Raw genomic sequence first — 144179 nt, forward strand, 5'->3', positions numbered from 1 at the left:
CAAAAAAAAAAAAAATTTGCACAAAATTGTCTTTAGAAATAAAATTTTGAAAAATTTGTCTATAGAAATAAAATTTTGACAAGATCTTACATTTTGGGCAAATACAAATTAGATATTATCTCACGGTAGCGCTCGACATCACGGTTGCCGGAGTTGGTAGAATTCTATCAAACTTGGTAGATTTTTTACTATTTTGTAGATTGATAGAATTCTTCACCCTCCACCGAAATATTGGAAATAGAAATAGTATTTCTGTAGAAATTTTGTATAGAGAAATTTTATTTCTATAGGAAATTATGTCAAAATTTTATTGATTATAGAAAATGTTGTCCAAATTTTATTTCTATTCTGATTATTAATTTTGTTCGGCTTGAGGTCATAGAAACAATCGATTATTGATTTGTTTTAATATTTATTTCCAATATTTCGGTTAGTGCCACTAACCATCTTCTGGGATTTTGTATCTACATAAAATACAAAAATTAAATTACTTTTAATGTTCACAAATCACAATATTATTTTAGATATAATATATTGAAAATAACTAACGTGAGTTCGTGTGATGCTGTTCGTTCTGTAAGTCACCGTACACTAAGCTTCGTTTGTGTCGATGCTTGTTTATGATGTGTCGATACATTCTCGCGCATTCTTCCGTGTCTTTTTTGAAATTCATTCTCTTGTCCGGAGAGAGATCTATTATATTAAGCATCTCAAGAGTGTATCTACGCCTATGATTATTCTCTTGAGCAAGTATCTCGACGTCTGTGAAGTTGGGCTTGTGTCCTGTTGTTGCACAGTGAGCAACAAGTGCTGTTTTTTGCTCTACTGATTTGTCTACAGCTTTAGGGTCTGATTTATGCGACGAAAGTCTTGTCTTAAGTTTGGTCATTGTAGTGCCAACATATGCCATTGGGCATATGTTGGACTTGTCTTCATTACATTTAATTTTGTACACTATATTACTCCTGTCCTCATTCTTTATTTTTGACTTTGTGTTGCTGAATAATTCCTTTACTGTTCTCGATGTGCGTGAAGCAATTTGAATCTTGTCCTTGTTATATACGTCCGATTTGAAAAAACGCTCTGAGAATCCTTCAACGTAAGTCATGGGTTTGTATGACTTATCCTTTTTATGTTCCGGCTCTTCAATAATCTTAGTTTTAATGTTTTCGTCAAGTGTTTTATTTTTAACGCGAGTTATTAGTCTGCTTATTATTCTATTTGGAAAATCGTTTGTGGTCAATATTTGTCTTATCTTTATTTCATTCTCCTTGTGGAATTCTGCATCACTTATCCTTAAGATTCGATCTATAAAATTGATTGCTGTCATATGTATTATACTTTTATTGTGTTTTGAATTATAATTTATTAGTCGTCCAGTTGCTGTTGGTTTTTGATACCAATTCAGCCTCAAACAATTATCATCTCTCAGTATGTTACAGTCTAAATATGGTAGCTTGTTATCCTTCTCTAACTCCATTGTAAATTGTATTTGACTGTGGAATGAGTTTAATGCGTCAAGAGTACTTTCCACGTCGGTTTTCTTTACTATCGCAAATATGTCGTCCACATATTTTGTTATAATTCGAGGTTTCGGTATCTTTTATTTCTATAACACATTTTGTCAAAATTTTCTTTCTGTAGAAAATTTTGTCAAAATTTTGTCAAAATTTTATTTCCAAAGAAAATTTTGTCAAAATTTTATTTCTATATTAAATTTTGCCTAAATTTTATTTCTGAGGAAAATTTTGTAGAAATTTGATTTCTGTGGAAAATTTTGTAGAAATTTTATTTCTATAGAAAATTTTGTAGAAATTTAATTTCTATACAAAATTTTGTCAAAATTTTAATTCTATAGAAAATGTTGTCAAAATTTTATTTCTAAAGACAATTTTTTTAAAATTTTATTTCTAAAGACAAATTTTGCACAATTGTATTTTTATACCCTCCACCATAGGATGGGGGTATATTAACTTTGTCATTCCGTTTGTAACACATCGAAATATTGCTCTAAGACCCTGGGTCGTGGTGAAATTCTGAGTCGATCTAAGCATGTCCGTCCGTCTGTCCGGCTGTCCGTCCGTCTGTGGAAATCACGCTAACTTCCGAACGAAACTAGCTATCGACTTGAAACTTGGCACAAGTAGTTTTTATTGATGTAGGTCGGATGGTGTTGAAAATGGGCCATATCGGCCCACGTTTACGTATAGCCCCCATATAAACCGATCCCCAAATTTGGCTTGCGGAGCCTTCCGGAGCAGCAAAATTCATCCGATCCGGTTGAAATTTGGTACCTGATGTTAGTATACGGTCTCTACCAACCATGCAAAAATTGGTCCATATCGGTCCATAAATATATATAGCTCCCATATAAACCGATCCCCAGATTTGACCTCCGGAGCCTCTTGGAGGAGCAAACTTCATCCTACCCGATTGAAATTTGGTACGTGGTGTTAGTATATGGTCTCTAACAACCATGCAAAAACTGGTCCATATCGGTCCATAATTATATATAGCTCCCATATAAACCGATCCCCAGATTTGACCTCCGGAGCCTCTTGGAGGGGCAAAATTCATCCGATCCGTTTGAAATTGGGTACCTGATGTTAGTATACGGTCTCTAACAAGCATGCAAAAATTGGTCCATATCGGTCCATAATTATATATAGCTCCCATATAAACCGATCCCCAGATTTGAACTCTGGAGCCTCTTGGATGAGCAAAATTCATCCGATTCAATTGAAATTTAGTACGCGGTGTTAGTATATGGTCTCTAACAACCATGCAAAAATTGGTCCATATCTGTCCATAATTATATATAGCTCCCATATAAACCGATCCCCAGATTTGACCTCCGGAGCCTCTTGGAGGAGCAAAAGTCATCCGATGCGGTTGAAATTTGGTATATTTCATTAGTATATGGCCTCTAACAGCCATGTAAAAATTGTCAAATTTTATTACTATAGAAAGTTTTGTCAAAATTTCATTTCTATAGAAAGTTTTGTAAAAAGTTTATTTCTATAGCAATGTTTGTCAACATTTTATTACCATAGAAAATTTTGTCAAAATTTTATTTCTATAGAAAATTTTGTAAAAAATTTATTTCTGTAGAAAATTTTGTCAACATTTTATTTCTATAGACAATTTTGTCAACATTTTATTTCTATAGAACATTTTGTCAACATTTTATTTCTATAGAAAATTTTGTCAAAATTTTATTTCTATAGAAAATTTTGTAAAAAATTTATTTCTGTAGAAAATTTTGTCAACATTTTATTTCTATAGACAATTTTGTCAACATTTTATTTCTATAGAACATTTTGTCAACATTTTACTTCCATAGAAAATTTTGTCAACATTTTATTTCTATAGAAAATTTTGTCAAGTTTTTATTTCTATAAAAAATTTTGTCAAAATTTTATTTCTATAGAAAATTTTGTCAAACTGAATTATATACGTACTTAATCGGCCTTTTTTTTGTTTAATATATACCCCTTATGGACTAACTTACAATTTAGAAGACAGTGTTAAAAAGTTTTACGATACCTTGCCATCGGCAAGTGTTATCGCAACCCAAGTAATTCGATTGTGGATGACAGCCTTTAGTAGAAGTTCCTACGCAATCCATGGTGGAGGGTACATAAGATTCGGCCTGGCCGAACTTACGGCCGTATATACTTGTTATACCCTTACCACTACTGTGGTACAGGGTATAATAAGTTTGTGCATTTGTATGTAACGCCAAGAAATAATTGTCATAGACCCATCTTTTAATATACCGATCGGCTTAGAATTAAATTCTGAGTCGATTTAGCGATGTCCGTCCGTCTGTCTGTATATGTAATTTTGTGCACAAAGTACAGGTCGCAGTTTAAGTCCGATCGTCCTCAAATTTGGCATAACGTCTTTCTTAGGGTAGAAGACAATCGCTATTGATTTTGGAAAAAATCGGTTCAGATTTAGATATAGCTGCCATATATAGTTATCACCGATTTGATCATAATTCACGTATTTATGAACCGACGTTATTCAAATTTTGTACTCTGAATGTTTTGTCAGTCCCGTAAAAACTGCCAAATATCAGCTAAATCGGTTCAGATTTCTATATAGCTCCCATTTGGTATCGTTCGATTTGGTATCGTTAATTGTGCCAAATTTAGTTGAAATCGGTTCAGATTTAGATATAGCCCCCCTATATATCTTTCGTCCGATTTTGACTTATATGGCTTCAAAAGCCAGAGTTTTGCTCTGATTTGATTAAAATTTTGTACAAGGAGTACGTTTAATAGTATCGTTAATTGTGCCAAATTTAGTTGAAATCGGTTCATATTTAGATATAGCTCTTATATATATATCTTTCGTCCGATTTGGACTTATATGGCCCCAAAAGCGAGAGTTTTGCCCTGATTTGCGTCAAATTTTGCACAACAAGTACGTTTAATAGTATCGTTAAGTGTGCTTAATTTGGTTAAAATCGGTTCCGATTTAGATATAGCTCCCATATATATCTTTCGTCCGATTTGGATTTATATGGCCTCAAAAGCCAGAGTTTTGCCATGAGTTGATTGAAATTTTGCACAAGGAGTACGTTTTATAGTATCGTTAATTGTGCAAAATTTAGTTGAAGTCGGTTCAGATTTAGATATAGCTCCCATATATATCATTCGCCCGATTTGGACTAATATGCCCACAGAGGCAAAAGTGCTACTCTGATTTACGTGAAATTTTGCAGAGGGAGTTGAATTGAACTTGAAACTTTGCACAGGCAGTAGAATTAAGGTTCTGCATATGCGTGTTTATTTTGGTTGAAATCGGTTCAGATTTTGATATAGCTCCCATATATATCTTTCGCCCCATTTTCGGTCATATGACCACAGAGGTCAAAGTTGTTATCCGATTTATGTGAAATTTTTCACAGGGAGTAGATTCAACAAGTAACTATGCATGTGAAATTTGATTGCATTCGGTTCAGATTTCGATATAGATTCCATATATATGTTTTTCCTATTTAGGCAAAACTGGCCGAAATACCTACATTTTCCTTATCAAATCGCCACTGCTAAGTCGAAAACTTATCAAAATGACTCAAATTTTCCTATTACTCTATTAAACATCAATCGACCGATAAATCATAAATACACTTTTGCGAAGTTGCCTCAAAATTGGTTCATATTTAAATGTTTCCCATAATTTTTACTAACATTGTGTTCCACCTGAGCGCATTAGCCGACTTACGGCCATTTTCTTGTAGCTCCGTTAGGCTTTAACTGCCAGTTAACAGAAAGTAAATTGCAAATATCTTCTCTCCGGTTAACTTTAACTGAAAAATTTTCAGCAGTTAAATTTCTAACTGGCATGTGGAATATATAGGCAAGATGACAGATATGTCCATGGTACGGTTTAAAAGTTCGTTAGCTAACGGAGCACTAACGGAGCTTCATGAAAATGGGTGTTAAATGTAAAATCTATAAGTATTGCAGAACTCTGTACAGATCTGCTCAGATATACATAATATATGTGTATGGATTCATATAGCATCCAGCACATTGGACGAATTTGATATGGTATCGAAAATGTGGACTTACAAAGTGGTGAAGGGTATAATATAGTTGGCCCTGCCCGTCTTTAGACTTTCCATACTTGTTTTATATTAAATTTTATTTCTATATTAAATTTTGTCAAAATTTTATTTCTATATTAAATTTTTGCAAAATTTTGTTTCTATAGAAAATGTTGTCTAAATTTTATTTCTATAGAACATTTTGTAAATTTTTTTTTTTGTAATACAATTTGGTCAACATTTTATTTCTATAGAAAATTTTGTCAACGTTTTATTTCTATAGGAAATTTTGGCAATATTTTATTTCTAAAGACAAATTTTTCAAAATTTTATTGTGTATAGAAATAAAGTTTTGACTAAGTTGTCTATAAAAATGAAATTTCGACAAAATTTTTATAGAAATACAATTTGACAAAGTTGTCTATAAAAATAAAATTTCGACAAAATTTTTATAGAAATAAAATTTTGACAAAATTTTCTATAGAAATAAAATTTCGTTATTGTTGTTTTTGATCTCAGCTTAACAACATTTTCTACAGAAATAAAATTTTGACAAAATTTTCTATAGAAATAAAATTTTGACAACATTTTCTATATATAAATAAAATTTTGAGAAAATTACATTATAGAAATAAAATTTGACAAAGTTGTGTATAGAAATAAAATTTCGACAAAGTTGTCTATAAAAATGAAATTTCGACAAAATTTTTATAGAAATAAAATTTGACAAAGATATCTATAAAAAAAATTTCGAAAAAATTTTTATAGAAATAAAATTTCGACAAAATTTTCTATAGAAATAAAATTTCGTTATTGTTGTTTTTGATCTCAGCTTAAAGCCATGCATTGACTAAACTACAAGTGTAGCTTAACCAACAGAGGAAAAGTATGCTTGTCAAATTTATTTGGGCAAAGCCCTATAGACTGCAAGATGGTTGGATGTACAGCTGTTTCGGAATTACCACATTCCTCATCAGCATCCTCTACTTGCTGCAAAACTATCAACCAATTATCAGAATAAATTCGGGTAATTCACTCAACCCAAAGTGAACTGCACCTGAACCTTCCGAAAAAAGGTTTGATAGTCGGCCACTGCCTAAACAAATTTGCAAGCATATCTCTTTTCCTTTGCCAAACTCAAATCATCGATTTGAATGTAGTTGGCTGGGTTTGTTTTTGAGCGTGCTTCCTCTATCTTCATTCGTTTTGTTTGTTATTGTTGGCTTCTCTTCAATCGTTATTGTTGTTTTTGATCTCAGCTTAAAGCCATGCATTGACTAAACTACTACTTTGCTATTTTTCAAAAATAATTCTATAAAATTTTCTATACAAATTAAACTTCTTCAAAATTTTCTATAGAAATTAATTGCTGACAAAATTTTCTATAAAAATAAAATTTTGACAAAATTGTTTATAGAAATTAAATGTTACGGATTTAATGGCCTTCCAGCTAACTCAAACAGAAATTCATATTTTCTCAACATCGACGATATGTAAGCCATCGTTAATACAATCAAGACTAATTCATTACTTCACACATTGTATTTCGCATATGATTAACAAATCTTTCCACGGGCTTTCAATCGATATAAAGAGTATATTTTTATTGTAACTCACTGCGTCTCATTGGTCGTCATCTTAAAAACGTGATATAGAATAGATTTAATGATAAAACCCTTGAACTATTACCGTTCAATGTGTCCCTGGTATTGATAATCAATAATCAATATTCACTATCTTCATTAGAACAAAGAAAACAATCAAGTTGTTTTGAAATTATGACAAATGATTATAGTTTTACTAGATCATAAATTTAATTCTTTCAAAAGGTTGGTGAATGATGATGGATATTTAATTAAATTTCAAAATAGAACATGTTCTATCACAAAAAAGTACAAAAAACGAGTTAAGGGAATTCTCTATTACGAAGCCACCTACACGCTCACAAAAAATCGCTTCTGCAATATATACTCCCAAACATATTTTGCTTCAAGCATATATATTTTTGGGTATTGCCCAAACATTTATATGTTTGATCTCTTTCAATATATAATATGTTTGAAAGCATATTGGTCTAAACAATATATGTTTGGGTAGTCTAAGTTCCAAACATTTTGTATTTTTGCATCCAAATTCAATAATGTTGTCTTCCAAAAAACAATATGTTATTATGTGAACATATAATATGTTTGGAAGCATTTTGCACCCAAAAATATTATATGCTTAAAAAAATTCTCCCAAACAATATTGTGCTCAAAATTTTATTTATTTATTTATATATTTACAATCATAATGAATTATGAAAATAAACAGGTAACATAGGTTTTCGACCTGAATGCTCAAAATTTTGTTTCTGCCCAATTGTATATTCCCCCACATCTTTCTCACTTCCACGAGAATTTTTAGTTCTTAGCACCTTTTTCTGTAATACAAACATTGTAGAAGAAATTATTCAATTGTATGATTTTTTTTATTTTAATTTTACCTTTTGCCGGACGGGGATTCGAACAGCGGACCACACAGTTTGTAAGGATCAAAGAAGTAGCTGATCAATTGCCCAAGGGAAAATAAAATGTTAATTTTGTAATAACAAGCAACAACCACCAACTTAATTCAATATCGCTCCCTGTTAAATAGCGCTCCAAGCTACTAAACACATATATGTTTATAGGCTATTTCTAAATTAATATATGTTTGCATCCAAGCATATTATATTTACAAACATTTTATGTCCCAAACATAATATGTTCTAACATATTAACATATATGTCCCAAACATGTTATGCTAGTTTATGAACATTATATGCTTGCACTCAAAAATATTGTGTTTAAAAATTTGTGTTCCAAACATATAATGTTTATAGCCAAACATATGAAAAACAGTCTTTTTCATCCGTGTAGGATTGGTGTCATGATAACAAAGTGATCACCATTGGGTGCTGAGATATTAAGATGTTTAAGAAATGATCTACGATTAATTATTTTAACTTGCAAAACATATAAAAACAGGTATTTAAATGTGTGTCAAAGAATTGTTAATGATATATGTGTACAATTATTTATATCTATAACATTGGTGAGCTCTATAAATAGATATTGTATTGTTTCATAAATAACAATTAAAAGATTTTTATTACGCAACAAATATTTGAAATAAGGCAATAAAAAATAAAAAATAAAACAATATTAATACTTGCAATTACTCGCCTTTGGCATTAAAGAATATCACACTAAAAAAAACAAAAAGACGTTTATTATAAGAGGGATGGTTAAAAATATGTTAGATTATATACCCAATCAAAAAAGTTATTTTATGGAAAAAGTTCAATATGGAGTCTCGATTTTATTTCAATAGAAAATTTTGTCAACATTTTATTTCTATAGAAAATTTTGTCAACATTTTATTTCTATAGAAAATTTTGTCAAAATTTTACTTCTATAGAAAATTTTGTCAAAATTTTATTTCTATTGAAAATTTTATCAAAGTTTTATTTCTATAGAAAATTTTGTCAAAATTTTATTTCTATAGAAAATTTTGTCAAAATTTTATTTCTATCGAAAATTTTGTCAAAATTTTAATTCTATAGAAAATTTTGTCAAAATTTTATTTCCATAGAAACTTTTGTCAAAATTTTATTTCTATAGAAAATTTTGTCAAAATTTTATTTCAACAGAAAAAAATTACTTCAACAGAAAATTTTATAAACATTTTATTTCTATAGAAAATTTCGTCAAAATTTTATTTATATAGAAAATGTTGTCAAAATTTTATTGGGTATTTTTAAGTCTTGTTGGCTAATTTTTTGATTATTCTGATTATAAATTTTATTCGGCTTGAGGTCTTAGAAACAATCGATTATTGATTTGTTTTTAAAATTTATTTCCAATATTTTGGTTAGTGCCACTAACCATCTTCTGGGATTTGTATGTGAGTTCCTGAGCTGCTGTTCGTTCTGCAAGTCAGCGTACACGATTGCTTCTAAGCTGAAAAAATAAATAATGAGAATAAAATTTTATTTCTGTAGAAAATTTTGTCAAATTTTATTTCTATAGAAGATTTTGTCAAAATTTTTGTTTATATGTAGGTTAGGTTAGGTTAGGTGGCAGCCCGATATTTCAGGCTCACTTAGACTATTCAGTCCATTGTGATACCACATTGGTGAACTTCTCTCTTATCACTGAGTGCTGCCCGATTCAATGTTAAGCTCAATGACAAGGGACCTCCTTTTTATAACCGAGTCCGAACCGTGGAACGCGGTGGGACCACTTAGAGAAGCTTTGAAACCCTCAGAAATGTCACCAGCATTACTGAGGTGGGATAATCCACCGCTGAAAAACTTTTTGGTGTTCGGTCGAAGCAGGAATCGAACCCACGACATTGTGTATGCAAGGCGGGCATGCTAACCATTGCACCATGGTGTTTATATGTAAACATTTTTTGAAAAATTTTATTTCAATAGCTACTTTTCTCAACATTTTATTTGTATATTTTTTTTTCAAAATTTGATTTGTATAGCAAATGTTGTCAAAATTTTATTTCTATACACACAAAACATTTTTTTTTCTGATTCAATCACGAAATTAATTGATCCAATTAACTTTTAATTGAAATGTCTTCAATCACAGAAATTATAGTATCAATTAAAAAATTAGTTGAAGGTCAATTAAAAAGTTAATTGATCCAATTAAAAAATTAATTGATACTATTATTTTTGTGATTGATTTTTGTTTCAATTAAAAAATTTGTTGAATCAATTAAATTTTTAATTGAATATTTTTTAAAACTCAATTAAAATTTTAATTGGAAAAATGTTCGTGAAATTTTTTTGTGTGTAGAAACTTTTGTCAAACTTTTATTTCTATAGGAAATTTTATCATAATTTTATTTCAGGAGAAAATTTTCACAAAATTTTATTTTTATGGAAAATTGTCTCATAATTTTATTTTAATAAAAAATTTTGTCAAAATGTTAATTCTATAGAAAATTTAGTCAAAATTTTATTTCAACAGAAAAAAATATTTGTATAAAAAATGTTGCTTCTATAGTAAATTTAGGCAAAATTTTATTTCTACAGAAAAAAATTAAAAAAATATTTCTATAGAAAAGTTTGCTTTATAGAAAATTTTGTCAAAAGTTTACTTCTATAAGAAATTTTGTCAAAATTTTTATACCCTGCGCCACACTGTGGAACAGGGTATTATGAGTTAGTGCATATGTTTGCAACACCCAGAAGGAGACGAGATAGTCAGATGATGTCTTTGGCAATAATGCTCAGGGTGGGTCCCTGAGTCGATCTAGCCATGTCCGTCTGTCTGTGAACACATTTTTGTGATCAAAGTCTAGGTCGCAGTTTAAGTCCAATCGACTTCAAATTTGGCACATGTTCCTGTTTTGGGTCAAAATTGATTTTGGAAGAAATCGGTTCAGATTTAGATATAGCTCCCATATATGTCTTTCGCCCGATATGCACTTATATGGATCCAGAAGCCAGAGTTTTACCCTAATTTGCTTAAAATGTTGCACAAGAAGAAAAATTAGTACTATAGTCAAGTGTGCCAAATTTTATTGAAATCGGTTCAGATTTAGATGTAGCTCCCATATATATCTTTCGCCCGATATGGACTAATAAGGTCCCAGAGTTTTACCCCAATTTGGTTGAAATTTTGCACTAGGAGTACAATTATTGGTGTAGTCAAGTGTGCCAAATTTTATTGAAATCGGTTCAGATTTAGATATATTTAGCTCCCATATATATCGTTCGCCCGATTTACACTCATATGACCACTGTGGCCAATCTTTTACTACGATTTAATTGAAATTTTGCACAGGGAGTAGAATTAGCATTGTAGCTATGCGTGCCAAATTTGGTTGAAATCGGTTCAGATTTAGACATAGCTCCCATATATAGCTTTCGCCCGATTTACACTCATATGACCACAGAGGCCAATTTTTTGCTCCGATTTAATTGAAATTTTGCACAGGGAGTAGAATTAGCATTGTAGCTATGCGTGCCAATTTGGGTTGAAATCGGTTCAGATTTCTATATAGCTTCCATATATATGCTTTTCCGATTTGGGCAAACATGACCAAATTACTCACATTTTCGTTATAAAATCGCCACTGCTAAGTCGAAAACTTGTAAAAGTGACTCAAATTTTCCTTTATGTTATTTCTAATACACATCTATCGACCGATAAATCATCAATACACTTTTGCGAAGTTACCTCAAAATTGGTTTAGATTAAAATGTTTCCCATAGTTTACCATAGTTTACCAGGGCATTAGCCGACTTAAATTTTAAGTTTAGATTTAAATGCATGTATTTGGGACAAAAACCTTTATATATAGCATCCAACACATTTGACGGATTTGATATGGTATCGAAAATGTGGATTTACAAAGTGATGCAGGGTATAATATAGTCGGCCCCGCCCGACTTTAGACTTTCCTTACTTGTATTGCTATAGAAAATTTTGTCAAAATTTTATTTCAACAAAAAACAAAGTAGAAAATTCTATCAAAATATTATTTTTATAAAATTTTTGACAATTTTTTTGTATCTTTAGAAAATTGTGTCAAAATTTTATTTCTATAGAAAATTTTATTTCTATAGAAAAATTTTCTTAAAATTAGAAAATATTCTTAAAATTTTATTTCTTTGTAAATTTTCTCAAAATAGTTTTTTTTTATATAGAAAGTTTCATTCATGCTTAATAATGAAAAATAAACATAATTAATGTGCGACTTATATGATTTTAAAATTATGTTGTTTTTGACAAATCGAAATTGAGATTTTTTTCTCAAAAATTGATCGTATTTACGTTTCGTTAATCCAGGCAATGGGTTTCATTTTAGTTATTCGCTGCAATGTTGATATTCTGAACGGTATTGATAACAGGGTGTCTTCTTTTAATTTAATTTTAAGACACCCTGTTAATGTACTGTATAGAAGCTATAAATGCCAAAACCATTATAAAATTTACCGGAAAAATGTTAATCGAAAAGTAGATGGCGAATGTGTAGCTTGAAATGTACTTTTATTTCGAGATGTTCTCAAATGTTGTATCCTTATCCAAATTTCGACCACTTTTTTTCCACGACTTTGAATAAATTTATATATACGTATTATTTAATGAAAACTTATTTATATTTAAATCGATTATATTTCTGGGCATGATTTTCTTTAATTTATAAATTTTATTGTCGCCGTCACGGTGAAAGTGATCGTAATACGAATTGCATACATTATAATTATACGATCATCATGTAGGCGCTTACAATTACAATTACTATATGGATTTTACTTTCATTTCTAAAATTAGCACAAATGTTCACGAATGCCAATAAGCAATTTGCAGCTGTTAAAACAATAAACATATGTATAGTTTTTACTACACTTCTAATTGACATTGTGAAATATATTGCACATATGGTTTGTTTATGACTAAAAACTGCTGGTAACATATGTGTTAGTTAAATTTTTACAAAATTTTATTTCATTCGACTCTCTCCAAGTAAAACTATCGGTTACGAATGGAGCTAATGCTGTTCTTTTTAACGCTATTAACAACAGGGTGTATTTACTGACAGTGACTGTTAATGTACTGTACTCAAACTGAAAGTGGCAATCATTTTGTATATATTAACAGAGAACTCTTATTGAAAAATAGATGGCGACTGTGCAGCTCATATTATACTGTTAATTCGTCATAGAATTATTGGAGAAACAGACTGTTCTTTCTACGTGTTTCATTAGGTATTCTTCCACATAGGAAAAATATTCAATTACCAAACTACTTGATCCAATTAATTTTTAATTGAAATTTCTTCAATCACAGAAATAATAGTATCAATCACCAACGTCAATTAAAGAATTAATCAATTAATTATTTTAATAAATGTTTGATCAATTACAAACTTAATTGATACTACTAATTTCTACGATTGATTTTTGTTTCAAATAAAAAATTTGTTGAACCAATTAAATTATAAATTGAAGTTTTTTGTCCCAAAAATGACGATATTAGCTCCGTTCAAAAATGTTTACTGGAAGCAGTTCGTTTATACGTTTAAAGCCAGCAAAAAAGAGTTTTTTACTGGAAATTTTATACATGTAGGAGCTATACCTCATTTGACATCTACAGTATTTGTGTCACGGTTGCCACACGTGCCAAAAATTATCCAGCAAAAATTTTAAGAAAAATTTACCAAAAATCTACCTAATTAAAACAATTTATTTTGAAGTTGTTTATTTGAAGTTGTTTTGTGGTAAAAAAAATATTGTGTTATTGGAAAGAAAAGTTTTATATTGAATTTATATAAAGTTTTGTTAACATTTTATTTCTACAAAAAAAAGTTGATTTCTATAGAAAATTTTGTCAAAATTTTATTTCTACAGAAAATTTTGTCAAGATTTTATTTCTATAGAAAATTTTGTCAAAATTTTATTTTTATAGAAAATTTTGTCAAAATTTTATTTCTATAGAAAATTTTGTCAAAATTTTATTTCTATAGAAAATTTTGTCAAAATTTTATTTCTATAGAAAATTTTGTCAAAATTTTATTTCTATAGAAAATTTTGTCAAAATTTTATTTCTGTAGAAAATTTTGTCAAAAATTTATTTCTATAGAAAATTTTGTCAAAATTTTATTTTTATAGATTTTTTTTAATTTTATTTCTATAGAAAATTTTGTCAAAATTTTATTTTCAAAGAAAATTTTGTCACAAATGTTATTTCTATAGAAAATTTTGTCGATATTGTATTTCTATAAAAAATTTTGTCAAAATTTTATTTTTATAGAAAATTTTGTCAAAATTTTATTTTTATATATTTAATATATATTTAAATTTTTGTCAAAATTTTATTTCTATAGAAAATTTTGTCACAATGTTACTTTTTTAAGAAAATTTTGTCAAAATTTTATTTCTATAGAAAATTTTGTCAAAATTTTATTTCAAATTTTGGAAAATCGTAAAAATGGTTTTATGACCATTTTTAAAATAGAAGTGACGATTTCTTCGGAAAAAATTGAGGATTTTTCTTGAAATTTTATTGGCAGCCCTGACCAGTGGTGCCAACTGTTTCGGGACGAAAATCGTCAATTTTTAAAATATTTTTCGTCAAAATCGTCAATTCGTCCCAAAAAATGCGTCTAAAAATCGTCACCCATAAAACAGCTGAAAAAAAGATTTAGCAATAAATTAAAAATTTTATTCGAACAAAAACAAGAAAAGGCTTTAATTCATTTTAGTTCCATAAAAAATGCCGTTTAAAACTCCAACTAAGTCATCTAGTTTCCAGTTTTTTTAAACGAAGATTAATTAAATTAAACTTTTAATTAATTTAAAGTAATATTTCTGATTGTGACTTCATGTACTACATTAACAACATTTTCTTGACAGACAATTTTCCTATTCTTCAAGCGAATTTAAATCCTTGTTACTCGCTCGTGTAAAAATTTTTATTATTATTTCTATTATCGGTAATGAATAAAGGGAATTTAACTAAACTGGCTTCATAGCAATCATAATTATTTAGTTTTATATAGTTTTTTAGACAAAAGAATACCATGCAATGTTTAAGTTTCAAAGGAATTCCGCATTTTAGGTTTATGTATATTGATTGCTTTGAAATTTCTGTCTATGTTGGAGACGGTTGGGAGCAAGCTACATATAAATTGTCATATTCTGAGATTAAAAAAGCTTGTTTACATTACAACTGATGAAAATCATCAGTTTATAACTAATCACTTTGAAAAATCGTCAAATCGCCATAAAAAACGTTAAAAAGAAACACTTGTGGCGAGCATTTTAAAAAATCGTCAACTCATAACTACGTTGTTTAAAATCGTCGTCAAATCGTCAGAGGCCAAATTTACCATCAAAAATCGTCAGAGTTGGCACCGCTGGCCCTGACTATGAGCCGATCACAAATTTCTAAACATAAAAGTACTATCTTGATGAAAAGTCTCATAATAAAGATTTTTGGTATTTTAAAGTGACTGTAGTATTGTACTGATAAGACCGAGAGCATGGTCTTCCAGGTCTGCTTATCTTCAAATGATAAAACCTATTTAAATATGCAAAAAAAAAAAACATTACTTGCCTTGTATTCAATGCTCCAATTTTATTTACATAAGAGATCCGTTCTCTTCCTCTGTAGGAGAGTTGTAATTTGTATTGCTTCTGAAAAAGAGTAATTAACATATTGAGTGTTAAATTATGTACTTGACATTATTACTTGCAGAGAACATAAATGTGCACAAACAAATAAAAAAATAAATAATAACATACGTTTTAGAAAAATATTTGAAATATTTTGTCCATGAACGTATAGCCAGCCTAAAGTCGCCTCAACCCACCCACATTTACAGGAATGTATTTTAATTTCGCATTAAAACTGGTTTAGAGAAAATGAAATAGCGACAACTATGGTGAGAGCTAACATAATGCTCTATATGAAATACCCTTCTACAGTGCCTACTCCAGGCCAAATCATAGACACCCTAAAATACTCTCGCACTGTTAATTTTGTTGATCGCATATATTTACCAGAGATGGCAAATTAAATAATGAGGGTACACTAAACCTAAATACATATCATAACGAAAATAGTACGTTAAGTAAATTTGATAAATGCATCAGAAATAGAGATGTCATTTGAGATTGAGTCGACTGTGAGAAAAACATATCTCACAGTCGACACGGGACGATTATAAATAACTGTAGGCAAGCTATAAATAATTGTAAGCAAATTGTAATTGAGACCTCTTACTGCTCTAGACATAAATAGTTCGATTTCTCTAAGAGTATTTGAATTTTACGTTGCCGTTTTCAAAACTTTTAGATTTACTTGGGCTATTACATTTTCCTATTGCATCATTAATGATGTTTTCCTTTCTGGAAAAAAGTAATTTGCCTTCATTTTGTCTGTACCGAATGCGCATTTTTAAAATGTTACCATCAACCTAAAAAATGGTATAATTTCAGCGGACAGAAAAGAAGTCAAAGGAGCAAACAGGGCAATTGCAGCATTCTCGTCGGCAGTGCTGGAAATGCCCGCAATTTGCTTCATTGCGTGGCACTATTATCACAAAAGAATTCGAAGCCTTTTCTCGTCGGCAGTGCTGGAAATGCCCGCAATTTGCTTCATTGCGTGGCACTATTATCACAACAGAATTCGAAGCCTTTTCGAACTTTTGCCTGTTTTTTTTTTTCAGAAAAGAACCTAAAAAGCAAATTTTCCGGGCAAAATGCAAAAACAGTGCGCATTTTTTACAATAAATGAAAACACCATAGGTTTCTGCGCTATTTGAATATTTTTTCAGATTCACCCATTTCAAATGTTATGTTTCCATCGAGATCAGAAAGCCATATGTTGGGATCAGAAAATGAAGCCGCCGAGTCGTGACGCCGCCCATTTTTTGCCAGTCGACGCCGGCAAAATGCAAAAACAGTGAGCATTTTTTACAATAAATGAAAACACCCTACGTTTCTGGGCTATTTGAAAGTTTTCAGATTCACCCATTTCAAATGTTATGTTTCCATCGAGATGAGAAAGCCATATGTTGGGATCAGAAAATGAAGCCGCCGAGTCGTGACGCCGCCCATTTTTTTGCCAGTCGACGCCGCCGCCGAATATGTCGGCTCATCTCGACTCAGATTTAGCTGTCAATAAATCAAAAATATTGACTTACATCAGAAAAATGTATTAATAATTGTTGTATTTTTTGCCAAAATTATGAACCTTCCACCCACAATCAATCAGTATAATATCTAATTTGTAATAATTTAACTAAGAAAATTTGAATGAAATGTCAATTTTATTTTAAGATTTGTTGTAAAACTAATCTCATTACCATTCAGATAACTTCAAATTGATTTTATAATGGATAATTGTCCGCCGCCGAATAGACAAATTTATATCGGCATCGCCGGAAGCAAACTATTTGTGTCAGCCGCCGCCATCAAAAATGGGTCGGCTTCATTCTTTGGTTGGTATTGCCCATTGACTGAATGGAAAATCAGTTGGCATTTAGTAATTTTCAAATCTAAATCTTACAGTTTGGGTTCTTCAAAAAGGATAGGATTATTTCGGGAAAATGAAAACTCCAATTTATTAATAAAAAAAATCCTAACAAGTATATACGGCCGTAAGTTCGGCCAGGCCGAATCTTATGTACCCTCCACCATGGATTGCGTAGAAACTTCTACGAAAGACTGTCATCCACAAATATCAGCCCACTCGGATGAAATTTGCTCCTCCAAGAGGCTCCAAAACCAAATCTCGGGATCAGTTTGTATGGGGCTATATATGATTATGGACTGATATGGATTTGATTTTGGCATGGTTGTTAAATATCACATACTACCACCACATACCAAATTTCAACGAGATCAGATGAATTTTGCTTCTCCAAAAGGCACCGGAGGTCAAATCTGGCGATCGGTTTATATGGGAGCTATATATAATTATGGACTGATAGGAACCAATTCCTGCATGGTTGTTGGATACCATATACTAACATCACGTACCAAATTTCAACCGAATGGGAAGAATTTTGCTCTTCCAAGGTGCTCCGGAGGTCAAATTTGAGGATCGGTTTATATGGGGCCTATATATAATTATGGACCGATATCGACCAATTTTTGCATGGGTGTTTGAGGCCATATATTAACATCACGTACCCAATTTCAACTGAATCAGATGGATTTTGGTCTTCCAAGAGGCTCCGGAGGTCAAATCTGGTGATCGGTTTATATGGGGGCTATATATAATTATGGAACGATATGGACTAATTTTTGCATGGTCATTAGAGACTATATACTAACATCATGTACCAAATTTCAGCCGGATCGGATGAAATTTGTTTCTCTTAGAGGCTCTGCAAGCCAAATCGGGGGATCGGTTTATATGGGGGCTATATATAATTATGGACCTATGTGCACCAATTTTTGCATGGCTGTTAGAGACCATATACTAACATCATGTACCAAATTTCAGCCGGATCGGATGACATTTGCTTCTCTTAGAGGCTCCGCAAGCCAAATCGGGGGATCGGTTTATATGGGGGCTATATATGATTATTGACCTATGTGGACCAATTTTTGCATGGTTTTTATAGACCATATACTAACACCATGTACCAAATTTCAGCCGGATCGGATGAAATTTGCTTCTCTTAGAAGCCTCGCAAGCCAAATCTGAGGGTCCGTTTATATGGGGGCTATACGTAAAAGTGGACCGATATGGTCCATTTGCAATACCATCCGACCTACATCAATAACAACTACTTGTGCCAAGTTTCAAGTCGATAGCTTGTTTCGTTCGGAAGTTAGCGTGATTTCAACAGACGGACGGACGGACGGACGGACATGATAAGATCGACTCAGAATTTCACCACGAACCAGAATATATATACTTTATGGGGTCTTAGAGCAATGTTTCGATGTGTTACAAACGGAATGAGAAAGTTAATATACCCCCATCCTATGGTGGAGGGTATAAAAAGACACAAATTTAACTAATTGGGATTATTTTTTGGTTCCCGAAAAATGCTGGGATTCTAAATAAAACATCCGAGATTACAGGATTCCGGATATCCCGAATGACATACCTACCAGAAAATAAAACGAAAAATTACTTTAGAATCAAAGGAACAAATTGTAACAAATACCTATCGTATTTGTTACAATTTGTTTTATAAATTATTCCAAATATGTCTCAAAATTTTCCAAGTATTTTTTCATATATACTCCGATCATATAATATCACATAAAAAATGTACCTCAATTCAAACTTTTCCATCTCTGATATCTACACACACACTCACTCCCCTACGCACCAAACAGAAGAGAGCTAATAGCGATTGTTTGAGTAAAGTAAGTGGAAATAGATTTTGCTTAAAATCATTAAAGAAAATAGTATGAACACAACAGGCGAATTTGTGAGATCGTAGAAGAAAAATCGGGCGTGTACTATGAGTGCAGAAATTTATTTTCACCGATTTCCCCAGTAAATGTAATAAATTTTAAAATGAGCCAAAAAGAAGAGTCTTTGTATATAGAATATAAAACAATAACAAAATGAAAATTGTAGAAAAATAAAAAAATATCAAAACAAGAGTGGTGCGATGGGTGACAATGTGTGTGAATGGATAGATTAAAAAGAAAAAAAAGTTTACAATGAATAATAACAACACCAACAAAAACGTGACAAATAAAATTGAGTGAGGAGCGATTAAAATTATCAGAATTCAAAGCCCTCAAACAAAATCGAAAAATAAAAAAAGCTATTTATTACCTGATATATAATAATACACAAAGAAAATAATCCATTCTAATTAAAGTGCGAAAATAGAACCTTTCATAACTGGTTGTTCAAAAAATATTTGTCGACGATAAAAGCGGGAGCAGAAGGAGTTTCATCTATAAACGGTTAGTCTCGATGACTTTCAACAAAAAATTTACGTTTCTTTAATATTCATAGTAGTTGATTATAATCCAAAAAAGTAAAATTTATATCTACCTTATTAGTTATAAATATTAATTTTTATTTATGATTAAGGGTTTGAGTTTTCAATGTATGCGAACAGTTCGGTTACTACATTTAACAATTTTTGAATTTGCAAATTTTAAGAGAATTTTTGTTTGTTATTCTATTTTTATTTATCCAAAAAAACATATATTTGCATACGTAAATAAATAACTCTATACATAAATATATTTAAATAGCAAAAATTCACATATAAATGTGGACACATGTTTCTGTTTATGCGTTTATCTGAATAACAAAACTATGATCAGTGTTGCCATATTTATTAGATTAGCAGCCGGCACAATTAATTGGGTTGGTAAACTAACTTTGCTTTTTTTTTTATTTTGTGGTGAATCCTTCTAACTTTTGCTCGATATGGCCAACTTAAGCTCCTTCGGAGCATAGACAAATTAGAAGAGTTACAGCCTATTTCTGCTATCCGAATTCTAGTCTTCGTTCGCATACAAAACGAAAAGCAGCTGATTTTGGTTTCTCTAAGGGGTATCTAAACGAAAATCGAAACGAAAGTCAATGCGAACAAAATCATTTTTAAAATGTATGGGCCTTTTTCAGGAAATTGAAATAATTGAGATCAGGTAATGCTAGCATTTGACAGTAACGTAAGCCATGCGAACGAACGAAAGGAAGTTAGAGAAACCCAAATCTAGACGAAAGTGAGTGACTGCCGTTCGTTCGCAATTGCTTTTCTTCGGATATCAGAATTAGGCTGTTATTCTCAATTATCTTTTCGGAGTCAGAGGAAAAATGAGTGGCAACCCCCAGAAAAAAGACAACGACATTTTTATACCAACTACCATAGAATGGTGACGGGGGTATAATAAGTTTCCGACTTCCGACTAGGTTAGGTTAGGTTAGGTTAGGTAAGGTGGCAGCCCGATGTATCAGGCTAACTTAGACTATTCAATCCATTGTGATACCACATTGGTGAACTTCTCTCTTATCACTGAGTGCTGCCCGATTCCATGTTAAGCTCAATGACAAGGGACCTCCTTTTTATAGCCGAGTCCGAACGGCGTTCCACATTGCAGTTAAACCACTTAGAGAAGCTTTGAAACCTCAGAAATGTCGCCAGCATTACTGAGGTGGGATAATCCACCGCTGAAAAATTTTTTGGTGTTCGGTCGAAGCAGGAAACGAACCCACGACCTTGTGTATGCAAGGCGGGCATGCTAACCATTGCACTACGGTGGCTCCCAACTTCCGACTATATAAAGTATATATATTCTTGATCAGGGAGAAATTTTAAGACGATATAAGCATGCCCGTCATGCTCGTCTGTCTGTCTGTTGTAACCACGCTACAGCCTTCAATAATGGGGCTATCGTCCTGAAGATTCGTCTTTTGTTTGCAGGCAGGTCTACTTCGAAGATGGGCTATATCGGTCCAAGTTTTGATATAGTCCCCATATAAACCGACCTATCGACTATCCGATTTACCTGAAATTGGAAATATAGAGGTGTTTTGGGATCATAAACATGTGTGTCAAAACTGGTGAGTACCGGTCCATGTTTTGATATAGCCCCCATATAGACCGATCTCTCGATTTTACTTCTTGGGCTTCTAGAATCCGTAGTTTCTACCCAATTTGCCTGAAATTAGAATTGTAGAGGTATTCTAGGAAAATAAAGAGATGTGCCGAAAATGGTGATTATCGGTCCATGTTTTGATATAGCCCCCATATAGACCGATTTTACTTCTTGGGCTTCTAGAATCCGTAGTTTCTACCCAATTTGTCCATAATTATATATATCCCCCATATAAACCGATCCCCCGATTTGGCTTGCGGAGCCTCTAAGAGAACAAATTTCATCCGATCCGGCTGAAATTTGGTACATGGTGTAAGTATATGGTATTTTACAACTATGCCAAAATTGGTCCACATCGGTTAATAATTATATATAGACCCTATAAACCGATCCCCCGATTTGGCTTGCGGAGCCTCTAAGAGAAGCAAATTTCATCCGATCCGGCTGAAATTTGATACATGGTGTTAGTATATGGTCTCTAATGACCATGCAAAAAATGGTCCACATCAGTCCATAATTATATATAGCCCCCATATAAACCGATCACCAGATTTGACCTCCGGATCCTCTTGGAAGATCAAAATACATCTGATTCAGTTGAAATTTGGAACGTTATGTTAGTATATAGTATCCAACAACCATGCAGGACTTGGTTCATATCAGTCCATAATTATATATAGCCCCCATATAAACCGATCCCCAGATTTGATCTCCCGTGCCTTTTGGAGAAGCAAAATTCATCCGATCTGGTTGAAATTTGGTACGTGATGGTTAGGTTAGGCTCACTTACACTATTCAGTCCATTGTGATACCACATTGGTGAACTTCTCTCTTATCACTGAGTGCTGCCCGATTCCATGTTAAGCTCAATGACAAGGGACCTCCTTTTTATAGCCGAGTCCGAACGGCGTTCCACATTGCAGTGAAACCACTTAGAGAAGCTTTGAAACACTCAGAAATATCACCAGCATGGAATAATCCACCGCTGAAAAACTTTTTGGTGTTCGGTCGAAGCAGGAATCGAACCCACGACCTTGTGTATGCAAGGCGGGCATGCTAACCATTGCACTACGGTGGCACGGTGGTACGTGATGGTAACATATTTAACAGCCATGCCAAAAGTGGTCCATATCAGTCCATTATCATATATAGCCCCCATATAAACCGATCCTGAGATTTGGTTTTGGAACTTCTTGGAGGAGCAAATTTCATCCGAGTCAGTTGAAATTTGGTACATTGTGCTAGTATGTGGCCGTTAACAACCATGCCTAACTAGGTCCATATCGGTCTATAGTTATATATATAGCCCTCAGATAAATCGATCCCCAATCACCCGAAAATTGTTACATATCAAGTTCATAATTGTATATAGCCCCCATATAAGCCACCCCCATATTTCAATTCTGGCTCTCTACCACGTATGGACTAACTCACAATTTAGAAAACGATGTTAAGAAGTTTTAAGATACCACAACCCAAGTAATTCGATTGTGGATGACAGTCTTTAGTACAAGTTTCGATGCAATCCATGGTGGAGGGTACATAAGATTCGGCCTGGGCGAACTTACGGCCGTATATACTTGTTTTTTTTTTTTTCTTTACTTAATGACGTGAACTAAAAATGAGAAATGAAATGCACAATTTTACTACACAGAAAAAAATATCACCAACATATTCCCAATTAAAAAGTTGACTGAAGTTGAAAACTTTTTTAATTAAAAAATTAATTGATACTATTAACCTTTTACTCAAACTAGCGACATTAAGTCAATTAAGTCAATGATTGAAATTTTTTAAATTTTCAATTAAAAAATTTATTGATACAATAAATAAAAAAATGTATTGATACAATAGATAAAATCCAGGGAAGCTGAGGAAGCAAACGTGGATAACACCAAGCCTTTTGGAACTATCCGTTCCGAGTTAAAAACGTGGGCAAAGCGAGCATATGAAGTTCTGGAGAACAGTGAAATAGTCGGAAGAACCACGAAAATCATATGAAGAGATCCCGATGACGGTAAAATAAGAGAACAACTGAAGGAGAGTAGGAGTACGATCAGTAGGGCTATTGGAATTATAACGGGACACTTGGACCTCAGGGCACACTTGCGCCGTATAGCTGTAATAAATGATAATTTATGCAGGGCATGTGGAGAGGACGAAGAGACACTTGAACATTATTTGTGTCACTGGCCAGCATTTACAAAATATAGGTCCCAACATATAGGAGTCGAAAACATTTCAAATTTAAACCGATTGCGAAGGGAGTAAAATGGAATCAATTAGGGATTCCAAAAATTTTTATTTTGATTTGAAATGTATGAAAAAAGTTATGACATTTTCTTTTCTTGTAAAATATGTGCACTTTTTTCACATTTTGCCCGGAATATGACCTTTTTGGGTTCATTTGTACAAAAAAGGCAGCACTTTGAAAAAAATCTGAAATCTTGTATTTTTTTTAAATTCAATTAAATTTTTAATTGAAAACTAATAACGCAAAGTCTGGCATCACTGATCCGTTCTCTTCATGCATTTGTACTACCGATATCAAGCTAATTGACATTTCTTCATAGAACAAAATATATACATATTCGTGCACATATATTTGTAAGAATGTATGGTCATTCATATACATAAATGGTTTTACTAAATTACGTATTTATTATTGTTTGTTGTTGTTGTTTTTTTTGCCTCATGACCACTTTAGAATATAATTTTCATTCTCAGTTAACAACATCAAATCCAATGTTAATATAACCGCGCTATTCTCCATCTCAACACTCCTTCATTATGAAAACGTTGAGTCTATGCAGCTCATTATCAAATGAGATAACATTTTATAGTTTACACAAGTTGCAAGTTTGGTTGACGCAATTGAAATAATACAAACAACAAAAACCTTTATTATTTTTTTGTTATTTCTTGGTGGATTGACAAATTCTTTTGATCGGTTTTATTTTTTGTCCCAAATATGTTAACATTAGTTTGACAATTTTATTTTTATAAGAGAAGAGGACTGTTTTACTTATAGTGAAAAGAGTCAATATCAAAATAATATACAAAAAAAAAACTTTGGATTTTTAAAATTAATTATCTCAAATAGGAATATCTACTGTCTTGTTTTTTGGGTTTCTGGAAATTTCTACAAGTTAAAAATGTTCCATTTTCAACATCAACCAAGGTATAAATTTTCCGTGGCAGTTTGTCGACCGACTGTCTTCTACACTGAAAAAAGCAGTGAATCCACCAAGAAGAAACATTTTGGTAAATTTTAGAAAATTTAGCTTATTTTTAGAAAATTTTAACTAAACAGTATTAAAAGTGCAAATGTCTCGCCGACTTCACAAAAATAAGTAAATATTTTTCGACAAATTCAAGAAAATTTATTTCATTTGTTAAAAACAATTTTGTAGTTTGAAAGAAAAATTGCAAGAATGTCTTTAGTGCCATACGAAGTTCAAGATGGGTGTTTTTTAAGTAAAATTTACAAATTTAAAGAAATAATGAACTATTTTTTGAGAAGTACGAATTTAGTAAATCGTTATGCCTCATTTGTGAATAATTTGTACCCGTTTTATAGTTCATTTAACTAACGTACACTCAGAGAAGTGTGAACCCATTAGCGAGTTATTTTTAACTAACCAGTGTTAATATTGAACTTCGTATGTCGCTAAAGATGCATGTACCCATAGTAAGTTCAACATTTTCCTATACGTTAGTAGTTTGTTTTAACTTTTGTCAAGTTCAAATTTAACTGTTCAGAAGTAAAAAATTAACTAAATAATACATTTTTTAAAAACGAAAAAATAATGTTCCGGATTTCCTAGACAACCTGGTGACTTGGAGCAAGGATACATCAAGGGGGAGGGATCCCCATTTCTACATGTCATATTATATTTAGTACACAAACCACTTACTCTTCTGTAGTACAAATCCTTTAGAATCATTTATTAGATTTTATTTTTTATCATTTTATAAAATTTTACCTTTTGTCCGGACGGAGGATCGAACCGCGTACCATCAGTTTTCTAACTAAACACACTATCCACTGGGCCACTTAGCTCTTATACTCATCAACAACCAAATGTGACTTTGTTTATTCTTTTCTTGCTTGGTTGCATCTATTCATTAACACACACAGCCAAGGGTGTCTATTTTTAGAAACACCACAAGAGCACATGTTTCGGAGACGAACTATTGTCTAGAAATAGATTCACTCAACGGTAGTTAGAATTGACATTCATCGTTAGTTTATTTATACTAAAAACGGAAATTTCGTGTCCAAATAGACTTCGTAATATTGCACAGTAAAAGTTCAGTAACGCTGAGAAACTTCTTCGTACGTTCGAGAAAATACGTATTCCCTATTATTATATTTGTTTCAGTCCATTTACGAACTCATTGGGAGTTCTTAACCATTTTGCTGGTAATGGCCGTAAGTTCAATTTACTTCCACTGAGTTAATTTAGTTCATCAATAGTTAAATTTAACTAACTGTGAGTAAAATTTTGAACTACTCAATCGTGTCTGTTCTGGTACACACATGTACAATTTTCGTGTGGTGTCACACTTAAAAGGTGTTCTGGCCAACACTATACACCGTCATAGACCTGAAAAATGTACACGAACATTTCTTTTGTGTAGGCTTAGTGTACAGCCATCGTATGCAAAGTTAGAAGTTTTTATAACTAATAAATAACAGAATCTGAATCTTTAATATGTTTTTTTATAAATATTTGCAAATTTTATTGAGAAAGTCACTTATATATGGCAGAAACCACGATTTTAAAAATCCATCTAAAATTTGAACCGAAATTTCCTCTGATTGGTGTATAAATTTTGGGGTTGTTTTAATCAGCTGATTTTCAGTGTGTTCGAAAGTATAATGTTGCCACAATTTTTAAAAGTTAAAAAAAAAGTTTTAAGCAAAATTATCTTTGATTTTTGTGAATACTAGCCGCTTTCCTAAACAAATCAAAGGTCTTTTTGAAAATATAAGGTAATTAAATTATAACTTTTACAAAATCAATGGGCTAAGAAAAGTGAATTTTACCAAATTTATTGCATGAAAAATATGGCATCTTCAATTCTGCCAAATGTTCTTGGTGCACAAATCACTGAACAATTAAAAAAAACTAACGCCGCCAATATCTTTCTGCACATGGAGGCCGCCACGATAGAAAATTTGTTTGAAATATTATTGTAAATATTTAAGCTATACAAATGAGAAAAAACCTTAACAGAATAGTTAATTATGCTCACTATAATTAAATTTCCTTTAATGTATGGATGTTAAAAACTGTTTAACCAAAACCAAAATAAAAACTTCTCCGCCGTCAAAAACAAAAAAGAGAACGACCCGGCGATCGTTTGTTCATGAGTAACATTGAGGAGGGATAGAAAAAAACAAATCAAAACAGATTTGAAGCATCACGCAATTGTCGCCTTCTTATTTGTTCTTGATAAATTGCTCTTGTCCTTACATTATTCACTGCTAACAAAAATCCGGCAGGCATTTTATGGCTTTGAATTACGCACTTACTTTTAATTTTTTATGTTTATACCGGCAAAATATGTTTTGTTTATAATTTCTGTCTGCAAATAATATGGCTTGCAGAAAAAATCAGCTGTCACATTTTTCGATTAAAAGTCCGAAAAAAGTGTTCACACGTGTGACTCAGAACAACTAACTTTGTGTGTGGTGTGTAGAAAGTGTATAGTGTGGTGCACAATGCGGTGTGAGCCAGAACAGGCATGAATGTTATGGAATTTACTTGTAGTTACGACGTTAAATTTTCTGAGTGTACGCAAAAAAATATTAGAGTAAAGGAAACTTTCTTCAAAAATAATAAATCCATGAACTTGTAACTTATTAATTATTTTCTAGAAATAGATCCATTATTTCATTTATATAGTTATGATTAAATTTATATTTATTAAATTGTTAGAATTAATCATTCAGTTTGTTATGTTTTTATGTGCACCTAGATAATTGATCATTAGTGTCGTCTTATTGGATCATCACTAACAGTCTCTCTCGCTCTCTTTTATATAATAACTCAATTTTTCGAAATACTCAATTTGATCTCATTTATTTTGTAACAACAACATCACTCTTATTTGTATCACTACCGTTAGGCTAAGCTCTAAACTCTTTTAAATAGGAAAACACTTGAGAAATATTGTCATTCTGTTCTTGGCGTTTGGACAATAAAGATCATTCAAGAAAAATACTTTTTTGTCATGACTGGGGGATGCCGGCGGTAATATGTTAATTTATAAAATATAGAGATATAAACTATTATTACTCGGAAAGTAGAGCAGATTGGACGAATACGTCTGTCTTGCCCTCTTTTCCTGAATTTGACGTTTACATCTGTTCTGCTGGGGCTATAAAAGTTAAAAATCATTACAACAAGATCTGAACAAGAATCTCATGCACTTCCTCTACAAACTAAAATAAAGTTACGTTGCTTTTAGTGAAATATAGAGTTCATTTTTTTGCGTGTATGAAACCTAATCTATTTGCAATGAAAATGTCACAAACTCATTTTTCATTGAGTGCATTATTAAAGATATATCTTTGTCTCTTTATTAGTATATTCAAAGTTAGTCTACGACCAATTTTTCAATTTCTTTAATTTAAACGCTAACAAATTTGGTCCACTTTACGCATATTGAAGAAGAAGTGTTCTTCAAAGATTGTGGAGAAAAAATGTTAATAGGTCCAATCATACACATGGGTCAATTGTGCAATGGATGTGATGGTACATTCGTAGCAATCACAATAATTTCTAAAAGAAGTTGATTAAAGATTGAATAACAAAGATTAATTTAAATTAGATAAACCAAGCAGGCAGAAAAAGTCAACAGAAGGCCTGCTTTCTTTTAGTAGTAGTTCTTTTAGTACTGGATACAAAATGTGTATGAGCTATCCAGAACATCGTTACACTGGTGTTCTATTCACAACATCTCATCAGTGTACACAGAGAGAATGAAGACACAAGAGAACGAAACTGTAAAGCGAAACTGCGTCAGCAGGTGACAGTCATGAGGAAAATTTCTCTAATATCATGCAGTCTTTGACGGTGCTTCTCTCAAATATCATACAATTTGCGTCGGCGTCACCCAGTTCAGTTCTCTGCCGGCTTTACGAAGCGTAAGGAAAATAGGATTTAGAACCTTCTTTGTAGTAACAAATGTTCTTTTCTATAAATGTTTTCATTCCATTAATTTTTTTGGCAGACAATTTGAAATTATAACTGCCTATGCCTTTATAAAGAATTTATCAAAACAGCGCTTCGACCGCAACGTCTGCTATACCAAAGCTGCAGGTATTGTGCGACATCTATATGGTTAGGTTAGGTTAGGTTAAAGTGACAGCCCGATTAAGATTCAGGCTCACTTAGACTATTCAGTCTATTGTGATACCACATTAACTAAAAGTCCCTATTACATATGGGCACTTCTAGTTTTAACCGCTGAACCTTCTCGATTATTTCTTCTGTTGAACCAACCAGATTGTTCCAAAAACATTAGCAGACTGCTTAAGTTAACGTTTTCCAGATCCGCCAGTAATCTGAAGCTATATGCCCCTAAAATTTGCTTACGCCTTACACAAAATGCAGGACACTCACACAAGAGGTGTTTTATTGATTCCTTTTCCTCCGCATCATGACAGCTCATACAATAGTCATTATACTTCGCACCAATAGTTTTTGCAAAATCGCCTATCAGGCAGCGACCCGTTATAGCAGATATCAGGAGTGATATCTGGCGTCTCGAGAACACTAGCATATCTAGTGTGCGGTTTAAGTTTATATGGGGCCATATTTGCTTGGTATCGTTACAACCCTTACAATTCTCCCATCGAACATTTGCCATCATGGCAGCCTTCTCACGCAGTAAGAGCTTGCAGGTAGCCAGAGGCATACCAACAGATTCTAGTTTCCCTGGAATATGTAAGGTAGTTCCTAGCCTTGCTAGCTCATCTGCTTCGCAGTTCCCCGGTATGTTCCTATGGCCAGGCCATAGGCAGCACAATTAGGTGAATATTGTGCTGCTCAGCCATCTCATTGAGAGATTTGCGGCAGTCGATGGCCGTTTTCGAGTTGAGGAACACAGAGTCCAAGGATTTTATTGCAGGTTGACTGTCTGAGTATATATTAATGCCAATATTGCTTGGAGCATTACTTCTCAGCCAATTCACCACTTCTCTTATTGCTAATATTTCAGCCTGAAAAACACTACAGTGATCAGGTAATCTTTTCGCTATTCGAAGTTCCAGATTTTTAGAATATACTCCGAAACCCACTTGTCCATCCAATTTGGAGCCATCAGTGTAGAAATCTATATATCTTTTATTCCCAGGTGTCCGTGTACACCACGCCTCACTGTTGGGAATTAGAGTCTCAAACTTTTTGTCGAAAAGTGGTCTCGCCAAAGTGTAATCCACTACGTTAGGCACATCTGGCATTATTTTGAGGACCGAACTGTGACCGTAACTTTTTTCCGACCACAGCGATAGCTCGCGTAACCGCACAGCCGTTGTTGCAGCTGACTGTTTGGCCAAAATGTCTAAAGGCAATAGATGCAGTATGACATTAAGGGAATTTGTTTCAGTCTTGCTGAATGCACCTGAGATACACAAGCTCGCCATACGCTGAACATTGTCTAAATTTGTCGGCTGGTGAAGTGCCGGCCACCAGACTACAACACCATATATCATTATAGGTCTAACCACTGCCGTGTATAGCCAATGCACAATCTTTGGTTTGAGTCCCCACTTTTTACCTATTGCCTTTTTGCACGAGTATAAAGCTACCGTTGCTTTCCTCGCCCTTTCTTCAATATTAAGCTTAAAGTTCAGCTTCCTGTCCAAAATAACGCCAAGGTATTTTGCACACTCACTAAAGGGAATTTCAATACCCCCTAAGGAAATGAGCCTAACCGTGGGAGTTTTGCGATCCTTGCAGTACATGACTAGTTCTGTCTTTGCAGGATTTACCCCAAGACTATTATCTTTCGCCCATTTCTCAGTCATCCGGAGGGCTCTCTATATAATAGCTCTAACTGTTGATGGGAATTTTCCCCTGACTGGCAGCACCACATCATCTGCGTATGCCACCACTTGTATCTTTCTTTTTCTAGGTAAACCAGAAGGTCGTTTATAGCAACATTCCAAAGAAGAGGTGATAGAACTCCTCCTTGAGGAGTGCCTCTGTTCACATACCTTTGTATGTTTGCTTGTCCTAGTGTGGCTGAAATGCGTCGCTTCCTTAGAAGTTCGTCTAACAGCCTAAGTACATATACCTGGATCAACATTCAGAGTTGTCAGTCCATTTAATATCGAGCTCGGATGGACGTTATTGAACGCCCCTTCGATGTCTAGAAACGCCACGATTGTGTATTCTTTGACAGATAGTGAACTTTCAATAAAGCTGACGAGTTCATGTAATGCGGTCTCAGTAGACCTGCCCTGTCGGAAATCCTTCGCATTCGAGTGAGAGGCTTTTCCCGCTTTAGGTATGAAAACGACTTTTGATTCCCTCCACTTTCCTGGAATATATGCTAAGTTGATACATCCTATATAAATCGCCGACAACCAGGGGATAATTCTGTCAGCCACCGCTTATAACTCTATATGGTTAACATTGTTTGTTTTTGTAGAAGAGAAATGTTCGTCCTCTTGTGTTTTTATTCTCTCTGGAAATATTGCCAGACTGCTTTTTGATAATGTGACGTTTCTTCCATTCACCATTATTGTGATTGTTTTCTCTAATAACATGGAATTGAAAGTAGTAAAGTGTCACAAATATTCACCTTAGCAAATATTTGCTGTATGATTCCAGTTATTTTCTATTGTGGTATTTAAACAGTTGATGCCAGTGTTGTCCAATTTTGTACATGCTCTGGATAAACAAATATTGTATTTTCTTTTAGTCTCTCCAAGCCGTAGGTTATCCAGTTTTGACCTTGTTTGAAAGTATTTTTTTTTGTAGTATATTAAAATCTCATTTCATTTGTTAACCCTAAATTCCATGTCATAATCCGGTAATTATGTAAATTGATGTAGATTATTATTAATTGCTTACTTTGTATTGTAAGCGTAATACAAAGTACCCCTATTGAATAATCGGAAGAAATTCCATAATGCATATATTGTCTTACATAGAACAAAATTGTACATGAAAATAAACCACATCTAGATATAATCTTTGGTTGATGCAGGCAGGCATAACGAAATATATCTATCGTCTATCGATTTCTATATTGATGATTGAGGGATGATTATCACTGTTTTACAGCTAGATTTGTTTTTTATGCAACAATGTGTTTTATATCACTCTCAGTGATAAGCGACAAGCATATCATATTCCTTGGCATAAAATAAATAAATAAACAAATAAAAAAATCTAAATAGATTCATCTAATGACGATCCTACTATGCTATCTTGTGGTTTTCGATTCATTTTCTTGCTTTCATCATTCAACACGCAATATAATACAAATTGTTCTCGCACAGTCTATAGTCAATAAATTAAAACCATTTCGATAACAGTGTGGATCTTATAAAACCGAATACAATGCCCGATACTATACTGACACTGAAAAAAATATTGTCATAGAAATTAATAGCATCAATCAATATTTAAATTGGATTAATTGATTTTTTAATTGACATTGGTGATTGATACTATCATTTCTGTGATTAAAAGACATTTCAATTAAAAATTAATTGGATCAATTAATTTCGTGATTGCAGACAAAAAATATTATTTTGTGTGTTCGAAATTTAATTTCGTGATTGAATAAAAAAAAGAATGTTGTGTGTAGCCATATTAACTGGAAAAAAGTGATTGAAATGTCTTCAATCAAAGAAATGCTAGTATCCATTAGGTTAGGTTAAAGTGGCAGCCGGATTAAGATTCAGGCTCACTTAGACTATTCAGTCCATTGTGACACCACATTAACTAAAAGTACCTATTACATATGGGCACTTCTAGTTTTATCCGCTGAACCTTCTTGATTATTTTTCTTTGTTGAACAAACCAGATTGTTCCAGAAACATTAGCAGACTGCTTAAGTTAACGTTTTCCAGATCCGCCAGTAATCTGAAGCTTTATGCTCCTAAAAGTTACTTGCGCTTTACAGACTATCAGTTATTCCGATCGATACGACTTGTCGGCGATGACTACATAATCGGTAAATGTGTTATCGATCCCATAAACATGCACCAGTATCGATTATGCCTTCGGACTTAACTTATAATGTGCACAATATATGGGATATGTTCGACACGAGCACTGTCGTCCGGAATAACTGATAGTCTGTAAAGCGCATTACACAAAATGCAGGACACTCACACAAGAGGTGTTTAATGATTCCTTTTCCTCCGCATCATGACAGCTCATACAATAGTCATTATACTTCGCGCCTATAGTTTTTGCAAAATCGCCTATCAGGCAGCGACCCGTTATAGCAGATATCAGGAGTGATATCTGACGTCTCGAGATCACTAGCATATCTAGTGTGCGGTTTAAGTTTAAATGGGGCCATATTTGCTTGGTGTCGTTACAGCCCTTGCAATTCTCCCATCGAACATTTGCCATCATAACAGCCTTCTCACGCAGCATGAGCTTGCAGGTAGCTAGGGGCATACCAACAGATTCTAGTTCCCCTGGAATATGTAAGGTAGTCCCTAGCCTTTCCAACTCATCCGCTTCGTAGTTCCCCGGTATGTTCCTATGGCTAGGCACCCATATTAGGTGAATATTGTACTGCTCAGCCATCTCATTGAGAGAGGCTGTGGATGGCCGTTTTCGAGTTGAGGAACACAGAGTCCAAGGATTTTATTGCAGGTTGACTGTCTGAGTATATATTAATGCCCACATTTTTTGGAACATTACTTCTCAGCCAATTGCATTAACAAATTAATTGAAAGTAAATTAAAAAATTAATTGATCCAATTATAAACTTAATTGCTACTATTAATTTTTGTGATTGATTTTTGTTTCAAGTACATGTTTTTTAATCAATTAAATTTTTAATTTATTATTTTTTAAAAGTCAACTAAAATTTTAATTGGAAAAATTTTCGTGAATTTTTTCTTTATACAAAGTTTTAAATCGAAGTTCATATGTCAAGATTATTTGGACAACTTTTTGGTATTTTATATGACATGCAGGATCAGAGAATGAAGCCGACCCATTTTTGTCGGCGGCGGCGGACACTAAATTTTTGCCTCCGGCGGCGGCGGCTTGACGGCTGAGCCGATATAAATTTGTTCACTCGGCGGCGGACAATTATCCATTATAAAATCAATTTGAAGTTAATCGAATGGTAATGAGATTAGTTGTACAACCTATCTTACAAACAAATTTACTTTTCGTTCAAATTTTCTGAGCCAAATTTTTGCTAAATTATTATAGTAGCTTAAATATGATTGGTTGTGTTCAAAATTTTGGAAAAAATACGACAATTATATATAAATTTTTCTGATTTAAATCCACATTTTTGATTAATTGGCGGCTAAATTTGAGTCGAGATGAGTCGACATATTCGACGGCGGCGTCGACTGGCAAAAAATGGTCGGCGACGACTGAAATCGGCGGCGCGACTCGGCGGCAGAGAATGAAGCCGACCCATTTTTGTCGGCGGCGGCTAACACTACATTTTTGCCTCCGGCGGCGGCGGCTTGACGGCTAAGCCGAAAAAAAATTGTCTCTTCGGCGGCGCAAAATTATCTTTTAAAAAATCAATTTGAAGTTTTCCGAATTGTAATGAGATTAGTTGTACAACCAATCTTACAATCAAATTTACATTTCATTCAAATTTTTTGAGCTAAAATTTTGTAAAACTATTATAGCAACTTGATACTAATTGATTGAAAGTGGAAAGTTCAAAATTTAGGCAAAAACTATAACAAATATTATTAAATTTTTCTGATATAAATCAATATTTTAGATTAATTGGCGGCTAAATTTGAGTCGAGATGAGTCGACATATTCGGCGGCGGCGTCGACTGCTAAAAACAGGTCGGCGACGGCTAAAATCGGCGGCGCGACTCGGCGGCTTCATTCTCTGCTCGGCGGCTTCATTCTCTGTGCATGACATGCAAGATCAGAGAATAGGTTATGAGATTAGTTGTACAATCAATCTTACAATCAAATTTACATATCATTCAAACAGAGAATGAAGCCGCCGAGTCGCGCCGCCGATTTTAGCCGTTGCCAACCAGTTTTTAGCAATTGATGCCGCCGCCGAATATGCCGACTCAAATTTAGCCGTAAATTAATCTAAAATATTGATTTATATCAGAAAAATTTAATAGTATTTGTCACAGTTTTTGCCAAAATTTTGAACTTTCCACCTTCAATCTATTAGTATCAAGTTGCTATAATAGTTCAAATATTTTCAAAATTTTGGCAGAAAATACAACAATTATTAATACTATTTTTAATAAATATTTTTGATTGGTGGCTGAATTTGAGTCGACATATTCGGCGGCGACGTCGACTTCCGTCGGCGGCTTCATTCTCTGTGCAGGATGACCGATATGTAATGCCACAAAGGCAAGCGCTATATATGTATGGTTTTTTTATATCATTGTTAAAAAGCAAAAAATTTCGGAAATAACATCAAATGTTAAAATCAGTTTTGCTTTGTTCGAATTGGCACGAATTATAACCAAAAATGCCATCACACGCTGCACGAAAGTGGCTCTGCGTTATTTTCACTTTCATTCCTAGTGAAGCGCCATCTAGAGATGATCGACACTTTGATAGTTGTTAGTACCAACCATACTCTCCAAAATGCCCCAGGCTCTAAAGTTCAATGTTCTCCGTCAAAAAATAACATTATGGTCTTGAAACAAGTTCGAGGTAATTAGATCCCATCTCTGCGTGTATAAGCATTTCAAGTGCTATTGCTATGACGTTATAATTCATTGATCCCATACTATACACATCATTTTCATTCATAAACTTGTACAAAAATATGAATCTAAAACAATTTGCTTCCACTGAATTGCAATGCTAATGAATTAATTTCTATTGGAAAGAGTTGTTTGTTTGGGGGGAAATTTAATTGTAGTGGATCTATCTCCATCATTAAGACAACAAAGGAGTGAAGAGAACTATTAAGGCTCGTTAAGTGTATCGAAGAAGTGAAGTGTAGAGAACACTTGATGTATACATAGATAAAAATAGATAACAGATGGTGACTATTTCTTGTCATTTACATAGCAAAATATTAAGAATTTAGGGTGACTTGATTTTTCATATTATTTACATATAAATATATGCATTATTATGATTATAAATATTCAATGCCATAAACCGGTTTTACTTGACTATGAGTGACCACTTTTACCTCGTATGACAATTTTCTTTGTAGAAACATAAGAGAGGCAGAGAGGGAGAGCGAAAAATATAAGAGAAGAGCTTAAACTTATTCAAGTAAAGCTTGTACGTACAATTGAGATTTTTGCTTTATGACCAGACTTGACCCCAGATGAGCCATAAGAAAAAAAATTCAACAATAAACTTTTGTATTAATAATTGTGACTATTTAAATCGAGGTGTTGTCCACAGAATGTGTATGCCCATACAGAGAAGAAGCAAAAAACATATCACAACAATTTGTATACAACAATAAAAATAACAATAAACAAAGATTTAGGATTGCATGCAGTTTGTGCAAGCCAAATTCGTTTGCCAACTCTGATTAAAAATTCGGTAAAATGATTTTTTAAGTTTTCAGTAGAAAAATCTTTAATAACAGTTTTTATAATATTTCCCAGAAACTGCATCCAATGAAAGAAACCCGATTTTGATATTTATTTAAAGTTTTGGTGTTGAGCCAAAGACACATTAGTAACCTCTTTAAAAATATTTGATTGATGATGAACGTCCATGGAATGCCCAACATACACTTGACCTCAATTATTTTCTCAGGAAATCTTATCAATTCACTATAAATTCTTGTGATACTCTTAAAGATTATAAGTTGCTTTAATTTTAAAATACCTCAATATAAGTTAATTTCCTAGAATATAATAAAATCATTCTTTATATATCCTTAAATAAGGTAGTCACATGCATTTTATTGAATTAAATGAAAAAAATATTATTAAATACTAATTATTTATTACATACATATCTTTGAAATATCAAAACACACTTTAATTTCAAAAAATATATAAAATTTAATACAAGACCGAATTAAAAAAAAAAAAAATTAACTAAAATTGAACGAAACTAATATTTTTCTCACCAACTTCATATACACAGAAAAACGATAAGCAGTTTTATGGAAAAAAAAACAACTCATGCGAAAATAAACAAATTCAATTCCATTTTTTGAGACTTTCATAATTTGCTGTTAACGAAAATTAATTGACATTGTTTAAGTACGAAATTCTTCCCTCAAAAAATGAACTAAATGTAAAGAAAACAAGTATATACGGCCGTAAGTTCGGCCAGGCCGAAGCTTATGTACCCTCCACCATGGATTGCGTAGAAACACTGCCATCCACAATCGAATTACTTCAGTTGCGGTAACGCTTGCCGATGGCAAGGTATCTTAACCCAGATATGCCGACGGGCCGTTATTTTCTGTAGCACACCAACAAGTAGATTAGAAAATGTAAACGCAGAAAACTGAACATAACAGGTGTACTACATGTAGTACGGTCGGCATATTTGGGTTAAAACCTCCTAACACCGTCTTCTAAATTGTATGTAAGTCCATACGTGGTATATACTAAATCAAAAAAGATCGAATACGTATATAATTCAGTTTGACAAAATTTTCTATAGACATAAAATTTTGAAAAAAAAAATTTCTATAGAAATAAAATTTTAATAAAATTTTCTATAGAAATAAAATTTTCTACAGATATAAAATTTTCTATAGAAATAAAATTTTCAAAAAAAAATTTATAGAAATAAAATTTTGACAAAATTTTCTTTAGAAATAAAAATTTGACAAAATTTTCTACAGAGATAAAATTTTAACAAAATTCTCTATAGAAATAAAATTTTAACAAAAATTTCTATAGAAATAACATTTTGACAATTTTTTTTTGGAAATAAAATTTAGACAAAATTTTCTATACAAATGGTAGATTTTTGGTAGATTATTTTTGGATCGGATGAATTTTTCTCCTCCAAGAGACTCCGGAGGTCAAATCTGGAGAACGGTTTATATGGGGGCTATATATAATTATGGACCGATGTAGACCAATTTTTGCATGGTTATTAGAGACCATATGCCAACATCATGTACCAAATTTCAGCCGGATCGGATGAATTTTTCTCCTCCAAGAGACTCCGGAGGTCAAATCTGGAGAACGGTTCATATGGGGGCTATATATAATTATGGACCGATGTGAACCAATTTTTGCATGCTTATTAGAGACCATATACCAACACCATGTACCAAATTTCAGCCGGATCGGATGAAATTTGCTTCTCTTTAAGGCTTTGAAAGCCAAATCTGGGGATCGGTTTATATGGGGGCTATATATAATTATGGACCGATGTGGACCAATTTTTTGCATGGTTGTTAGAGACTATATACCAACACCATGTACCAAATTTCAGCTAGATCGAATGAAATTTACTTGTCTTTTAGGCTTCGCAAGCCAAAGCTGGGGATCGGTTTATATGGGGGCTATATATAATTATGGACCGATGTGGGCCAATTTTTGCATGGTTGTTAGAGACCATATACCAACACCATGTACCAAATTTCAGCCGGATCGGATGAAATATGCTTCTGTTAGAGGCTCCACAAGCCAAATCTGAGGTATATAAAGGGTGATATGGTCAAAATTTGGTCAATATAAACTTGACGTATTTCTTTCAATTTTGCATTTAAAAAACCTGAACACCCCTCATTTTGAAGGTGTGTGTGTAGAATGTTGCTCCAATTTTGATTTTGGAATTCACTCTTCAGTTGTCAAAATGCCGTCCAAGCAAGAAGAGCAGCCTATCAAAATTTTGCTCGCCGAGCTACTCGCACGCAAAGCTGGCCAAATCGCTAAAAGTTGCCAAATCAACAGTTACAAATGTAATTAAAGTGATTGGGGAACGTTTGTCGACAGCCAGGAAGTCTGGATCGAGGGAAAATCGAAAACCGGAAGCCGCTGAGACGACAAAGAGAGTTGCCGGTAGTTTCAAGCGAAACCCTAACCTCTCTCTCCGAGATGCTGCAAATCGAGCCAAAAAACGAGCCGGACTATCGACTTACAAGAAGGTAGTGACTCCAAATCGCGATGATAAACAAAATACGACGGCCAAAGCGCGATCCCGGAGGCTGTACACGACGATGCTGACGAAGTTTGACTGCGTGGTAATGGACGACGAAACCTACGTCAAAGCCGACTACAAGCTTCCGGGACAGGAGTTTTATACGGCAAAAGGAAGGGGAAAGGTAGCAGATATTTTCAAGCACATAAAACTGTCAAAGTTCGCAAAGAAATATCTAGTTTGGCAAGCCATCTGTACCTGTGGCTTGAAAAGCAGCATTTTCATAGCTTCCGGGACTGTCAACCAAGAAATTTACGTGAAAGAGTGTTTGAATAAACGTCTGCTGCCTTTCCTGAAGAAACACGGTTGTTCCGTACTGTTTTGGCCGGATTTGGCATCTTGCCATTACGGTACAAAGGCCATGGAGTGGTACGACGCCAACAACGTGCAGGTGGTTCCCAAGGACAAGAACCCTACCAACACGCCAGAGCTCCGCCCAATTGAGAAATACTGGGCTATTGTCAAGCGGAACCTAAAGAAGACCAAAAAAACTGCTAAGGACGAGCAGCAGTTCAAGGCAAACTGGCTTTCTGCGGCGAAGAAGGTGGACAAGGTGGCTGTACAAAATCTGATGGCAGGTGTCAAGCGTGAGGCCCGGCAATTCGGATTTGGAAAAGCGAAAGCCTAACTGAATATTTTTCCTGAATTTTATACTAATTGAACTTGAAAAAGAAATTTAATTTGATTTTTTAAATCGATTTACACGAGTTTTCCCTTGACCAAATTTTGACCGTATCACCCTTAACTTTATGGGGTCTTAGAGCAATATTTCGATGTGTTACAAACGGAATGACAAAGTTAATATACCCCCCCCCCCCCATCCTATGGTGGAGGGTATAAAAATCGTTGGCCCCAAATCAATTAAAACATTATTTCAGTTTTTCGATCAAAATCAATTCAATTTTGAATTGAACTAATTAAAAAATTAATTGAAAGTGTCAAATAAAACAAAACATTTTTTAATCAAGTATATTTTTTTATTTCTAAATAATTCTATGATTGATACTGCCACTTTCTTTATTGAAGAAGTTTCAATAAAAAAAAAACAAACAAATTATTGGATCAATTTATTTTTAATTGAAATGTCTTCAATCACAGAAATGATAGTATCATTTAAAAAAACAGAAAAATAATTAAAAAATTAAAGGATACTATTAATTTTTGTGATCGATTTTTGTTTCAATAAAAAAAATTTTTTGAATCAATTAAATTTTTATTTGAATATGTTTTAAAACACAATTAAGACTTTAATTGAAAAAATTTCTGTGAACTTTTTTTTTAATTTTTGTGATCGATTTTTGTTTCAATTAAAATTTGTTTTGAATCAATTAAATTTTTATTTGAATATTTTTTAAAACACAATTGAGACTTTAATTGGAAAAATTTCAGTGAACTTTTTTTCTGTGTATCTAAAGAATTTTTTTTCATGTTCAGTTCATAAAACTTTTGTACCATACTTGGGATAAACAAAAATTGGCTTGAGGAAATTTTTTCAAAATTTTTAAAAATAAATTAATCCAAAATAAATTTCTTCTAATAAGCACAAGTAAATTTTAGTATCGTTTTAATAACGTATTTTTTTTTTGTGCACAAATTATAAATTAAACTATAATCTCCTATTAGCTTGAACAATTAAGTTTATCATTTAAGCAATAGGAATATTCCATTGGCCCTCACAGAGACTGACATAATAAAATGGTATTCGGTTGTTTCGTCAGCCCCTTTAATTGAGGAGATTTATGATTATTGTAAATTACAAACTTTTAAGTGTTGGAATCGAAAACAAGTATAACAAAGCCTATAACAAACAAAAAAAAGCCTCATTGTAAATGGTATTGTCAAAGCTGTAGTTACTTATAAACATTGGGGTGGGTTGTATGTTATTATGGATCATCTCTGTTGACTTCATGTAAAGAGAAGAAAAACTCTCATAAAAAGGTCATATCTCGTTGTCAATGTCACGTCACTTGATTTATTAGCATTATTACTGGAATAAAATGTAAAAAATTACCATTAAAAAATTGCTTCCATAAATTTTAGGTCCAACGCCTATAAAATTTGGGCCTTAAGTTAAAGTTAAAAATTTGAAGTAAGCCCTTTTGTCTTTAATATAACAAAACCCTGCAAGTTTTATTTTAAAAAGTTTTAAAAATAATTTATAAGTTACTTTACAAAATCAACTTTATTTCTTAGTACCCACCCTAGGGATCATTCATTTACACATTCTTATATCATTTACTATGCATATCATTCAAAGTATTTTCGTATGCATTTCTATTGACTTGTACACGAGAACACCAACAAAAACTTAAAGTAAAAGTTTAAATCGAGGAAATTGAAATATAATTGTAGAAATTTCTTAAGTAGGCTTTATTTAAGCGCAATATATATATCTCAGCGGATAGATTTACTACTTGTGTAATTGCTACTCTGGTCAACCCTATTGGAATTGGAAGCATTTCTTCGATACGATATTTAATACACAAATTATTAGATTTTATTGTGGTGAGTTACATGACAATGACAATATTTGGATCCATCTCAATGTTTTTTCCCCCTGCACACCTTTACTTATCTCATTATACCGTAGGCCAGCTGTTAGTGCATCGTAAAACCCTTATCGGAATATGAAAATTCTTATGCTATTGAGTAACCAACCAAGTACAAATGAAGCAAACGGGTGACTAATCATCGCTCACTAGAATTTAACATAACTGTAAAACTAGAGTACTCCCATTGATTATGAGTTAATAACACTAATCTACAACAAATTTCAAAGAGTACATAATGAGTTGGCAAAAATGGTTCTCTTAGTGTCTCTCAGTAAGGTTTGCTCTTTATTTGATTAAAATGTAAAATAAAGGGTTTTCAGAAAATCTTAAAAAGGAGCAAGGAGAAAATGTTCACGTGTCATTGAGTATTAAAGTCGCCAAATTGCAAATGCTTATAGGCATTACACTCAGAGGATCAAAGATTTATTACCCGACATTGATAAAAAAAGGTTTCAAATTTTTAAGTCAAAGTTGACATTTAAAGGGTGATACGGTCAAAAATTGGTCAAGGGAAAACGCGTGTAAATCGGTGAAATCGTTTATTTAAAAAAATCAAATTAAATTTATTTTTCAAGTTCAATTAGTATAAAATTCAGGAAAAATATTCAGTTCGGCTTTCGCTTTTCCAAATCCGAATTGCCGGGCCTCACGCTTGACACCTGCCATCAGATATTGTACAGCCACCTTGTCCACCTTCTTCCCCGCAGAAAGCCTTGAACTGCTGCTCGTCCTTAGCAGTTTTTTTGGTCATCTTTAGGTTCCGCTTGGCAATAGCCCAGTATTTCTCAATTGGGCGGAGCTCTGGCGTGTTGGGAGGGTTCTTGTCCTTGGGAACCACCTGCACGTTGTTGGCGGCGTACCACTCCATGGCCTTTTTACCGTAATGGCAAGATGCCAAATCCGGCCAAAACAGTACGGAACAACCGTGTTTCTTCAGGAAAGGCAGCAGACGTTTATTCAAACACTCTTTCACGTAAATTTCCTGGTTGACAGTTCCGGAAGCTATGAAAATGCTGCTTTTCAAGCCACAGGTAGAGATGGCTTGCCAAACCAGATATTTCATTGCGAACTTTGACAGTTTTATGTGCTTGAAAATATCTGCTACCTTTCCCCTTCCTTTTGCCGTATAAAACTCATGTCCCGGAAGCTGCTTGTAGTCGGCTTTGACGTAGGATTCGTCGTCCATTACCACGCAGTCAAACTTCGTCAGCATCGTCGTGTACAGCCTCCGGGATCGCGCTTTGGCCGTCGTATTTTGTTTATCATCGCGATTTGGAGTCACTACCTTCTTGTAAGTCGATAGTCCGGTTCGTTTTTTGGCTCGATGCACGGTTGTAGACGATACACCCAGCTTATTCGCGGCATCTCGGAGAGAGAGGTTAGGGTTTCGCTTGAAACTACCGGCAACTCTCTTTGTCGTCTCAGCGGCTTCGGGTTTTCGATTTCCCCCCGATCCAGACTTCCTGGCTGTCGACAAACGTTCCCCAAACACTTTTATTACATTTGTAACGGTTGATTTGGCAACTTTTAGCGATTTTGCCAGCTTTGCGTGCGAGTAGCTCGGATTTTCGCGATGCGCGAGCAAAATTTTGATACGCTGCTCTTCTTGCTTGGACGGCATTTTGACAACTGAAGAGTGAATTCCAAAATCAAAATAGGAGCAACATTCTACACACACACACCTTCAAAATGAGAGGTGTTCAGGTTTTTTAAATGTAAAATTGAAAGAAATACGTCAAGTTTATATTGAACAAATTTTGACCGTATCACCCTTTATCACTGAGTGCTGCCCGATTCCATGTTAAGCACGATGACAAGGGGCCAACTTTTTATAGCCGAGTCCGGACGGCGTTTCACGTTGCTGTGAAACCTCTTAGAGAAGCTTTGAAACACTCACAAATGTCACCAGCATTACTGAGGTGGGATAATCCATTGCTGAAAAACTTTTTGGTGTTCGGTCGAAGCAGGAATCGACCTTGCGTATGCAAGGCGGGCATGCTAACCATTGCACCACGGTGGCTCCCTTCTTCGGCGGTTGGTTTTCTGATTTCTTGGAAGGCAATTGGCAACAAACAACTCAGAAATGTTCTGCGTTATTCTAGTGGTACGATTGCGACATGTCCAGTTTTTCCGAAAAAATAGTCGATCATTTACTTGGAAGTTTTTCGTGCCCTAGCAACTTTCGTTGGATTTGGCTCATACAGTCAACTGCTGTTTACTTTCGGGCTCATACGCATAAATCCACGATTAATCCCCTGTCACGATGTCATAAACGTGTTTCGATGGACCACGATCGTTTTGACGAATCGACATGAGCCTTTTTTGAGTGATTGACAAATTGTGTGGGATTCAATGGTAACAAAATTAAGATTGTCTCAATCACACGATAGGCCATATGACGATCTTGCAATATCAGTTGGCGCACAGCATCAATGGTTTCCAAAATAAAAACTGATTTTGGACGACTTTCACGAAATTCGTCTTGGAGTGAACTACAACCTGGGTTGAATTCACCACACAATCAACAAACACTGGTCTTTGAGGGAGCTTCATCGCCAAAAATGCATCGATGGACGATTACGATAGATACATCGATGGACAATTACGATAGAGCAGTCAGATAAATTACAACACCAATTGCCCAATCCCGAAAATAATTACATTTCGCTCTTGTAATCAGCTTGAAATGTAAGATAAAACGGCAAAACGAAGTTATCATATTCCTTCTCAGCGTGTAATTAGCTTGAGATATAGGACAAAACGACATTTTGAAAATTCATTTTGTAAATTCTTGAAAAAGGCAACTTTTTAATTTTGATTGTAATCTTTAAGTCTGCTCTCATAGAAAAGTTTGCAAAATAGCTATATGTCCGAAACAAAACTCTTTGTTTAGACTTTAACACTTAGATAGAGCTCTTCATATTCAAGCTATTCAATATTCTTAAAAGCTTAAAATACCATCAGTAGCTGTAGTAAAGCTTTAAAGCTGCTTTAATTTGAGTTAAAAAAACTGATTATTTACGTTTGTTTTCTCTTAAAATAGATCTTTGTAACAAAAGGGAATTTCTTCGCTTAAGATTTAATTCAGAAGCAAAGTTTTTTCTTTTCAATTAATCCCAACAACAAAATCTTGCTATGACAGCACAAAAACCAACAAATATTTTTACATCAGAGATTTTCGCTTCGAATTCATCTAAAACTTTGGCATAAATACCATATATGACACCCTATACATTTCACCACATATGATCCATATAACAACAGATCATATTATATGAGGGGCTATACAAATTTGTATTCCAGTGTAATGGGAAATATATATAATTTGCCGCACTATAATATGAATATAAGAACAAAAAACAAAAGGCCTCCATAACCAACTGTTCTTATCTGCTACTACTGTACCTGTCTGTCTGAGAATATAACAACAGAGAATATGGACAGTGTTCATATCAAGAATGTAATCAAGTTAACAGAAAGTTAATCATAAACTCTCTCTCTAACACTCTCTTTGCTTATTTCTCACTATCATTCCAAAAAAATACAAAGTAATAATTCTTAACAGTTCTCTCTCTCTCTTACTCTTTTACAGTTCATTCTCTTACTTTTTGCCATCTACTGTAATAGTGTGTGAGTAAAGTGTCTCAGTTGCTAAAAAATAACAAAACAAAACAGATCGTCCATACGGGGATTTCAGCAAACCATTTTCAAGGTTGAACAAGCGCTATCGTATATCGTTGCCGACGCTCGTTGCCCGATGTAAACATTATCGTAAAAGGCTGTCGTGCAATATTTTTAGTCAGTTTCCGGTTCCTGAAGCGTTATGACTTCACGGCAATGTATATGTGTGAAACGTTTTCTAATAATCGGCTTCGGCCTACTATCGATCCTGGCAGGAGTCTATCTCTACCTTAATTGGATACAAATGTTTACGGAAATGCGAGGAAAGGTAAGTTTGAACGGTTTTGTTGTATGTTGGCTGTGGACTTTTCTTCCATCAAAACCCAAAGCATTTGTGCGAATCATTCTATTGTGTATGGGATTTTTTTTTTTTAATTTTAATTTTTATCTAATCTTGTGAAATGCGAAATCTTTGCGTTTTATGTGCGATAACTATGGTAATTGTGTGTGCGTTAGTGAGTTGTACTAAAGAAAGACTATGTTGACTTATTGTCGTCCCATTGCTCCCTGGGATTGCAAACAGCAAAATAAATAAAAGAAAATTTAAATTCAAATGGCTTTGGCCATCATAATATAGTGCAAAATTAAAATTAATTTTATACAAATACTAGGCCACTTACCTTTCCATAGTGTACGCCCGTTTGCCTTCAAGGTACATTGAACCTATAAATATGGTGTGATGATGTGTGGCACCAGCATCTCAAATATTTTCCTGTTATCTGCTTGAAGTTTATAAGAAGTCATTCCATTTCAACTCGTGCGAATGTTCCATTTGTTGAGTAAATATTGATGTTCCAAATCGATATGTTATGCCTTTCTTTCGGGAACATGCTACTATCGTCAAATATGCCAAAAAGTTTAAAGGTTAAATTTAATTGAGATTGATTTTACAAGAAAATGTCGTATTTGACATGACAGAAAATTTGAAGTCTGGAATAAGAAGATCAAGTAATTGTATAGAAAATAGCCCCAATCCTGAAAATCGAAATGACAGAGAGAAGTAAGCATTTCTCTCTGAGGTCAACCATCAATTCCCATCAATCATCTAATGCCATATTTAACATACCAAACCCAACAAAAGGGATGAGTTATCAAGGCTAGATAGTCGGTTAAATTTCCATGGGAACAAGTATCCCTATAACAACTTGTAAAAGTCCATTAGAATAGCAATTGACTGATGGAGGTCTCGAAAAAGTATCGGGTACTCCAAGCGGTGGTAGCGTTGTATAATTTTAATGGCAAATGTGTCACTTTTTCCAAGCATTTAAACTGTTGTCTCACTCTTTTTATGCCACTAAATACAAGAGTTCCCTTTTATATTTCGGGATCGGGGAACCCTAATGTTGAAATATGCCAACACACAGATCTACCCCAAAAGCTTGACATTTTTGAGGTTATACCTAACAGAACATTTAGACAAAATAGTGCTATTTGTGTTGTTTTGCAGCAACAGCAAAAGTTTCATCTCACCCAAAAAATGGAATAAAATCGTGAAAATTTTCGTGCTAATATTTTTTAAAACTTTCCACGTGGATTAACTCAATAACAGTGCATCGACGAACTTCATTCAATTTTTTGTCATGAAGCTCCATCAAGAACCAATGTTTATGGAATTTATGTAGAACTCAATCGAAATCGTAGTTCACTCCAAGACGAATTTCGTGAAGGTCGCCCAAAATCGGATGTTATTCCGGAATCCATTGATGCTGAGCACCAACTGATATTGCAAGATCGTCAATAGACCACATGGCCTATCGTGAGATTGAGACAAGCTTAGACATTAGTGAGGCCAGTATACATTCAATATTGCATGAACATTTGACCCGAAAATTTGTTTCCAAGGATCCTACACAATTTGTCAATCACTCAAAAAAGGCTCGTGTCGATTGGTCGAATGAAATACGATAGCGGTGCTTCGAAAACGTGCATGTATGGTAGGTGCCCGAAAGTAAACAGCAGTCGACTATATGGGTGTTTCAAGATGACCCAATCCAACAAAAGTTGCTCGTTGCATGAAGCACCTCCAAACAAATTATCGCCTGTTTTTTGAAAACACTGTACATGTGGCAATCGTGCCACTCGAAACCGCAGAAGAGTCTATTCTGAGTGGTATACAACCATTTGTTTGCCAATTGTCTTCCAACCACCGAAGACGGATCTTTCTTCACCACGACAATGCGAGCTTCTCATACATCGGCTCAAACAACTGAAATTTTGAGCACTCAAAGCATAGCTTTTATGGGTCATCCGCCCTATAGTCCTGCCTTGGCATCGAATGACTTCTTTTTATTTCAATTTAAAAAAATCAATTAAAACATTAACAAATACATTTAGTTTTTGTGATTAATTATAGTTTTAATTAAAAAAAATTATGCACTGAAAAAACAGTGAACCCACCAGGAAGAAAAATTTCTCTTAATTTTAGAAAATTTTGAATATATTTAGAAAAATTTAACTAAACAGTATAACAAACGCTGGCTTCACGACGATGTCATACAAATAAGTAAATATTTTTCGACAAATACAAAAAAAATTATGACATAATTAAGTTTTTTCACTTGTTAAAGAAAATTTTGTAGTTAGAAGGAAAAAATTTGAGTCCAAAATTGCAAGAATGTCTTTAGTGACATACGAAGTTCATGATGGACGCACTTGTAGTAAAATTTTCAAATTTAAAGAAATATTGAACTATTTTGTGGAATACACGAATTTAGTTAATCTTTATCCTTCATTTGTGTATATTTTTTTTCTCGGTTTTAGTTAATTTAACTAACGTATAAATTATTAAAGTACACTGAACAAAATATTGTCGTGAAGTCAAAGATTTCATGTCTTTAAAATACGAATGCAAATTTTGCTTAGCATAGAAGACGCATTTCTCTAGTATAAAGATTTTTTCCTTGACCAAAGGTCGATAAACTTTTCAATGAAGTCGTATTGTCCTTAAAATTAAGTGATTTGATTTAAAAATGGATATCATAACACGAAAGAAAAAATGTTTGGGCTAACATCAACTTGACTTTAATAATTTAGAAAAAATCTTTAAATTTAATGAAATTGTCTTTAAATTTGTTGTTTTTTTGCATCTTGACTATAAAGCAAAAAATCGTTCAAATATAGGACATGTTTTTCAACACTTTATTTTAAAGACGTTTTTACTTGAAACACAGCATAATTTCTACTAGAAGTCGAGTCTTAATTTGGAAAATAAAGTCGTCGTTAACTTGTTTTTAAAGGACTTTGATAGCATATGAAGAAAAAAAAAGCTGAAAAAGCGAAAAATTAAAATTTGCTTCCTAGAAGCAAGTACACAAAACCCGATTTTAAAAGAGAATTGTGTCTTAAAAGTATCCTTACTTGTATTCTCCGCTTCTTTGGCTCGGAATCAATACCAAATTTTTTGAAGTAAAGACAAAATCTTTGGAACCGGGTATCCTTTTTTTTCAGTGTAGAGGAAACTTTCTCCAAACATAATAATTCCATGAACTAAAATAAAGTTAAATTGGCTTTAGTGAAATAGAGAGTTCACTTTTTTTGAACCTCAATAAAAGTTTTAATTGTCTCTGTCTCTGATATTTTTCTCTGCTTATAAACACAGTAAGGACAAATAAATGAACATTTGCAAAAAAAATATTTTAACAGTGTAACGATTTATTTCTCGAAAGGCATGTAATTTGCTATAAAATAGTTGTAGTATTATTAAAAAAGTTTTTATGGAGACATAAAAATCGAAAAAGTTAAGAAAAATTTGATGTTTTAAAGCTTGCTTCCTTATTTTTTTATTAATCCAAAATACTGAAATAGCTTCACATGGGAAGAACTAATGCAAAAGGAATGCAATGGATGATTTTTGCCCCATGAAAAATGCATTACAACTGAGCCAATTTTGCACCACTTCCGGACACGGTTACCACAGTTAGTAGAATTTTACCAAAAATGGTAGATTTTTTACTGTTTGGTAGATTGGTAGATTTCTTAATGTTCTGTTCTTTCGATTTTGCAAAATATGCCTCTCCATTTAAGAGGAACATCAATTTTCTTTAGAAATTAAATTTTGACAAAATGTTGACAAAACCTTTTATAGAAATAAAATGTCGAAAAATTTTTCCATAGAAATAAAATTTTTACAAAAATTTCCATAGAAATAAAATGTTAACAAAATTTTTCATAGAAATAAAATTTTAACAAAATTTCCTATAGAAATAAAATTTTGACACAAATTTCTATAGGAATAAAATTTTGACAAAATTTTCTATAGAAATAAAATGTTGACTAAATTTTTTATATAAATAAAATATTGACAAAATTTTCTACCGAAATAAAATTTTGACAAAATTTACTACAAAATTTCCTATAGAAATAATATTTTGACAAATTTTCTAAAAAAATAAAATTTTGACAACATTTCCTATAGAAATAAAATTTTGAAAAATTTTCTATAGAAATAAAATTTAGACAAAATTTTCTATAGAAATAAAATTTTGACAAAATTTTCTATAGAAATAAAATTTTGACAAAATTTTCTTTAGATATAAAATTTTGACAAAATTTCCTACAGAAATAAAATTTTGACAAAATTTCATATAGAAATAAAATTTTCTATAGAAATAAACTTTTGACAAAATTTTCTATAGAAAAAAAAATATGCCAAAATTTTCCATACAAAACCGTTTTGACAAAATTTGCTATAGAAATAAAATTTTGACAAATTTTGCTATAGAAATAAAATTTTGACAACATTTTCTATAGAAATAAAATTTTGACAAAATTTTCTATAGAAATAATTTAGAAATCTATAGAAATAAAATTTTAACAAAATTTCCTAAAGAAATAAAATTTTGACAAAACTTCCTATAGAAATAAAATTTTGACAAATTTTCTATAGAAATAAAATTTGCACAAAAATTTTCTATAGAAATAAAATTAAAAAAATTTTTTCTATAGAAATAAAATTTTGACAAATTTTTCTAACAAAATTGTTCATAGAAATAAAATTTTGACATAATCTTCTATGTAAATAAAATTTTGACAAAACTTACTATAGAAATAAAATTTTGACAAATTTTTCTAACAAAATTTTTTATAGAAATAAAATTTTGACATAATCTTCTATGTAAATCAAATTTTGACAAAATTTACTATAGAAATAAAATTTTGACAAAATTTTCTATAGAAATAAAATTTTGACAAAATTTTCTATAGAAATAAAATTTTGACAAAATTACCTAAAGAAATAAAATTTTGAAAAAATTGTCTATAGAAGTAAAATTTTGACAAAATTTCCTAAAGAAATAAAATTTTGACAAAATTTTCTATAGAAATAAAATTTTGACAAAATTTTCTATAGAAATAAAATTTTGACAAAATTTTCGATAGAAATAAAATTTTGAAACAATTTTCTATAGAAATAAAATTTTGACAAAATTTTCTATAGAAATAAAATTTTGACAAAATTTTCCATAGAAATAAAATTTTAACAAATTTTTTCATAGAAATAAAATTTTGACATAATCTTCTATAGAAATAAAATTTTGACAAAATTTTCTATAGAAATAAAATTTTGACAAAATTTTCTATAGAAATAAAATTTTGACAAAATTTCCTAAAGAAATATAATTTTGACAAAACTTCCTATAGAAATAAAATTTTGACAAATTTTCTATAGAAATAAAATTTTGACAAAATTTTCTATAGAAATAAAATTTTTACAAAATTTTCTATAGAAATAAAATTTTTACAAAATTTTCTATAGAAATAAAATTTTGACAAAATGTTCTATACAACTAAAAATTCTCGACACTGACCCTAAGGCAATAGAAATGGCCCCAATGATATCAGCTTAGATTAATAACCCCAAAAAGTATATAATAAATAAGCTTAGATAAATAACCAGTATATACGGCCGTAAGTTCGGCCAGGCCGAATCTTATATTCTTTCCACCATGGTTTGCGTATAAACTCCTACGAAAGACTGTCATCCACAATGTAATTACTTGGATTGTGGTAATACTTACCGATGGCAAGGTATCTTAAAACTTCTTAACATCGTTTTCTGAGTTAGTTCATACGTGGTATATATTATACAAAAAAGGTATATATAGCGAAGTCTGCACTGAAAAGCAGTGAAACCACCACGAAGAAAGCTTTCGGTTAATTTTAGAAAATTTTGAATATTTGTAGAAAATTTTAACTAAACAGTATTACAAACGTTGGCATCACGCCGATATCATAAAAATAAGTAAATATTTTTCGACAAATTCAAGAAAATTTATTAGACATAACTAAGTTTTTTCACTTGTTAAAGAAAATTTTGTAGTTTGAAGGAAAAACTTGGAGTTCAAAATTGTAAGAATGTCTTTAGTGACATACGAAGTTCATGATGGACGCATTTTTGGTAAAATTTACAAATTTAAAGAAATTCTGAACTATTTTGTGGAAGACACGAATTTAGTTCATCTTTATGCTTCATTGGAGTATATTTTTTTCTTCGGGTTTAGTGAATTTAACTAACGTAAACAAAAAATTATTAGAGTAAAGAAAACTTTCTCTAAAAATAATAATTCCATGAACTAAAATAAAGTTAAATTGGCTTTAGTGAAATAGAGAGTTCATTTTTTTTTGAGTGTACACATAATTACGAATCGATATGGACTTTTGCACGGTACTTAGAGAGCCAGAATTGAAATATGGGGGTCGCTTATATTGGTCCTATATACAATTATGAACTTGATATGGACCATTTTTTGTGTGATTGGTATCGATTTATCTGAGGGCTATATATAACTATAGACCGATATGGACCTAGTTAGGCATGGTTGTTAACGGCCATATACTAGCACAATGTACCAAATTTCAACTGACTCGGATGAAATTTGTTCCTCCAAAACCAAATCTCGGGGTCGGTTTATATGGAGGCTATATATAATTATGCACTGATATGAATACCTGCATGGTTGTTAGAGACCATTTACTCACTCCACGTACTAAATTTCAATCAGATTGGATGAATTTTGCTTCTCCAAAAGGCACCGGAGGTCAAATCTGGGGATTGGTTTATATGGGGGCTATATATAACTATGGACCGATGTGGATCAATTTTTGCATAGTTATTAGAGACCATATACTTACACCATATACCAAATTTCAGCCGGATCGGATGAAATATGCTTCTGTTAGAGGCTCCACAAGCCAAATCTGAGGGTCCCTTTATATGGGGGCTATACGTAAAAGTGGACCGATATGGCCCGTTTCCAATACCATTCGAAATACATCAATAACAACTACTTGTGCCAAGTTTCAAGTCGATAGCTTGTTTCGTTCGGAAGTTAGCGTTATATCAACAGACGGACGAACATGCTTAGATCGACTCAGAATTTCACCACGACCCAGAATATATATACTTTATGGGGTCTTAGAGCAATATTTAGATGTGTTACAAACGGAATGACAAAGTTAATATACCCCCATCCTATGTGGAGGGTATAAAAAATACATTTTCCGGCTAACTAGTAAGGGTTACTTGCCAAAGCTTTAACTTGGCAAACAAAATGACTTTATCTTTTATTAGCTACCATGTAAGCGAAATAGACAAAAAAAATAATGACTTCATTTAGCGATAAGAAATTCACAAAACAATTTTTGGCATATTATGAATAAACGCATATGAAGAATTAATTTTCCATAGACACCTGTTCAATTAAATAAAAAAATGAGATACTTGAAACAAAATGTCATTGTCTTTTCATTTCGGTAAATAAGACAACTATCAAATCCATCAATCACTTATAAATGGATAGATAGAAGTTCAAATACGTTTTGAAAAACAAAAAAACGATAAAATGAATAAAATAGAATTTTTAGAACATATGACCAACTTTTAAACTAATCTACACATAACAAAATAATGCAGTTATTAAGTAAAGAAATTAGTGAGAGGGGATAAACCAACACTGAAAAATTTTTTGGTGTTCAGTCAAAACTGGGATTGAATTCACCATCACCATGATTATATGCTAACACCTGTCTCAATGTGGCTCTCAATATACATAAATAAAGTTTGTAGGTTAGCATATATAATTGGTAATACTGCTTGTCAACTACCTTGTAGAACATTTAAAATTTCAATTTATTAACAATGTCTTTTTTCGCATACCAATAATGCAATAGATAATTGAGTTGACTTTCGAATATTGTTGATTTGCACATGAGTCATGAAGATTATAAAAAAAATTATTAAAGTTTTTGGCATTATCAATGTCTAATCAAACCTCTAATCAATTCCAGAATTTTTCAATCTTAACTAATTCATTATTATTATGTTTTTGGTTTTTTCTTTACAGGAAATGGCCTTGAGTGCCACTTCACCAGCTTTCCAAGGCTGGAAGGCATCCCCAATTCCATTAGATTTCGATGTATATCTATTTAATTGGACAAATCCTGAAGATTATTATGTGGGCTCACCGCGTAAACCACGTTTTGAACAATTGGGTCCGTATAGATTTCGTGAAACGCCCGATAAAGTGGATATAGTTTGGCATACAAGCAATCATTCAGTTTCATTTCGAAAGAAGGCTATATTTCATTTTGATGCCCGTGGCAGCAATGGAACATTGAATGATATTATAACCACAGTGGATACTGTGGCACATGTAAGTACTCTATTCAATTCATTGGCATACAGTATTTGTGGAAAATTTGGGAAAATTTTGTAACGACGGGTTTTTCCCACTACTGGCTGGGGTAAGACTCTCGATCCGGGATACGTCACAGAAAATACTTATATATCCGACAGAAGTAAAAAGAACACTAGGTTTTCTGTTTTCAGTGGAGTATACTTTATTGTGCAGTTCAAAAAAATTTGGCTTAATACCGTTTTTGGTATGGTAGAAGTACTAAGGATATGTAGGTGGCGTGCGCCGAGACCCGTCGGTCCTCGGGGTTGGGTAGGCGGCTCACTGAATGCTGGCTGAGAGGGTTTGGCTGGGAAAATGGCTGTTGGTTGGAGGAACGCGTGACTGTCGGCGTTGCGGATTGTGAGTAGATGATGTACAACGGGCTATAGTGATCACGCACACCTGTAGTCGTGGCCTGGGCAGGAATGTGGGTAGTTAGGGGCACACGGACTGGATTGGTTACACACCTTTTACTGTGGAAAAGGATGAAGGGAAAGGGAGAACATGTGGCTATAGTGGTCGCACACCTCTAGCTATGGGAGGAAAAGGATAGAGGAAATATAGGAGCGCGTGGCTAGATTGGTGCACACCTCTAGCTATAGGATAGGGAAGGAGAAGTAGGAACACGTGGCTAGAGTAGTCGCAGACCTCTAGCTGTGGGATAGAGAAGGAGGAGGGAGAAGTAGAAACACGTGACTAGAGTGGTCGAACACCTCTAGCTGTGGGATTGGAAAGGGGAGGGAGAAGTAGGAACACGTGACTAGAGTGGTCGGACACCTCTAGTTGTGGGATAGGAAAGGTAGGAGCACGTGGCTAAGAGGAAAGGAGGGGAGGTTGGAGCCCTTGGCTAAGAGGAAAGGTTAAAGCACGCGGCTAGAGTAGTCGCACACCTCTAGCTATGGGGTAGGAAAAGGAGGAAAGGTAGGAGCACGTGGCTAGAGTGGTTGCACACCTCTAGCTATGGGATAGAGTAGGGAGAAGTAGGAACACGTGACTAGAGTGGTCGCACACCTCTAGTTGTGGGATAGGAAAGGTAGGAGCACGTGGCTAAGAGGAAAGGAGGATAGGTTGGAGCCCTTGGCTAGGAGGAAAGGTTAGAGCACGCGGCTGGAGTAGTCGCACACCTCTAGCTATGGGGTAGGAAAGGTAGGAGCACGTGGCTAGAGTGGTCGCACACCTCTAGCTATGGGATAGGGAAAGAGTAGGGAGAAGTAGGAACACGTGACTAGAGTGGTCGCACACCTCTGGCTGAATTATTACTACCTTCACTCTACGAATTAGGCTACAAATTCCAAATATCTACTGCAGTGCTCATTTACCTCGTTGATGTTACCTCCTTCGCTGCTGTTGATTGACTGTCCAGTTCTCACACACTGCCTGCCTTTTATACTTTTCCCCAGCATGCATAATAGGTGATGGCCACATGTTATGTTGTTGGTTTATAACGGTTATTTACTCTAATTACTTAGGGAATTTGCTTATTAAATAATATCTAAAATTCACTTTTATAAGTAGAAATAAAATTCCTTATTATTATATTACCATTGTTCATATTTATTATATGTTGTGGCTTGAAACGAGGTTTTCCGACTTCCAACGTCACAATTTTTGGAAATTTTCTCACAGAAATTTAATTAGAATGGTAATTTTTTTCCAAAAAAAAAAAAAAAAAAAAACTTTAAATTTACCATTAAAGTTTGCTGAAATATGTATAATTTTAAGTCGAAAGAGAATTAGTACACAAAAACACTCCGTTGTTAAACTCAGTTGCTAAAATTTATGGGAAAAATTTTAATTTTAAAAATTTTTTAAGAAATGCTCCCCAGCTCAAAGAAATTTTCTTTATTTCCAGTAGGTTAGGAAAATGGTAGCTGAATTTGTTTCAGACTCACTGAGACTATTCAGTCCATTGTGATACACATTAGCTGATTCCTATATTATTTTTTTTATCGTTGAACTCACTCGATTATTTTCTTTTGGATATCCAACTTGAAAATTAGCATTTTCCAAATGCTAATCGCCTTTACTCAAAATGCAGAACACTCACACGTGGAGGTGTTTAATTGATTCCTCTTCCTCCGCATCATGACAACTCATGCAGTAGTCATTATACTCCACGTGTTTTCGCCTATAAGACAGCGATCCATTATAGCAGATATCGGGAGTGATATCTGGCACAAGCAAATCTAGTATGCGGTTTAAGTTTAAATTGAACCGTATTTGCTTGATGTCATTACACATGCCTTAACAGTCTCCTCACGCAGTATGAGCTTTCAGGTGGTCAGAGACTTACCACCAGAATCTAGTTTCGAAAGAAGGATAATTTCTGATCACATCTAAAGGCCGGTACTATGTTCATTCGTGTGAAAAATTTTTATAGAAACCATTATTTCGCACATAGAAAGCGATGTTTATTTAGGTAACTTGGAGCGCTATTTTACAGGGAGCTGCTTATTATTACAAAATTAACATTTTACTTTCCTTGGGCAATTGATCTGCTACTCATTTGATCCTTTGTATAGTTTCGGAACACAAATATAATCCGTGTTTGTGTTATAAACCCACACAAATAGTTTTAATAAATAAATTATTTCTTAATTCACATTGCAAATGGCGTCATGCTATAAACGTAATTTTTTTCAACTCGAAAAAACAAAGTACCACAAATGGAAAAATTTCGCTAGTTTTTCGCATTTTTTTAATTTTGTATGGAGTTTCAACGCGAAAACCGAACAGAGTACCGGCCTTAAAAAAATAAAATTTCCATTCAAATATTAAAATTTGAAATTTTTTTTATGAAAAACTTCGTTTTTCTTCTCTGGGTCACCCCATAGTATTTTCGTTGCCCTTCCGACCGTTGCAATATATCTCCAGTGCACATACATCCAACTCAACCCCCGTTGCCTCAATTAGCTTTGCGTTCTCTATCTAAGTTCAATTCCTTATGTGTCCTTTATTTTATCGCCAGTTCATTTGCCTTAACGTTTCCTCTTATTCCAGCATGCCCCGGTACCCTTATATTATGCGGATCTTGTCGTATTCGTTGATCATGCTTTTGCATTCCACAGTACGTTTCGCGATCGAACCATAATGCCTGGTATTTCCTTCATTGCCCTCTGGCAATCTTTGAAAATTTTCACGTTTTGTGACCTCGAGATATTTCCGAGCGATTTAATACATTTTGTTATGGAACGCTTCTGCTTTCAGGATTGTGCTGTGGGCCGTTGATCAGAATAGGATATCGATGTCTGGGTTCTCCACATATGCTCCCAGTCCGTTCTCTCAGCCATTCTCCATTTTTCGGTGTAGCAGTTTTTCCCGTCTGGTTGCTGTGTTGGGGTTTCATTCCAGGACCATCTTACTGACATTAGAACGTCAAACTCAGTAGCTACTGCGACCTCAGATGTCAGATCATGCATGATGGTTCTTCCACCCATTTTCCATCCAACAGTGTAGCAGATGTTTTCCTGTGGTATCGGTAGCTACGACCACATCAGGTATAAGACCAGGACCATCCGGTAATCCTAATAGAATCTGGGTGTCTGGGTCTTCTACCCTTTGATCCATCATTGTAGCAGACATTTCCCTCTGGTATCTGTTCTGGGGTCCCATTCTCCCAAGACCATCTGGCGTCAAAAATTCACACCGGGTAGCTATGGCCACCTCAGTTATAAGAGCATGCTGGATTGTAGTCCGGTAATCGGAATAAGATCTCAGTGTTTGGATCCTCCACATATACCCCCAATTCCATCTTCCAACCATCGGTGAAGCCGTTGTTTCCCTCCGGTATCAGTTCTGGGGTCCCATTCTTTCAGTTCCATCTTTATGGCGTCAAAATGTCACACTTGGTAGCTATAGCCACCTCAAGTATACGATCATGCAGTATTGTGATGTGGTCCGGTAATGGGAATACGATCTCGGTGTCTGGGTCCTCCACTTATGCTCCCAGTCTGTCCTCGCGCCCATCCATCGGTGTAGCAGTTGTTTACCTCTGGTTTCAGTTCTGGAACTTCTGAACGGAAACCAGTACCATCACATTTTACTGGCGGCAGAATGTAACACTCGGCAGCTACGGCCAGGTAGAGATCATGCAGTATTGTTCTGCGGTCCGGTAATCGTAAGAGGATCTCGGTGTTTGGGTTTTTCACCCATCTTCGATCCATCCGTGTAGCAGTTGTTTCCCTCTGGTATCAGTTCTGGAGTCCAATTCTCCTTGGACCATCCCACTTGCGTCAGAATGTCACATTCAGCAGCTACGGCCACCTCAGGTATAATACCATTCTGTATTGTGCCCCGGTAATCGGATCTCGGTGTCTGGGCCCTCCACATATACCTCCAGTCCCTTCCTCACAACCATACTCGATCCATTGGTGTAAAAGTTGCTTCCCTTTGGTATCTGTTCAGGGATCCTATTCTCCAAGGGGACAATCTTACTGACGTCAGAATGGGGCTATAGTTTTGATCTGAACCTTAAGTCCAGTGTCGTCTCCAAGGTTCACGTGGTCTTCATTGCTCCAGCTGCTAAGACAACATGTCCGTTGGACCCGGACTAATTTGTTAGGCAATTTGACAGTTGCAGTAGACATCCGTCCACTGGGCCCTAAAGTAGAATGCTGGTATATAATGCTTGGTTCATACTACACTTTTATTTGGAAAAAAAATCATAAACGTCGTGCACATTTCAAAACGATCCGTTCATGAAAGTGAATCAACACACATGTGGTGTCAAACGGGAAAAAGACGTTGTCAATTTGACAACGATAATGGTACGTGACTCGAACCTGGATTGTATGCATCATACGCTTTGACAGTCGTCTTAACACATTGCGCCACCGACGGAGTTGCCATAAGAACGTCTAACGAATATTTTAGGACCTTTCATGGCCAAAGAAAAACTAAAGCCGTTCAAGAAATCGTGAATGCCCATGGACGAAACCGTAAACATTCGGTTTTGAATTTTCGTAACCGTTTCCGTTTCATTTTGTCACCGTACGTTCACGATTTTGGAATGTAATTTTTTCTAGTAGTGTAATATTATGAAATAGCAGCAACTCTAGGACATCCTTTTTAAATGTTAACATTATCCCCAATGTATGTTTTTTTTCTTGTTTTGTTTTTACAGTCCGCAGCCTTAAGGGCCAAAGATGCCAGTCCATTTCAAAAGACAATGCTATCCATAGCTTTAAATAGTCGTGGAGTGACCATAACAAAGACAGCAAGAGAATGGTTATTTGATGGTTACAAAGATTCTTTGGTAACAATTGGAGGTTTTGTAGCGAAATTCGTTAAAGAAGTTGAAGTACCATACGATCGAGTGGGTTGGTTATACACAGTAAGTTTCTTTGTACGGAATAATCTGTAAACGTTTTTGAAATTGAAATAATTTCAATTTTGGTCTTTCTAGCGCAATGGCAGTTCGACTTATGATGGTCACTTCAATATGTATACTGGTACTGATGATATTTCAAAAATGGGTCAAATATACGAATGGAATTATAAAACCCATAATGGTGCCTTTGAGGGTGAATGTGGCCGTGTTAAAGGTTCTATGGGTGAATTTTTCCCACCTAATTTAACGCCAGAGGATTCAGTGTGGCTCTATGTTCCGAATATATGTCGTGCTGTACCCTTAGATTATACAGAGATGGTTAAAATACATGATGTGACCGCATTTAAATTTAGTGGTACTGAGAGATCTGTGGATAATGGTAAGATTATGGAAAATTTTTCTATATATTAAAGCAATAGTGATAAATATCACAGTATAAAATATCACAGTAACTTTATCTTTCATACACTCATTCGATTTGGTTGAAATTTGAAATCCAGAGTTATTTTAGTTCCTTAAAAGGGCAGTGCTAAATTTGGTACATATCGGACAAAAATTTTGAAAAAAATTTCTATGGAAATAAAATTTTGACAAAATTTTCTATAGAAATAAAATTTTGGCAAAACTTTCTATAGAAATAAAATGTTGACAAAATTTTTTATAGAAATAAAAGTTTGTGAAAATGTTCTATTTAAATAAAATATTGACAAAAAGTCTAATTTTGACAAAATTTTCTACAGATATGAAACTTTGGCAACATTTTCTATAAAAAAAAAATTTGACAAAAATTTCTATAGAAATAAAATTTTGTCCAAATTGTCTTTAGAAATAAATTTTTGACAAAATTTTCTATAGAATAAACTTTTGACAAAATTTTCTATAGAAATAAAATTTTGACAAAACTTTCTATAGAAATAAAATTGTGACAAAACTTTCTATAGAAATAAAATTGTGACAAAATTTTCTATAGAAATAAAATTTTATGAAAATATTCTATTTAAATAAAATATTAACAAAATTTTCTATAAAAATAAAATTTTGTGAAAATATTCTATTTAAATAAAATATTGACAAGTTGTCAATATTTTTGAAATTGAATAATTTTGACAAACTTTTCTAAAGAAATAAAACTTTGATAAAATTTTCTATAAAAATAAAATTTTGACAAAATTTGCTACCCCCAGTCCCTTCCTCACAACCAAACTGTTCTATAGAAATAAAATTTTGACAAAACTTTCCATAAAAATAACATTTTGGAAAAATTATCTATAGAAATAAAATGTTGACAAAATTTTTTATAGAAATAAAAATTTGTGAAAATATTCTATTTAAATAAAATATTGACACAATAGTCTAAAATTTTGACAAAATTTTCTATAGAAATAAAACTTTGGAAAAATTTTCTATCGAAATAAAATGTTGACAAAATTTTCTATAGAAATAAAATTTTGACAAAATTTTCTATAGAAATAAAATTTTGACAAAATTTTCTATAGAAATAAAATTTTGACAAAATTTTCTATAGAAATCAAATTTTGACAAAATTTTCTATAGAAATAAAGTTTTGACAAAATTTTCTATAGAAATAAAGTTTTGACAAAATTTTCTATAGAAATAAAATTTTGAAAAAAAATTTGTATAGAAATAAAATTTTTACAAAAATTTCTATAGAAATAAAATTTTTACAAAATTTCTATACAAATAAAATTTTGACAAAATTTTCTATATAAATAAAATACTGACAAAATTTTTTATAGAAATAAAATTTTGACAATATTTTCTATAGAAATAAAGGGTGATTTGTTAAGAGCTTGATAACTTTTTTTTTTAAAAAACGCATAAAATTTGCAAAATCTCATCGGTTCTTTATTTGAAACGTTAGATTGGTCCATGACATTTACTTTTTGAAGATAATTTCATTTAAATGTTGACCGCGGCTGCGTCTTAGGTGGTCCATTCGGAAAGTCCAATTTTGGGCAACTTTTTCGAGCATTTCGGCCGGAATAGCCCGAATTTCTTCGGAAATGTTGTCTTCCAAAGCTGGAATAGTTGCTGGCTTATTTCTGTAGACTTTAGACTTGACGTAGCCCCACAAAAAATAGTCTAAAGGCGTCAAATCGCATGATCTTGGTGGCCAACTTACCGGTCCATTTCTTGAGATGAATTGTTCTCCGAAGTTTTCCCTCAAAATGGCCATAGAATCGCGAGCTGTGTGGCATGTAGCGCCATCTTGTTGAAACCACATGTCAACCAAGTTCAGTTCTTCCATTTTTGGCAACAAAAAGTTTGTTAGCATCGAACGATAGCGATCGCCATTCACCGTAACGTTGCGTCCAACAGCATCTTTGAAAAAATACGGTCCAATGATTCCACAAGCGTACAAACCACACCAAACAGTGAATTTTTGGGGATGCATGGGCAGTTCTTGAACGGCTTCTGGTTGCTCTTCACTCCAAATGCGGCAATTTTGCTTATTTACGTAGCCATTCAACCAGAAATGAGCCTCATCGCTGAACAAAATTTGTCGATAAAAAAGCGGATTTTCTGGCAACTTTTCTAGGGCCCATTCACTGAAAATTCGACGTTGTGGCTCGTTAGTAAGTCTATTCATGATGAAATGTCAAAGCATACTGAGCATCTTTCTCTTTGACACCATGTCTGAAATCCCACGTGATCTGTCAAATACTAATGCATGAAAATCCTAACCTCAAAAGAATCACCCTTTAAAAATTTATAAAAATATTCTATAGACATAAAATATTGACAAAATTTTCAATAGAAATAACATTTTGGCAAAATGTTCTATAGAAATAAAATTTTGACAAAATTTTTGATAGAAATAAAACTTTGCCAAAATTTTCTATAGAAATACAATTTTGACAAAATTTTTTAAAGAAATGAAATTTTGACAAAATTTTTTATAGAAATAAAATTTTGACAAAATTTTCTATAGAAATCAAATTTTGACAAAATTTTCTATAGAAATAAAGTTTTGACAAAATTTTCTATAGAAATAAAGTTTTGACAAAATTTTCTATAGAAATAAAATTTTGAAAAAAAATTTGTATAGAAATAAAATTTTTACAAAAATTTCTATAGAAATAAAATTTTTACAAAATTTCTATACAAATAAAATTTTGACAAAATTTTCTATATAAATAAAATACTGACAAAATTTTTTATAGAAATAAAATTTTGACAATATTTTCTATAGAAATAAAGGGTGATTTGTTAAGAGCTTGATAACTTTTTTTTTAAAAAAACGCATAAAATTTGCAAAATCTCATCGGTTCTTTATTTGAAACGTTAGATTGGTCCATGACATTTACTTTTTGAAGATAATTTCATTTAAATGTTGACCGCGGCTGCGTCTTAGGTGGTCCATTCGGAAAGTCCAATTTTGGGCAACTTTTTCGAGCATTTCGGCCGGAATAGCCCGAATTTCTTCGGAAATGTTGTCTTCCAAAGCTGGAATAGTTGCTGGCTTATTTCTGTAGACTTTAGACTTGACGTAGCCCCACAAAAAATAGTCTAAAGGCGTCAAATCGCATGATCTTGGTGGCCAACTTACCGGTCCATTTCTTGAGATGAATTGTTCTCCGAAGTTTTCCCTCAAAATGGCCATAGAATCGCGAGCTGTGTGGCATGTAGCGCCATCTTGTTGAAACCACATGTCAACCAAGTTCAGTTCTTCCATTTTTGGCAACAAAAAGTTTGTTAGCATCGAACGATAGCGATCGCCATTCACCGTAACGTTGCGTCCAACAGCATCTTTGAAAAAATACGGTCCAATGATTCCACAAGCGTACAAACCACACCAAACAGTGAATTTTTGGGGATGCATGGGCAGTTCTTGAACGGCTTCTGGTTGCTCTTCACTCCAAATGCGGCAATTTTGCTTATTTACGTAGCCATTCAACCAGAAATGAGCCTCATCGCTGAACAAAATTTGTCGATAAAAAAGCGGATTTTCTGGCAACTTTTCTAGGGCCCATTCACTGAAAATTCGACGTTGTGGCTCGTTAGTAAGTCTATTCATGATGAAATGTCAAAGCATACTGAGCATCTTTCTCTTTGACACCATGTCTGAAATCCCACGTGATCTGTCAAATACTAATGCATGAAAATCCTAACCTCAAAAGAATCACCCTTTAAAAATTTATAAAAATATTCTATAGACATAAAATATTGACAAAATTTTCAATAGAAATAACATTTTGGCAAAATGTTCTATAGAAATAAAATTTTGACAAAATTTTTTATAGAAATAAAACTTTGCCAAAATTTTCTATAGAAATAAAATTTTGACAAAATTTTTTAAAGAAATGAAATTTTGACAAAATTTTTTATAGAAATAAAATTTTGACACAATTTTCTTTAGAAATAAAATTTTGAGAAAATTTTCTACCCCCAATCCCTTCCTCACAACCAAATGTTCTATAGATATAAAATTTTGACAACATTTTTTATAGAAATAAAATTTTATAAAAATAGTCTATAGAAATCAAATATTGGTAAAATTTTCTATAAAATTAAAATTTTGTGAAAAAATTGACAAAATAGTTTAAAATTTTGACAAAATTTTCTATAGAAATAAAATGTAGACAAAATTTTCTATGGAAATAAAATTTTGACAAAATTTTCGATAGAAATAAAATTTTGACAAAATTTCAATAGAAATAATTTTTTTTTTATATCAATAAAATTTTGTGAAAATATTCTATTTAAATAAAATATTTATTGAAAAAATTTTCTATAGAAATAAAAATTTTTAGTTTTGCTGCAAGTAGAGGATGCTGATGAGGAATGTGGTAATTCCGAAACGTGCGTCCATCCAACCATCTTGCAGTCTATAGGGCTTTGCCCAAATAAATTTGACAAAACATTCTTTTCCTCTGTTGGTTAAGCTACACTTGTAGTTTAATCAATGCATGGTTTTAAGCTGAAATCAAAAAACAACAACAATGCTTAAAGAACAAAACAAACAATAACAAAACAAAACGAATAAATAATATTTTGACAAAATTTTCTATAGAAATAAAATTTTGACAAAATTTTCTATAGAAATAAAATTTTAACAAAATTTTGTAGACATAAAATTTTGACAAAGTTTTCTATAGGAAAAAAATGTTTGACAAAATTTTCCATAGAAATAAAATTTTGACAAAATTTTCTTTAGCATCTAAAACTTTGAAAAAATTTTCTATAGAAATTAAATTTTAACAACATTTTTTTAAATAAAAATTTGACAACATTTTCTATGGAAATAAAATTTTGACAACATTTTCTATGGAAATAAAATTTTGACAAAATTTTCTATGGAAATAAAATTTTGACAAAATTTTCTATAGAAATAAAATTTTTACAAAATTTTCTATAGAAATAAAATTTTTACAAAATTTTCTGTAGAAATAAAATTTTGACAAAATTTTCTATAGAAATTACACTTTAACAAAATTTTTTAGAAATAAAATTTTGACAAAGTTTTCTATAGAAATAAAATTTTGACAAAATTTTCTATAGAATCTAAAACTTTGAAAAAATTTTCTATAGAAATTAAATTTTAACAAAATTTTTTAGAAATAAAAATTTGACAAAATTTTCTATAGAAATAAAATTTTAACAACATTTCTTAGAAATAAAAATTTGACAACATTTTCTATGGAAATAAAATTTTGACAACATTTTCTATGGAAATAAAATTTTGACAAAATTTTCTATGGAAATAAAATTTTGACAAAATTTTCTATAGAAATAAAATTTTGAAAAAATTTTCTATAGAAATTAAATTTTAGCAAAATTTTTTAGAAATAAAAATTTGACACCATTTTCTATAGAAATAAAATTTTAACAAAATTTTTTAGAAATAAAAATTTGACAACATGTTTTATGGAAATAAAATTTTGACATTTTCTATGGAAATAAAATGTTGACAAAATTTTCTATGGAAATAAAATGTTGACAAAATTTTCTATGGAAATAAAATTTTGACAAAATTTTCTATAGAAATAAAATTTTGAAAAAATTTTCTATAGAAATAAAATTTTGACAAAATTTTCTATAGAAATAAAATTTTGGAAAAATTTCTATAGAAATAAAATTTTACCAAATTTTTTAGAAAAAAAAATTCGACAACATTTTCTATAGTAATATAGCATTAAGAGCCTATGTATTTGTTGAGCTGAATGAGACCGTTGCAAATTGATACCAAATTTATTTAAATGCCCTTTGTTCATACACCATAGTCTATTCTGTTTATAAATGTAATAATCATTAAATGCCTACGTACGATTATAAATTTTCTGTTCATTTTAATGTCTCACCTAATCTGCTCTATAAAGACAAAACACTATTGTTTCTTTGTTCATAAAATTCCATTGCTTCTTTAGAAATCCCTTAACAAAGGCCTTTAATGTTTACAACTTTATAATTTCTTTTACAGCCAATTTAGCGAATTGACAACAATAAATTTTGAATTTATGAATCCAAGTTAATCAATTTGCTTTCGTTTATTTGCAGGTACCATTTATCCAGAAAATAAATGTTTATGTGTAAATGGCAAATGTGAAGCCTCGGGCCTCTTCAGTATATCACCATGCAAATATAATTCTTCAATATATATGTCATACCCACATTTCTACAGGGCAGATCCAATTTATCTAGAAGCTGTGGAGGGCTTAAATCCAGAAAAAGACAAACATGAATTCTTCATGACCTTAGAGCCAATGTCGGGTGTACCCATGGATGTGGGTGGAGGTTTTCAAGCAAATTATTTAATGGAACCAGTAGCAGGCATAAAGTAAGTGATAATGCCAATCACTTTTATATGAACAATTCTAATCTCTTTTATTTTCCCCCTATTTTATAGGCCTTATCAAGGAATACCACGAACTTTTATACCCATCATGTGGGCTGAAGAACGTGTACGGGTACCTCCAGAGATAGCAGCTAATATCGCATTGGTCCCTTTGATTATATTAATTGGACAAATAGTCACGGGTATTCTATTTGCCTTGGGTTCCATAATGATTTGTTGGTATCCCACCAAATTCATAACACATTTGTGCCATGATCCTAAGGGCAAACATGCTCTGTTAAGATCATTATCAACACCAAAGAATACAGTATCGATTAGCATAGCAAAGCCTCATTATAACACCCGAGAGAATTTATCCTTGTTGGATAGGAAACATGGTGTTAATTTAATACGTGCCAATAATAAATCTTCACTAACCGAAGGTTTACTAAGTAACAGTAACACAACGTCCCAGAATACCTCCAGTGATGTGATAGCCAATAATGACACATAGTTTTTTTTTTTTGGTTTGGTTTATATTTTTATATTCTTGTAATTCTACTTGTATTATTATTAAGAAGAGAAAACAGCCTTTTTTGTTAAAGCATTTTCCAATTGTTTTTATGCCTATGTAAATATTGTATAAATATGTATTAAAATTCTAAGATAAAGTCCAAAGAAAGAAATTAAGAATTATTTTTTTTTTGTGGGGTCTATACGAAAGCGAATTTCATGTAATATAACTTCATGGAATATGTAATATAACTTATGGCCCCTAAAATAAACCCCAATAAACAGAATTAAAGCCCAATATTTATATGAAGCAAATACTCAAATTTGTAATTAAATTATGAAATTTAGAAATATATAAAAAAAGAACTAAATAGGTCCTAAAATGTGTGCCTTTTAATTAATATTGTGAAAAAATAGTTCCAAAATTCTTGTTTACATAGTTTTTGCATAACTAGGGTTTATAATAAAAAAACAAAAACGAAAGAAATAAAAGGTTTTTGGGTAGAGTTATACAAACAATATCCATGTAAACGTGACCAGGTTTTTGGCTTTGGGGGCCAATGAAATAAGTCGCCCAAAGAGAATTACCCTTATTACTGAAGTCGCCCTCGCCGTCGCTTTTCGTTTGTCGCCACTAATTGGTATTCCGTTCGTCGCTATATCCTGCTATCGATTAAAATCGGTATTCCTGGTGTCGATTTTTGTCGCCAATATCGTCGCTTTTTGTCGCCGTTAAATTTACCAGCGACGAGTTTAGTGATTAAATTTTGAAGAAGTTTTTTTAGACTTTATTAATCGAATTGAAAAATAAATTTGAAAAAATAGAAATTGGTAAGAAGTAAAGTGACTAATCTTCAAAAATTACCAAAAAATTAAAAAAAAAAGGAACTAGAGATCAGCCATTATTTATTATTTATTTTGATTTTCCAAGCCAAAATTGGATTACTATATATAATTATAACCCTGCCAGCATTTCAAAGTTCCATTTCATCTTCATCGCTACCACAGACTCGTAAATGTCACCACAACCATCGCGAACTGTGATGAGGGAAGCATATCAAAAAGTACAAAATGTACATGAAAGTATTTTGCCATCACTACTGTTAGAAGAGCCATTTTATTTTTTGTGAAACGCTAAGCGCAACCAGCTAGTTATATTTTATTTAAATAAAAACGAAAATAAAGTTCTGAAAACATAGATATTACGCTTAAAATTGTGAAAGGTATATGGTGAACAATTTTCCACTTTCCAAATAGAATAAAGTGATAATTTTTTCAAATATTTTTCCAGGCACACTGTCTCCATCGAAAATAAACAAACTGGCTGATAGACGCTGCACTATGTAACTTGCTACTTAAAACTCAACATCATTGTTTTATTAATGCAAAAAATTATGTTAAATGTAATGAGATAAACCGAAAAATGTAATATTTATAAGAAATTATAAATGTTTAATCAAATCAATAGACATCTACACAATCGTGTTTTACTTGACCACAATGATTCTTCTACAATTACCTTAAAATGCACTTTTTCTGATAGTTTGCAGGGGTTCTTATTGGCGTCCTTCGAAATTGATCTAAATAGGCACCTAATAATTGCACTGATGAGAAACTTTTTCGTAGTAACTTGGCGTGGTACAACTTCTCAATAGTGACGGCGCTTTTCCGACGAGATTTTGATGTCGTATATGATTGTTTTCGACGTAGTGGGGATTCTCAGAAGCGCCCCCAAATTCAAAAAATGTTGGCAGGGAATTAAAGGTGGGTATTACGTTCGAGTTTAGCCGCTAAATTCGTCATTTTTTCACTAAAGTGAAAACTAAATCAGTAAAAAAAAGGCCATAAAATTATACATATTTGTTGCAGATTTCATTATAACTTGATGGGGAATAGCCCAAAGCAAATTTTCACAAAGTTAGTATTCCTTAAAATGGATTATTAAAGAAAAGTAATCGTGAAAAAATAACGATTTTAGTGGCTAAACTCGAATTTAATACCCACCTTAAGGGTGAATATGAAACATGGGTCCAAGTGTAGTGTACAACAAACAATATTTCTTGGGATATTATATGATTTTTATTTAACGATCTCTATTTTATTTAACAAAATTCCAAAACGAACTAATGAAATAAGAACCCAAAATATTGAGAATTACCATAAAACAGAAATTGAGAAATATTAAAAATTTTATTTTATTTTGTTCTTGTTAGCCCACTTTGGATACTTTCCCTACAACCCAGCCAACATTTTTTGAATTTGGGGGGCGCTTCTGAGAATCCCCACTACGTCGAAAACAGTCGTATACCATATCCAAAACTCCTCGGAAAAGCGCCTTCTCGTACCACGCCAAGTTACTACAAAAAAAGTATCGCATGAGTGCAATTATTAGGTGCCCTTCTGGATACATTTAGAAGGACGCCAATAAGGGTCCCTTCAAACAATCAGAGAAAGTGCATTTTAAGATAGTTGCAAGTTACATGTCGTAGCGTCTATAAGCCAGTGCTTTTATTCCCAATGGAGGCAGCGTATCTGGAGAAATATTTGAAAACTACCACTTTATTCCATTTGGAAAGTCAAAAATTGTTCACCAATATAACTTTTACAATTTTAAGCGAAATAACTATGTTTTCAGCACTTCATTATCGTTTTTATTTAAATAAATTATAAGAAGCTAGTTGTGCTTGGTGTTTCACAAAATATAAAATGGCTCTTGTAACAATAGTGATGGCAAAATACTTTCATGCGAATAGTGATGGCGAAATACTATCACAGTTGGCGATTGTTGCAGTGTCACTTACGAGTCTGTGGTAGCGATGAGGATGAAACGGAACTTTGAAATGCTGGCAGGGAAGAAAGTCTTAAATATAAAACAATGATCAAGTAATATCTGGCATTTATGGTATTTATTACTTACAGAGTCCAATTTCACTCCAATGATTTTTCTTAATAATCAATCAAATATGTCATTTTATAATATATTGGGTCTTTCTTTTTATTTACCCATTTAAAGTTTTATTATGAACACCCATATTCTCGGCTATTGTTTAATTTCCTCTTTAGCACATTATTCATTTGGTAATTTATTTCTTTTGATAATACAGTTTTGGGGATACCTTACAAAATTTTTTTTTTATATTTCGTGCGAAAAATAACACTCGTATCTCAAGGGGAGGTTACCAGTTTCATTATTTTATGTCTCCGCCTAAAAGTATGCAAATATTACAATTGTCAAATACGGAAGTAGTTTAACTGGTTTGGCGTTCTAATTAATCAATTATGCTCATATACAAAATTATTTATTGTCAGTTTATTCAAGAAATTTATATGGGAAAAATAGGTTTACAGTTCAATTTTAACTTTTTTGTACACAGAAAAAAAAAATCCATAGATAAATTAAACCTAATTTTAACTTATTTTTATTGCCAAAAAAAATATTTGTATATAGTAAAATTTAATTACTTTTTGCGACGATTTCTACAGCCCAACGAAATTTTCTTCTTCTTAAATATGTCTTAAAAATTTTATGAACTAAACGTGAGTATAAAGTTCAATGACCTTACACAAAAATTCAATATGAACTAAAGCAGAAGAAAATTTTCCAAAATAGTAACAATGAACTACTATGTGGTTAAAACGGTTATGTTTAGTCGCCAATTTTTTTTTTACATTTTTAGTTAATTTTTTCTTCTATGAATTGCGGTTAAAAAGTATATCAGGACATTAATTTTTGTCTGGTTTTAACAACGATTTGAGAAAATCTAAAAATGTGGAGTAAATTTTATTTCACGATTTTCGCACATTTTTCATATGAAACAGTTTACTTTTTTTCTGTGTATATGGGGGCTAATCCTTAGGGGTTTTTATTGTTTCTTAAAAATTTTGTGGTTTGTATTCTATCTATATTTGCAAGTTTAATATAAGAAAACATTTTTGGAATAATTTTTATTTTGTGTTTATTTCATTTTTCATTGTATTATTATTTAGTAATTCCCACGAGAGAAGGTATTTATCTATTCGTTTTCGTTTTTTTTCGATTAGAATTTAATCAAGAAAAATATATAATTGTAGGAAAATGTTTTTTGTGTCACAAACCCAATTCAAATTAATTGTGTTTTCTTTTCTTGTAAAAAGTGCGCATTTTTTTTAATCTTGCTCGGAATATGATCTTTTTAGGTTCTTTTACGAAAAACAAAAACAGGCAAAAGCGCGAAAAGACTTCGAATTCTGTTGTGAAAATAGTGCCACGCATAATGAATAAATTTATATTAACTTGGTTTCATAATTCTAATTCTAATGTGAATAAATTTATAAACGATATTAAAATTTATTATAATTTTCTTAGTTTTTTTCCTTTATTGTGAATTGAAAACATCCCAGTGATATCATAACATAGATAGTAAAAAGCTTTCAATTACAGTACATTTATTAATAGGTATTTTATAGATTTATATTTATATCGTAATAAAACCAATACCTACCTATACACATAAAAATATATGCCATCTTTACGAGTTCTTAATAATTATTTTTTATTTATTAATATTAAATGAAATAAAAAAAGACCATAAAATATTAAGAAATATAAAATTCTCTATAATGCATTTTTATTGGATAGGCATATATGCATTACCGGCAAAAAAAAATTAATTTAGTTTCTCGGAAACACATGGTCCACACAGACGACGGGTTGTGACATTGTTGTTGTAACAGTTTATTGTGATTTCATCCATTTTTATGTTATACGCTCTGGTATTTCAGCTTGTGGCCAGATCGAGGAACTCTGCGACTAAGGTGGGGTTCATCCAGAGTGATCTGGTGGAAAGTCGGGTTGGTTTAGCAGGGCAAGAGAAAATATGACGCGTGTCGTGTGGCCCCTGCACACAAAAAAAAATTTTCTGATTCAATCACGAAATTAATTGATTCAATTAATTTTTTAATTGAAATGTCTTCAATTACAGAAATGATAATATCAATTAAAAAATTAAATGAAGGCCAATTAAAAAATTAATTGATCCAAATAAAAAATTAATTGATACTATTAATGTTTGTGATTGATTTTTGTTTCAATTAAAAAATTTGTTGCATCAATTAAATTTTTAATTGAATATTTTTTAAAACTCAATTAAAATTTTAATTGAAAAGATTTTCGTGAATTTTTTTTTCTGTGTGGTTGCAAATTGGACATACGTCAGCTACGCTGCTATCAATCACTGATAAGTATGAATTGAGGCGGCTGCACTTGCCTGATCTTAATTGGGCTAAAACTACCCTCGTCTGCCGTGGGAGGTCTCTTTCCTCTGGTGCTATGGGCGGTGGACGGACTCGGAGAACAGGATTAACCTTGTAGCTGCTCACCGCTTCAGCTACAGTATCCTCATGAATCCTGTTGAAACCTGCCTGGTACGCTGCTTGATCTAGAGGCTCTCTTTTGTAACGCTGGATCTCGCGCTCTAGATGATGTATATCGACCCTCACGTTCCTGTATTGTGTCTTCGGCACAGGGATGATCTTTGTCTCCACATAAAGGTAATCCAGGGGTGTGCTGCAGAGACACCCAGTCGCAGTTCTAAGGGCAGCATTCTGGCAGGTCTGTATGTTATTCCACTGCGTGTCACTGGTCTGCGGTGTCCACACTGGAGCTGCATAGTTTACCACTGACCGGCCAATTGTCTTATAAGTAGTTAACAAGGTTTCTTTGTCCGCCGGCAAGTGACTTGAGGACCTTGTTTCTACCGCGGATCTCATTACATATTGCAGTGGCACGGGCAGAAGACCTGAAAAGGCTGTCGAATGTTACCCCGAGTATCTTGGGGTAGTTTACTGTCGGAATTATTTCGCCATCGACTCTAACATTCAACTGCCTACGCACTTCCGCCGTTGTGACATTGTAATGTGTTGTCCAGATCACCTTTTAGGTGTGACATCTGACCTCACACACAAAGGAAAAAATTTAACGAAAATTTATCAAATTAAAATTTTAATTGAGTTTTAAAAAATATTCAGTTAAAATTTTAATTGATTCAACAAGTTTTTTAATTGAAACAGAAATCAATGACAAAATTAATAGTATCAATTAATTTTTTAATTGGATCAATTAATTTCTTAATTGACTTTCAATTAATTTTTTTAATTGATACTATCATTTCTGAGATTGAAGACATTTCAATTAAAAAATTAATTGGATCAATTAATTTCGTGATTGAATCAGATGTTTTTTTGTGTACAAGCGATACATGTGTGTAACATATCAGGCATGATTGCTTATTTTTTACGGAACATCAGCTTCCGGTTGCGATTGAGCTCTTCGACACATATGTCGAACATATTTTCGGAATCTTCGGAAAAAGCAAGCTTTTTGATGTTTGGTCGAAGCAGGGATAGAATCCATGGCGGACATGCATATAATTGATCCACGGTGGCCTATTAAATGGATGTTTCTGTTAAAAAAAGTTTCTCTACATCAGCTCGTGGGCGCCCAAAACTATGCTATATAAATATAACTGTTTGCGTTGCTTGTGTGTTGAAGCCTATAGCCATAATTGTCTGTTAATGACAATAACAGCTCCATAGCCCAGTGGATAGTGTGCTGGCTTACAAACTGTATGGTCAGCGGTTCGTCCAGACGTAAGATAAAATTTAAAAAATTTACAAAATCGAATAGTTTCTTCTACATTGTTTGCATTACAGAAAAAGGTGAAAGATATGAGGGAAGTTGCAATTAGCCAGAAAATAGTTTTTTTTAGTTAGACTTTATGAAATTGTTTTTAAATCCTGTAAAATAATCAATGTTTATCACAAAAAGTATATACTTTTCTTCCAAACAAACTTCCTTACAGCGAAAAGCAAATGGGAAACGAACGAACGCTATTGAATTTGTAAGAAATTGGATTAAATCGGTTCGACAAATGGAGTCACGTTGCACTTTTTTACTAACCGATCGTTGTCAAATTTGACACAAAGTAAATCTTTTTCATAACCCTTTAAGTCTGCCAAATTTCATCGAAATCGGCTCAGATTTAGATATAGCTCTCATATATATGTATCGCCCGATTTTCCCAAATTTGACCGTAAAACTCTTATTTATCAACCGATTGTACTCAAATTTGGCCAAATGTAATCTTCTATAGCACTAACTGTATGTGCACTTTTTTTACTAACCGATCGTCGTCAAAATGGCACAAACTTTTTCATCATCCTTTAAGTCTGCAAAATTTCATTGAAAACGGTTCAGATTTAGATATAGTTCCCATATATATGTGTATCGCCCGATTTTCCCCAATTTGGCCTTTTTTAACCGATCCTACTCAATAGTACTAACTGTATGTAGAATAATTATCGAAATCGTTTCAGTTTTAGATACAGCTATATATATAAAGGGTGATTTGTTAAGAGCTTGATAAATTTTAAAAAAAAAAAAACGCATAAAATTTGCAAAATCTCATCGGTTCTTTATTTGAAACGTTAGATTGGTCCATGACATTTACTTTTTGAAGATAATTTCATTTAAATGTTGACCGCGGCTGCGTCTTAGGTGGTCCATTCGGAAAGTCCAATTTTGGGCAACTTTTTCGAGCATTTCGGCCGGAATAGCCCGAATTTCTTCGGAAATGTTGTCTTCCAAAGCTGGAATAGTTGCTGGCTTATTTCTGTAGACTTTAGACTTGACGTAGCCCCACAAAAAATAGTCTAAAGGCGTCAAATCGCATGATCTTGGTGGCCAACTTACCGGTCCATTTCTTGAGATGAATTGTTCTCCGAAGTTTTCCCTCAAAATGGCCATAGAATCGCGAGCTGTGTGGCATGTAGCGCCATCTTGTTGAAACCACATGTCAACCAAGTTCAGTTCTTCCATTTTTGGCAACAAAAAGTTTGTTAGCATCGAACGATAGCGATCGCCATTCACCGTAACGTTGCGTCCAACAGCATCTTTGAAAAAATACGGTCCAATGATTCCACCAGCGTACAAACCACACCAAACAGTGCATTTTTCGGGATGCATGGGCAGTTCTTGAACGGCTTCTGGTTGCTCTTCACTCCAAATGCGGCAATTTTGCTTATTTACGTAGCCATTCAACCAGAAATGAGCCTCATCGCTGAACAAAATTTGTCGATAAAAAAGCGGATTTTCTGCCAACTTTTCTAGGGCCCATTCACTGAAAATTCGACGTTGTGGCAGATCGTTCGTCTATTCATGATGAAATGTCAAAGCATACTGAGCATCTTTCTCTTTGACACCATGTCTGAAATCCCACGTGATCTGTCAAATACTAATGCATGAAAATCCTAACCTCAAAAGAATCACCCTTTATATGTATATATATATATATATATATATATATATATATATATATATATATATATATATATATATATATATATATATTTTAGATAGAGCTATATATATATATATATATATATATATATATATATATATATATATATATATATATATATATATATATATATATATATATATATATATATATATATATATATATATATATATATATATATATATATATATATATATATATATATATATATATATATATATATATATATATATATATATATATATATATATATATATATATATATATATATATATATATATATATATATATATATATATATATATATATACATATATATATATATATATATATATATATATATATATATATATATATATATATATATATATATATAGCTCTATCTAAAACTGAAACAGATTCCCCCCCTTAATGTTCGTAAATATAGAAATGCGGTTTATCTCCCAAACCTCTTGCAATGATACCCCACAAATGCTTATGTTTATTAATTCAGTAAGGGTGGTTTAGGGTATGATACAGTCGGCCCCGCCCGACTTTCTATTTTACTTATTTGTTTCTATTATTACTGCCTTTTTCTTTTGAGTGTAATTCTTAGATTTTGTATTGACTTTAAATTTGGCTCGGACTGTAACTGCGCAAACTCATCCCAGAAAAGTAATGAATGAAAATGGGCTAGCGTTCCATAAACAATAAATAAATAAACCCACTTATATGTATAATGTGTTTTTCAGTTGATATGATAAATATCTGTTAATATGATTTGTTAAGTTTTATTATGGATTTTTCAAAAATTTAATTGATAGTGATTACATACTATCAAATAACAACTACATCATAAATGTTTCTCCATATTGGTTGAAATTTTCATAGCACAAAGAGAGAGAGAGAGAAAGAGATGAGTATGCGATACAAACTACCGTGACAATAATTCTCGTGATTCTTCCAAAAAAATGTTTGACCTCAAATGAAATTCAAATTGTGTCTATTAATCATGGCCTATGCCATCATAACATATAGGCAGAGTACAATAACATTCATCTGGATGAAAATGCGCCTACTCCATATTAAAAGTATACAGTTGCTGGAATAATATCAGGGATGTTGGCTTGCTCTAAAATTCTTAAAGTATGCAATCAGCTTTATGAAGAATAATAATCGGTTGCCAAACTAATGAAAGAAATTTATTTAGAAAGTCAACATTTGCATAACGGTGAACAATATTTCCCATCGTCAATGTGATGATAAACATACTCACGCACACATATCTTTGAATCACAAAGAGATAAAGAGAGGGAGAGGGAGTAAACGAAAATAGCACTAATCTTTTTTTTTTTTTGCTACTGTTGCTTTATAAAATCTAATGAGAATAAGAGAGTAATCTTACAGAGAGTTCAATTCAAAGAGAAAAACTCTATTTTTATTTGACAATTTAAAGTTCATTAACAAAGTGCGGTGTTTCTAACAATATTTAAAGACCGGTAATTTACAAAAGAAGGTCGTCGCTAATAGTTCCAAAAACAAAAATCTACTTTAATTTGAACGTAATTTATTCCATTTAAGTGTAAAACGTGAGTTTGATGGACAATTCAATATTATAGTAAATCGACGTGAATGCATGAAATTTGTTTCTATTTTAATTATTTTTGATTTATTTCTTTAATGTGTGCGTTTTTTTTGCAATTTAATCCATTAGAAAAATGGCTATGAGAGTTGTGCTAAGGCATTCGTATATTGATAATCTACGGCACTATAATAAACCTTCGATATGCCATAAAGTTTTATTTGAGTTTTTGTTAATTTTGGGTAAAGTACATGTTTCGTTTTATGTATGTTATGCATGTATTTTTTCTGTCATTATTGAAACTTTAATATTTTGTTGGTGTTTTTTTACTGCATTTCATTTATTTTATAATTATCATTATATTCATTTATATGCCCTTGAAATTGGTAATGTTTACATCTTTACAATAACAAAAACAGCTGATAGTGATATATTCAGAGAAAATACTACGTAATAATAGATTTAAATTATATTCACAAGGAATTTTAGTTATTTGTTTCAATGGAATTGAAATGAAAAATAGAATAAACACTGAAAAAAATATTGTTTTCCGAAATGGAATATTAAGGAGGGTACTACACTCAAAAAAAGTGAAGCCACAATGAAAGAAAATATAGTTTTAATATTTTACTAATTTCACCATGAAACAAATAAGTTAATACTTTTTGTTAAAGTGAAGGAAATTTATTAAAATTTATATACATTTTTTTCTGTTGTTTAAGAAAATATCATATTTTGATGGAAAAACTTGAAGTTAAATAGGGTTAACATTTTAGAAACTTATAGGCACTATTTAAATAAGATTCAATTAATTATTTTGATCTAAAATAAACCCAGCAAACAGAGCTTCCGAAAAAGTAATTTGGATCCCCAATTTGTGATCCGGCATTAGTGCAAACTTGGATCATCTACCATGAATTTTACATGGGCTTGTCGTAGGACGAATTTGTGCCTAAAAACAAATTTTTTTCATTTCACTTTTTTATCAGAATTTTTTGTTATACTTATATTGTCTTATTATCAAATTTTTACAATTTGAAACACATCTTCGCTTTCACCTGGGGATGAACCTGGGTATGTTGGCACCATAACACAATACTTTAGCACACTCAGTCACAAACGCAATTGAACACGATGCATCAAAACGTCTATTCAAAACGTTTGTGATATGAACCTAATATGGCACCACGGAATGACATTCTAACTACTTCTTGAGATGTTCTGTATTGTTATGATATATATCACCTATATTGATTAGTCATAAGCCGATAACTTCAATTGCTAGTGCTTAAATCATCTTTTTCTAAATATTCTTATGAATGAATAAATAAAGAACGCTGCACCCAGAGAAGGAATATGATCACCTCAAACATGGTTTAAGAGCAAAATGTTATTTTTGGGTGTGACCATGTAAAAAAAAGGAAACATTTAAATCTGAAACAATTTTAAGGAAACTTCGTTTATTTATGAATTATCGCTCGATATATATGTATTAGAAGTTTAGGAAAATTAGAGTCATTTTTACAACTTTTCGACTAAGCAGTGGCGATTTAACAAGGAAAATGTTGGTATTTTGACCATTTTTGTCGATATCAGAAAAACATATATATGAGAGCCATATTTAAATCTGAACCGATTTCAATCAAATTTGGCACACATGACTATATTACTAATTGTACTCCTAAAGGGTGATACGGTCAAAATTTGGTCAATATAAACTTGACGTATTTCTTTCAATTTTGCATTTAAAAAACCTGAACACACCATTTTGAAGGTGTGTGTGTGTGTAGAATGTTGCTCCTATTTTGATTTTGGAATTCACTCTTCAGTTGTCAAAATGCCGTCCAAGCAAGAAGAGCAGCGCATCAAAATTTTGCTCGCGCATTGCGAAAATCCGAGCTACTCGCACGCAAAGCTGGCAAAATCGCTAAAAGTTGCCAAATCAACCGTTACAAATGTAATTAAAGTGTTTGAGGAACGTTTGTCGACAGCCAGGAAGTCTGGATCGGGGGGAAATCGAAAGCCGCTGAGATTTTCAACCAAATTGGGCCAAAACTCTGGCTTCTGGGGCCATATAAGTCCATATCGGGCGAAAAATATATATGGAAGCTATATCTAAATCTGAACCGATTTCAATCAAATTTGGCACAAATGACTATACTACCAATTGTACTCCTTGTGCAAAATTTCAAGCTAATCGGGATAAAACTCTGGCTTCTGGGTCCATATAAGTGCATATCGGGCGAAAGATATATATGGGAGCTATATCTAAATCTGAATCGATTTCAACCAAATTTGGCACGCATAGCTACAATGCTAAATCTACTCCCTGCGCAAAATTTCAACCAAATTGGGCCAAAACTCTGGCTTTTAGGACCATATTAGTCCATATCGGGCGAAGCTATATCTAAATCTGAACCGATTTCAATCAAATTTTGCACACTTGACTATACCACTAATTGTACTCCTAGTGCAAAATTTCAACCAAATTCGGTCAAAAATCTGGCTTCTGGGGCCCTATAAGTCCATATCGGGCGAAAGATATATATGGGAGCTATATCTAAATCTGAACCGATTTCTTCCAAAATCAATAGGGTTCTATTCTGACCCAAATTAGGAACATGTGCCAAATTTGTGCGATTGGACTTAAATTGCGACCTATACTTTGATCACAAAAATGTGTTCACAGACAGACGGACGGACGGACGGACAGATACGGACATGGTTATATCGACTCAGGGACCCACCCTGAGGATTATTGCCGCAGACACCATGTGTCTATCTCGTCTCATTCTGGGTGTTACAAACATATGCACTAACTTATAATACCCTGTTCCACAGTGTGGCGCAGGCTATAAAAATAACCAAAAATTTATCAAATTGAACAAAAAAATTATTTTGAATTTTTTGAGCAATTTTTTTGTGGTTAATATATAAAAAAATTGTTTTATTCGAAAGAAATGTTGTATATTGAATTTACAGAAAATTTTATTTCTACAGAAAAAGTTGTCAAAATTTAATTTACATGAAAAATTTCGTCAAACTTTTATTTCTGTAGAAAATTTTCTCAAAATTTTAGTTCTATAGAAAATTTTGTCAAAATTTTATTTCTATAGAAAATTTTGTCAAAATTTTATTTCTATAGAAAATTTTGTCAAAATGTTATTTTCATAGAAAACTTTCTCAATACTTTATATCTGTAGAAAATGTTTGCACATTTTTATCCTTTTTTTGTCTATAGAAAATTTTTTTCAAAATTTTATTTCTATGAAAATTGTTGCAAAATTTTATTTCTATAGAAGATTTTGTTAAAATTTCATTTCTCTAGAAGATTTTGTTAAAATTTTATTTCTATAGAAAATTTTGTCAACATTTTATTTTATAGAATTTTTTCTCAAAATTTTAGGTCTATAGAAAATTTTGTCAAAATTTTATTTTATAGAAAATTTTGTCAAACTTTTATTTTATAGAAAATTTTGTCAAAATTTTATTTTATAGAAAAATTTGTCAAAATTTTATTTCTATAGAAAAATTTGTCAACATTTTATTTCTATAGAAAACTTTTTCAATACTTTATATCTGTAGAAAATTTTTGCACATTTTCATTTCTATAGAACATTTTTGGCAATTTTTTGTCCATAGTAAATTCTTGCGAATTTTTTACTTCTATGAAAATTGTTGCAAAATTATATTTCTAAAAAAATTTATTTCTATAGTAAATTGTAGATCTTAATTGGAGAGTCAAGTGTTTTATGGTCAAATTTTGGAAAATCGTGCAACACATAAGTAAATATTAAAAATCTTTATTTTTATTTTTAAATAAAAATCTTACTGAATTAAATAGTAGCTATATATTAAAAAAATAATTTGTAAAAAAGTGACGATTTTTCTTGAAATTTTATTGGCAGCCCTGTGTGGAACTAAGAATTTTACGAAATGTTTTTCGGACTACAAGAGCAACCAACGTTTGGTGTATTTAATAGTTTTTCCTTTCTTTAAAACATAAAAATTTTACGCATTGTTATTCACTAGGCCATTAATTAACAAACCTATAACAGCAAACACCGACTGCTGATTTTAGCAGACTTTTTTATGAGTATAAAATTTACTTTTATATATGCTAATACAAACTTAGCCACATTTTTTGTAACCAAACAAAAATGCATTATCCTATTTTACATTTCATCTATAAAATTTTCAGTGTCACAGAGTCTATTTCCATTAGTACTAATAATCTTATGTGTTTTCCTACCTTCCGCCCCACATCCCCCCCTACTACACTATTTACCTAACAAAAGCAAATTAGCTGTAATTGAGTAAGAAATTGTTTGCATTTGTATGAAATTCTCAGTTTTAATTTTCTTTCCAGTATTGGTGGTGGATTCTCTCAATGGTGCTTCTTTAAATTTTTCCGCACTTGGCCACAATAATGGGAGAATATTGAATGACTCGCGATATGCTTATACCATAGATCCAAGACCCATTAGTTTTGTGGCCCCGGTTCAACAAATAGGATTGGGTACAAGTAAAGACTTTATAATTATGGTTTCGTCCAAAAATATGGTGAGCAATGGTGGAACCAATCTTACAGCCATTACCTGGGCCCATGCTGTTAATAGTCAACAGCTTTTAACGGAAGCTCTCAATGGTAAATATAACCCAAAAATTCAGAATCCCCCACTTAATTTTCTATCTAAACGCTGTTCGAATTCTCAGATGATATTGATATGATCGAAGCCGATATTGTTATGGGCAAAATAAATGGTATTGGTGCTGATATGCCTGTAATGGCTCATCCACCGGCAAATACTTCCGATTTGTCGCTTGATTCTTTTCTGCAACAAATCAAGGCGCATAATGATGCCAATCCCCAACAAATGAAGGGAGTTAAACTCGATTTTAAATCCATAGAAGTTTTCGAGGGATCTTTGGATACACTTAAAGAAAAAGTTCCACAAGTAATTATCGATAATGGTGGGAAACATTCCGGAAAAAATTTAATTTTTTAATACTTTCAGATGACCTATCCCATTTGGTTAAATGCTGATATTATACAAGGTCCTGTGAATCAAACAAATACCATACCTGTTGATCCAGATCGTTTCTTTGCTGGTTCTTCACAATTTCCCAAAGCTGTTCTTTCCATTGGTTGGACAACAAAATGGTCTTCCAGCTATGATAATGGTTCCTATACTCCGGAACAAATCGATGCTATGTTGGATGCCATTCATAGGAATAATGTAACTGCTACCGGTCAACCCATTACATTTCCCGTGAGAGCTGGAATTGCTGCAAATAGTCAATATGAGTTGCATAATTTAGTGAAATCAGTAAATGGTACCAATGAGAGCACCTTAACCATATGGTCATCACAAAACGATTATGTCGACGTCGAAGGACTAAGGAAATTAATATTTTCCTTTGGCTTCGATCGTATTTATTTGGATGTCCCTGACGATTTATCTGATAAATTGGATTTGTCACGGCCCGATAAGGAAACTGAAGGAGGCGGTAGTGATGGCAGTACTCATAATGCGATAAGTTCTTCACTGATGAATTTCACTTTAATAAGCGCTGGATTGTATTTAATTAGTTTGTATATGGAAAAGATTCATATTTGAGTTTTCATGAACATAAAAAGGAATAAAAAAACACATATGAATTAAAAAAATCTATATGTTATTTATTGTGGAATTTCGAGAAATTAAAAGAAATGCTTATAATATGAATCACGAAATCATTTCAATCCAAATATACAGGAAGTCTTGCCATTCTTCTTATACCCAAAGAAATATTCTTACAGTATGGTCACATTGGGCAAATATTTGAAAAAAAAAAACTAAAAAATAATTCGTTGCCACAGCACGGTTGCAACAGTTGGTAGAATTCTACTAAAAATGGTAGATTGTTACTGTTTGGTAGATTGGTAGAATTCTTGATGTTTTGGTAGATTTTGTAAAATATTCCTCTCCAACTAAGAGACTTTTCATAAATTTTCTATAGAAACAAAATGTTGACCAAATTTTCTTTAGAAATAAAATGTTGACAAAATTTTCTATAGAAATAAAGTTTTGACAAAATTTTCTATAGAAATAAAATTTTGACAAAATTTTCTATAGAAATAGAATTTTCATTTGTTTTGTTTTGTTATTGTTGGTTTTGTTCTTTAAGCATTGTTGTTGTTTTTTTATTTCAGCTTAAAACCATACATTGACTAAACTACAAGAGTAGCTTAACCAACAGAGGAAAAGAATGTTTGTCAAATTTATTTGGGCAAAGCCCTATAGACTGCAAGATGGTTGGATGGACGCACGTTTCGGAATTACCACATTCCTCATCAGCATCCTCTACTTGCAGCAAAACTATCAACCAATTATCAGAATAAATTCAGGCAGTTTATTAAACCCAACAAAAACCACACTTGAACCCTCCGAAAAAAGGTTTTACATTGATAGCCGGCTTATGCCAAATAAATTCGAAACAAACATATCTCTTTTCCTATGCCACTGTCAAATCATCGATTTGAATTCACATGGCTGGGTTTATTTTGAGCGTGCCTCCTCTTCTTTTTCCATTTGTTTTGTTTTGTTATTGTTGGTTTTGTTCTTTAAGCATTGTTGTTGTTTTTTTATTTCAGCTTAAAACCATACATTGACTAAACTACAAGAGTAGCTTAACCAACAGAGGAAAAGAATGTTTGTCAAATTTATTTGGGCAAAGCCCTATAGACTGCAAGATGGTTGGATGGACGCACGTTTCGGAATTACCACATTCCTCATCAGCATCCTCTACTTGCAGCAAAACTATCAACCAATTATCAGAATAAATTCAGGCAGTTTATTAAACCCAACAAAAACCACACTTGAACCCTCCGAAAAAAGGTTTTACATTGATAGCCGGCTTATGCCAAATAAATTCGAAACAAACATATCTCTTTTCCTATGCCACTGTCAAATCATCGATTTGAATTCACATGGCTGGGTTTATTTTGAGCGTGCCTCCTCTTCTTTTTCCATTTGTTTTGTTTTGTTATTGTTGGTTTTGTTCTTTAAGCATTGTTGTTGTTTTTTTATTTCAGCTTAAAACCATACATTGACTAAACTACAAGAGTAGCTTAACCAACAGAGGAAAAGAATGTTTGTCAAATTTATTTGGGCAAAGCCCTATAGACTGCAAGATGGTTGGATGGACGCACGTTTCGGAATTACCACATTCCTCATCAGCATCCTCTACTTGCAGCAAAACTATCAACCAATTATCAGAATAAATTCAGGCAGTTTATTAAACCCAACAAAAACCACACTTGAACCCTCCGAAAAAAGGTTTTACATTGATAGCCGGCTTATGCCAAATAAATTCGAAACAAACATATCTCTTTTCCTATGCCACTGTCAAATCATCGATTTGAATTCACATGGCTGGGTTTATTTTGAGCGTGCCTCCTCTTCTTTTTCCATTTGTTTTGTTTTGTTATTGTTGGTTTTGTTCTTTAAGCATTGTTGTTGTTTTTTTATTTCAGCTTAAAACCATACATTGACTAAACTACAAGAGTAGCTTAACCAACAGAGGATGTATGGTTTTAAGCTGAAATAAAAAAACAACAACAATGCTTAAAGAACAAAACCAACAATAACAAAACAAAACAAATGGAAAAAGAAGAGGAGGCACGCTCAAAATAAACCCAGCCATGTGAATTCAAATCGATGATTTGACAGTGGCATAGGAAAAGAGATATGTTTGTTTCGAATTTATTTGGCATAAGCCGGCTATCAATGTAAAACCTTTTTTCGGAGGGTTCAAGTGTGGTTTTTGTTGGGTTTAATAAACTGCCTGAATTTATTCTGATAATTGGTTGATAGTTTTGCTGCAAGTAGAGGATGCTGATGAGGAATGTGGTAATTCCGAAACGTGCGTCCATCCAACCATCTTGCAGTCTATAGGGCTTTGCCCAAATAAATTTGACAAACATTCTTTTCCTCTGTTGGTTAAGCTACTCTTGTAGTTTAGTCAATGTATGGTTTTAAGCTGAAATAAAAAAACAACAACAATGCTTAAAAAACAAAACCAACAATAACAAAACAAAACAAATGGAAATAAAATTTTGACAAAATTTTCTATAGAAATAAAATTTTGAATAAATTTTCTATAGAAATAAAATTTTGACAAAATTTTCTATAGAAATAAAATGTTGTCCAAATTTTCTATAGAAATAAAATTGTGACAAAAATTTCTATAGAAATAAAATTTTGACAAAATTTTCTATAGAAATAAAATTTTGACAAAATTTTCTATATAAATAAAATTTTGACAAAATTTTCTATAGAAATAAAATTTTGACAAAATTTTCTATAGAAATAAAATTTTGACAAATTTTCTATAGAAATAAAATTTCGACAAAACTTTCTGTAGAAATTAAATTTTAACAAAATTTTCCATAGATATTAAATTTTGACAAAATTTTCTATAGAAATAAAATTTTGACAAAATTTTCTATAGAAATAAAATTTTGACAAAATTTTCTATAGAAATAAAAATTTTGACAAAATTTTCTATAGAAATAAAATTTTGACAAAATTTTCTATAGAAATAAAATTTTGACAAAATTTTCTATAGAAATAAAATTTTGACAAAATTTTCTATAAATTTCGGGAAAGCTTTCTGTAGAAATTAAATTTTAACAAAATTTTCCATAGATATTAAATTTTGACAAAATTTTCTATAGAAATAAAATTTTGGCAAAATTTTCTATAGAAATAAAATTTTGCCAAAATTTTCTATAGAAATAAAATTTTGCCAAAATTTTCTATAGAAATAAAATTTTGACAAAATTTTCTATAGAAATAAAATTTTGACAAAATTTTCTATAGAAATAAAATTTTGAAAAAATTTTCTATATAAATAAAATTTTGACAAAATGTTCTATATAAATAAAATTTTGACAAAATTTTCTATAGGAATAAATTTATAACAAAATTTTCTATAGGAATAAATTTATAACAAAATTTTCTATAGAAATAATTTTTTTTGTTATTGTTGGTTTTGTTCTTTAAGCATTGTTGTTGTTTTTTATTGCAGCTTAAAACCATACATTGACTAAACTACAAGCGTAGCTTAACCAACAGAGGAAAAGAATGTTTGTCAAATTTATTTGTGCAAAGCCCTATAGACTGCAAGATGGTTGGATGGACGCACGTTTCGGAATTACCACATTCCTCATCAGCATCCTCTACTTGCAGCAAAGCTATCAACCAATTATCAGAATTTATATGAATTTATTCTGATAATTGGTTGATAGTTTTGCTGCAAGCAGAGGATGCTGATGAAGAATGTGGTAATTCCGAAACGTGCGTCCATCCAACCATCTTGCAGTCTATAGGGCTTTGCCCAAATAAATTTGACAAACATTATTTTCCTCTGTTGGTTAAGCTACACTTGTAGTTTATTCAATGTATGGTTTTAAGCAAAGACAATAAACTCTAGGAAGATAGGAGATTGGCTACTGAGGAGATCAAACCATTTACCGTGTTAGTTTCATACTCGAACCAAACGCGTATACGACAAGTATTGACATAGCATTAAAATGCAAATAAAAAGAAATTAAGTGCACGAAATAAATTTCCATAAAGGGGAAAATGTAATTTTTTTGTTGTTGCCTAAAATGTAACATTGTTTCATTAAGAAAATTAAGTTTTTCATTTAAAAAAAAGGAAACGAAAAACAAATAAAAAATTACGAACATGTATGGAACTAACGTGGTAAATGCAACATTTGGTATGACGCAAGCCAATTTCCTATCTTCCTAGAGTTTATTGTCTTTGGTTTTAAGCTGCAATAAAAAACAACAACAATGCTTAAAGAACAAAACCAATAATAACAAAACAAAACAAATGGAAAAAGAAGTGGAGGCACGCTCAAAATAAACCCAGCAATGTGAATTCAAATCGATGATTTGACAGTGGCATAGGAAAAGAGATATGTTTGTTTCGAATTTATTTCGGCATAAGCCGGCTATCAATGTAAAACCTTTTTTCGGAGGGTTCAAGTGTGGTTTTTGTTGGGATTAATAAACTGCCTGAATTTATTCTGATAATTGGTTGATAGTTTTGCTGCAAGTAGAGGATGCTGATGAGGAATATGGTAAGTCCGAAACGTGCGTCCATCCAACCATCTTGCAGTCTATAGGGCTTTGCCCAAATAAATTTGACAAACATTCTTTTCCTCTGTTGGTTAAGCTACACTTGTAGTTTGGTCAATGTATGGTTTTAAGCTGCAATAAAAAACAACAACGAAATAAAATTTTGACAAAATTTTGTGTAGAAATAAAATTTTGACAAAATTTTCTATAGAAATAAAATTTTTACAAAATTTTCTATAGAAATAAAAATTTGACAAAATTTTCTATTGAAATAAAATTTTCTACAGAAATAAAATTTTGATAAAAATTTCTATAGAATTAAAATTTTGAAAAATTGTCCATAGAAATAAAGTTTTGACCAAATTTTCTATAGTAATAAAATTTTGACAATATGTGGACAGCTTTACAATATGTTTTACAAAAAACACGAGTGTGAAGCTGTGCACACCAGAATATTTTTTTAAATTAATATTATAGCGGAAAAACATATGATATTTTTTTCTGTGCATATTATTAGTGAATATGTGGAAAGGCTAAATTCTTACCATGGATATTTTGTCGTGGCGCAAACGGGGCAAAGAGTACCATATCAAGCAGGAATTTGGATACATTCTTGGCAGCGATAGATCGGTCGAAGATGGTAGAGAGATTGGGTTTTGAAACATAATTGGTGGGTCCAGTCACAGCATAATTCTGAAATTGCAAGTTCCAGTAATTAAAGAATCTATAGAAAAGCGTTTTGAATATCCTAGAATAAAAGAGAACATATGGGTATATGATTCTGATAGGAAATCGATTATTCAAAAGTTTAAATTTCGACTTTTGTATTTTTAATATACAAACCTCTAGCAGTGTATGCAATACCTTGGAGTTATGAATTTATGAATATTGAGTTCGTACATCTTCAACGTTTCTCTTTGTTTGTTATATGGCTTAATTATAATTTCTTTATTCATGTCAATAATGGAAGATAATATACAAATTGGGTAATTAAACTTAATTAACAAAATAAGGAAAATTATTATATATAGTACGTATGCAATATATAGATCAATCTTAAAAAAATTAGGAAAAAAACAAGCACCTTCCTACGTTTTGGTTATATTAATTCCATAATTCATCACTTAAAGCTATGCATACTTTCTTTGTTTTGAGTTTTGAAATGCCTGATAAGAAAATGCTTATCGAATGGGAAAATATATATCTAAATTTATAACAATAAAATAAAAGAGAGATAGAGTGAATACTTCACACAAAAATTTTTCTTTTCTGATTCAATCACAAAATTAATTGATCCAATTAAATTTTTTAATTGAAATGTCTTCAATCACAGAAATTATAATATCAACTAAAAAAATGAATTGAAAGTCAATTAAAAAATTAATTGACCAATTTAAAATTTAATTGATACTATTAGTTTATGCGATTGATTTTTGTTTCAATTAAAACATTTATTGAATCGATTAAATTTTTAATTGAATATTTTTTTAAACTCAATTAAGACTTTAATTGAAAAAATTTTTGTGAATTTTTTTTCTGTATTTATGCAAATTATTGCAAAGTTAATGAATATGAAATTAAACGTAAAGGTGGATGTTCCAAATCGACGTCACGAAACTCATCAGTAAATGACAGTATATAGAAACTAAATACTGTAGCCACAATCCATTCGGAAACAGAGCTAACAACGTGGAAATACCAGCCACCATCAGAGGGATACCTGAAAGGATAATAAAAGAATTAAATAATTTTAAACGAATCTATTTCGAAGGGCAGAAAGATAAGTATAATTTCATTAAACTATATTTAATATTGGCCAAAAATTACCGATCGAATTTTAATAGAGAAAGCAATTAATTTCGTAATGCCGTAAAATTGGCAACTGACTTTTGTAGAACAAAGGCTAGGTTAGGTTAGGTGGCAGCCCGATGTATCAGGCTCACTTAGACTATTCAGTCCATTGTGATACCACATTGGTGAACTTCTCTCTTATCACTGAGTGCTGCCCGATTCCATGTTAAGCTCAATGACAAGGGACCTCCTTTTTATCGCCGAGTCCGAACGGCGTTCCGCATTGCAGCGAAACCACTTAGAGAAGCTTTGAAACCCTCAGAAATGTCACCAGCATTACTGAGGTGGAATAATCCACCGCTAAAAAACTTTTTGGTGTTCGGTCGAAGCAGGAATCGAACCTACGACCTTGTGTATGCAAGGCGGGCATGCTAACCATTGCACCACAGTGGCTCCCTTTGTAGAACAAAAGAAGATAAATAATTTTTGTAATCCTTTAAAACTACTAATCTGCCACGACTTTATTTAAAAAAAAAGGGGGGGTTAAAAATTATGTTATCGGTTTGTGCTAATTTGTAAAATACAAAAACACTATGTCTCAGTCTGTAATCCAAACTACTATAAAATATTTATATACAATCTTACCATTTCCTTGGATTTTGACCCTTGAAGAAAATGTGTGACAATATACCAGTCACGGCCAACAATATGAATAGGATAGTACAGCAAACTGACATTCCTAAACGCAAATGGGCTTTCATTTTTGTACCAGCAATGGGATATACCATATATGAAATCAAAGCCTGCAATAAAGTGATTTTATTTTTCAAAAATGTTAGATATATGCATTGTACCATATATCCCACCTGCATCCAAAAGTATAGTGTACCAAAGCCAAAACAGAAAAACGCTCCTATGAAATGTACAACACGTACATTTGTCTCCTGGAAATTGCCGACAACGCTAATACCCAGACATGAAGCTAGACCAAACCATACCGCAATACGATTATAACGTAACATATTTGTACCCAAATCTGGGTGATGCTCATATAGTTGTAATATTTGTCGATAACGTATGTATATGGTTATACCCACTGCAAAATAGGATTTGTTTTTTTCATTGATAAGAAGTTAATGAGTCACTTCAAATATAGAGAAATCTAGCTTAGATTGTTCTACTCACACAAAACACTGCCTATGTTAATCATTTGACCAAATACGCAACTTTCTGGTGAATATGTGGCAGCATCACTGATGTAGGGTATGGTAGGAACAACATGTCCCTGTAGAACGGCAGCAATATATCTATAAAAAAAAGGACTTGAGCATAATTTCAAGTTTAAGTTATGCGTAACTTCCAAAAGAAATCGCTTTGGATAAAAAAACGCCGGGTTTAAAAACTATATGCGTTCTATGGTGATTCTAGAGTTTGCTTTTTCTCAGCAACGAGAAATCCTTGTTATAAATTTCTTACGTCGTAGATTAAGACTTACGTTGCAAGAAAAGTGACTTGAAAAATCAGGAACACACTGACTGGAATTAAGTAAATTTTTGACATTTCTGTTTCTATTACAATTTTAATGCAATTTTTCTTAATTTAATAAAACTACCGTAAATTCGTAACCAGTAGTTTCCTCAATTTTTTGTTTTGTTTATGCAGAATTTCAAATGTTGCCATATTGTCGACGATTCCATTAACAGTAGGTGGCATTGACAGATAAAAGATAAAATTAATGGGTCGCTCAGACGAACATTACAGGAATAGTGTGTATACATAACCATAGCGATAGGCGGTAGGCGAAACAATTTTCCGCTACAAATAAATATAACAACTAGGGCTATAATTCTGGTTCGATTTTTATAAATGCTGGAATTCGGGATTTCAAAGTAAAGAATCCCAAGATCCCGGGATTTTTTTCCGGGATTCTTTAAATATTTTAAGTAATATTTAAAGGAACTACCCTGCCAGCATTTCAAAGCTCCATTTCATCCTCATCACTACCACACCGCAACTATCTTATTATAATTTACTTCAATAAAAACGAAAATGAAGTGCTGAAAACATAGTTATTACGCTAAAAAGGTATATCCTAGTCAGCATTTCAAATTTCCGTTTCATCCCCATCGCTACCACAGACTCGTAAGTGACACTGCAACAATCGCCAACTGTGATGGGCGAAGCGTATGAAATGTACATGAAATTATTTGGCCATCACTATTGTTACAAGAGCCATTCTGTATTTTGTGAAACACCAAGCACCACTAGCTTCTTATAACTTATTTAAATATAAACGATTATGAAGTGCTGAAAATATTTTTTGAATTTGGGGGCGCTTCTGAGAATCCCCACTACGTCGAAAACAGTCGTATACGATATGCAAAACTCCTCGGAAAAGCGCCGTCACTATTGAGAAGTTGTACTACGCCAAGTTACTACAAAAAAGTATCGCATGAGTGCAATTATTAGGTGCCCTTCTGGATACATTTAGAAGGACGCCAATAAGAGCCCCTTCAAACAATCAGAGAATGTGCATTTTAAGATAGTTGTAAAAGAATCATTGTGGTCAAGTAAAACACTATTGTTTAGATGATTATTAATTTTATTAAACATTTATAAATTCTCATAAATATAACATTTATACGACTATCACATCACATTTCACATATTTTTATGCTTTAATAAAATATTGAAGTTGAGTTTCAAGTTGCAAGTTACATGTTACATGTTGTAGCGTCTATCAGCCAGTGCTTTTATTCCCAATGGAGGCAGTGTGTCTGGAAAAATATTTGAAAAACTATCACTTTATTCCATTTTGAAAGTCAAAAATTGTTCAGCAATATACCTTTCACAATTTTAAGCGAAATAACTATGTTTTCAGCACTTCATTATCGTTTTTATTTAAATAAATTATAAGAAGCTAGTTGTGCTTGGTGTTTCACAAAATATAAAATGGCTCCTGTAACAATAGTGATGGCAAAATATTTTCATGCGAATAGTGATGGCAAAATACTATCACAGTTGGCGATTGTTGAAGTGTCACATACGAGTCTGTGGTAGCGATGAGGATGAAATGGAACTTTGAAATGCTGGCAGGGATAGAATCCTGCAGCACTCATTTATATGAGAGATGTTCACAACCTGTGGTAAAGCATATTTCTACTTGGAATAAAATTCCAGCATTCAATTTGATATTTCTGACTGTATTTTTTGAATAAACAAAAAATTAAAAATAAATTGGTTTTATTATTATAAAAAATTATTGGGTACGCGAACAGAGCTAATATAATTTTAAATCATTAACGTCCCTATAGAAAGTATCTCAGATTTCATAGTGTAAAGCCGCTATCAAGAGATGCATAGTAATGTTATCATATGTTTAAAGATAACTTTTAGATAACTTGTATCTTATTAATTTGCAAACGCACGCATTTTGGAGTCGTGTCTGCGTTAGTTTTTTTGTTCCTGTTGATAAAAACGTAAATAAATTTATTCGTAGGTTCTCTATATAAAGTATTTCAACGAATTGGATAAATCTATTCAATTGTAAAACAAGTAAAGCTTAATTAAAAGTGGTTATAACAAAAGAAGCCGCATCAACGAAGAAATTAATATATGAGTGAGTGTGTGTATCATGTTGCAAGCAGATACATTTGATTTTAATGTCAACACTTTTCATAAAAGCAAACTCAAAGATTGCAGTGTCTCATATATTATTATTTTGGAAAATTCAATGTCAAAAATTCTCCATATAAGAATCAAGAACCTCATCCCATCTACAAAATTATCTTTGTGTATACGTGAGTGAGTGGGTAAGTGGCTGTTAAAAATGACACCAAGGGAACCAACGCGTGGGATAGATATATTCTAAGGATATGTGTGTGTTTGTATGGTGGTCGCTAATTTAATTTTGGCAAACAAAAAAACTGAAACATAACAAACGCTATATGTGCGAGCCGTGTGTTTGGCAAGAGAAAGAGAGGGAGAGAAAAAAGTTGTTTTTTAAAGAGAGTAAACGTTAGATAATTGGAGCTTGGGGAGACATTATGATGCCGGCATATTGTAAAGAAAGTTGTTTGTTGCTCTTTTGGCATTGGTGGTTAACATGTGCTAGACTCTTCATGACGGCTTTGTAGTCGCTACCTTCACCTCCCAATAAACACAAACGTTTGAAAAATACTAAAATTCAATAATTTTTCAAACATTTTTTCAAAGGATTAGGGTAATATTCAAGTTGAGAAATTGTTGAGAAAATCGCGTTCTCAACAAAAAACAGACATTATCCTCAACAGTAAAATTCAACACAATAGCAATAATTTCTCAATTGTAATCCTCAAATTGAAATGCATCGCTACTCAATAATTTCTCAAACAGTTTTCAATGTGAGAAAAATAAAAAACTAGCATTGTTGCGAATACTTTCAAACCACAATTTGTATGAAAGTCAATCCTAGTTCTAACTGAAAGTCAATACTAAATTTCTAGGGATTTTGTAAATTTTATTATTTTTTTGTAAACAAATATAATAATCTTAAAAATAACATTAATAATATATGAAAATAATAATATTATACCAATCAAAATGTAATTATCTTATTAAACGTATTAATAAATAAAACTATGAATACAACTTTAAATATCTTAAACATTTTTACATGTATAATTCCATTTCCTCCATAATGTCGGTGTCATTAATATACTGGCAATTTGAAATAATTACTATCGAGGAACTTGCTGGCTTGTGTGTTAGAATAGATTCCAGCAAGAGTAAATCACAAAATATCAAACTGATGACGGGATGTGAATTGATGTAATGCACATTTTCATCCAGAAGTTCTTGATATAGGAATTGTTGCACTTTGTTTTAATTGGTTGCACTTTGTAAGTTTTCTGAAAACTTTTCTTTGTTGTTTCCTTCATCGGTTTTTCATCGGCCAACATCTTCCAAGAATATACCATTCAATGATTTTAGTTTTCTGCAAAACAATCGAGTTTTGTGATTTCCATTATGTTTTCATTTCACTTTTTATTTTGACTTACCAATTTGTATTTCTTCCAACTGACCACGTACTTCGTGATTTCCTCAAGAATGTTGGTGTTACAAAATTGTTGTTATTAAAATACTGGCAATTTTCAGGAACTTGATGACCAGATAATTGGAATAAATTTCCAGCAATTTCAATTCACAAAATAACAAATTAAACCGATGATGCACATTTTCACCCAGAAGTTCTTGATATAGGAATTGTTGCACTTTGTTTTAGTTGGTTGCACTTTGTAAGTTTTCTGAAAACTTTTCTTTGTTGTTTCCTTCATCGGCCAACATCTTCCAAGAATATACCATTCAATGATTTTAGTTTTCTGCAAAACAATCGAGTTTTGTGATTTCCATTATGTTTTCATTTCACTTTTTATTTTGACTTACCAATTTGTATTTCTTCCAACTGACCAGGTACTTCGTGATTTCCTCAAGAACGTTGGTATTACAAAATTGTTGTTATTAAAATACTGGCAATTTTCAGGAACTTGATGGCCAGATAATTGGAATAAATTTCCAGCAATTTCAATTCACAAAATAACAAATTAAACCGATGATGCGATATAAATTAAACTATCGATGTGATGCGAATTATCATCCAGTAGTTGTTGATATGGAAAAGCATAAATACCAAGTTTTTTTGGTTGCACTTTGATTTATGGAAACTTTCTCTTCTCGATAAGCCACTACCATTTTTCATCGGCCAGCCTCCTAATGTGTCCAAGAATCAGCATCCAAATATTTTAGTTGTCTGCAAAGAGATTTGAGTTTAGTGACTTCCTTCAAGTTTTCATTTCGTGTTTTAGTTTTACTTACCAATTATTATAAGCAATTTCAATTGATTATTAAAAAATTTCCACATTTTTGTATTTCTTCCACGAACTTTGTTGTCCAAAGTAGTATTGAAAACCATGTGGTTTTTTCGTTGCATTTCAGGGTAGTGTTTTGTCAAAGTTTTCTCCAATTATCTTCAACACATTTTCAAAGTTTTCGTCAACATTTTGCCAAATTGGTTGTAATTCGCAAACAATTTGAAGATGAATTGAAGATGAGCTTTTTCAAGTCAAGTTGAATTTATGTTGAAAATGATATTTACCCTCAAACTGAAGAGCTGTTGCATTTGAAAAACGCTCATCCTGTGTTTATTGGGCTGCATTTTGTTTTTGCTATTGCATTTGGGGCCAGACAGTGTTGCCAAACATTTGGTGGTGTGCATATAAAACTTGCTGTGTAAATCATAATCAAAAATGTTACTTTAGAATATTGTGGATGTTGAAATTTAAATGGGTTTGATATTCGATTGTAGCCAATGTGCATCACACCTTTTGGAACCAGATATGGGTGGCTCATTATCTTTCAGGCCGTATAGATTGCCTTTTGCTTTTTTTACTTTGGTGACTCTATTTTAGAGGTTTCACTGTATTTCTTTCTAAAGGTGGGTATTAAGTTCGAGTTTAGCCGCTAAAAACGTCATTTTTTCACGATTACTTTTCTTTAATAATCCATTTTAAGGAATACTAACTTTATGAAAATTTGCTTTGGGCTTTTTCCCATCAAGTTATAATAAAATTTGCAACAAATATGTATAATTGCTGCATTTTTCTAACTGATTTAGTTTCCACTTTAGCGTTTTTAGCGGCTAAACTCGAACTTAATATTCACCTTAAAGGTGGGTATTAAGTTCAAGTTTAGCCGCTAAAATCGTAATTTTTTCACGATTACTTTTCTTTAATAATCCATTTTAAGGAATACAAACTTTGTGAAAATTTGCTTTGTGATATTCCCCATCAAGTTATAATGAAATCTGCAACAAATATGTATAATTTTATGGCCCTTTTTTACTGATTTAGTTTTCACTTTAGTGAAAATTAGCGGCTAAAATCGAACTTAATACTCACCTTAAAGGTGGGTATTAAGTTCGAGTTTAGCCGCTAATTTTCACTAAAGTGAAAACTAAATGAGTAAAATACGTCATAAAATTATACATATTTGTCGCAGATTTCATTATAACTTGATGGGGAATATCCCAAAGCAAATTTTCACAAAGTTTATATTCCTTAAAATTGATTATTAAAGAAAAGTAATCGTGAAAAAATCATGTTTTTAGCGGCTAAACTCGAACTTAATACCCACCTTAAAGGTGAGTACTATGTTCGGTTTTTTCACAAAACACTAAATTAAAAGTACAAATATATTTATAAGACGATTATATTTTGATCAAGTCTTGCCAAATAATGGATTGAACAAGTCCAAGGAATTGATTGCAAATAATTTTATATTTCTAAATTAATAAATTAAAAAAAGTAACCGTGAAAACAAGCTGGTTTTCAGCTTGAAAACTGAACATAGTACTCAGCTTAAGACGGTAGTCTAAGTGAGCATGAAACTAAATCGAGCTGCCACTTTAACCTTATGGACTGGAAAAAATCTATATGACTTCCTATAATGCTTCAGAGAGGGCAACAAATTCGGCTCTGTTGAAAACAGACTAGCTAATGACACCATCATTTATTTGAAATTTGTAACCGCAATTTGACTTCCTGTATGTCGCATTTTCTGCCCAACTGGCATCTGCATAACCCTTCAGAACGTTTGCATCGATAATCTTCCAAACTTTGGAGGAAGTTCTATCAAAGAACCACTAAACAAACATATCTTCTACAGAAAATTTTGTTAAAAATTTAATTTCTATAGAAAATTTTGCCCAAAAATTTTCTTTCTATAGAAAATTTTGACAAAATTTTATTTCCATAGAAAATTGTGGCAAAATTTATTTTTATGAAAATTGTGTCAACATTTATAGAAAATTTTTTAAAAAATTTAATTTCTTTAGAAAATTTTGTCAACATTGTATTTCTAAACAAAATTTTTCGAAAATTTTATTTCTATAGAAAATTTTGTCAAAATTTAATTTCTATAGAAAATTTTGTCAAAATTTAATTTTTATAGAAAAATTTGCCAAAAAAATTTATTTCTACAGAAAATTTTTATATTTTATAGAAAACTTTGCCAAAAAAATTTATTTCTAGAGAAAATTTTGCCAAAATTTTATTACTACAGTAAATTTTGTCAAATTTTTATTTCTATAAGAATTATCTCAAAATTTTATTTCTATAGAAAATTTTGTCAAAATTATATTTCTATAGAAAATTTTTTCAAAATTTTATTTTTGTAGAAAATGGTGTCAAAATTTTATTTCTATAGATAATTTTTGTCAAAATTTTATTTATATAGAAAATTTTGTCAAAATTTTATTTATATAGAAAATTTTGCCAAAAAAATTAATTTATATAGAAAATTTTGCCAAAAATATTTATTTCTGTAGAAACTTTTGCCAAAATTTTATTTCTATAGAAAATTTTGCCAACATTTTATTTCTATAGAAAATTTTGTAAAAATTTTATTTCTATAGAAAATTTTGCCAAAATTTTATTTCTTAGAAAATTTTGTCAAAATTTTATTTCTATAGAAAATTTTGGCATAATTTATTTCTATGAAAATTTTGTCAATGCTTTATTGCTATAGAAAATTTTGTCAAAATTGTACTTCTAAAGAAAATTTTGTCAAAATTTTATTTCTATAGAGAATTTTCTCAAAATTTTATATCTATAGAAAATTTTGCCAAAATTTTATTTCTAAATATACAAAATTTTGTCAACATTTTATTTCTAAAGAAAATTTTGTCAAAATTTTATTTATATAGAAAATTTTGTCAAAATTTTATTTCTATAGAAAATTTTGGCAAAATTTATTTCCATGAAAATTTTGTCAAAATTTTATTCCTATAGAAAATTTTGTCAATTGTATTTCTAAAGAAAATTTTGTCAAAATTTTATTTCTATAGAAAATTTTGTCAAAATTGTATTTCTAAAGAAAATTCTGTCAAAATTTTATTTCTATAGAAATTTTTATCAAAATTTAATTTCTATAGAAAATTTTGTCAAAATTTTATTTTTAAAGAAAATTTTGTCAAAATTTAATTTCTATAGAAAATTTTCTCAAACTTTATTTCTATCGAAAATTTTCTCAAAATTTTATTTCTATAGAAAGTTCTCTCAAAATTTTATTTCTATAGAAAGTTCTCTCAAAATTTTATTTCTATAGAAAATTTTGTCAAAATTTTACTTCTATAGAAAATTTTATTTCTATACAGAATTTTGTCAAAATTTTATTTCTATAGAAAATTTTGTAAATCATTTAATTCCTATAGAAACTATTGTCAAAATTTTATTTCTATAGAGAATTTTCTCAAAATTTTATATCTATAGAAAATTTTGTCAAAATTTTATTTCTATAGAAAATTTTTTCAAAATTTTATTTTTGTAGAAAATGTTGTCAAAATTTTATTTCGATAGAAAATTTTGTCAACATTTTATTTCTATAGAAAATTTTTGGAGAAGAAAATTTTGCAAAATCTACTAAACTGTAAAAATTCTACCAACTGTGACAACCGTGTTGCGGACTTACTAAGGCGAAGAAACTAATTTGCTGTGCATTTTAAATATTTTAGCACTCTCTTGATTTCTAACCAATCCTCTTGACAAGGCTCACATACTTTCCGTTTGAGAATAGATACGCATGCTGCGATATCAGGTCTTCAATTTACCCTAAGATATAAAAGAGATCCTACTAGCTTTCGACATTTCGTATTGTCCAGCAGTTTTTCAGATTCTGATTTTCCGTTCGATTTATTCATTGGATAGTTTTAGGACTTTTGACTGATCAAGGCCATATTCTTTCAGCAGATTATCGATGAAATTTCTCTTTTGAAATCGTTGAATAATTTTAAATCCTAAATAATGCTCCATATATAAACTTTAAATTTAACTTCGTGAAGCGTATAATTTGAATCGATTCTCTTGCGGTAGTATGTTTCTTATAATCCACCTCAACTAATCGCTTGGGGGGACCCTGAATATGGTGACCTTAAGACCAATTAATTAATATGTCAATCACGACCAATCCCCCCACACTTTTTACACATTTGCAACCAAAATTTAATTTCTTATTTGGGATATTGAATGAGATTATTCGAATTGATGTGAATGCATGTGATGGTCTCCTTTGTCACCATCGGGCAATAGTTAATACAGCGATTGACTAAATTGGCAAAAGTTATAGACGAATGACCTTTTGTTTCCCTCTTATAATTTGATTTTTTTCTTTCTTCGAAATCACTTTTAAAATTTAAGAAATTTTAGGATGTGCTTTTAGTATATATATGCTAAAATAGATCGTGATTCCCTATTTGCGATATGTTGAGGGGCGGGAATGCATGTGTTTTAATTAATTGTTTTAATACTTCTATGTATCATCGATGCCAATTGGTGTGTGGACCAACAGCATGTGGTTTCTATTGTTTACGAAAATATTGCATCAGCTTTGATTGAAAGAAAAACGAAAAAAAGAAAAACTCGATTCCCCCAGAGACATTGAGGAGCAGAAGAATGCACAATAATGATATAATTCAATGGACAGTTGAGAATAGTAGCAAAAGATAACCAATAACCGGTTACTTTTATTAAATCCCAACAAATGTTAATTAATCCGGATAACATAAGGAATTATCAAAAAACGGACCCGAAACGATTATTGTCTGTGTTAAAGCTGGAACCAGTCGAAATGATTATTGACCTCAGTTTGTATGAAAGCAAGATAGAAGTTAACCATGAATTCCAGGCTATATGATAGGCCGATTATTTCATATTGATTAAAATAAAAAAAAAATTAAAATAGCCAAGCTTAGTCGATTTTGGAAAACTTCAAAATTGGATTTGATTTAGTAAGAGATTCTATATATAAAAACTGTGGTAAAGACCTTCATATTTTGATATAGGTTTTGGAAAGTGTTTACCTTTTATTAAAAAAAAAGTATGTCTGTAGCAACAGATCCATCCTAGGTTGGACATTCTGCAACCCAATGTATGGCCATATCCATGTAAGTTTTACGGATAGCATCCCAAGTCCTGTCTAAAGTTTTGATCGACTGTTTTCTTTTTTAATTCTTGAGAATAAATTAAGAAAAATATCTCAAATTATCCTTTTTATTTTTATTAATTTTTTTCTCAAATGCCCTAACTTCCTACCTCTAAATCCACTTTCGTTGGACTGTTGTTCGATAGTTTTTCGAAAATGAATTTTTCTGTGACCCCTTAAAAAATGAAAACAAAATTAGATTTACAAATTCAATGGCTACAGCACCAAAACAACAACCATACATATGTCGGGCATTGTAAATGATCATGGGGATTGATCAATCGATCGATAGATGTATTGCCTGGCTACGTAATTGATTCTCTTGCTTATATCGCCATTAATTCTATGCACAAATAAATGGAAGAACAAAAACAAAAGCCACACTATAACATGATTATCCATATGTTGGTTGTTATCGTCCACCATAGTCTCGAAGAAGTATCTTCGCGCGGACTCTATTTAAATAGATTGCACAATGGGTTGTTTTTTGATATCATCTTTTAATATTGACAAATGTTCATACTTCATAAATAGAAAAAAAATCTATAGAGATACAGAAATTGACAAATTTTTCTATAGAAATAAAATTTTGCCAAGAATTTCTATAGAAATAAAATTTTGCAAAAACTTTCTATAGAAATAAAATTTTGAAAAAAATTTTCTATAGAAATAAAATTTTGCAAAATTTTTCTATAGAAATAAAACTTTGCAAAAAGTTTCTATAGAAATACAATTTTGCAAAAATTTTCAATAGAAATAAAATTTTGCAAACATTTTCTATTGGAATAAAATGTTGACAAAATTTTCTATAGAAATAAAATTTTGTCAAAATTTTCTATAGAAATAAAGTTTTGCCAAAAATTTCTATAGAAATAAAATTTTGGCAAAATTTTATATATATAAATAAAATTTTGACAAAATTGTCTATATAAATAAAATTTTGACAAAATTTTCTATTGAAATAAAATTTTGACAAAATTTTCTATTGAAATAAAATTTTGCAAACATTTTCTATAGAAATAAAATTTTGCAAAAATTTTCTATATAAAAAAAATTTTGAAAAAATTTTCTATAGAAATAAAACTTTGCAAAAAGTTTCTACAGAAATAAAATTTTGCAAAAATTTTCTATAGAAATAAAATTTTGACAAAATTTTCTATATAAATATAATTTTAACAAAATTTTCTATTGAAATAAAATTTTGATAAAATTTTCTATTGAAATAAAATTTTTCTATTGAATAAAATTTTCTATAGAAATAAAATTTTGACAAAATTTTCTATGTAAATAAAAATTCGACAAAATTTTCTATATAAATAAAATTTTGACAAAATTTTCTATTGAAATAAAATATTGACAAAATTTTCTATTGATATAAAATTTTGACAAAATTTTCTATTGAAATAAAATTTTGCAAAAATTTTCTATAGAAATAAAATTTTGCAAACATTTTCTATTGGCATAAAATTTTGACAACATTTTCTATAGAAATAAAATTTTGACAAAATTTTCTATAGAAATAAAATTATGACAAAATTTTCTATAGAAATAATATTTTGACAAAATTTTCTATATAAATAAATTTTTGACAAAATTTTCTATTGAAATAAAATTTTGACAAAATTTTCTATTGAAATAAAATTTTGCAAAAATTTTCTATAGAAATAAAATTTTGCAAACATTTTCTATTGGAATAAAATTTTGACAAAATTTTCTATACAAATAAAATTTTGCAAAAATTTTCTATAGAAATAAAATTTTGCAAACATTTTCTATTGAGTCAAAATTTTGACAAAATTTTCTATAGAAATACAATTTTTATTTCTATAGAAATAAAATTTTTCTATAAAAATAAAATTTTGACAAAATTTTCTATAGAAATAAAATGTTCACAAAATTTTTCTATAGAAATAAAATTTTGACAGAATTTTGAAATAAAGTTTTGCCAAAAATTTCTATAGAAAAAAAATTTTCCATAGAAATAAAATTTTGCAAACATTTTCTGTAGAAATACAATTTTGAGAAAGCTTTTTATAGAAATAAAATTTTGGTAAAATGTTCTATAAAAATAAAATTTTCCTAAGGTTTTCTATAGAAATAAAATTTTGCCAAAAATTTCTATAGAAATAAAATTTTGCCAAAATTTTCTATAGAAATAAAAATTGACAAAATTTTCTATAGAAATAAAATTTTGCCAATAATATTTGGAAAAAAATTTTGGAAAAACTTTCTATAGAAATAAAATTTTGCAAGCATTTTCTATAGAAATAAACTTTTGACAAAATTTTCTATAGAAATAAAATTTTCCAAAAATTTTCTATAGAAATAAAGTTTTGCCAAAAATTTCTATAGAAATAAAATTTTGACAAAAATTTCCATAGAAATAAAATTTAGCAAAAATTTTCTATAGAAATAAAATTTTGCAAAAATTTTCTACAGAAATAACATTTTGCAAAAATTTTCTATAGAAATAACATTTTGCAAAAATTTTGTAGAGAAATACAATTTTGAGAAAACTTTTCTATAGAAATAATATTTGGTAAAATTTTCTATAAAAATAAAGTTTTGACAAAATTTTTATAGTAATAAAATTTTGAAAACTTCTATAGAAATAATATTATGACAAAATTTTATATAGAAATAAAATTTTGCAAGCATTTTTAATAGAAATAAACTTTTGACAAATTTTTCTATAGAAATAAACTTTTGACAAAATTTTCTGTAGAAATAAAATTTCGCCAAAAATTTCTATAGAAATAAAATGTTGCCAAAAATTTCTATAGAAATAAAATTTTGCAAAAACTTTCTATAGAAATAAAATTTTGCCAAAAATTTCTATAGAAATAAAATTTTGCCAAAAATTTCTATAGAAATAATATTTTCCAAAAATTTTCTTTACAAATAAAATTTTGCAAAAATTTTCTATAGAAATAAAATTTTGACAAAATTTTCTATGGAGATAAAAATTTACAAAATTTTCTATAGATATAAAATTTTGCAAGCATTTTTAATAGAAATAAACTTTCTATAGAAACTTTCTATAGAACTAAAATGTTGACAAAATTTATTTATTTTATTAAAAAAAAAAACACTTTTCATTATTTTTGGAATAGACATCATCCGAAACACATTTAATATCTGATAAAATTCCTTAAACGATTTAGATAAATGCCATAGTCATATATGGCATTTAAAAATCCTTCAACAAAATGGCTTCACTATATCTCCCTGATGTTAGTATTTCCAATAACTTGGGGCCATAGTGAGAATCGCCATGGCAATAGAGATACAGTAAAGGCATAGTCATTAGTACAATAGAGAGATCGAAAGAAAAAGAGGTAACCGATCGAGAGGAACCATAAAATCTTTGGGGCAGTGCCACATTTAAAATAGAACTAAGTATAAATCAGTTGCAGTTGCATTTTTTAACATTTAAGTTGTGACACAATCGACGGATGAAAAATTTTATTCGCGAATTTGCAAATAAAACGATAAGAAAATCTTTCATAATTAATTCATGACGACGATCGATGAATTCAATCGAAAAAGATTATTGTTTGACGAAATTTAAAAATTCGAAAATCGACGAATTTCAAAGTGTATATCGGTTATAATAATTTCAATAAAAAAATTTCCAAATTTTATAGAAATCCAAAATTTGAAAGTGCTAAAGCAAAATGGCCCCAATAAGTGAAAAGAGGATGATATCACAGCAACAACAACAGCAACAATCGCATCAACCGTCAGAAGTTTCTATATTAGCACCAGCCGTGGCTATGATGAAAGATGGAGGTGGCTCCTCAGCAATTGGTGGGGCTCATGCCTTTATACAGAACGCATTGAGTCATCATCATAATAATCATCATCATCATCAGCACCATAATCATCACCATCATCATCACAATCACCATCAGCATGCTAAAGAGAATGCCACTGGTGGCGCTGGTGGTGTACGCAAAAGTCTTCCGGGAAATACTAATCCAAAAAGTTTAGAAATTTTGGATTTCCATGAAACATGGCTGGAAGAAATGGAAGTTTACAAGGATATGATGCATGTGAAGAAACAAACACAACCTGCCCAATTACTTGGTTCCCACAATCACGCTCATACACCTCAAGGCTGCCAAATTGATGCGAATCATCAGAATTACCATCATCACAACCACCACCACAACAATGCAAGTGCCAATAAGATGTCGTCACATGTAACGACTGCTGCAACACCCGACTCGTCTGATGTCAAATCAATGGCCGGACGAACAATAGTTGGCAATGGTAATGTTGCTAATAATATTCCAAATGGATCTGCAAAGCGACGCATAGCAAATGATAACAAAACAAGAGTAAGGGTGGGGCAAACAATGCCAATGGAAACTTCTCTGAAAGAGGGACGTTCCGAGATGGCGAACGGAAATCAGGTATGTTGCTTTGTCATTGCTTTAAATCTATTGTTTGTGTTTTTTATGTTTATATTATTGTTGTGTCTAATACAAAAGAATGGTGCTATGTTTGAATTTGATGCAAAGGAAATTTCATCTACATCTTTGAATTACAAAAAATAAATAGTAATGAACCAATTCGTTTTCATTTTTGACAAAATTTTAAGAAGAATTAAAAATAAAAGTTTCGTTATAAAAACTGAACCTATGTTAGTACCCAATACCCAATATTTATGAAAATAAGACATTTTCTGCTTCAGGAATTTTTGAAAAGTTGAATTAAAACAAAAATTCATGCATTAATTATATATATAAAATTATATATTAAATATGTATCACTATGACTTTCTAAAAATGAATTTCATAGAAATTTTGTCTTTAAAGAAAATTTGTTCTTAGATAAAATTTGATAGAAATTTTGTCCATAGAGAAACTTTCATAGAAATTTGTCCTTAAAGAAAATTTCATAGAAATTTTGTTCTTAGAGAACAATTCATAGAAATTTTGTTCTTAGCGAAAATTTCATAGAAATTTTGTTCCTAGAGAAAATTTTATAGAAATTTTGTTCCTAGAGAAAATTTCATAGAAATTTTGTTCTTAGAGAAAATTTTATAGATTTTTTGTCCTTAGAGAAAATTTTATAAAATTTTGTCCTTAGAGAAAATTTCATAGAAATTTTGTTCTAGAGAAAAATTCATAAAAATTTTGTCCTTATAGAATATAAAGAGAAGTGTTGTCCTTAGAGAAAATTTCATAGAAATTTTGTTCTTAGAGAAAATTTCATAGATATTTTGTCCTTAGAGAAAATTTCATAAAAATGTTGTCTTTAAAGAAAAGTTAATAAAAATTTTGTTCTTAGATAAAATTTGATAGAAATTTTGTTCTTAGATAAAATTTGATAGAAATTTTGTCCTTGGAGGAAATTTCATAGAAATTTTGTCCTTAGAGAAAAATTCATAGAAATTTTGTTCTTAGAGAAAATTTCATAGAAATTTTGTCCTTAGAGAAAATTTCATAGAAATGTTGTCTTTAAAGAAAATTTGATAGAAATTCTGTCCATAGAGAAAATTTCATAGAAATTTGTCCTTAGAGAAAATCTCATAGAAATTTTGTCCTTAGAGAAAAAATTCATAGAAATTTTGTTCTTAGAGAAAATTCATAGAAATTTTGGTTTTAGAGAAAATTTCGTAGAAATTTTGTCCTTAGAGAAAATTTCATAAAATTTGGTCCCTAGAGCAAATTTCATAGAAATTTTGTCTTTAAAGACAATTTGATAGAAATATTGTTCTTAGATAAAATTTGATAGAAATTTTGTCCATAGAGAAACTTTCATAGAAATTTGTCCTTGGAGAAAATGTCATAGAAATTTTGTTCTTAGAGAACAATTCATAGAAATTTTGTTCTTAGCGCAAATTTCATAGAAATTTTGTTCCTAGAGAAAATTTCATAAAATTTTGTACTTAGAGAAAATTTCATAGAAATTTTGTTCTTAGAGAAAATTTTATAGAAATTTTGTTCTAGAGAAAAATTCATAAAAATTTTGTTCTTAGAGAAAATTCATAGAAATTTTGGTTTTAGAGAAAATTTCGTAGAAATTTTGTCCTTAGAGAAAATTTCATAAAATTTTGTCCCTAGAGAAAATTTCATAGAAATTTTATCTTTAAAGAAAATTTGATAGAAATATTGTTCTTAGATAAAATTTGATAGAAATTTTGTCCATAGAGAAACTTTCATAGAAATTTGTCCTTAAAGAAAATTTCATAGAAATTTTGTTCTTAGAGAACAATTCATAGAAATTTTGTTCTTAGCGAAAATTTCATAGAAATTTTGTTCCTAGAAGGAATTTTATAGAAATTTTGATCCTAGAGAAAATTTCATAGAAATTTTGTTCTTAGAGAAAATTTTATAGATTTTTTGTCCTTAGAGAAAATTTTATAGATTTTTTGTCCTTAGAGAAAATTTTATAAAATTTTGTCCTTAGAGAAAATTTCATAGAAATTTTGTTCTAGAGAAAAATTCATAAAAATTTTGTCCTTATAGAATATAAAGAGAAGTGTTGTCCTTAGAGAAAATTTCATAGAAATTTTGTTCTTAGAGAAAATTTCATAGATATTTTGTCCTTAGAGAAAATTTCATAAAAATGTTGTCTTTAAAGAAAACTTGATAAAAATTTTGTTCTTAGATAAAATTTGATAGAAATTTTGTCCATAGAGAAAATTTCATAGAAATTTGTCCTTAGAGAAAATTTCATAGAAATTTTGTCCTCAGAGAAAAATTCAGAGAAATTTTGTCTTTAAAGAAAATTTTATAGAAATTTTGTCCTTAGAGAAAATTTCATAAAATTTTGTCCTTAGAGAAAATTTCATAAAATGTTGCCCTTAGAGAAAATTTCATAGAAATTTTGTCTTTAAAGAAAATTTGATAGAAATTTTGTCCATAGAGAAAATTTCATGGAAATTTGTCCTTAGAGAAAATCTCATAGAAATTTTGTCCTTAGAGAAAAATTCATAGAAATTTTGTTCTTAGAGAAAATTCATAGAAATTTTGGGTTTAGAGAAAATTTCGTAGAAATTTTGTCCTTAGAGAAAATTTCATAAAATTTTGTCCCTAGAGAAAATTTCATAGAAATTTTGTCTTTAAAGACAATTTCATAGAAATTTTGTCTTTAAAGACAATTTGATAGAAATATTGTTCTTAGATAAAATTTGATAGAAATTTTGTCCATAGAGAAACTTTCATAGAAATTTGTCCTTGGAGAAAATGTCATAGAAATTTTGTTCTTAGAGAACAATTCATAGAAATTTTGTTCTTAGCGCAAATTTCATAGAAATTTTGTTCCTAGAGAAAATTTCATAGAAATGTTGTTTTTAGAGAAAATTTTATAGATATTTTGTCCTTAGAGAAAATTTCATAAAATTTTGTACTTAGCGAAAATTTCATAGAAATTTTGTTCTTAGAGAAAATTTTATAGAAATTTTGTTCTAGAGAAAAATTCATAAAAATTTTGTCCTTATAGAATATACAGAGAAATTTTGTCCTTAGAGAAAATTTCATAGAAATTTTGTTCTTAGAGAAAATTTCATAGATATTTTGTCCTTAGAGAAAATTTCATAAAAATGTTGTTTTTAAAGAAAAGTTGATAAAAATTTTGTTCTTAGATAAAATTTGATAGAAATTTTGTCCTTGGAGGAAATTTCATAGAAATTTTGTCCTTAGAGAAAAATTCATAGAAATTTTGTTCTTGAGAAAATTTCATAGGAATTTTGTTCCTAGAAAAAATTTCATACAAATTTTCCTAGAGAAAATTTCATAGAAATTTTGTTCTTAGAGAAAATTTTATAGATTTTTTGTCCTTAGAGAAAATTTTATAAAATTTTGTCCTTAGAGAAAATTTCATAGAAATTTTGTTCTAGAGAAAAATTCATAAAAATTTTGTCCTTATAGAATATAAAGAGAAGTGTTGTCCTTAGAGAAAATTTCATAGAAATTTTGTTCTTAGAGAAAATTTCATAGATATTTTGTCCATAGAGAAAATTTCATAAAAATGTTGTCTTTAAAGAAAAGTTGATAAAAATTTTGTTCTTAGATAAAATTTGATAGAAATTTTGTCCATAGAGAAAATTTCATAGAAATTTGTCCTTCGAGAAAATTTCATAGAAATTTTGTCCTCAGAGAAAAATTCAGAGAAATTTTGTCTTTAAAGAAAATTTTATAGAAATTTTGTCCTTAGAGAAAATTTCATAAAATGTTGCCCTTAGAGAAAATGTCATAGAAATTTTGTCTTTAAAGAAAATTTGATAGAAATTTTGTCCATAGAGAAAATTTCATAGAAATTTGTCCTTAGAGAAAATCTCATAGAAATTTTGTCCTTAGAGAAAAATTCATAGAAATTTTGTTCTTAGAGAAAATTCATAGAAATTTTGGGTTTAGAGAAAATTTCGTAGAAATTTTGTCCTTAGAGAAAATTTCATAAAATTTTGTCCCTAGAGAAAATTTCATAGAAATTTTGTCTTTAAAGACAATTTCATAGAAATTTTGTCTTTAAAGACAATTTGATAGAAATATTGTTCTTAGATAAAATTTGATAGAAATTTTGTCCATAGAGAAACTTTCATAGAAATTTGTCCTTGGAGAAAATGTCATAGAAATTTTGTTCTTAGAGAACAATTCATAGAAATTTTGTTCTTAGCGCAAATTTCATAGAAATTGTGTTCCTAGAGAAAATTTCATAGAAATGTCGTTTTTAGAGAAAATTTTATAGATATTTTGTCCTTAGAGAAAATTTCATAAAATTTTGTACTTAGAGAAAATTTCATAGAAATTTTGTTCTTAGAGAAAATTTTATAGAAATTTTGTTCTAGAGAAAAATTCATAAAAATTTTGTCCTTAGAGAAAATTTCATAGAAATTTTGTTCTTAGAGAAAATTTCATAGAAATTTTGTTCTTAGAGAAAATTTCATAGATATTTTGTCCTTAGAGAAAATTTCATAAAAATGTTGTCTTTAAAGAAAAGTTGATAAAAATTTTGTTCTTAGATAAAATTTGATAGAAATTTTGTTCTTAGATAAAATTTTATACAAATTTTGTCCTTGGAGGAAATTTCATAGAAATTTTGTCCTTAGAGAAAAATTCATAGAAATTTTGTTCTTGAGAAAATTTCATAGGAATTTTGTTCCTAGAAAAAATTTCATACAAATTTTCCTAGAGAAAATTTCATAGAAATTTTGTTCTTAGAGAAAATTTTATAGATTTTTTGTCCTTAGAGAAAATTTTATAAAATTTTGTCCTTAGAGAAAATTTCATAGAAATTTTGTTCTAGAGAAAAATTCATAAAAATTTTGTCCTTATAGAATATAAAGAGAAGTGTTGTCCTTAGAGAAAATTTCATAGAAATTTTGTTCTTAGAGAAAATTTCATAGATATTTGGTCCTTAGAGAAAATTTCAGAAAAATGTTGTCTTTAAAGAAAAGTTGATAAAAATTTTGTTCTTAGATAAAATTTGATAGAAATTTTGTCCATAGAGAAAATTTCATAGAAATTTGTCCTTAGAGAAAATTTCATAGAAATTTTGTCCTCAGAGAAAAATTCAGAGAAATTTTGTCTTTAAAGAAAATTTTATAGAAATTTTGTCCTTAGAGAAAATTTCATAAAATGTTGCCCTTAGAGAAAATTTCATAGAAATTTTGTCCTTAGAGAAAAATTCATAGAAATTTTGTTCTTAGAGAAACTTCATAGAAATTTTGGGTTTAGAGAAAATTTCGTAGAAATTTTGTCCTTAGAGAAAAATTCATAGAAATTTTGTTCGTAGAGAAAATTCATAGAAATTTTGGGTTTAGAGAAAATTTCGTAGAAATTTTGTCCTTAGAGAAAATTTCATAAAATTTTGTCCCTAGAGAAAATTTCATAGAAATTTTGTCTTTAAAGACAATTTCATAGAAATTTTGTCTTTAAAGACAATTTGATAGAAATATTGTTCTTAGATAAAATTTGATAGAAATTTTGTCCATAGAGAAACTTTCATAGAAATTTGTCCTTGGAGAAAATGTCATAGAAATTTTGTTCTTAGAGAACAATTCATAGAAATTTTGTTCTTAGCGCAAATTTCATAGAAATTTTGTTCCTAGAGAAAATTTCGTAGAAATGTTGTTTTTAGAGAAAATTTTATAGATATTTTTTCCTTAGAGAAAATTTCATAAAATTTTGTACTTAGCGAAAATTTCATAGAAATTTTGTTCTTAGAGAAAATTTTATAGAAATTTTGTTCTAGAGAAAAATTCATAAAAATTTTGTCCTTATAGAATATACAGAGAAATTTTGTCCTTAGAGAAAATTTCATAGAAATTTTGTTCTTAGAGAAAATTTCATAGATATTTTGTCCTTAGAGAAAATTTCATAAAAATGTTGTCTTTAAAGAAAAGTTGATAAAAATTTTGTTCTTAGATAAAATTTGATAGAAATTTTGTTCTTAGATAAAATTTGATAGAAATTTTGTCCTTGGAGGAAATTTCATAGAAATTTTGTCCTTAGAGAAAAATTCATAGAAATTTTGTTCTTGAGAAAATTTCATAGGAATTTTGTTCCTAGAAAAAATTTCATACAAATTTTGTTCTTAGAGAAAATTTCGTAGAAATTTTGTCCTTTGAGAAAATTTCATAGAAATTTTGAAAACATCTTTCTAATAAAAGAAGAAAATCCCTTACTTACTTACTTACTTTATTTATAAAAGTTTATTCAAAATTCATGACAAAGCACCGATAATAATTCACACAGAAACCATAAATTAATAATGTTATTAACCTATTTGTCCCCCGCCCATTATGCATTACCATACTATATCCATCAATGTTTTACATGTGCGTACGCCAAATATGTGTCCTCGCTTTTGTTGATGCTTTACTAACAAACTAAAGATGCATTTAAAGCGACCACGTGAAGAAACGCCTACTAAAATGGTAAATGGTGGTAATGGTGGAAATAAAATCACTTCCCCCAATTCCTCCAATCATACAAATGCTAAACGTTCGGGGCACAGTGTCACAACTCATGCAAATGCAACTAAAATACCCCCGCCTACTGCAGATACTACAATGGCCCCTAAAGCAACTATTGCAGCAATGACATCCTCATCGACTCCATTATCACCACCAGATTCAAGCACTACTGCCCATAATAATACAAAACTCACAACAACACCCGCTTCCCCTAACGCATCAGCTGATTGCAAGACCAATACCAAGATTATTGTTAATCAATTCCATGCCAGCAGTTTGCTTAATGGTCATAAATTGGAAGAAAAAGAAAAAATCCTAAAACAAAATGGTCTGAAAAATACATCACCGAATACTGCTAAAGAAACAAGCCTTTATGCTGCCAATTATTTGGTAAATGGTGATGCACGAAATAATGTAAATAACATTTCAAATGGTATGACAACGCCATCGAAAGATTCTAGTAATTATGTTGGTGTTTCTTTAGCGAATGAAGTTACCACCAATGGCAATACTCAGGAGGAATATCCCGATGATGATGATCCTAGTACAGGTATTTCTTAAACATTCATATACAAATGGATTCCATTGAGATATATTTTCATTTTTGTTTCGTTTTATTTTAGCCATTGATGATGTTAATCTGGATACAGACAGTGATTTTGATGAGGATTATACAGGTGAACCTTTCCATATTAAAGATGATGATGGGGAGAAATTACAAAGTAAAACAAGTAAGCAATACTTTTTTTTTGAATATGTGTGAAAATAAATTATAATGGATTTCGTTATAAGATCGCAGAATGAGCGCCCTCTATATGTCAATATGTCACTTTTGTGAACATTTTATTCCTATAGAAAATTTTGTCAAAATTTTATTTCTATAGAAAATTTTGTCAAAATTTTATTTCTATAGAAAATTTTGTCAAAATTTTATTTCTATAGAAAATTTTGTCAAAATTTTATTTCTATAGAAAATTTTGTCAAAATTTTATTTCTATAGAAAATTTTGTCAAAATTTTATTTCTATAGAAAATTTTGTCAAAACTTTATTTCTATAGAAAATTTTGTCAAAATTTTATTTTTATAGAAAATTTTGTCAAAATTTTATTTCTATAGAAAATTTTGTCAAAATTTTATTTCTATAGAAAATTTTGTCAAAATTTTATTTCTATAAAAATTTTATTAAAAATTTTATTTCTATAGTAAATTTTGTCAAAAGTTTATTTCTATAGACAATTTTGTCACAATTTTATTTCTATAGAAAAATGTGCCAACATTTTATTTCTATAGAAAATGATGTCACAATTTTATTTTTATAGAATATTTTGTTAAAATTTTACCTCTATAGACACTTTTTGCTAAATTTTGTTTCTATAGAAAATTTTGCAAGTTTTTTTTCTATGGAAAATTTTGTAAAAATTGTATTTCTATAAATTAATAAAATAAATAAATTATATGGATTTATTGTCAAAATTTTATTTCTATAGAAAATTTTGTCAACATTTTATTTCTATAGAAAATTTTGTCAAAATTTTATTTCTATAGAAAATTTTGTCAAAACTTTATTTCTATAGAAAATTTTGTCAAAATGTTATTTCTATAGAAAATTTTGTCAAAATTTTATTTCTATAGAAAATTATGTCAAAATTTTATTTCTGTAGAAAATTTGTCAAAATTTTATTTCTACAGAAAATTTGTCAAAATTTTATTTCAATAGAAAATTTTGTCAAAATTTTATTTCTATAAAAATTTTATCAAAATTTTATTTCTATAGAAAATTTTGTCAAAAGTTTATTTCTATAGACAATTTTGTCACAATTTTATTTCTATAGAAAATTTTGCCAACATTTTATTTCTATGTCAAAATTTTATTTTTATAGAATATTTTGTTCAAATTTTAACTCTATAGACACTTTTTGCTAAATTTGGTTTCTATAGAAAATTTTGTAAGTTTTTTTTTTCTATGGAAAATTTTGTCAAAATTTTATTTCTATAGAAAATTTTGTACAAATTTTGTTTCTATAGAAAATTTTGTCAAAATTTTATTTCTATAGAAAATTTTGTCAAAATGTTATTTCTATAGAAAATTTTGTCAAAATTTTATTTCTATAGAAAATTTTGTCAAAACTTTATTTCTATAGAAAATTTTGTCAAAATTTTATTTCTATAGAAAATTTTGTCAAAATTTAATTTCTATAGAAAATTTTGTCAAAATTTTATTTCTATAGAAAATTTTGTCAAAATTTTATTTCTATATAAAATTGTGTCAACATTTTATTTCTGTAGAAAATTTGTCAAAATTTTATATCTATAGAAAATTTTGTCAAAATTTTATTTCTATAGAAAATTTTGTCAAAATTTTATTTATATAGAAAATTTTGCCAAAATTGTATTTCTATAGAAAATTTTGTCAAAATTTTATTTCTATAGAAAATTATGTCAAAATTTTATTTCTATACAAAGTTTTGTCAAAAAAGTAATTTTTGGTTTTGTCGGAATTTTGTTTCCAATTAATTATTTACCATAAATCCATTATATTGTAATTTTAGTTTAACATTTGATATATGGAGGGAGGTGAGGGCTTGATTTCTGATTATTATAAAGAGATTCATTATAAATTATTTTCGCCCACAATATTTCTGAAAGAATTACAAATTAAATAAAAAAGGTGAAACTTCAATTTCAAATATATCGTAATTTTTGTTTGTTTACAGAACCCTATGTGCATTATACACCCAAATGTATACTTTCGCCTAGTCTTTTTCCAAATGTACCACCCTACTTAAACTATTCTTCACATATTGATCCAGGACCACCAATGCCAGCAGCTTTGCATAAAATCTTAAAATGGAAGCTAAGTCCTGCTATGCCGAAAATTGTAAAAAGGATTGTATTAAACTCAGGTTTTCGTATTATAAAGAGTAAGTAATGATCGTTCCGATGTCAATGTCATATATGTGCCCTTGTTATATATGCCATTGTTATAAGGGGATTTAGAATATATCTAATATCTGCCTGTTTTTCTTTTTGCAGATACTACCGATTGGATGGCTGTTTGGGAAAGGCATATGAAAAGTCCTGGTTTTCGAACAATACGATCACATCAGAAATATAATCATATGCCCGGATCGGTACGCATAGGACGCAAAGATAGTATATGGCGAAGTATAAATGAGAATGTAAAGAAATATGGTAGAAAAGAATTTGGTTTTATGCAAAAGTAAGACAAAATGCTATAAGGAAGCCAAAAAGATTGACAATTTTCTAATACTCCTTCTATGCAGGTCATATATAATGCCCGAAGAATTGGAAGATTTAAGAAAAGCATGGCCTCGAAATGTTATACGTCGTACAAAATGGATAGTAAAACCACCAGCTAGTGCCCGAGGTACGGGAATAAGTATTGTAAATAAATGGTCACAATTCCCAAAGGATCGTCCATTGGTAGTGCAAAAGTAAGTAAATAACCGAAAATCCTTTGCAAATTCATCATGTTCAAGTCGTTTAAATTTCATTTTGTTTTCCTTCAAGATATATTGAACGTCCTTTGCTGATAAATGATAACAAATTTGATATGCGCATCTATGTGATATTGACTTCCATAAATCCATTGCGCCTGTATATGTACAAAGATGGCTTGGCTCGTTTTGCATCGGGTAAAGAAAATTAAAAATAAAAATAAACCATGTTCCGATAATGGCAAGAATTTAATAATAGATTTTAATAATAGATAATAGATTTAATAGATCCATTTTGTAAAACAAATCTTGCTATTTTCGATTGTCGGAACATGGGGTTATATGCACGGTTGCCACAATTTGTAGAATTCTATCATACATTTTTTTTACTGTTTGGTAGATTGGTAGAATTCTGGATGTTTCAGTAGATTTTCACAAAATTTCTATAGAAATAAAACTTTGACAAATTTTCTATAAAAATAAAATGTTAACAAAATTTTCTATAAAAATAAAATGTTAAAAACATTTTCTATAGAAATAAAATTTTGACAACATTTTCTATAGAAATAAAATTTTGACAACATTTTCTATAGAAATAAAATTTTGACAAAATTTTTTATAGAAATAAAATTTTATTCTGATTTTTATTTTTAATAAAATTTTCTATAGAAATAAAATTTTTACAAAATTTTCTATAGAAATAAAATTTTGATACAATTTTCTATATATAAAAAAAAATTTTGCCAAATTTTTTTAAAAGTAAAATTTTAATAAAATTTTCTATAGAAATAAAATTTTGAAAAAATTTTCTATAGAAATAAAATTTTGACAACATAGAAATAAAATTTTGATACAATTTTCTATATAAATAAAATGTTCCCGTGTAAAAATTGGGGGATCTGATTTGATATGATTAGATCTGAGCCAAGACATGGCCAGATCTGAGCTGATCCGAAAAATGGTTATATCTGGTCAGATCTAAATGCTATGAAATTGGATCTGATCAGATCTCAAAAATGAGACACATCTAATCAGATCTAAATAGATATAATTGTATATTATTTGATACAATTATATCTTTCGAGATCTTTCAACGCATAAAAGCCCATAATTTGTATATAATGTATAGAACCCATTTATTAGAACGTATGATAGAAGTACAATTTACGCAATTAATAGCAGTAAAACGTATTAAATGAAATTTACAATATAAATATTAAAATCATCTTGACTAATGAGGCTCCATCCACTTCGGCGCCTGCGTCAATAAGCAAAATTGCTTAGAAAACCAAGAAGGTATTGTTGAGAAGCCCCATCCTCAAGGTACGACTGTTTGGTGATGTCCGAGTGGGACATATATTAAAAAGGACGACTTGCTCAGAAATGTTATTGCATAATCAAAATCTACTAAATGTTTTTTAATGTTTGAATTTCTATTATTTAAGCAAACTACTATGTTTTGGGCTGTACGTCTGTTATTCCAAACCAACAGATTGTTTGCTACTTTAGCAGAAAAACTGCTAAAACAACACTTTTTTGTTTACCGAAAAAACAGCAGTCAGTGTTTCCTATTAACAGCAGTCTTTTTATATGAGTATATTTCAAAATAAAAATTAATTTTGCAATCTACTTTGGATACTAAATAATGCTTTGGATGAAAGGTTAATTATACTCCAAACGCATGGGAACGACAAATACTAAATGGGTCTGTTAATTGCTTCTTTGCGCATTTTCAACAATTTATTTTTATTACACTTTTTGACGTCAACCAGCAGTATCCGATAAAACATTTAAAAACTGGCGCTGATCATATTATATCCATTTCCAAAACTGACTGCTTTAGATTGTTAAAACTATATGACGTGAAGGAGCTCAACCATGTTCTGAATCTCGAAAAACATGTTTGTAAATACTTTAAAATTTATTATGTAAGTCCGTTAAATAAACAAAAGTTGTTTTTCCCATCTGTAACTTTGTGTATATATCTCGAATAGTTTTTTAGACGTATATTTCAAATATTTTTTTAATTTGTTCATGATTGTTTGTAATTATATTTTGGACCGTATTTAAACCCATATATAGTCAGATATGATGTTATATCTACCATATCTTATTAGATATAGTGCTATATACGGTCCTATCCAAGCATATATTATTAGATATGCCAGATATAATTAGATATTATACAATATATGATGAGATCTGCAATTATATCTAACCAGATCTAGCATCATATATAGCATATCTGTGCATATCCAATTATGTCTGAACTAATATCTGAACGGATCTAATTAGATCCAATTTGATATTATTAGATAGGATTGGATCCTCCAATTTTTACACGGGTTGACATAATTTTTTATAAAAATAAAATTTTGATACAATTTTCTATATAAATAAAATTTTGACATAATTTTGTAGAGAAATAAAATTTTGATAAAATTTTCTATAGAAATGAAATTTTGACATAATTTTCTATTGAAATAAAATTTTGACAGAATTTTTTATAAAAATAAAATTTTAATAAAATTTTCTATAGAAATAAATTTTAACAAAATTTTCTATAGAAATAAAATTTTGACAAAATTTTCTATACATATAAAATTTTGACAAAATTTTTTAGAGAAACAAAATGTTGACAAAATTTTCTATAGAAATAAAATTTTGGCAAAATTTTCTAAGAAAAACAATTTTGACAAAATTTTCTATAGAAATAAATTTTTGATAAATTTTTCTGGAGAAATCCAGTTTTAACAAAATTTTGACAAAATTTTCTATAGAAATAAAACTTTGACAAAATTTTCTATAGAAATAACATTTTGACAACATTTTCTATAGAAATAAAATTTTGACAAAATTTTCTATAGAAATAAAATTTTGAAAAATTTTTCTATAGAAATAACATTTTAATAAAATATTCTATAGAAATAAAATTTTTGAGTTTTTTGATAAAATTTTGGTAGATTATTGTAGGCTCGTGTGGTAACCGTGGTTATATGATTCGTTAGAGGATATTTTAAAACTTTTCTTTTTTATTTTTCAGTTAAATACAGTTCCGAGTTAAATAGTCTAGATGAGCGCTGTATGCATCTCACCAATTACAGCATTAACAAATTCTCCGAGAGCTATGACAAAAATGAAGATGTCAATGCTTGCCAAGGGCATAAATGGACTTTGCAATCATTGTGGTCTTGTCTGGAAGAACGTGGCGTCAATACCAAACGATTATGGGCAACTTTACGCAATTTGGTGATTAAAGCCTTGGTTAGTGGCGAATCGGGGCTAAATCGTATGTATCGTCAAAATGTTAATTTCCGTTACAATTGCTTTGAATTGTTTGGCTTTGATGTCCTGCTGGATGAGAATCTAACACCTTGGCTATTGGAGATTAATATCTCACCATCTCTGCATTCCGATTTGCCGCTTGATTTACATGTAAAGGGTCCTTTGATACAGGCTGTATTGAATACGGCCCTGTATCAAGTTCCTCCCAAACTAACGGAAAAACAACAAAATGATATTTTGGAAGAGCTTAAACTGAGTGGTCCATTGTGCCACGATAAACGCCTATTCACAACCTGCCTACGCAATGAAGAAATACGAAAACATAATCAATTTACAAATCGTACCATAGAAATACGTGAAGACTATTTGGAAGCCATTCTCGAACATTTGCAACCTGATGATGTGCGATGTTTACTACTTAGTGAGGATGAACTAAGCCGTTGTAGTCCATTGGAAAGGATATTTCCTACACCAGACACGTATCCCTATTTGAAATTTATAGAAAATCCTCGTTATTATAATCGTTTACTGGATGCCTGGGAGCATCGTTATGGCCATTGTAGGGAAAAAGGAATTGAGTTACTAAGGGGATACTGTGAAAATAACTATCATTTAATTGTAGCTGAAGCCGGATTGGCAAAGGTGAGATTAAGAATTTGAACCTAAAAAATTGGGTTTTGAAATAATTCTTTGTTTTTTGTTTTTATTTCAGGAACCTCTGGGTGTTCAAAATGAACTTGATGTTATATATGCGAAAAAAGAAAATGATACTGGTGTTTCCGCCGATACAAAAGATCCCAATGTGGATAGTGGTAATCCTACCACCCCGGTGAAGAGTGATAATGAAATTTCTACCAATACTAGTGCTGCGCCTCAAACTCCTTCAGTTTTACCTCAGAATGCTAACCATTCAAACACTACCACTAAGACTCATACAACTAAAAATGGGTTGAAAACCAATTCAAATTTGACGAACGAAATTAATGGCGATCGAATCGAAAATGTACAACAAAATCCACTTGCCAACAAGAAGGAAGTTACTTCACCCCAAAGTACTATCCTTAAACCAAACAAACAAACGAAAAGTCATGTATGTATACGCACAGTATAAAAGTAAGCGATTAAGAATTATTTCTATGGGAGATAAATATCATGATTTTTCAAACAAAATTAAAAGCTAATTTCCCATCTGAAATACGATCTCTTAGTATCTGCCTTATAGAGCTATGTGGTTTCCATTTCCCCCCTAATGATAAATTTTTCTTATTCTTTTTTAGGAAACAACAACTGTAGATCGTAAACTTAAGACTGATATAAAGGCTTCGTAATGATCAACGATGAACAAATAACAGAGTGTACCATATATTTGCAAATTATTTTTAAATCTTTAAGCAACATTTGTTCACTTAACAATAAATTTACAGTTTTCACAAGTGTGAAAATTTAGGGTATATATATATATATATTTTTTTTAATTATTTTGTACTTTATGGTGGCCAGTGTAGGTGTCAGATCACAATAACTCTCATTTTGCATCCATCTACAGAACATAAAAAAAATATTTTTTTTTGTTAGATTTAAATAAATATATTTAGAGTAATTGGCGGTCACATTCCAGTCGGGATGAGTGGACCAGTTTCGACCCAACGCCAAAAGTTTTTCAGCGGTTCTTTATCCCCTCTCGGTGCGAGATTTATTGTTTTTCAAAATATAAACTTTTGTATGCGTTTGAACCAATTGTCGAATCACTTTTGCACTCTGAGGTAACTTCAAAACATGCATTCTGAACGCATCAACCGCTACTTGAGGTGACGAAAAACGTTGAACTCTCATTTTAGTTTTTACGTATGCGAATTAAAAGAAGTCATTGGGTACTAGAGGTGTGCACGTGACACGAAATTGTCGTGACTCACGCGTGAGTCGTGAGTCTCGCTGATGGCAACGGCGTGAGTGTGCGTGAGCCACGAAAATAGTATCTTCGCGAGTGTGCGTGAGTAACGAATTTCGGAAAAACGCGCTCACGAAAATAATCCAGCTTACGAACATAAAATGCTTACGAATTCAATTCATATATAATTTTAGTGACATCCTAAGTGTTAAAAGATTAATAACGCTCTCGATTTTAATCATACTCATATTTTCAGTCAGGTTCTATAGGTAAATTACTCTTAAATTATTCGTGAGTCACGATATTTTTCGTGAGTCACGACATTTAAAAGATTTTCGTGCGTGAGTACAAATTTTCTTTTCGTGAGCGTGAGTCCTTCCAAAAAATATCGTGCGTGAGTGTGCGTGAATAAGATTTCTCCGTCGTGAGTGTGCGTGAGCGTAAAATATTACTCACGTGCACACCTCTATTGGCTACCAAGTCAGAACTATACGGTGGATGGCCCATCAAATCGCTGTTTTGAGTGCTCAAAAATGCAACTATTTGAGCCGATGTGTGGGAGATCGCATTGCCGTGGTGAAGAGTGATCCTTCATCGTCAATTAGTTTTCCTGACTGTAAGACAACAAATGGTGGTGCACCAGTCAGAATTAACTGTTCTGCGTTGTTCTAGTGGTACTATTGCGACATGTCCAGTTTTTCTGAAAAAAAGGGCGATCATTTGCTTGGAAGTGCTTCGTGTGTACAAGCAACTTTTGTCGGATTGGATCATCATGAAACACCCATGCAGTCGACTGTTGTTTACTTTCGGGCTTTTAAGCGTAAATCCAACATTCATCATCTTTTACGATGTTAAAGACGAAGGAAGTGAAATATGACCACGGTTGCCAAAGTTGGTAAAATTCTACCAAAAATGTTAGAGTTTTTACTGTTTACATAATATTCATCCCCAACTAAGAGGTACTTAACAAATTTCCTGTAGATATAAAATTTCAACAAAATTTTCTATCGAAACAAAATTTTCACAAAACTTTCTATAGAAACAAAATTTTCTATAGAAATAACATTTTTTATAAAAATACAATTTTGACAAAATTTTTTATTGAAATAAAATGTTGACAAAATTTTCTATAGAAATAAAATTTTGACCAAATTTTCTTTAGAAAAAAAAAATTGACAAAATTTTCTATAGATATAAAATTTTGACAAAATTTTCTATAGAAATAGAATTATGACAAAATTTTGTATAGAAATAGAATTATGACAAAATTTTGTATAAAGGGTGATACGGTCAATATAAACGTGACGTATTTCTATCAATTTTGCATTTAAAAAACCTGAACACCCCTCATTTTGAAGGTGTATGTGTGTAGAATGTTGCTCCTATTTTGATTTTGGAATTCACTCTTCAGTTGTCAAAATGCCGTCCAAGCAAGAAGAGCAGCGTATCAAAATTTTGCTCGCGCATCGCGAAAATCCGAGCTACTCGCACGCAAAGCTGGCAAAATCGCTAAAAGTTGCCAAATCAACCGTTACAAATGTAATTAAAGTGTTTGGGGAACGTTTGTCGACAGCCAGGAAGTCTGGATCGGGGGGAAATCGAAAACCGGAAGCCGCTGAGACGACAAAGAGAGTTGCCGGTAGTTTCAAGCGAAACCCTAACATCTCTCTCTCTCTCTCTCTCCGAGATGCCGCAAATAAGCTGGGTGTATCGTCTAGAACCGTGCATCGAGCCAAAAAAAACGAGCCGGACTATCGACTTACAAGAAGGTAGTGACTCCAAATCGCGATGATAAACAAAATACGACGGCCAAAGCGCGATCCCGGAGGCTGTACACGACGATGCTGACGAAGTTTGACTGCGTGGTAATGGACGACGAAACCTACGTCAAAGCCGACTACAAGCAGCTTCCGGGACAGGAGTTTTATACTGCAAAAGGAAAGGTAGCAGATATTTTCAAGCACATAAAACTGTCAAAGTTCGCAAAGAAATATCTGGTTTGGCAAGCCATCTGTACCTGTAGCTTGAAAAGCAGCATTTTCATAGCTTCCGGGACTGTCAACCAAGAAATTTACGTGAAACAGTGTTTGAATAAACGTCTGCTGCCTTTCCTGAAGAAACACGGTTGTTCCGTACTGTTTTGGCCGTATTTGGCATCTTGCCATTACGGTAAAAAGGCCATGGAGTGGTACGCCGCCAACAACGTGCAGGTTGTTCCCAAGGACAAGAACTCTCCCAACACGCCAGAGCTCCGCCCAATTGAGAAATACTGGGCTATTGTCAAGCGGAACCTAAAGAAGACCAAAAAGAAACTGCTAAGGACGAGCAGCAGTTCAAGGCAAACTGGCTTTCTGCGGCGAAGAAGGTGGACAAGGTGGCTGTACAAAATCTGATGGCAGGTGTCAAGCGTGAGGCCCGGTAATTCGGATTTGGAAAAGCAAAAGCCTAACTGAATATTTTTCCTGAATTTTATACTAATTGAACTTGAAAAAGAAATTTAATTTGATTTTTTAAATAAACGATTTCACCGATTTACACGCGTTTTCCCTTGACCGTTTTTTGACCGTATCACCCTTTAGAAATACAATTTTGACAAAATTTTCTATAGAAATAAACTTTTGACAACATTTTCTATAGAAATAAAGTTTTGACAAAATTTTCTATAGAAATAAAGTTTAGACAAAATTTTCTATATAAATGCTTTAGTTTAGTTGTTAAAATTTCGTTCCTGACAAACGAAATCTGTTCTTTCAGTGTAGAAGCTTCACTATTCAGAAACTATTTATTTCGAATATTATTCAGAAAGAATCTTAGTTTGGGTTGCCTTTTCAACTTTTTTTCCCATTCTCGGTACTTGGTTTTTAAATGAAATGAATCACTATAGGTAATGCTGTATTTTATGGTACACCAAAATACATCATTTACTAAGGCTCTGCTCACATTCGAAAACCTAACGGGATTCAATATAAATATTTAAAACTTTATGGTACTTGTATAACCCAAATCAACCCTAGAAAATCGCCAATACAAAATCATTGAAGCTACTACATATAGAGTGCGATGCATCCAATCTACACTGAAAAAAATATTTACGTGATATTAAAGATTATGCAACCTAAATTTTAGGATGCTCAATTTACAAAATATTAAGGACAAATTTCTTTAAAATAATACAATTTTATTTAAAACAAGGATATAATTTTTAGTTCAATTTTTTTTTTATTAAATTTAGGACACAAATTTTGTAAATTTGCGTCCCCCGTTAAGGTCGAATGTCTTTGAACTAAAATTTTCCTTAAAGTAAAACAACACATTTTAAAAATCTCACAAAAAGAATTTGAAAATGTGTCTGGGCTATTTAGTGCGAATTAGCACTACGGCAACACTGTAATGAGTGCAAGTTCAGAAATGAATTTTTCCAAAGAGTGAAAGATCGGAAACCATATTCACTAGAGGCCTCTGTTGTTCATATTCTACATCTGAAGTAAGGAATCTTTAGGAAATTTACATCTTTGATGATACTAAATGGGTGCCTCTTTCATCAAACGGCGACATCTTTTGGCACACAAGAACCTATTCATCTGAATTAACAATTAGCCGATATACAAACCAATTGCAACAATAAATTTACGATATAATTAAGACATGCACCCATAAAAAGATTTGCCAATTCTATTTTAAATTAACCCATTAAAATATACGTGAAATAGTTCATGCTATGTTTCAATTCAAAGTAAAACATCAAATCGGATGCTAGTTTCATAATAAAGAGGAGCAATGTCGTTAACAATGGAAAACAGATGACCACTACGACCATACTTCGAGGACCATATCTTTTTATAAAGTTTCCCTTAACTAAATTGCAAAGTTGATATGGTTTGATGAAGTTTCTCCGGTCCAGAAACTTCATCAGTCAAAATGATGTTCTTTCAGATATTTACCACTTTTAAAAAAATGGCTTCACCCGGAATACCGGGTGATTCCAAATAGCACATCTTGTTGGCAATCTATAAGCCAAAAAGTTAAGTCTTCGTGGTAGTCTGAACAGCAGCTCGTAGCCACGGTTGGTACTCGAGCCAAAAATAATTTACCAAAATTTGGAGAAAATCTTACCAAAAAAATACCAAACAAAAAAGAAATATTTTGTCAAAATTTTATTTCTATAGAAAATTATGTCAAAATGCTATTTCTATTAAATATTATGTTAAAATTTTATTTCTATAGAAAATTTTGTCAAAATGTTATTTATATAGAACAAATTTTATTTCTATAGAAAATTTCGTCAAAATTTTATTTCTATAGAAAATTTTGTCAAAATTTTATTTCTATAGAAAAATTTGTCAAAATTTTTTTCTATGGAAATTTTTTGCAAAATTTTATGTCTATAGAAAATTTTGTCAAAATTTTATTTCTATAGAAAATTTTGTCAAAATTTTATTTTTATAGAAAATTTTGTCAAAATTTTATTTCTATGGAATTTTTTTGCAAAATATTATTTCTGTGGAAATTTCTTGCATAATTTTATTTCTATGGAAATTTTTTGCAAAATTTTATTTCTACTTTGTCGAAATTTTATTCTATAGAAAATGTTGTCAAAATTTTATTTCTATAGAAAATTTTTTCAAAATTTTATTTCTATAGAAAATTTTGTCAAAATTTTATTTCTATAGAAAATTTTGTCAAAATTTTATTTCTATAGAAAATTCCGCCAAAATTGTATTTCTATAGAAAATTTTTTATCAAAATTTTATTTCTATAGCAAATTTTGTCAAAATCGTATTTTTTTATTTCTATAGAAAATTTTGTCAAAATTTTATTTCTATAGAAAATTTTGTCAAAAATTTATTTCTATAGAAAATTCCGCCAAAATTTTATTTCTATAGAAAATTTTTTATCAAAATTTTATTTCTCTAGCAAATTTTGTCAAAATCTTATTTATATAGCAAATTTTGTCAAAATCTTATTTCTATAGAAAATGTTGTCAACATTTTATTTCTATAGAAGATTTTGTCAATATTTTATTTCTATAGAAATTTTGTTTTTTATAGAAAATTTTGTCAAAATTTTATTTTTATAGAAAATTTTGTCAAAATTTTATTTCTATAGAAAATTTTGTCAAAATTTTATTCCTATAGAAGATTTGGTCAAAATTTTATTTCTATAGAAGATTTGGTCAAAATTTAGTTTCTATTGAAAATTTTGTCAAAATTTTATTTCTCTACAAAATTATATTAATATTTTATTTGTATAGAAAATTTTGTCAAAATTTTATTTCTATGGAAATTTTTTGCAAAATTTTATTTCGGTGGAAATTTTTTGCAAAATTTTATTTCTATGGAAATTTTTTGTAAAATTTTATTTCTACTTTGTCGAAATTTTATTTCTATAGAAAATGTTATCAAAATTTTATTTCTATAGAAAATTCCGCCAATATTTTATTTCTATAGAACATTTTTTTATCAAAATCTTATTTCTATAGCAAATTTTGTCAAAATCTTATTTCTATAGAAAATTTTGTCAAAATTTTATTTCTATAGAAGATTTTGTCAAAATTTTATTTCTATAGAAAATTTTGTCAAAATTTTATTTCTATGGAAGATTTTGTCAAAATTATGTTTCTATTGAAAATTTTGTCAAAATTTCATTTCTATAACCATTAACGGTCTGCTGAGGATTCTAACTAAGGAAGGATTTGAACCAGTCTGTTATGCAGACGATGTTATAATACTTCTGAAGGGGACGGATCCAAACATGCTATGTAGGAGAGCTGAGCGTGTTCTAAGGATAGCATATGATTGGGCTAGACCAAGGGGTCTGAACGTAAACCCAGAGAAGATTGATATATGCCTTTTCACCAGAAAGACGAAGATCGGCCAATACGTTGAACCTTGCTTTTTAAGCAATACTGTATCAGTATCTGACAGGGTGAAGTACTTAGGAGTAATCCTTGACAGAAAGTTGAATTGGAGGTGCCACATCAAGGAGAGGGCAGAGAAAGCACACAGATGCTGGGCACTATGTCGAAGAGCCGTTGGCTCAAAATGGGGACTAAATCCCAAAATGTCGCTCTGGATATACACCAGCGTAATAAGACCTATGGTGACTTACGCATCGGTAGTATGGTGGACATCAATGGAGAAGAAATGTAACGTAGAAACCCTGCAACGGGTTCAACGGACATGTTGTCTTGGTGTAAGCGGGGCAATGAGGACAACTTCAACTAGAGTGCTAGAAATGATTCTAAACGTCCTCCCTATAGAGATACAGATAAAAAATGAAGCAGCCATGACTGTAATGAGACTCAAGATGATGGGAGAATGGTACCAAATGGGGAACAGATCAAACCATCAGAGGATAATTGAGGTGACGATAGGAGAGACGTCTGATTTAGGAGTGCTCCATGATCGCATACCTGAAGAAACGCTAGAGACCGAGTGTGAAATACTCATACCGGAGAGACAATCATGGTCTAAGGGAACCCTTATTGAAGCCCCTTATGGTAACAATTGTTACACAGACGGAGCGAAGATGAGGAATAGAACGGGATTGGGGGTATACTTTGGCACCGAAATCTCCTTTCGCTTGCCAGATCATACAACTATTCTGCAAGCAGAAATCAGAGCGATCACGGAGTGTGTAAAATGGCCCAGCACAAACACAAGGCCACTAAGTGTAAATGTTCTCACAGATAGCCAGATGGCTATACGAGCTATAGCATCCAATACGGTTAAATCACGAACCGTTTTGGAATGCAAAAATATAATAAATTCCTACTCCGAGTATGGCTCCATTCGAATTATCTGGGTACCTGCTCACTGTGGGGTGGATGGAAACGAACATGTGAATGACCTAGCGATAAAAGCCAGGGAAGCTGAGGAAGTAAACTTGGATAACCCCAAGCCCTTTGGGGCTACCTGGTCCGAATTAAAAGTATGGGCAAAGCGAGCACATGTAGAGCTGTGGAACAGAGAAATAGTCGGAAGGACCACGAAGATCATATGGGGAGATCCCGATGAAGATAAAACAAGAGAACTACTGAAGGAGAGTAGGAGTACGATCAGTAGGGTTATTGGAATCATCACGGGACACTTGGATCTCAGGGCACACTTGAACCGTATAGGTGTAATAAACGATAGTTTATGCAGGGCATGTGGAGAGGACTAAGAGACACTTGAACATTATCTGTGTCACTGCCCGGCATTTACAAGATACAGAACCCAACATTTGGGAGTCGAAAACATTCCAAATTTAAACCGATTGAAGGGAGTAAAATGGAAACAAATTAAGGAATTCGTCGAAAGCACAGAATTCTTAAAATAAGCATGGGGTTATAATTATAAACTAGAGCGCACAACAAGCCGATTTCTGGCGTAGGTGTATGTCATATGACATGAGACGGAGTAATCCGACTCCTCTTTTCAACCTAACCTAACCTAACCTAACATTTTTTTCATAATTTTATTTCTATAGTAAATTTTCATTTTCATAAAAGTTTATGTAAACTTTAAACCTACTATTACCATACAAATTCCTTCAATAAATTGTGAGTAAATTATTATGAATATGGACATAAGACTTTAAGGATTTTGTATGATGAGTTTATTTTTTTTTTAATTAGGAAAATAGTTTTTACTTTGAAGTTTTTATTATAAAATGAAGTAAATAAACAAATTTTTGATTCAAAGAAATAATCTTTAAATTATCTGATACATTGGATCTTTACTTCAAATATAGGCTAAGATTTATTTTGGGGATTTTGCATCTTTGGTTTAAAGTTTTTGTTTTTTTATACCCTCCACCATAGGATGGGGGTATATTAACTTTGTCATTCCGTTTGTAACACATCGAAATATTGCTCTAAGACCCCATAAAGTATATATATTCTGGGTCGTGGTGAAATTCTGAGTCGATCTAAGCATGTCCGTCCGTCCGTCCGTCTGTCCGTCTGTCCGTCCGTCTGTGGAAATCACGCTAACTTCCGAACGAAACTAGCTATCGACTTGAAACTTGGCACAAGTAGTTGTTATTGATGTAGGTCGGATGGTATTGAAAATGGGCCATATCGGCCCACGTTTACGTATAGCCCCCATATAAACCGATCCCCAAATTTGGCTTGCGGAGCCTTCCGGAGCAGCAAAATTCATCCGATCCGGTTGAAATTTGGTACGTGGTCTAAGTATACGGTCTCTAACAACCATGCAAAAATTGGTCCATATCGGTCCATAATTATATATAGCCCCCATATAAACCGATCCCCAGATTTGACCTCCGGAGCCTCTTGGAGGGGCAAAATTCATCCGATCCGGTTGAAATTTGGTACCTGATGTTAGTATACGGTCTCTAACAATCATGCAAAAATTGGTCCATATCGGTCCATAAATATATATAGCTCCCATATAAACCGATCCCCAGATTTGACCTCCGGAGCCTCTTGGAGGAGCAAACTTCATCCTACCCGATTGAAATTTGGTACGTGGTGTTAGTATATGGTCTCTAACAACCATGCAAAAACTGGTCCATATCGGTCCATAATTATATATAGCTCCCATATAAACCGATCCCCAGATTTGACCTCCGGAGCCTCTTGGAGGGGCAAAATTCATCCGATCCGTTTGAAATTGGGTACCTGATGTTAGTATACGGTCTCTAACAAGCATGCAAAAATTGGTCCATATCGGTCCATAATTATATATAGCTCCCATATAAACCGATCCCCAGATTTGAACTCTGGAGCCTCTTGGATGAGAAAAATTCATCCGATCCAATTGAAATTTAGTACGTGGTGTTAGTATATGGTCTCTAACAACCATGCAAAAATTGGTCCATATCGGTCCATAATTATATGTAGCTCCCATATAAACCGATCCCCAGATTTGACCTCCGGAGCCTCTTGGAGGGGCAAAATTCATCCGATCCGTTTGAAATTGGGTGCCTGATGTTAGTATACGGTCTCTAACAAGCATGCAAAAATTGGTCCATATCGGTCCATAATTATATATAGCTCCCATATAAACCGATCCCCAGATTTGACCTCCGGAGCCTCTTGGAGGGGCAAAATTCATCCGATCCGTTTGAAATTGGGTACCTGATGTTAGTATACGGTCTCTAACAAGCATGCAAAAATTGGTCCATATCGGTCCATAATTATATATAGCTCCCATATAAACCGATCCCCAGATTTGAACTCTGGAGCCTCTTGGATGAGAAAAATTCATCCGATCCAATTGAAATTTAGTACGTGGTGTTAGTATATGGTCTCTAACAACCATGCAAAAATTGGTCCATATCGGTCCATAATTATATGTAGCTCCCATATAAACCGATCCCCAGATTTGACCTCCGGAGCCTCTTGGAGGGGCAAAATTCATCCGATCCGTTTGAAATTGGGTGCCTGATGTTAGTATACGGTCTCTAACAAGCATGCAAAAATTGGTCCATATCGGTCCATAATTATATATAGCTCCCATATAAACCGATCCCCAGATTTGACCTCCGGAGCCTCTTGGAGGAGCAAAAGTCATCCGATGCGGTTGAAATTTGGTACATTTCGTTAGTAAAGGGTGATTTGTTAAGAGCTTGATAACTTTTTTTTTAAAAAAAACGCATAAAATTTGCAAAATCTCATCGGTTCTTTATTTGAAACGTTAGATTGGTCCATGACATTTACTTTTTGAAGATAATTTCATTTAAATGTTGACCGCGGCTGCGTCTTAGGTGGTCCATTCGGAAAGTCCAATTTTGGGCAACTTTTTCGAGCATTTCGGCCGGAATAGCCCGAATTTCTTCGGAAATGTTGTCTTCCAAAGCTGGAATAGTTGCTGGCTTATTTCTGTAGACTTTAGACTTGACGTAGCCCCACAAAAAATAGTCTAAAGGCGTCAAATCGCATGATCTTGGTGGCCAACTTACCGGTCCATTTCTTGAGATGAATTGTTCTCCGAAGTTTTCCCTCAAAATGGCCATAGAATCGCGAGCTGTGTGGCATGTAGCGCCATCTTGTTGAAACCACATGTCAACCAAGTTCAGTTCTTCCATTTTTGGCAACAAAAAGTTTGTTAGCATCGAACGATAGCGATCGCCATTCACCGTAACGTTGCGTCCAACAGCATCTTTGAAAAAATACGGTCCAATGATTCCACCAGCGTACAAACCACACCAAACAGTGCATTTTTCGGGATGCATGGGCAGTTCTTGAACGGCTTCTGGTTGCTCTTCACTCCAAATGCGGCAATTTTGCTTATTTACGTAGCCATTCAACCAGAAATGAGCCTCATCGCTGAACAAAATTTGTCGATAAAAAAGCGGATTTTCTGCCAACTTTTCTAGGGCCCATTCACTGAAAATTCGACGTTGTGGCTCGTTAGTAAGTCTATTCATGATGAAATGTCAAAGCATACTGAGCATCTTTCTCTTTGACACCATGTCTGAAATCCCACGTGATCTGTCAAATACTAATGCATGAAAATCCTAACCTCAAAAGAATCACCCTTTATATGGGCTCTAACAGCCATGTAAAAATTGTCAAATTTTATTACTATAGAAAGTTTTGTCAAACTTTCATTTCTATAGAAAGTTTTGTAAAAAGTTTATTTCTATAGCAATGTTTGCCAACATTTTATTTCCATAGAAAATTTTGTCAAAATTTTATTTCTATAGAAAATTTTGTAAAAAATTTATTTCTGTAGAAAATTTTGTCAACATTTTATTTCTATAGAACATTTTGTCAACATTTTATTTCTATAGAAAATTTTGTCAACATTTTATTTCTATAGAAAATTTTGTCAAAATTTTATTGCTATAGAAAATTTTGTCAACATTTTACTTGCATAGAAAATTTTGTCAACATTTTATTTCTATAGAAAATTTTGTCAAGTTTTTATTTCTATAGAAAATTTTGTCAAAATTTTATTTCTATAGAAAATTTTGTCAAACTGAATTATATACGTATTTAATCGGCCTTTTTTTGTTTAATATATACCCCTTACGGACTAACTTACAAGTTAGAAGACAGTGTTAAAAAGTTTTACGATACCTTGCCATCGGCAAGTGTTATCGCAACCCAAGTAATTCGATTGTGGATGACCGCCTTTAGTAGAAGTTCCTACGCAATCCATGGTGGAGGGTACATAAGATTCGGCCTGGCCGAACTTACGGCCGTATATACTTGTTTTTTTTTTAATTCAGAAATCATTTTTTCTTTCAAGTATCAGTTATAATTTGGACGAATAAGAATGAAAATCCTATATATGAGATCTGTATCCTAGCTTTAAAACTAGATAGTTCTCTAAAAATATGTTTATTTTAAAGAAGTCGCATCTTTGCCTCGGAATAAATACCAAAATCCTTAATAGAAGGTTAAGATGTTTGGTTCAAAGTAAACTTTTTTTGTGTGTGATTATTGGAATGAATACAAGCGTAAAATAATTTTTTATCAACATCATTAGATCAAAACTCTTTCATGGATACTAGCAAGATGCCAGAGCATCTCTTTGGATCCAAGTAAACTTTTTTTTTAGTGTGATTATTGCAATGAATACAAGCGTAAAATATTTTTTTTTTATCAACATCATTAGATCAAAACCCTTTCATGGATACTACCAAGATGCCAGAGCATCGAAATATGGCATAATGTAATGTAAAAATGCCTCAGCAAGTATGTTATAGTGAAAAAGGATAATAGTGAAATGTATACTTTTACCATCCAAGGAGATATGTCACGACGAAAAAACAAATATCGATGCCCTGCAGAGCTTATCGCAGATCTAATGTTAGCTAGACATTGCAAAAGGCTCTTGAAATGCTCTTAAATCAAAAATGAGACAATGTCTAAGGCCTAGCAGAGAAATGCCGATACACAATGGTAGACCATTCCATTTCATATATACCCTCTCACTTGACAGTCGGAATGTCCTTTTTGCGGCATAGATAACAAGATGGCCTGTCAACAACAGTGGCAGGCGTTAATGTGTTCTAATGAAGTGTTTTATCCTATGTGTGTGTCCTAAATAAGAGCTATAGTAAGAGGGAGTGAGAGAAAGAGAGAGAGAGCGCGCAAGAGATATACATTAATGATTGCTTTTGATTTGTTTTTGGAGATTTGAGTACTCCTAAGTACTTGCATTTAGTCTGAGATGAGTCTACTAATGGAGTTGTATTTAGGTAGTCCTATTGATTAACCCCAAGATTAGCTAAATTTACAAGGGTGTTTATTACTCCTTAGTAATGATGACATTGATAATTCAATTCCCATTTTTCATTTATTTCTTTGATGTATGTGTGGTCTTTGGAGGTGGATATTTTATGGGTTTACTTTTTCGGTTTACTGTTTTATGGAAACAAAATGATAAGGAGTTGGTATTTTGTTAATCTCAAGCAATAACAAATGTCATCATCTTTCCTAATAAATGCATCTAAGTAGGTGGCCAATATTTCCAAAAGGTGGTCACAGTATATATCCAAACTCCCGTGGCTAAGAAAATGTATTAACAAAAAATCCCTGTCTCTTTGAATTCTCCCTTGATATACTATAGACACCATTATAGAAAACACATATATTTGAAATTCTTGGACATAACTTTGCGTGTCAGGATGATCCTTGGCCCTATGTTATTTCCATATTACTTTTAACTTTTATAAATTGTTAGTTTGTCCCCTCTATGGAAAATAAACAAATTACCGGAAGCTCTTCTCTGTCTTACCACCCACAATAACAACTATACGAGGTGAGTTCTCACGAGCGAGTAGGAGGGAGAGAGAGAGAGTGCTTTAACCACAACGTAGTCACACTATAATTATCTAACAAAACCACCAAATATCCATTCATATAACATTGAGAGGCATGGGGATGGGGGTAGTGGGTGGTCGATGAAGGTAGTATGGAATTTATTTCTTACAGGCAACAATCAATAGCTTATATTTAAATATATGTATATATTTTTTAAATTTTATTTTAAATGTCTCAAATGAAGGTACAGCCAGAGCTGTACAATCTTATATTTACACTCAAAAAAGAGACTCTACATCCAATTTAACTTAACTTTAGTTCGTGGAAATTATAATGTTATATGTAGGTACAATTTCCCCAATACGAAAAAATGTCCTTCACTCCACTGGTACAATAGTTTTGGCACAATATTTAAATATTTTGAGAAAATCTTTAACAAACTTATATGCCAATGGCCTTTTACAAATTTGGCAAAACAGACAAGTTCATGCAGCAAGAAAATCTCGATTTTGCGTTAACCAAAGTCAAAAACACGATTTTCTTGAATTTCAAGAATATTTTGGTCGAAAAATGTGTGGGATTCTATATTATGTTTCCACACAATTTTGTCAAAATTTTATTTCTATTGGAAATTTTGTCAAAATTTTATTTTTATAGAAAGTTTTGTCAAAATTTTATTTCTATAGAATATTTTGCCAAAATTTTATTCCTATTGGAAATTTTGGCAAAATTTTATTTCTATAGAAAATTTTGTCAACATTTTTAATTTCTATAGAAAATTTTGTCAAAATTTTATTTCTATAGAAGATTTCATTTCAATAGAAAATTTTGTTAAAATTTTATTTCTATAGTAAAATTTTGTCAATATTTTATTTCCAAAAAAAATTTTGTAAAATTTTGATTTTTATAGAAAATTTTGTCAAAATTTTATATGTATAGAAAATTTTATCAAAATTTTATTTCTATAGAAAATTTTGTCAAAATTTTATTTCTATAAAAAATTTTGTCAAAATTTTAGTTGTGTAGAAAATTATGTTTCTATAGAAAATATAGTAAAAATTTTATTTCTATAGAAAATATAGTCAAAATTTTATTTCTATGGAAAATTTTGTCAAAATTTTATTTTTTAGAAAATTTTGTCAAAATTTTATTTTTGTAGAAAATTTTGTTAAAACGTGCTTCCATCCAACCATCTTGCAGTCTATAGGGTTTTGTCCAAATAAATTTGACAAACATTCTTTTCTTCTGTTGGTTAAGCTACACTTGTAGCTTAGTCAATGCATGGTTTTAAGCTGAAATCAAAAAACAATAACAATGCTTAAAGAACAAAACCAACAATAACAAAACAAAACGAATGAAAATTTTTTTCTATAGAAAATTTTGTCAACATTTTATTTCTATAGAAATTTTTGTCAAAATTTTATTTCTATTGGAAATTATGTCAAAATTTTATTTTTCTAGAAAATTTTGTCAAAATTTTATTTCTAGTGGAAATTTCGCCAAAATTTTATTTATATAGAAAATTTTGTTAAAATTTTATTTCTATAGAAAATTTTGTCAAAATTGTATTTCTATAGAAAATTTTTTCAACATTTTATTTTTATATAAAATTTTGTCAAAAGTTTATTTTTATAGAAAATTTTGTCAAAATTGTGTTTCTGTAGAAAATTTTATCAAAATTTTATTTCTATAAAAAATGTTGTCAAATTTTGATTTTTATAGAAAATTTTGTCAAAATTTTATATCTATTGGACATTTTGTAAAAATTTTATTTGTGTAGAAAATTTTGTCAAAATTTTATTTGTGTAGAAAATTTTGTCAAAATTTTGTTTCTGCAGAAAATTTTGTCAACATTTTATTCCTATAGAAAGTTTTGTCAACATTTTATTCCTATAGAAAGTTTTGTCAACATTTTATTTGTATAGAAAATTTTGTCAAAATTTTATTTCTATAGAATATTTTGGCAAAATTTTATTTCTGTAGAAAATCCTGTCAAAATTTTATTACTTAGAAAATTTTGTCAAAATTTTATTTCTATAGAAAATTTTGTCAAAATTTTATTTCTATAGAAAATTTTGTCAAAATTTTATTTCTATAGAAAATTTTGTCAAAATTTTATTCTATGGAAAATAAACAAATTACCGGAAGCTCTTCTCTGTCTTACCACCCACAATAACAACTATACGAGGTGAGTTCTCACGAGCGAGTAGGAGGGAGAGAGAGAGAGTGCTTTAACCACAACGTAGTCACACTATAATTATCTAACAAAACCACCAAATATCCATTCATATAACATTGAGAGGCATGGGGATGGGGGTAGTGGGTGGTCGATGAAGGTAGTATGGAATTTATTTCTTACAGGCAACAATCAATAGCTTATATTTAAATATATGTATATATTTTTTAAATTTTATTTTAAATGTCTCAAATGAAGGTACAGCCAGAGCTGTACAATCTTATATTTACACTCAAAAAAGAGACTCTACATCCAATTTAACTTAACTTTAGTTCGTGGAAATTATAATGTTATATGTAGGTACAATTTCCCCAATACGAAAAAATGTCCTTCACTCCACTGGTACAATAGTTTTGGCACAATATTTAAATATTTTGAGAAAATCTTTAACAAACTTATATGCCAATGGCCTTTTACAAATTTGGCAAAACAGACAAGTTCATGCAGCAAGAAAATCTCGATTTTGCGTTAACCAAAGTCAAAAACACGATTTTCTTGAATTTCAAGAATATTTTGGTCGAAAAATGTGTGGGATTCTATATTATGTTTCCACACAATTTTGTCAAAATTTTATTTCTATTGGAAATTTTGTCAAAATTTTATTTTTATAGAAAGTTTTGTCAAAATTTTATTTCTATAGAATATTTTGCCAAAATTTTATTCCTATTGGAAATTTTGGCAAAATTTTATTTCTATAGAAAATTTTGTCAACATTTTTAATTTCTATAGAAAATTTTGTCAAAATTTTATTTCTATAGAAGATTTCATTTCAATAGAAAATTTTGTTAAAATTTTATTTCTATAGTAAAATTTTGTCAATATTTTATTTCCAAAAAAAATTTTGTAAAATTTTGATTTTTATAGAAAATTTTGTCAAAATTTTATATGTATAGAAAATTTTATCAAAATTTTATTTCTATAGAAAATTTTGTCAAAATTTTATTTCTATAAAAAATTTTGTAAAAATTTTAGTTGTGTAGAAAATTATGTTTCTATAGAAAATATAGTAAAAATTTTATTTCTATAGAAAATATAGTCAAAATTTTATTTCTATGGAAAATTTTGTCAAAATTTTATTTTTTAGAAAATTTTGTCAATATTGTATATCTATAAAAAATTTTGCCAAATTTTAATTTTTATAGAAAATTTTGTCAAAATTTTATTTTTGTAGAAAATTTTGTTAAAACGTGCTTCCATCCAACCATCTTGCAGTCTATAGGGTTTTGTCCAAATAAATTTGACAAACATTCTTTTCTTCTGTTGGTTAAGCTACACTTGTAGCTTAGTCAATGCATGGTTTTAAGCTGAAATCAAAAAACAATAACAATGCTTAAAGAACAAAACCAACAATAACAAAACAAAACGAATGAAAATTTTTTTCTATAGAAAATTTTGTCAACATTTTATTTCTATAGAAATTTTTGTCAAAATTTTATTTCTATTGGAAATTATGTCAAAATTTTATTTTTCTAGAAAATTTTGTCAAAATTTTATTTCTAGTGGAAATTTCGCCAAAATTTTATTTATATAGAAAATTTTGTTAAAATTTTATTTCTATAGAAAATTTTGTCAAAATTGTATTTCTATAGAAAATTTTTTCAACATTTTATTTTTATATAAAATTTTGTCAAAAGTTTATTTTTATAGAAAATTTTGTCAAAATTGTGTTTCTGTAGAAAATTTTATCAAAATTTTATTTCTATAAAAAATGTTGTCAAATTTTGATTTTTATAGAAAATTTTGTCAAAATTTTATATCTATTGGACATTTTGTAAAAATTTTATTTGTGTAGAAAATTTTGTCAAAATTTTATTAGTGTAGAAAATTTTGTCAAAATTTTGTTTCTGCAGAAAATTTTGTCAACATTTTATTCCTATAGAAAGTTTTGTCAACATTTTATTCCTATAGAAAGTTTTGTCAACATTTTATTTGTATAGAAAATTTTGTCAAAATTTTATTTCTATAGAATATTTTGGCAAAATTTTATTTCTGTAGAAAATCCTGTCAAAATTTTATTACTTAGAAAATTTTGTCAAAATTTTATTTCTATAGAAAATTTTGTCAAAATTTTATTTCTATAGAAAATTTTGTCAAAATTTGGAAATATTGGAAATTTTGTCAAAATTTTATTTTTCTAGAAAATTTCATTTCTATTGGAAATTTGTCAAAATTTTATTTCTATACAAAATTTTGTTAAAATTTTATTTCTATTGGAATTTTTGTCAAAATTTTGTTTCTATAGAAAATTTTGTCAAAATTTTATTTCTATAAAAACTTTTTTAAATTTTGATTTGTATAGAAAATTTTGTCAAAATTTTATTTCTCTATAAAATTTTTTCAAAAAATGTATTTCTATAGAAAATTTTATCAAAATTTTATTTCTATAGAAACTTTTTGCAACATATTATTTCTATACAAAATTTTGTCAAAATTTTATTTCTATAGAAAATTTTGTAAAAATTTTATTTCTATAGAAAATTTTGTAAAAATTTTATTTCTATAGAAAATTTTGTCAAAATTTTATTTCTATAGAAAATTTTATCAACATATTATTTCTATAAAAAATTTTGCAAAATGTTATTTCTATAGAAAATTTTGTTAAAATTTTATTTCTATAGAAAATTTTGTCTAAATTTTATTTCTATAGAAAATTTTGTCAAAATTTTATTTCTATAGAAAATTTTGTCAAAATTTTATTTCTATAGAAAATTTTGTCAACATATTATTTCTATAGAAAATTTTGGCAAAATTTTATTTCTATAGAAAATTTTGTCAACATATTATTTCTATAGAAAATTTTGGCAAAATTTTATTTCTATAGAAAATTTTGCCAAAATTTTATTTCTATAGAAAACTTGTCAAAATTTTATTTCTATACAAAATTTTGTTAAAATTTTATTTATATAGAAAATTTTGTTAAAACTTTATTTCTATAGAACATTTTGTAAAAACTTTATTTATATAGAAAATTTTGTCAAAATTTTATTTCTATAGAAAATTTTGTCACAATTTTATTTTTATTGGAAATTTGTCAAAATTTTATTTCTATAGAAAATTTTGTCAAAATTTTATTTCTATAGAAAATTCTGTCAAAATTTTATTTTTATAGAAAATATTGTTAAATTTTTATTTTTATAAAAAATTTGAGGAAAATAGCTTACAAAAATTTTAAAAAAATATTCTAAAACAAAATACATGTTATGCAATAAGTATGAGTTAATTTTAGCATCCGGTTTACAACGCATGTGCTTGTCGAGGGGAACTAATATAGTTGTTTCAAGATGGTAGGTATTTAAGAATCCGAAATTAAGGGCCCATTAACTTGTTTTACAATAATTTTATTTAATGTAAATAAAATGGATATTTTTAAGACTATATATTCGCCAGATGTTGGATAACTTTTTCGTATATTTCCCACTGCTAAATTACTTACATTTTCTCTTTTGAAATGCAGGGGCGTATTTCAAGCATATCTCGTTTTATCTGTGCGGATTCAAATTTCACCCATAACCACTCAACCGGCCAACCACCCAGTCATACTCTCCATCAACACTTCATCATCTACCAGCTTTAAAACTTGCAAAGGAAAATATTCCAGCTTCCAGTCAAACAATTACCACAATATATTTTTTGGTACTTTGTTTTTCCCTCTCAACGCATTGATGTTTTTCCAAAACACAACAATTGAGCCAACACAAACAACCAAAACCAACTGACACTTGTCCCTGGGGATTGAAATGGGTACCAAGGAGCTGAAAACAGTACCAGAGTCGAATTCATAACAAGCCACCATTTGATACAGGGAAATTGTATTCCAAAGGATTATGTTCGATGTTTCTTCTTTTACGATGGATGATGGCTATGTATTGAGCAGCTAATGACTTAAATTGGCATAATACGAATTCCCCTAAGCATGCTAACGGATATTCGCCATGACGGCCTATGTTGTTAGTAAGGCATCGTCATAATCATCATCATCGTCATCGTTACTTTCTAAAGGATAAGAGAATTTATATTCATGGGGAGAGTAAGGAAATATGGACAGAGATCTTTGGATGGGTTGGATGTATGTAGGGGAGTTTGTTTGTATCATATTGGGATACATTTTTTGCAGTTCAGTTGAAATTTTTAAAAATTTTGTCAAAATTGTATTTTCGTAGAAAATGTATTCAAAATTTTATTTCTATAGAAAATTTTGTCAAGTTTTTATTTCTATAGAAAATTATGTTAAGTTTTTATTTCTATAGAAAATTTTGTCAAAATTTTACTTCTATAGGAAATTTTGTCAAAATTTCATTTCTATAGAAAATTTTGTCAAAATTTTATTTCTATAGAAAATTTTGTCAAAAGTTTTAGTTCTATACAAAATTTTGTCAAAATTTTATTTCTATAGAAAATTTTGTCAAAATTTTATTTCTATAGAAATTTTTCTTAAAATTTTATTCTTATAGAAAATTTTGTCAAAATTCTATTTCTATAGAAAATTTTGTCAAAATTTTATTTCCATAAAAAATTTTTTCAAAATTTTATTATTTTAGAACAGTGTCTGAAAATTTTATTTCTATAGAAATTTTTCTAAAAATTTTATTGCTATAGAAATTTATGTCAAAATTTTATTGCTATAGAAAATTTTGTCAATATTTTATTTCCATAGAAAATTTTGTCAACATTTTATTTCTATAAAAAATTTTGTCAAAATTTTATTTCTATAGAAAATTTTGTCAAAATTTTATATCTATAGAAAATTTTATCAAAATTTTATTTCTTTAGAAAATTTTGTCAAAATTTTATTTCTATAGAAAATTTTGTCAAAATTTTATTTCTATAGAAAATTTTGTCAAAATTTTATTTCTATAGAAAATTTTGTCAAAATTTTATTTCTATAGAAAACTTTGTCAAAAATGTATTTCTATTAAATTTTGTCAAAATTTTATTTCTATAGAAAACTTTGTCGAAATTTTATTTCTATAGAAAATTTTGTCAAAATTTTATTTCTATAGAAAACTTTGTCGAAATTTTATATCTATAGAAAATTTTGTCAAAATTTTATTTCTATAGAAAATTTTCTCAAAATTTTATTTCTATAGAAAATTTTGTCAAAATTTTATTTCTATAGAAAATTTTGTCAAAAATTTTATTTCTATAGAAAATTTTGTCAAAATTTTATTTCTATAGAAAAATTTTGTCAAAAATTTTATTTCTATAGAAAATTTTGTTAAAATTTTATTTCTATAGAAAATTTTTGTCAAAATTTTATTTCTATAGAAAATTTTGTCAATATTTTATTTCTAAAGAAAATTTTTTCAGCGTGAAGCGAGAAATCTCCTTTTCAAGCTATTCTTGCAGGCAAAGAAGGAATATGATCACCCCAAATATGTTTCAAGAACATAATGTTACTTTTTCACGAGGAACATGCAACATGGTTGTCGTCTCAGAAAAACAAACGCCGAAGTCGGATCACTCTTCACCACGATAATGCGAGCTCTCACATATTGACTCAATCGACGGCATTTTGAAGCCCTCAAAACGTGGATTTGATGGATCATCCACCATATACTCCGAATGGCCTACTTTCTATTTCCTTACTTAAAAATTAAAATCAAAGGTCAACGTTTTTCGACACCTGAAGAAGCGGTTGAAGCGACAATTGGTTCAGACATATGCAAAAGTTTATAGATGGGGCATATTTTGAAAAACAATTAAGCGTTTTTCGATAATTAATATTTGCGTATGTTCTCTAATCCCGAAATATTTATAAAACGCAATCCTCGTATTTTTAAGAAGTTTTGTTTTAAAGAAGTTTTTGATAACATTTTTAAATTTTTTAACGTTTTTTTTTTAATTTAATTTTGTAGAAAAAAATCTTACTACCCTGGTAGAAATTTTTTCAATTATCAGATTCCTTCAATTTTATATGGGGCTCCATTGTATGTTCACCTCTGCCATAATTAATATAAAGACATTAATTTCGAAGAAGATAAAAGTTTTAATTTATTGAAAAAGCTCATGACATTTTTCATTAATTTTTTGTAAAAAAAAATCTCACTATTCAATAATGAAACATTTCATAGTATTAATAAAAATGTTCATTGTCTCCATGAACATTTTTTCATTATGAAAACGAAAAAATGTCATTAGATCAATTTTAATAAAATGTTCTTTCTGTTCTCCAAGACACTTTTCATATTCTTTCTATTTTATATGATACCTCCCCCCCCCCTCCAATAACGAAACATTATTCAGTATTAAAGAAAATGAGCATTGTCTCAATGAACATTTTTTCGAAAAAAATCATTGGTTCACTTCCCATATTCCTTCAATTTTATATGGGGCCCATTGTATGGTCACCTTTGCCTTAATTAATATAAACATATTCATTTCCTAGAATAAAAGTTTTAAATAATTGAAGTTTTTTTTCGAATTTTAATTTTGTTAAAAAATCTCACTGTCCTGGTAGAAAAGGCTTCTGAAAATTTTCATTAAAATTGAATCAACGAAATTATTTCATAAATACAATGCAACGTTTCATTATTGTACTGATTTTTCTATTCAATAACGAAGCATTTCATAGTATTAAAGAAAATGTACATTGTCTCAATGAACATTTTTCCGAAAAAATTTCATTGGCTCAATTTTAATAAAATTTTCTTTCTGTTCTCCAAGCATTATTCACATTCCTTCTATTTTGTATGGGGGCCCATTGTATGGCCATATCTGCCCTAATTAATATAAAGATAATAATTTCCTAGAATTTTCATAGAAGAACTACTACTTATTGAAAACAAGTGTTTTTCACGATTTTACATGGACATGGAAGTGAATACCCCAGTATGGGTTAATATGGTGTGAATGCATGAAATAAGGACTTAAGCCACTAAATAGTGACAAAGCAACTCATCTTCATTATGATAATAAAATGCCCGGTATATCATGGAAAATATGACAACCCCATTTCATATGCAAGGGGGGTGTAGGGTGAGGGGAGGAAGGAAAGGGAAATGATGATATGCGTTTAAGTAAACCAACACCCTTGCCAGGATACAAGAACGCTTCCACGGAGTTGAATTGACTGTTTAGCTATTTGATGTTTGGTCTACTATGGAAAGCAAAGACTGCATGTCCCATGTGGGTGGCAGAGGAGGTATTTGAATGATAGACTATAAATTGGTTTCTTGGTCACATATGGAAGTATTCGCATCGGGTCATCAGTGTCATCAATTATTATCCCCTTCTGTTTTTTTTTTTATTTTATTAATAATTGTCTAGGACATCATAACACAATGAACACAATCACTTGGATGTTTGTAAATGTTTTCCCCTTGTCAGTGTGTTTTATTGTGTAATTTGTAACAAAATAGTCTACCTATCTTCCATTTACCCATGCCAAAGGCTCCATGGCAGCCAGTCACCCTCAACCATTGGGAAAATGCATGTGGGTACTTTATAGAAAAAGTTTAAATTTTTTGTTGAAAATTGCTTTCTCATTATGGGTAAAGATATCACAAAGTTTTTTTTTTCAAAATCACCTGTGCTATTTACAGGACCTCAGAGGTCATCCTTTGTCATGTGAAAATGTTAGCTATTAGCTTTCTTTGGAATGGCTTTAATAGCTTCGATTTCCATGGACTTCAGAGGCTTTTATGAATTATTAACTCCTTAATGGAAAAGTGAGTCAAAATATTTGAATGGTTGTTGGGAAAACAGGATGTCTGATTGTTTTGTAATACCCAATAACAAAAACCAGAATGGTGCTCTAAAAGGATCAAAAACACTCACACACGTAACATAGAAAATAATATCACATATCCTTGTGAATTAGACACATGTGAATCGCCCTCCTAAAAAGGAGAGTCGAGTCGAGAGCAATATGAGACCATATGTGTTGTGCTCCACAATTACAGGACATGCATGCATACTATTCTTTTGAGTATACGAATGTCCTTTTCTTTTGTTTTTGCCAGGCCAAAAAAAAAAATTAAGAGGCGTTTTGCTAATTAGGTTTCATTTTATCCCCTCATTTGGAAACCCTTTTTTGCTCTTTATCCCTTTTCTCATCTAGTTTGAGGGGATTGCCTCCTCTCTATTGTGGGTAAGTTATTTAATCATATGTGAATCGAGTAAAATGATCTTGAACATCTTTTAATCAGCGTCAAGCATCAAACATATTTAACCATATATCCTTTGCAGGTTTGTGCTAAACAATGGAGGCTCATTGCAGCCAGTTTGCTTGTGGGTCATACACAAATTCTGTAGTAGGGATGTCAATAGAGAATTGCAATGATAGAAAATTTTGTCAAAATTTTATTTCTATAGAAAATTTTGTCAAAATGTTATTTCTATACAAAATTTTGTCAACATTTTATTTCTATAGAAAATGTTGTCAAAATTTTATTTCTATGGAACATTTGGCAAAATTTTCTTTCTATAGAAAATTTTATTTCTATACAAAATTTTGTCAAAATTTTATTTCTATACAAAATCTTGTCAAAATTTTATTTCTATAGAAAATGTTGTCAAAATTTTCTTACTATAGAAAATTTTATTTCCATACAAAATTTTGTCAAAATTTTGTTAAAAATTTATTTCAATAGAAAATTTTGTTAAAATTTTATTTCTATAGAAAATTTTAACAATATTTTATTACTATAGAAAATGTTGTCAAAATTTTATTTCTATTGAAAATTTTGTCAAAATTTATTTTCTATGGAAAATTTTGTCAAAGTTTTATTTCTATAAAAAATGTTATTTCTATACCAAATTTTGTCAAAATTTTACTTCTATAGAAAATTTTGTCAAAATTTTATTTCTATAGAAAATTTTGTCAAAATTTTATTTCTATAGAAAATTTTGTCAAAATTTTATTTCTGTACAAAATGTTGTCAAAATTTTATTTCTGTACAAAATGTTGTCAAAATTTTATTTCTATACAAAAATTTGTCAAAATTTTATTTTTATAGAAAATTTTGTCAAAATTTTATTTCTATTTTGTCAAAATTTTACTTCTATAGAAAATTTTGTCAAAATTTTATTTCTATAGAAAATTTTGTCAAAATTTTATTTCTATAGAAAATTTTGTCAAAATTTTATTTCTGTACAAAATGTTGTCAAAATTTTATTTCTGTACAAAATGTTGTCAAAATTTTATTTCTATACAAAAATTTGTCAAAATTTTATTTTTATAGAAAATTTTGTCAAAATTTTATTTCTATAGAAAAATTTGTCAAAGTTTTATTTGTATAGAAAATTTTGTCAAAGTTTTATTTGTATAGAAAATTTTATCTAAATTTTATTTCTATAGAAGATTTTGTCAAAATTGTATTTCTATAGAAAATTTTGTCAAAATTTTATTTCTATAGAAAATTTTTTCAAGATTTTATTTCTATAGAAAATTTTGTCAAAATTTTATTTCTATAGAACATTTTGTCAAAATTTAATGTCTATAGAATATTTTGTAAACATTTTATTTTTGTACAAAATTTTGTCAATATTTTATTTCTATAGAAAATTTTATTTCTATACAAAATTTTGTCAAAATTTTATTTCTATAGAAAATTTTGTCAAAATTTATTTTCTATGGAAAATTTTTGTCAAAGTTTTATTTCTATAGAAAATTTTGTCAAAATTTTAATTCTATAGAAAATTTTGTCAAAATTTTAATTCTATAGAAAATTTTGTCAAATTTTTATTTGTATAGAAAATGTTGTCAAAATTTTATTTCTATGGAAAATTTTGTCAACATTTTATTTCTATGGAAAATTTTGTCAAAGTTTTATTTCTATAGAAAATTTTATCTAAATTTTATTTCTATACAAAATTTTGTCAAAATGTTATTTCTAGAGAAAATTTTATCTAAATTTTATTTCTATACAAAATTTTGTCAAAATTTTATTTCTATGAAAAAGTTTGTCAAAGTTTTATTTCTATAAAAAATTTTGTCAAAATTTTATTTTTATAGAAAATTGTGTTAACATTTTATTTCTATACAAAATTTTAGTTCTATAGGAAAATTTTGTCAAAATTTTAGTTTTATAAAAAAATTGTCAAAATTTTATTGCTATACAAAATTTTGTCTACATTTAATTTTTATAGAAAATTTTGTTAAAATTTTATTTCTATACAAAATTTTCGTTCTATAGGAAATTTTGTAAAAATTGTATTGCTATACAATATTTTGTCAAAATTTTATTTTTATAGAAAATTTTGTCAAAATTTTATTTCTATAGAAATTTTTTAGGTGAGATATTCAAATTTTATATTTTTACAGTGTAACCGATAAATCATAAACACACTTTGGTTCAGATTTAAATGTTTCCCATATG

At 30.7% G+C, this 144179-nt stretch overlaps 4 protein-coding genes and 2 long non-coding RNA genes across 12 annotated transcripts; 3 read left to right on the top strand and 3 right to left on the bottom strand.

The window, feature by feature from the left end:
* The first annotated feature begins 19496 nt into the window (after nucleotides 1-19496).
* pes (peste) lies at nucleotides 19497-66886 on the top strand. Its single transcript, XM_075297437.1, has 7 exons — nucleotides 19497-19998; nucleotides 45105-45461; nucleotides 53533-53841; nucleotides 58988-59197; nucleotides 59270-59573; nucleotides 65714-65993; nucleotides 66063-66886. The coding sequence occupies exons 2-7, from the start codon at nucleotides 45336-45338 to the stop codon at nucleotides 66502-66504; spliced, it is 1671 nt and encodes a 556-aa protein (XP_075153552.1). The 5' UTR covers nucleotides 19497-19998; nucleotides 45105-45335; the 3' UTR covers nucleotides 66505-66886.
* Nucleotides 66887-76259: 9373 nt separating this feature from the next.
* Nucleotides 76260-82071, top strand: LOC142227093 (protein FAM151B). 3 transcript variants are annotated; one of them, XM_075297428.1, is made up of 5 exons: nucleotides 76260-76407; nucleotides 76533-76642; nucleotides 80752-81048; nucleotides 81117-81358; nucleotides 81419-82071. In XM_075297428.1, exons 2-5 carry the CDS (start codon nucleotides 76537-76539, stop codon nucleotides 82019-82021), a joined length of 1248 nt encoding a protein of 415 aa, XP_075153543.1. In that variant the 5' UTR covers nucleotides 76260-76407; nucleotides 76533-76536; the 3' UTR covers nucleotides 82022-82071. The 3 variants fall into 3 exon arrangements, with proteins under 3 accessions (XP_075153543.1, XP_075153544.1, XP_075153545.1); XM_075297429.1 differs by having other exon boundaries at nucleotides 80770-81048; XM_075297430.1 differs by lacking the exon at nucleotides 76533-76642 and having other exon boundaries at nucleotides 80770-81048.
* A 5374-nt stretch (nucleotides 82072-87445) lies between these two features.
* On the bottom strand, nucleotides 87446-89992 carry LOC142227094 (DNA damage-regulated autophagy modulator protein 1). The gene is made up of 5 exons (XM_075297431.1): nucleotides 89822-89992; nucleotides 89512-89633; nucleotides 89193-89422; nucleotides 88972-89129; nucleotides 87446-88255 (listed from the first exon to the last, which is right to left on the bottom strand). The coding sequence occupies exons 1-5, from the start codon at nucleotides 89884-89886 to the stop codon at nucleotides 88087-88089; spliced, it is 744 nt and encodes a 247-aa protein (XP_075153546.1). The 5' UTR covers nucleotides 89887-89992; the 3' UTR covers nucleotides 87446-88086.
* Nucleotides 89993-90915: 923 nt separating this feature from the next.
* On the bottom strand, nucleotides 90916-91853 carry LOC142227098 (uncharacterized). Its single transcript, XR_012719791.1, has 2 exons — nucleotides 91172-91853; nucleotides 90916-91103 (listed from the first exon to the last, which is right to left on the bottom strand). It is a non-coding gene; the product is annotated as an uncharacterized LOC142227098 (long non-coding RNA).
* On the top strand, nucleotides 91812-118463 carry TTLL4B (Tubulin tyrosine ligase-like 4B). Of its 5 annotated transcripts, none has more exons than XM_075297434.1 (11): nucleotides 91812-91945; nucleotides 102987-103757; nucleotides 110189-110819; nucleotides 110893-111000; nucleotides 112984-113190; nucleotides 113303-113489; nucleotides 113554-113724; nucleotides 113801-113925; nucleotides 116771-117654; nucleotides 117725-118102; nucleotides 118290-118463. In XM_075297434.1, exons 2-11 carry the CDS (start codon nucleotides 103017-103019, stop codon nucleotides 118338-118340), a joined length of 3483 nt encoding a protein of 1160 aa, XP_075153549.1. In that variant the 5' UTR covers nucleotides 91812-91945; nucleotides 102987-103016; the 3' UTR covers nucleotides 118341-118463. The 5 variants fall into 5 exon arrangements, with proteins under 5 accessions (XP_075153549.1, XP_075153548.1, XP_075153551.1 ...); XM_075297433.1 differs by lacking the exon at nucleotides 91812-91945 and adding an exon at nucleotides 91995-92138; XM_075297436.1 differs by lacking the exon at nucleotides 91812-91945 and having other exon boundaries at nucleotides 102753-103757; nucleotides 110189-110702; nucleotides 110754-110819.
* On the bottom strand, nucleotides 92636-94526 carry LOC142227097 (uncharacterized). Its single transcript, XR_012719790.1, has 4 exons — nucleotides 94180-94526; nucleotides 93751-94114; nucleotides 93366-93686; nucleotides 92636-93301 (listed from the first exon to the last, which is right to left on the bottom strand). It is a non-coding gene; the product is annotated as an uncharacterized LOC142227097 (long non-coding RNA).
* Nucleotides 118464-144179: the final 25716 nt, after the last annotated feature.

Source organism: Haematobia irritans, chromosome 2 (genome assembly GCF_050003625.1).
Source record: "Haematobia irritans isolate KBUSLIRL chromosome 2, ASM5000362v1, whole genome shotgun sequence".
Lineage (NCBI taxonomy): Eukaryota > Metazoa > Arthropoda > Insecta > Diptera > Muscidae > Haematobia > Haematobia irritans.

What these genes read in the sequence shown, in the direction of transcription:
- pes (XM_075297437.1), top strand. Translation starts at nt 45,336, where the DNA reads ATGACTTCACGGCAATGTATATGTGTGAAACGTTTTCTAATAATCGGC. An exon ending in TTACGGAAATGCGAGGAAAG is followed by an intron (nt 45,462 to 53,532) that starts GTAAGTTTGAAC and finishes TTTTCTTTACAG; the next exon opens with GAAATGGCCTTGAGTGCCAC. An exon ending in TGAGAGATCTGTGGATAATG is followed by an intron (nt 59,574 to 65,713) that starts GTAAGATTATGG and finishes GTTTATTTGCAG; the next exon opens with GTACCATTTATCCAGAAAAT.
- LOC142227093 (XM_075297428.1), top strand. Translation starts at nt 76,537, where the DNA reads ATGGCTATGAGAGTTGTGCTAAGGCATTCGTATATTGATAATCTACGG. An exon ending in TGAGTTTTTGTTAATTTTGG is followed by an intron (nt 76,643 to 80,751) that starts GTAAAGTACATG and finishes TGAAATTCTCAG; the next exon opens with TTTTAATTTTCTTTCCAGTA. An exon ending in TTAAAGAAAAAGTTCCACAA is followed by an intron (nt 81,359 to 81,418) that starts GTAATTATCGAT and finishes TAATACTTTCAG; the next exon opens with ATGACCTATCCCATTTGGTT.
- LOC142227094 (XM_075297431.1), bottom strand. Translation starts at nt 89,886, where the DNA reads ATGTCAAAAATTTACTTAATTCCAGTCAGTGTGTTCCTGATTTTTCAA. An exon ending in CAAGTCACTTTTCTTGCAAC is followed by an intron (nt 89,634 to 89,821) that starts GTAAGTCTTAAT and finishes TTTTTTTTATAG; the next exon opens with ATATATTGCTGCCGTTCTAC. An exon ending in CACTATACTTTTGGATGCAG is followed by an intron (nt 89,130 to 89,192) that starts GTGGGATATATG and finishes ACTTTATTGCAG; the next exon opens with GCTTTGATTTCATATATGGT.
- TTLL4B (XM_075297434.1), top strand. Translation starts at nt 103,017, where the DNA reads ATGGCCCCAATAAGTGAAAAGAGGATGATATCACAGCAACAACAACAG. An exon ending in AGATGGCGAACGGAAATCAG is followed by an intron (nt 103,758 to 110,188) that starts GTATGTTGCTTT and finishes AACAAACTAAAG; the next exon opens with ATGCATTTAAAGCGACCACG. An exon ending in CGTCCATTGGTAGTGCAAAA is followed by an intron (nt 113,725 to 113,800) that starts GTAAGTAAATAA and finishes TTTTCCTTCAAG; the next exon opens with ATATATTGAACGTCCTTTGC.